At 41.3% G+C, this 144,179-nt stretch overlaps 9 protein-coding genes and 1 pseudogene across 10 annotated transcripts; 7 read left to right on the plus strand and 3 right to left on the minus strand.

The window, feature by feature from the left end:
• Positions 1-21,385: 21,385 nt before the first annotated feature.
• On the plus strand, positions 21,386-29,289 carry ICU2 (DNA-directed DNA polymerase). Its single transcript, XM_078591032.1, has 28 exons — positions 21,386-22,571; positions 22,650-22,820; positions 22,903-22,986; positions 23,099-23,173; positions 23,772-23,836; positions 24,126-24,216; positions 24,369-24,554; positions 24,665-24,828; positions 24,913-25,027; positions 25,122-25,301; positions 25,391-25,504; positions 25,591-25,710; positions 25,772-26,056; positions 26,137-26,229; positions 26,298-26,416; positions 26,502-26,574; positions 26,645-26,701; positions 26,783-26,875; positions 26,953-27,173; positions 27,256-27,301; positions 27,374-27,571; positions 27,807-28,013; positions 28,109-28,185; positions 28,276-28,471; positions 28,554-28,607; positions 28,693-28,812; positions 28,905-28,979; positions 29,061-29,289. The coding sequence occupies exons 1-28, from the start codon at positions 21,489-21,491 to the stop codon at positions 29,202-29,204; spliced, it is 4,506 nt and encodes a 1,501-aa protein (XP_078447158.1). The 5' UTR covers positions 21,386-21,488; the 3' UTR covers positions 29,205-29,289.
• Positions 29,290-29,415: 126 nt separating this feature from the next.
• LOC144716024 (U-box domain-containing protein 25-like) lies at positions 29,416-30,796 on the plus strand. The gene has a single exon (XM_078591033.1). The coding sequence runs from the start codon at positions 29,547-29,549 to the stop codon at positions 30,747-30,749; it is 1,203 nt and encodes a 400-aa protein (XP_078447159.1). The 5' UTR covers positions 29,416-29,546; the 3' UTR covers positions 30,750-30,796.
• A 5,924-nt stretch (positions 30,797-36,720) lies between these two features.
• Positions 36,721-37,703, plus strand: LOC144716203 (uncharacterized). The gene has a single exon (XM_078591291.1). The coding sequence runs from the start codon at positions 36,873-36,875 to the stop codon at positions 37,488-37,490; it is 618 nt and encodes a 205-aa protein (XP_078447417.1). The 5' UTR covers positions 36,721-36,872; the 3' UTR covers positions 37,491-37,703.
• Positions 37,704-38,646: 943 nt separating this feature from the next.
• Positions 38,647-41,314, minus strand: LOC144716204 (cytochrome b-c1 complex subunit 6-1, mitochondrial-like). Its single transcript, XM_078591292.1, has 6 exons — positions 41,189-41,314; positions 41,010-41,045; positions 39,872-39,956; positions 39,685-39,774; positions 39,532-39,591; positions 38,647-38,864 (listed from the first exon to the last, which is right to left on the minus strand). Coding segments are annotated over exons 2-5 (210 nt in total). The 5' UTR covers positions 41,012-41,045; positions 41,189-41,314; the 3' UTR covers positions 38,647-38,864; positions 39,532-39,558.
• A 4,623-nt stretch (positions 41,315-45,937) lies between these two features.
• On the plus strand, positions 45,938-48,627 carry LOC144716056 (uncharacterized). Its single transcript, XM_078591070.1, has 5 exons — positions 45,938-47,030; positions 47,082-47,238; positions 47,339-47,401; positions 47,494-47,560; positions 47,674-48,627. Exons 1-5 carry the CDS (start codon positions 45,938-45,940, stop codon positions 48,625-48,627), a joined length of 2,334 nt encoding a protein of 777 aa, XP_078447196.1.
• A 6,261-nt stretch (positions 48,628-54,888) lies between these two features.
• On the plus strand, positions 54,889-55,502 carry LOC144716304 (histone H3.2). The gene has a single exon (XM_078591422.1). The coding sequence runs from the start codon at positions 54,959-54,961 to the stop codon at positions 55,367-55,369; it is 411 nt and encodes a 136-aa protein (XP_078447548.1). The 5' UTR covers positions 54,889-54,958; the 3' UTR covers positions 55,370-55,502.
• Positions 55,503-55,726: 224 nt separating this feature from the next.
• On the minus strand, positions 55,727-59,979 carry LOC144716303 (ubiquitin interaction motif-containing protein). Its single transcript, XM_078591421.1, has 7 exons — positions 59,075-59,979; positions 58,231-58,309; positions 57,921-58,075; positions 57,497-57,611; positions 57,222-57,395; positions 56,715-56,786; positions 55,727-56,636 (listed from the first exon to the last, which is right to left on the minus strand). The coding sequence occupies exons 1-7, from the start codon at positions 59,452-59,454 to the stop codon at positions 55,881-55,883; spliced, it is 1,731 nt and encodes a 576-aa protein (XP_078447547.1). The 5' UTR covers positions 59,455-59,979; the 3' UTR covers positions 55,727-55,880.
• LOC144716302 (pleiotropic drug resistance protein 2-like) lies at positions 59,979-66,618 on the plus strand. The gene is made up of 20 exons (XM_078591420.1): positions 59,979-60,301; positions 60,368-60,488; positions 60,574-60,662; positions 60,745-60,829; positions 60,907-61,188; positions 61,394-61,484; positions 61,564-62,464; positions 62,590-62,750; positions 62,933-63,036; positions 63,167-63,332; positions 63,417-63,527; positions 63,625-63,725; positions 63,836-64,168; positions 64,265-64,555; positions 64,658-64,741; positions 64,882-65,015; positions 65,126-65,353; positions 65,559-65,730; positions 65,838-66,064; positions 66,251-66,618. The coding sequence occupies exons 1-19, from the start codon at positions 60,030-60,032 to the stop codon at positions 65,874-65,876; spliced, it is 3,765 nt and encodes a 1,254-aa protein (XP_078447546.1). The 5' UTR covers positions 59,979-60,029; the 3' UTR covers positions 65,877-66,064; positions 66,251-66,618.
• On the plus strand, positions 65,876-66,520 carry LOC144716057 (pleiotropic drug resistance protein 2 pseudogene; annotated as a pseudogene).
• A 19,055-nt stretch (positions 66,619-85,673) lies between the features above and the next one.
• Positions 85,674-92,629, minus strand: LOC144716020 (pleiotropic drug resistance protein 2-like). Of its 2 annotated transcripts, XM_078591029.1 has the most exons (21): positions 92,089-92,629; positions 91,890-92,010; positions 91,720-91,808; positions 91,491-91,575; positions 91,172-91,408; positions 90,949-91,039; positions 89,958-90,858; positions 89,681-89,841; positions 89,348-89,451; positions 89,053-89,218; positions 88,776-88,910; positions 88,595-88,695; positions 88,137-88,469; positions 87,736-88,026; positions 87,555-87,638; positions 87,305-87,438; positions 86,972-87,199; positions 86,601-86,772; positions 86,438-86,529; positions 86,275-86,338; positions 85,674-86,061 (listed from the first exon to the last, which is right to left on the minus strand). In XM_078591029.1, exons 1-21 carry the CDS (start codon positions 92,421-92,423, stop codon positions 85,792-85,794), a joined length of 4,194 nt encoding a protein of 1,397 aa, XP_078447155.1. In that variant the 5' UTR covers positions 92,424-92,629; the 3' UTR covers positions 85,674-85,791. The 2 variants fall into 2 exon arrangements, with proteins under 2 accessions (XP_078447155.1, XP_078447154.1); XM_078591028.1 differs by having other exon boundaries at positions 86,275-86,529.
• Between the last annotated feature and the right edge of the window lie 51,550 nt (positions 92,630-144,179).

The raw sequence follows: 144,179 nt of genomic DNA on the forward strand, positions 1-144,179 counted from the left end.
TTTCTCTTTCAAGAGTGTATTAGAGAGGGGTATTTCACGATTATTCAAATAATAAAGGGGTTTATACACAGCTCAAATAGGACAAGCATCAATGTTTACTATCTCCCTCCTTTGACATAAATATTAACTTTTCTATTTTTCAGATTAGGTTACAATTCCTAGTCATGTTTAACCAAACATGTTTCATCACATTTGACTATTGTTCCTTGATGGATATTATGTATTCGTCAAGCTAACTGCTCTTCCATGTCATGTTTACGTATTATTCTCTGTTATTACTATCGTGCAATGTTTACAACAAAGTCCTTGAATATAAATAAAAACTTCATAAATTGTGATGACATCATCATAAGATGCACATTAGTCTCAAAATTTGTATTTTGAATATTACTATTAAAAGGATACTCCAGATTGACATTGAACTATCCAAAAAGAATAACAAATATTTGATCTTACTTATATGATAAGTATGATTGATCCTATGACAATTACTTTAGAGACATTAATAATGGACAATGGGTTCTCTTATGATAAAGAGTTCTCTAAAGTGAGTGTATGACGCCATAAATGGTATTATATCAAAATATTCATGAGATTGATTCACCTCATGGTTGTATAAATTGTCCTTAGATATGAGATGCCAAAGACATCTTATGGATGGATGATTATGTTTTGACTGTCATATATGAGTCCCTAATCATGGGATTGAAAAATAATCTTAGCGCATAAATAGAAAGAATTATATGAAGGTGATAGATTGTTCAGTATGGGATCATCTACCCTCATTATACGCGGAGATTGGCTCAAGGAAAAAGATCCATTAAATATGTATCCCTGGTAGTTAAGATCTCCAAAATGCATTAGTAAGAACTAGAGGCAGATTAGCATGTAATGGTTAACTAAGATCCTAAGTCATTTGGGTATCTCATGTGGATGAAGGTTTATACTATAGGGGAACCAATGATGGTAAAAATTATGTGAGAGATTTCAATCACTACTCTATTTATTTTAGAGTATGCGGTGTAGTTAAGCACCCCCAAGCTGATAAGTTAACATATTGATCAAATCATATAATTTTTTGATTAATTGAGGTATATGGTGATGTATTTAATTATTAAAAATTGATAATAAATATTATATGTAAATTAAAGTTACTAAATAGGCTGATAAATAGTCCTAGAGGATGACATGCGCAATATATATAGACGTTAACAGGTATACTTACATTTTTAAGGGCTTTTTTGAAACTTTCAAATTAAGTATAAATAGAAAAGTCACCAATATTTTATATCCATACCAGCCTGATTTAGGCAGGCCCCTTCGTCTTCTCCCTTCTCAGATTTACCCCCCCTCTAGCGAGATTGGATGGTGATAAGAACAACTAGATCTATAAGGATGACAGAAAAAGTTCAAGAGGAGATCCATCTTAAGGTCAAACATGTGACAGGCTTGAAGGTGAAATATAGGGAGCAAAGTGATTGGGAATTTCGGAGGTTAACCTAGCCATTACAAGTGATAGATTGCCCTAGATCGGAGTGAAAGAGTGAGCATCACCTTGATTATAGAATCATACATGGCGAGGAGTAAGCTTCCCTCATGACCACCAAATCTTTCCGAACCCATGAGGGTGTTCATCATTTTTAGTCCATCAATGCATAGAAATACTCTTACTTAGAGGTGTATTTGATATCATAAATAGTTCATACTCAGGTTTCTAAGATCACAATGTGAGCGAAAATCCAAGGAAATTTCAAAGCCATTGCTAAAGGATTGTACTGTGAGGCGACACCGAGTGAAGCAGGGCTGACTAGGCAACGGTGACGTAGGTGCTCGAGAAACAATCCTGAGTGGCAACCGGAGAAGAATCGTCCTGGTGGGTTCTTAGATAGTCACCTGGTCGGCATATGGTGAAACACAGCCCGTGTGGTGGATTCGTTGACCGGAAGGCAAAACATGGTTGCGTGTCACGTGGCTGAGCGGCACCCACACTGCACACGTGCGCAAACATTGCATCTCAACGTAGCGCGGCGACGTCGGAAGCAAAGGCGGCCGTAGAGTGGAGACTCCTCCTCTAGGATAGCACGAGGACTCGTGCGGACGTACGGCACGTCTCAACAAGGGGAGGCTATGCTGCAAGTATGGCGAAGACCAAAAAGGCCTCAAGGCTGGTCTGGCATCGTGCAAACAAGGGGGGGTGGGGCATTCGCAATTTGCGGCGTGGGTGTGGACAGTTAGTCATCTCGCCGCGCCGCAATGGCTCGTCGGACGGTGTGGATGGTTGACCACTACGCAGCTCGTCCAAGAGATAGCAGCATAGTGTCGCAGAGCATCCTTCAGGTTGACTTGCACGATCGAGGGCGGGGAGGAGGTATCAGCAGCATCACCAAGGATGACAACGACAACCCAACGATGTCGATTACCACTCTCCCACTCTTCCTTGTCTTCTTCTCCTCTTACTTCCTTCCTTCTTCTTCCTCTTTTCTCCTCTCATGAGATCTAGTGACCGACTCAAAATAACTTCCACAAATTCCAGATCTAAGATGTACCTGGTCCATCATGGCCTTATGTAGGGGCCATGATGGACCCATTACACTGTACACATAAGGGCCCAATAAGGAACCCCTTTACAACACTTAAAATAAAAAACACATGGGGAAATAATAAAAGACTCGAAATAAAACGACGGATGAAAATGGGATGAGACGGACGCGTTATGACGAGTACGGTGAACTCATCATGACGAACACGGACATGAAATCAAACGACTGAAAACAGGTAATTAAAACACCGTGATATGGACACGGATGTGCTCTACCCGGGGTATTTAAACCCGGGTGTCTTCACGGACGCTTTGGCGTGCCGATCGGGCTGGACATGGATCGGCGGTGATGTTGATGACGGCAAAGATGGCTCCACTGATGATTCATCGACGTCGTCTGGGCGTGCTCCATCAATTAAGTTGGCAGGTCTAATAACACACAAATTATTCACAACCCTGAATGGGTTTACAAATCATCAACAATCTTCACCCCCCAATCAAAATATGCATTGTCCCTAATGCAAGAAATAAAATTGTTGGAGAAGAAATGTCAAAAGTTGATTATTATGCGCATTTAGTTGATGTTACAGTCTTGCCTTGGATCCGTGTGCTCAGTAAACTTGCCTCCGCCTAATTATTCTCCAGTTAAACCAAAAAATATATAGAAAGACAGTTAATGAGATTGAATGGCTAATTTAATAGAAAATTATCTTTAAATTTAAAAGTGAAGAAAATATGTATAGAAAATCTATGAATTACGCTTAATTTGAAATTTCAAGATTAAACCCCAGGTTCATCATGAAGTTCTATTGTAGCGTCCATAGGTTGAGGTTCTAGTTCCACGTATGACTTCAACCTTTATCCATTTGCTTTAAACTATCAACCTTTCTTTGGATCTGACATCAAACAGCTCCATAAATAAAACAGTTTAATGATAATAAATGATCCATCCAATCAGCTCCGAAGCTTCCCTGAAAACAATTTCAAACGAGAGTTGTAAAGCCACATTCTTTTATTTTCATAAAAATTTCTTCTATTTAGTTTTCTATCATGAAAGGTCTTCATTTTGGCTTTATAGATCACTGAATTTCCGTACGCTTTTTTTCTTAACTCTTGCAATTCATGAAGCTACAACATATGATTTTTCCCTACATCTTCCATGGTGATATTTAACTTCTTAATTGCCCAATAAGCTCAATGATGAATCTGAACAGGAAGATGACATGACTTTCCAAAGACGAGTCTATCAGGGGACATCCCGATGGGTCCCTCAAAGGCTGTTTTATATGCCCACAAAAGATCAGTTAATCTTTCACTCCAGTCTTTACCACCTGGCCATAGTATCTTTTTATAATCTTCTTGATTTATCTATTACTTACTTCAATTTGGTTATTAGCTTGAAGATGGTATGGATTGGCTATCTTATGATATACTCCATAACTCTTAAGTAAATATCTGAAAAGAGAATTGTTAAAATGGGATCCACTATCACTAAATATTGCTCTAGGTCATCTAAATATAGAGACTATATACTGAGTAAAAATTTTCAATACTACTTTATGGTCCTTTTTCCGAGTTGGGATTGCCTCAACCCACTTGGAAACAGAATTCACAGCCATTAATATATACTCATGTCTAAAAGATAGTGGAAAGGGTCCCATAAAACCTATGCTCCATAAATTAAAATTCTCAATTTTTATAATTGGTTTTAAGAGCATCGCATCATTATTTTTTAGATTAATCATGTATTGACATTTTAAACAGCTTTTGGAAAAATCATATGAGTCCTGAAATAATGTAGGCCAATAGCACCTGCATTGAAGAACCTTTGAAACATTAATTCTAAATGTGAAGTCTCCACCACAAAAATATGAAAGACATAATTTTAAGATATTTATATGTTCATCTTATGGGACACATCTCCTCAGAGTTTGATCAGCCCCTCAATCAAATAGTTCAAGACGGCTCTCATAAATTTATTCTTTTCTTCTTCAGTCCAATCGTCTAGTGTTTGTTCTGATGCTAGATATTTCTCTATGTGTGCAAACCAGAGGTTTTTCTAGTGTTAATCTGAAGGATAATGTCATCGGGAAATGTTTCAACAATCAGAATTGGGTTACTATTGTTTAGTCATGATAAATGATAAGCTACAAAATTTAAAACCCACACATATCCTTAATTTCTAGGTCAACCTCTTGCATTAATGTATCCATCTAATCAGCCTAGATTTTGCCTATTTTTTATTCATTAAATACATAATAGTTGCATGATCAGAAAATATGATTATTTTCCTACCTAAATAAAATGATCTAAATTTATCTAATGCAAACATGATATCTAGCAATTCCTTATCAGTTTCAGTGTAGTGTACCGGCGTATCTCCTAAAGTAATATTTTTAACACAATAGATGTCAACTAGATTCTTTTCAATCAGTTGATCAAGCACTGCCCCTACTGAATATCAAAAGCATCGCACAAGTTCAAAAGGGTGATTTCAGTTTGGAGTTTGTCAAACTAGTGCTTTCACCAGAGCCTCCTTTCTCTATAAAAAATTGTGCTTTCCTACATCGTAATTGCAAAATTCACGTCTTTGGCCAATAAGTTGGTCAGCGGTTTAGATAATTTAGGAAAATCTTTAATGAAAAGCATGTAGAAGCATGTGTTGCCATGGAACCCTCTAAGTTCTTTGGTGTTGGTGGGCAGTGGAAGGTTTTGGATCACCTCCACTTTGGCCTTGTCCACCTCTAACCCACGGCTTATGACCATGTGTCCCAATACAATTACCTCCTGGACCATCAAGTGGGACTCTTCTCAACTAAGTATGAGCCATCTCTCCTTGCATATCTCCAAAACCTTCTCTATATTAGCCAAGCATGCATCAAAATTTTGACCAAAGCCCGAAAAATCATCCATAATAATTGCTAGACAATCTCCAATCAGTTGTGAAAACAAGGCAGTCCTGCATCTTTGAAATGTAGTTGGTGCACTACATAGTCCGTTGCATTATTTAAATTTAAAAGTCCCAAATGGGCAAGTAAACATATTATCTTCTTAACTTCCAGGGTGAATTTCTATTTGATCATTTCATGAATAGCCATCTAGAAAACAGAAATTACTTTTTTGTGTTAATTTCTCCAAAATATGATCAAGGAAAGGCACCATATAGTGATCTTTTTTGTAATTACATTGAGTTTTCTATAATCGATGCATATCCTTCAACTAGCTGGCATTTGATGACATGCATTTTTAGTACCTTAATCTGATCATATATGCACATTCATTTGAATTAAATTACTTATATTTTCATGATATCAAGCTTAATATGATAAAATCTATTTTTATAATGATGTTTTGAATTTTCTGCATTTTATGGATTTTTGGGGATTGTTATGCCAACAGATTATGAAAAACTTGGAGACAGAATACAGTTTTGGGAATTTTTCAACATTAAATTTGGAAAGATGTGATTTTTCTGAGTCAAAAAATAGATTTATATTTTTTTTTGGCTTTATTTTATTTTACATGAATTTTAGAATATATTTTAAGTATTTATTTTGGACCGTTACATGTTATCATTCGATTCTTCAAACGGTGACAAATCACAACCAGCCAATCATTTAATCTGAGCAGTCGCGGCATCGTGATTAGCGAAGCCATGATTAGATTTATGATTGATGAATGATTTTTGTATTTTTCTGGCGTAGGAGCGATGTGGATCGATCAAACAAAAGGTCTGCTTTTTTGCAACAAATGATGCATGGACCAAGGCAGAAAAAGACAAATTTAACCTTTTACGCTATCTTTCTCTTTTGAGTCAACAAACGTGTGGTGCGTATGTGTCAGCACCTGACTGGACAAAAAGAAGAAATTCTGACGTGGCATGCACTGACGCGCTGCCACGTCAGCCACGGGCAAGTACCGTGTTTAATATAATAATAAAAGGTGTTATTATTCTCTTTTGTCTTTTTCCAACTGTAGGTACCTGTGGCAACTCCGAAAGATGCGAGCGCAGAAAATGATGCCGCGTGGGATCCTAACGATGTGTCAGTTCAACTGAAATGGAAAAAGAGGAAGCGTCAGCAATGTTGACGAGGAGAGAGAGAAATTAAGGGCTGAGATTGCTCCAACTTCAAACGGTGATATCTGACAATCTATAGCTCCGATTGAGCTGAAATTTTTAGCATTGCTTCCTCTCCCCCTCCTCTTTCCATCCATACCTCTTATCTATAAATAGAGGCTTGGATCACTATGAAATTCATCTCTAAATTGCTTCCTACTTACGTGGACTGATTAAAAGATAGTGACTTTTGAGATCCATCAAGTGTGTTCTTGGTGTCTTGGGTGTGTGGGAAAAAGCATTAGAGAAGGGGGGGAGATTACCGGCAATCGCAAATCACCGTGATTCTGGTAGAACATAAGGATCTAAGGTAAGTGTCCTCGCCTTACGTTGTTTCTTTCTCTCCCGACATCCTTGTTATCATCATTATAGTTGTTATCATCTTTTAATTTATCTTTCACTCACTTACGTCCCCATTATCTCATCTCTATATTTACCATCATAACGTTCATGCACTCGATCACTATCGTATCCGTCACATCTTCTACCTTATTCTCATAACACTTTGCATAATTCTACTTGTATCTCCTCGATATCATTATCTCGTGTATTCTATTCTCGTACTTATCTCTTCTCATACTGAAAATCACTATAATGAGGAAATCAAATCCATAATCATCATTCCCTGTGGAGATGATCCATACTCATCATTTACTAAATATTCTTAAATAAGTATGATTAAATATAGATTTTTTAAATAATCTCAATTACCAACAATGAATTAAAATCCCTAAATTTGAGTTTATCAGTAGTCTAGTTCCAATTTCTTCCCCTTTATCGTTTCTCGTTATAGTGATTCATGTTTTCTGAGGACTACATGGACAGGGCTAACCCAAGGACTATCAAAAATCGAGTTAATAAATCCAACTTCTAACCATTGTAATATTTCTTTTCTAAATACATTCTACATGATGGGTTTTAATTCGGAATTCTCTATTGGGCCAAGCATGTTCACTAGTAAAAATCATATGAAGACATGAGGATGCACTAATGCCCTTGATATCACAAGTAGACCATGCAATGGTAGATTTTATTTGTAAAGCATGCCGAGTAATTCATATTCTTAATGCGAAGATAAAGATGACGAAATAATAATTGGAAAGTCATTATTTACTCCAAAATGCATACTTTAAAGTTGATGGCAATGCTTTCAAATCATTCTTTAATTCAAGAGAGCACACATCATTATCAGTAATTGACGAAGAATTCAGAAAGACCTAGAAAACATAAAGAGTTGTAATCAATATGCCCAAAGACATCTAGAAAACATAAACTTTCATAGGATTTTCTGGATATTTCATCAAATTAGATATGTTAATTTCCATTTTCTCGTTTCCAACTTTGAGTTCTACTATTTCCTTTTCCCAATCTGTGTTTTCCCTAGCTTTAGACAAGAAGGGTTTACCTAGAATGATAGGAGCATTTCTAAGATCATTTGTCAACTTTATATCGGCAATAATGAAATCAGTTGGCAAATAAAAGTGTTCTATTTTAACAACAATATCTTATAATAACCTGTAGGTTTGTCTGATGGAGTTTCCTCATGTACTTCTACTTCTTTTCTTTGAACTTCAGAAATATCAGGCAAATTTTTCCATTTATCAATTTAGAAACTGTATGCATGCTTTCATGATTATTCGGAGATAAACTATGACTTCAATCAAATGAAAATTCCTAGGACTAATTTGAGGTTGAGTTGAGAGTTGACCTGTTCCATGGATAGGTAATCCATTCTCATCCATTTTACCTTTTTGTTTGAGGTATACCCTAAATTTATTTTATTCTCTCATTCGTTCCATTTCCTTCTTGAATTCTTGAAGCACTCCGATCATTTGAGATTGCATTAGCTCCATTTTATCTTGATTCTCCTGTACATTCCTATATAACTCATCATACGAAGGTTAGAAATTTGATGAAAGTTATTGTGGTTGGCACTCATGATGATGTTTATTCGTTCTTTTTGAAAAGGGGAAGGATTTGGATATGCATTTATTTGCATGTTATTCCTAGGGTATCTACTATCTCTAGGATTCCATGAAGTTTGAACTATTGGTTTAATCATCTTGGACCTATTGATAGCCATAACTTAATCATGCAACAGACATTCTACTTATACATGAATAGTATTGGAGCAATGATGGCAAAGTGAAAAGGATTAGAAGATTAGGATGATTTTAAGCTATCGATATATGCAGTTAAATCTGAAATGGCTTTTACTAGTTGTTCAATTCACATATTAGGCTCGATAGCACTTACATCAACTGTCCCACCTCTTTTAAAATGTGCATTTCTCCCATTATGATTAAGAGCTCCAAAGTAATCACCATGTTTTGCTAATGTTTCTAAAATTCCACGTGCTTCATCTAAATACTTATGCATAAATGTACATCCATATGATGCATCTATCATTTCCCTGTCGTGATCTCTCAATCCTGTATGAAATGTTTGAATAATTTCCCAATCTTCTATCCCATGGTGTGGACATTTTCAAGTTAACTCCTTTAACTTTAAACATGCTTCACCTTGGGATTCATTGGCCCCTTGACAAAGTTCTCTTATCTCTCGTCAATATGAATTTGTTCTTCCAACATAATAACTTTTTTATGACTGTGATTTCCATTTCCTTCCATGAATAAAAGTTCACAGATAGAGATGCAAACTAACTTCTAGATTTATCTCAAACACTGATATGAAATAATTGCATTTTTATAACCTCATTCTTAACGTTACATAAGCCAAATGTTTGATAAAAGAAAGTAAATTCTTCCAAATTTTTATATGGCTCTTCCCGAGATAAACCATGAAAGTTAGGGAGATATTGAATCATAAGATTATCAAATTTTAAATTTGAGCCCTCATTTATAAGAGCGTTGAACTTAGTAAGTGGCTCATATCCAAGAGGAGCAGAATATTCGAATAACCGCCGTCGTCTATCTCCTCCATTTTTGTGTATAATAAAATCTTCAGGATGATCATGTCTATTATTCAACCCCTCTCATTTATCTCCTCCACTTTCATTATCATTTTTCTTAAGTGATCGTCTACCATTCATAATGAGATATCTTCTAGAAAGTGTAATGACTAAAGCGTGCTTGAGATGAGAATTGTACCTTCTCTTTATATCTCCCTCGTTCTTGTGGAGCTGATAGTACTCCTCTAATCGAGATTAGTAGTTTCAAGAAGATCACCAAAATAAAGAAATAAAATACTTAATGGCTAACAATCCCCACCAACAATCTCAAAATTAGGGTATTAATTCATCATTGGTATTTGAGATTATCCAATAATTATGGATTTAGTATTCTTAATATGGTGATTACCGAGACGAGAAGAGATAATTCTTTATAAGAAATCAAGTAAAAAGGAAATAATACATGAGATATTGATAATTCAAGTTTGAGATGAGCTAGTGAGTGAGAGGATGAAATTATGACGATGCAAGGTGTGACGGGAGTAGGTTAGAGAATGAGTTTAATATGATAATTAGCGAGAAAAATGGTACGATGATGGTAAGATGTGATTTTGAAGACATATGGATAGGGAATGACTGTTTCGGTCTTGGTATCGGTTTTTGGCCTATACGTATACCTATACCAATACATAAACTTCAGTACGGTCTTAGTTTGGTCATAGCTTGGTTTTGGTTCAGCAAAACCTATAAGTTTGGTCACATGCCTCTGAAAAAAATCATATTGAAATTTTAAAAGTCAAAGTCAAAATTTGGGTAAAAGTTGACGCATGACAACTGGGGAGAAGGGTGACTGAGGAGTTGGATGGGATGACAACGACTATGGAATGGACGATTGGACTAACGGGCTGGCTATGGATGGATGAACGGTAATGGATGGATCGGATAATGGAGGGATAAAACAGCCCACAGAAATTCACACGATCGGATTCGGACTTTAAAACTGATGAAACTCTGGTGGTGTTTTCGAGGGCGGGAGTACTTTCTTCCCCCACCGCGACAATGCCTAAGCACCGAAATCAATACCCGAATTCGCATCGCGAAGAAACACTCGAGAAAGTGAGGGAGGAGGTGAGAAATCCCAAATCAATTCTAATTCTAACGGCGGTGGAAACTTCTCGAGAAAATACTGAACGGAGAACACTTTGACACCAAAGAGTTCAGGCGTACCTCGGCACCTTAGTGCGTGAAGAGGATGTGGGAAATTCTGACCGAGGTGAAACTTGGCGAATCCGGGCTCTGCGTGGTGATAATCTCACTTTTAGGGTTAAAATTTGTCGTTGGTGATTGAGATTATTCAATAAATATATTTAACCGTACTTAAAAATATTTAGTTAGGGATGAGTACGGATCGTCTCCACAGGGAACGAAGATTAAGGAATTACTTTCTTAACTCGTGATGTTCTTATGAGAAGATCGATAAAAGCACGATTCAAGGATATGAGCTAGTGATATTGATTAAGAAGTACTAAATGTATATGTTATTTCAACTAAAATAAAGAGTAAATGATTGTGATGGACACGAAGATGAACGAAAGTATAAATGAGGATAATGGTTGGGTATGATGGCACGGATGGAGAGACGAGAAACACGAGTCAAATGAGAGTGCAAGTATGATGATAAATTCTAATTATGTTAAATATAGTGAAGGGAAAGAGACAACGTAAGGCGAGGACACTTACCTTAGATCCTTATGTTCCGCCATGATCACGGCGATTTACGAGTGCCGATAAGCCCCTCCTCTTCTCCAATGCTTCTTCCCACACACTCAGGACACCAAGAACACTCTTGATGGATCTCAAAACTCACTATCTTTCAATCAGCCTACACAAGTAGGAAGCATGTTCAAGATGAATTTTACAATGATCCAGGCCTCTATTTATAGATCTGAGGGTATGGATAGAACTAGGAGGGGGAGACGAAGCAACGCTGAAAATTTCAGCTAAATCGGAGTTGTAGATCAAAAGTTATGGCCATTTCAATTTGAAGAAATCCTAGCCATTGATATTTTCTCTCTCCTCATCATCTGCGTCGTTTTTCGTGCCCGTTGAGAAGTCAAGCGCTCCGCATTCCATGCTTTTCGTCTTCCGCGCGTGCGCTTTTCGAAGTCCACGTGTACCTGAAGAAAAGTCAAAGAAAACAAAGCAAAGAAGAAGAAAAAAGAAGCAAAACACGTTTTGTTTTCAGAGGGAGACGTGGCGGCGCGACAACGTGCCACGTCACCTTCTTCTTTCTTCTTTTTCTTTCTTTTAAACGAGTGGCTGTGAGTGTGCCACGTCACCCGGCGCCAAAAAAAAACCAAAAACAGTTAAAAATTCATATTAAATAAAATAAAAGCCCAAAAAATACGTATATATATATATTTTTGACTCAGAAAAGTCATATCTTTCCAAATAAAATGTCAAAAAATTCCAGAAAAATCATATTCTATCTTAAAAATAATATTCTTTTAGAATATATTGTTAGAAAATCCATAAAAATGCAGTAAAATCAACAAATCATTCTAAGAACAGATTTAATCATTTTAAGATTGATAACATGCAAATATAAGTAATTAAATGCAGATAAATAGGTAAATATGATCATATAAGGTACTTAAAATGCATGTTATCACTTGGCCCTCTGGACGAAGAAGGATCTAGGCGTTCCGGGCGTTGTGTGGCCCTGGCTGAGAGCGAATGGTCCAAGATCAGTCCCAGAGCGGTCCAAGGACGGTCAGAGAGGGCGACCAAGGGGCGGCCTTGGGTGGCCTGTGGAGGGCGGCCAAGGGGACGGCCCTGGTAGCCTTGGGGCGGCCCTCCCTTGGGCGGCCTTGGGCGCCCTTGGGCGGCCAAGGGGCGGCCTTGGGCACCCTTGGGCGGCCTGGGAGGGCGGCCAAGGGGCGGCCTGGATGGGCGGCCCTTGGGTGGCCTGTGGAGGGCGGCCAAGGAGAGGGCCCTGGTGGCCTTGGGGCGGCCAGGGAGGGCGGCCTCTGGGCGTCCTTGAGTGGCCTGGGAGGGCAGCCTTGGATAGCCTGGAAGGGCGGCCAAAGGGGCGGCCCTGGGGCGACAAGAGAGAGAGGCAGAAATGGACTAGAGAGAAGAGGGAGGGAAGACCGACGACGAGACGCGAGGTGGTGGCGGCGGCGACGGCGGAGGTGACGGAGGCGGTGGAGGCTGCGACGTAGGGTTGAAGACGAGATAGGGAGGCTTGGGCAGTCCTCCAAGAAGAGTTAAACAAAAACTCGACTCTTGAATTATGACTGCCTAAGTGTTTCTTGAAAACAATGGCCTATATATACAGGCCTTGGAGGAAAGAGAAAATGACAAGAAATTAGAGACGAGAAATTAAAGACGTGCTTCATGTCACGCCAAAGGACAGTGCTGATCTGCCTCTGGCGGCGTGTCATGACGCGCGTAGGGACGTGCATGAGTGGAGACGTGCGTGACGACGGTTGCGGCGTGTCCGTGGCGGAGGCGTTGACTTCGGTTGACTTCGCCGTTGAGTCCGTAGCGGGAGTGCTGACTTCGGTTGACCGTATCGATGCGTCCTCGCCATCAAAAGTACTAATTAAGAGAGTTAAATAAATAACTTAACTACATAATGTTTCCATTTTTTCCATGTATTCACTGAAGAATCAAAGGCAAAACTATATTTGTGCACATTTTATATAGTTATATTTGAATTTGCGTATTTACATTGTCATTGATTTACATATTTACATAGTCATAGATTTACATATTTATATATTAAAATATTTATGTATTTAGACAATTACATATCTAGGTGTTTGCATTTTTCTGTAGATATGTATTTGCATAATAACATATTTGTGTCCTTTGTGTATTTTTGTGTTTATATTAATTATGTATTTCTATATTTTTGTTATTTTCATATTTAAGTTATTTTTTTGTTATGTTCTTTGTGTATTTATGTTATTTTCAAATTTCTATAATATATATATTATATGTGTCTTTATGTGATTTACGTATTTTTTTTCGTATATGTTATGTATGTCTCTATCTTATTTTTATATTTATGTATTTTTTACATTATTTGTGCATTTTTATTGTTTGCCTATTCAATAGTGTAGTTAGATTTGTTTCTAGAAACTTGAGTAGCGCAGTTGGCTGAAGATGTTGGGGTGAGTGGTGCTTGACCCAGGTTTAAATCCCACAGTCAATATATAAATATTTTTTCCATAGAACATTCGGTCTGGTTTACAGTTTGGTTTTCTTGTAAAACCGAACCCGGTACTGAACCTTCAGTTAACTCTATATTCGCTAACTGGCGGTATCGGTTCGGTTTGGTTTTACTGAATTTGTATGGAGGTGGTGTGACAATGAGACATGGTTGTGGAATCAAATTATGCTACTTACAATGTCAAAAATGAACACTATAAGGTGAAGATACTTATTGTAGACCCTTACATTTTTCCAGGATCACCTTGATTTGTGACTGCAGATAGGCACCAAGAACACACTTGATGGTGTCAAAAACTCACTATCATTCAATCGGTCCACATATCAGAAAAAATCTTTTAAAAAATGATTAAATCTATAAATAAGAATATCAATCTAAAATTAGATTTAATCCTCTTAAACTTGATAACACATGTATTTAATTACATTAATGCATAAAAAATGTAAATATCATATAATTAAACCAATAATTTGTGTATTATCAAGGGACCCTTAAAATTTTAGTCTCAAACCCCTTATGGATCCTTAGAAATCACACTTTTAAGTTGGAGCAATTTAGGTTGCTTTTTTCTCTCTCCTCATCAAAATCTTTAATGCGCAGTGGACTCCTCAGATTTCTCAAAGATTCTATATCATAATCCATACTTGAAATGATGTTTCAATGATATGGTAATAGTTTCCTTTGATATTGTGCACATCAGCAAACCGTTGCATTATTTTTTGAAATTCAAATATAATGTGGACATGTGTCCTAGAAAAATCCAAAAGGCACCAATTATTACAAGGAAATTCATGTTTAAAATGATCTCTCAATCACAGTGCCATTGTAGCTTCAAGAAGGAAAAGAATTATGGTGTGGCTATTGCACTTTTTCATCGTTAAAGCACATTTTGATGTGTGTCTTCGCACCTTGTAGATGGGTTGGCGCATTTATTGCATATACCTTTTTTATCAGTTTTGATCTTGGTTACGTAAAAATTAATAATAACATAGTTAGTCGAGATTAGAGTCAAAATTATTGGCCTATGCCAATGATTGGTTGCTGCCAATCATACTCTACAATTTGAACTCACCATATTATGCCCCTTTGCGAAGCAGATTAATTCAAATAATAATAATACATTTTAAACCTTATAAGCACTTAATTAATTGAAGAAATATATTTTCGAAATCATAATTTTTTTATCTATAATTTAACATAAGAAAACTCCAGAATACCAGACAACTAGAAAATCATAATATCATCCTAAAAACATAAAAAACCCCTAAATATCTAGATAAATCAAAATTTTATTTTTATAACGTGTAATTTATTTTATTTAAAATTTTAATGTCATAAAATTCTGTAAAAATACAATATATTTGTGAGAGAAACGTAATACATTCAAAATTGCAATAAATCATTTTAAGATAATATAAGATGTATTTATTATCATGTAATGAAAATAAACATGCAAAATACATGAAATTTATATTATAAATAACATGTTATTTGCGATTGTCTAACACCAACTACACCCTTGTCCCATTCGTACAACTTAATAACATGACGAAAATAATTTTTTATTTCACTAGTAATCTAGGTGATATAATGCGTGGACATGTGTCAGCATCATTAAATTTGGAGATTAAAAGTTTCCATGAATTAAATGAAAAGGCAAGGATTCCTGTCAGTGTCACAAAATCCAGTGGTCAAAATTTTCATAAATGTGTCTCAAAGTTAAGTAAATGCAAGGACATTTGGCAGCATGTGAGAAAGAAAATGTAGATGACAAGGACACTCTTTGGAGGATTTGAGATGCAGATTTGACATGCATCGGATCATGATGACGAATGTAGAAATCATTGGAATATTTGGTGAATCCAATTATGGTTAGTCTGGAAATCAGAAACATAGATTAATAAGTAGAAAGAAACATCAAAGAATTAGAATGATCCAACTTTAGAACATAATATTATAAGGAGCTTTGGGTTAGAATTTTAAGGGGATATCTATCACTCTATAATCTACACATATATACTTTAAATCCATAAATGAACCCATTAATCCATATAAAATTGAGCTTGGATCATCACAATCATTGGTAGGATTATTGAAAGAAAGTGAGTTTTAGATCTATTTCATCCACATTCTAAACATTTCATCATCATCATTCCTCTATGACCCACTTTTACATAAATAAATTTATAATATATTAGTTATGAAGCACATTTATAATCTTACTTATCATACTTCTCATTCCTTCACATTTCTTTAATTTTCTTTGATCTCTCTACTGTACCCATATCCTCATCCTCTTACATTGCATGACAATATGTATTTATTCATAAAAATATATGTGGCCAGAAAGCCCATCACACATTCCATATCTTATTTTTTGTTCATTAATACAATGTATTAATTATAGTGCATGTGTACCGCTTATAATGGAGTCCATGAATACATTATCAGACTTCAGTGAGTTGTGATGAGCCCACGATACGGAGATCACTAGCCTTTAAGTATGTTCTCCAAATATAGCTATTCTAAAGATGCCCAACAAGGACATCAAAGTATTCAGATACAATATCACTATCAAGCCTCGCTATCTACGGTGGGTCCCGTAGCCCTTGAGTGTGGAGAACCCTAGGAATAGATATTGTGTGCTCTTTAGCAAAAATAATTCACCAAATTTATTGTAGAAATCCCTGAATGGTACTATACCACATTCTCAATCAGGTTGATTCATGTCATGGTTATTTAACTAGTCCTTAGACCTAAGATACCAAAGATATATTGTGGACGAACGGTTGTACTTTGACTTTGATCAATGAGTTCATAATCAATTAGCTCTACAAAGTCTTAGTTCAGGTGCAGCAAGAAATTCACAAAGATAATTGAGTGGTCAAGATGGAATCATCCGCCCTTGAAACAAAAGGAGACAACTCAAGGAAAATGATGTGATGAAGTCTTTGGGAATGAAATAGTGTAGAAGAGTTCTTCCATGATTTTCAAACGCATCAGTATTAACTCAGATGATTGATTCAGGTTTGATAGTTGATCATAACCTAAGTCATCTTAGGAGCACCAAGCGGATGAGATACTATATGTATATGGTAACCAATGACAGACATGTTCCATGAGTGAGTCGATCCACACTCATTTGTATCTTCCAGAGCATAAGGTGTAGTGTAGCACCCCATGGACTAAACAACGTATCGATCAGGTCAAACCAATATAGCAATAATTAAGTTATATATGATACAGGTAATTAATTTAGAATGCCAATAAAGGTTATTTGGTTGTTGGAGTCGTCAACTAGACTAATACAAATGGTATTTTAGATGTCAGAAAGTATACTCAAAATTTAGGGGTTTTTATGAAAATAACCACTTAGTATAAAAAGGGCAGGTGTTTCATAAAATTCACCCGGTTTAGATTTTTTCAAACTTATTCACTTTATACTCCCTTTTTCCCTTAGTTTGTTTCCATTCCCAATGCCATTAGGATTGCATAACAATGACGATGAAGTGTGAACGGGGCTCATCAAGGGGAAAGAGAAGATTCAACATGTCTAGGATCATGTGGATACACCTATAGGCTTCACACTTGAGCAGCTCAACATGTCTCTCTCGAGGATCGAAGAAATCACAGATGTGATATGTGCCCATGTGATTTCATAAATAGTTTTAATGATGTTGTTTTGATTCTGCTATCAATCCTCCGCTGCGTAGAATCTTTCTTTCATCTAGATTAAGAGCCTAGAACCCAACATTTATCATCTTCTCATCTCACCATTATTCATATATTGTTAAATATTAATTTTCATCTTATAATAACCATTCAAAAACCATTAAATCATATATCATTGTTCCCAATGTAGATGACCCTTGCCCGTCTCCATGTAACATGTATTTTAAGAGTTAAGGTCTTATATTAATTTAATGATTAATTCAATTACCAGTGAAAACTTAGATCCCTAAATTAGGTTCATCAATTACTCTATTAGGACGTAACTCATCCAATAGAACGTTTTCACCAATATCCGATATCATTATCCGTCTCGATGTCATCATCCGCCTCCGTCTCTCAGGAATGATGACGATATCGGATATCAGAGTTGGATATCCAATTTTGATATCCAACATAGAATGGTTGTAAAAATATAATCTATCCATTGTATATGTCGACGTGTTGATATCCAAGATATCCAATTTTGATATCCAATATATACATGTTGTAGAGGAAATCCATCATCCAACAGGTAAACAGAGAGCTTTCTAAATCTATTAAACTCTGAATCCTATTATCCCATATGGAAGAAAACCAAACTTTTGAGGTGTATATATTAAACGAGACAATAATATAGAAAAAATATATATATATTTAATTATAAACTGAATGCATTATTATTTCGTTTATATATACCCCTCAAAAATCTCATTTTCTAAGTACTTAATTACCTCGTTTAATATATACGCCTCAAAATTTCTGTTTTCTTCTATATGGGATAATAGGATTCAGAGTTTGATATTAAACTCCCACGGAAGAAAACAGAAATGTTGAGTTGTATTTATTAAACAAGGTATTAAAACATTAAAAGCATTTGTGAGTTGTTAATGTAAATCATCTGGAATCATGATCAATATTGATTTTTTCTCTTGACACCGAATGTCGATATCCTGATATCAGTTCAGATAACCAGATATCAAAATCCGATATCCGATATCTGAGATCCGCCTCGTCCTTACCCATTCGATATCCGTCCTGATATCCGTTTACACATGCTAGACAAAATCCATATGATATCTGACATCTGATATCAGACACCGTCCTGATTTTTTCCAGATATTGGATATCGGATGTCTGATACTGGATGTCGCATGGATATCGGATGAACATTCATTTGGCCCAAGTGTGGGTCTCTCCATCTAGGGGCGGGGTGGGGCTTAGGACCCCGGCATGTGGGCCTTATCCCTTTTTTCTAAGGGGAAAGCCCATATTCACCCCAATGTAAATGGGGGGACCCCTCTTTGAGTTAGAGAGAAAAAATAAGAAAACAAAGCAAAGAAAAGACCATTTTCTACTAGTTTTATTGTTTTCTTTTTGTTTTCCACTTAATTATGGTTTTGCCACTACGAATTTGGAATTTCCTAAAACATTAATGGACCCACCACCGCTGATGCCACCACCGTTGATGATGACACCACTCACCTGCCCGGCTGCTCGCACCTTGCCCGACATCTCATTCACTGCCGACATTGGCACCGCTCGCCCACCTGGCCTCCTGTGCCTGCCTGTCTGCCTGCGCTCTGGCCGGGTGCCTGCATGCTACCGATGCCGACACTACTCGCTCGCCCGGCCTCCGGCGCCCTGCCTGGCTGTTGGGGCCTTGCCCAGTTGCCCCTCCCCCCCTGCTTGATCACTCGGCCTCCCGCCCGGCCGCTCACCTACATTGTTGGGCCTCCTGCCCAGCCTTGTAACCCACCCACCTGCCTGGCCGACTACACACGCCTGAGTTGTCCACAACGCCACTGTGCCACACCGCGCTGCCACCTCATCACCCTGCATCACTGTCGCCAGCACCGTGCGGCTACCGTCATGTTGTGTCATGTCACCGCATACCGATACCGCGCCGTCAAAATGCCGCCGCCGCCATCTTGTTCGCGTCGCTCAAACTGTCGTTGCACGCCATCTACAACCTCGACGGATTTCCTGTCAACTCTCATTATTGGCAGCAGGGGCGACACGAACACAACCAATCCAGTATGCTCCACACCTCTTCCCACTTATGCGTTGATTATTTCCCTCAATACCTCCCGCGCACGTCTCCACCGTTGGCGTTAGGAGAGGTCTTGATAGGATCAACTATCTGAGTTGTACAATTTCTTTCTGAGTGGTAGAATTTCCATCAACGTCCTTGGTTTAAACCTTCAAGGGCGTGCACACTAGCGACAGTAGCTCTATTCACACCGTCGGTCTTCAACCTCGACGTCTGGGTCACTGGGAGCCTACTGATATACCCAGGACCCTCTTACTAATTTTTATTAGTTGCCATTGTCTTCAATGCTGGGTTTATACTTCTTGTTGGATTTTGTTGCATGCGTGTACGCATCATCATCCACTTGCATTACGTTCACCCAATTGAAGCTACAACGGTTGTCGATCTTGGCACGTCGTTCCGCATCAAGCGTCCCATCCTATCATTGAGTAAGAGAAATGGATGACCTACATGTCGCCCTGTCCATCCTCTAATCCCCATCTCTATCTTTATCTATTTTATGTTTCAGAATGGATGGCTTTATGAGCTACAATCATGAGATGTCCCTTCCTCTTCTTCTCTACTTTCTCTTCTCGATTACATATTGGAATCACAAGTATCTTCATAGAGGGCAAGAGGAAAATAGAGACATGGTAAAAGAGAGAGAGAAAGAGAGAGAGAGAGAGAGAGAGAGAGAGTAAAGAGAGACATAAAGAGGACGATATAGAGGAAGAGATAAAGAGGTAAGAGAGAGAGAAGTAAAAAAGAGGAAGAGAGAGAGGGGTGTAAGAGAGAAGGAGAGGAAAAGAAGTAGAGAGAGAGGGAGAGGAAGACAATGATATCAAGAAAGAGAGGGAAAGAAGAGAGAGAGGGGGAGAGGAAGGGAAAGAAATAGAGAGAGAGAAGGGGAAAGAAGGAAAGAGAGAGGGGAGAGGAAGGCAAAGAGAAAGAGAGAGAGAAAAGGGGAAAGAAGAGAGAGAGAGAGAGAGAGAGAGAGAGAGAGAGAGAGAGAGAGGAAGGCAAAGAGAAAGAGAGAGAGAAAAAAGGGGAAAGAAGAGAGAGAGAGAGGGAGAGAGAGAAAGGGGGAAGAAGAAGAGAGGGGGTTAGAGATAGGAACAGAGAGAGAGGGTAAGAGAGGGTTAAAAGAGAGAGTGTGTAAGAGAGGAACAGAGAGAGAGGGTAAGAGAGGGTTAAAAAGAGGAAGAGAGAGAGAGAGGGTAAGAGAGAGGGAGAGAGAGGAACACAGAGAGGATTAGAGAGAGGGTAAGAGAGAGGGTAAGAGAGAAGAATAGAGAGAGGGTTAGAGAGAGGAACAGAGAGAGGGTAAGAGAGAGGGAGAGAGAGAGGGTCAGAGAGAGGAACAGAGAGAGGGTAAGAGAGAGGGAGAGAGAGAGAGTTAGAGAAAGGAACAGAGAGAGGGAGAGAGAGAGAGGGGGAGAGAGAGGGAGAGAGAGAGGGTAAGAGAGAGAGGAAGAGAGATAGGGAGAGAGAAGGCTTGAGAGAGAAAGAGAGAAAGGATAAGAGAGAGGGAGACGGTAAGAAAGAGGGAGAAAGAGGGTAAGAGGGGGAAGAGGGTAAGAGAGAGGGAGAGGGTAAGAGAGAGAAGAGGGGGGAAAAGAGGAAAAGATAGAGGTGAAGAGAGAGAGAGGAAAGAGAGAGCGTAAGATAGGGAGAGAGAGAGAGAGAGAGAGAGAGAGAGAGAGAGAGAGAGAGAGAGAGAGAGAGCCGGGCCGAAGAGGTGATACGACGGCCCAGGATGAATCTCAAAGTCGGCCCCATACCCGGCTCAAGTTGGCGCCTCCGGGCAACTTTCCCGCCAAAACCTCCTTCCGCAATCCGCATCGATAGGGCTGGACAAGAAGAGGGCCACTGCAACGACCCAACCAGAGAGAAGAGAAGAGAAGAGAAGAAGAGGAGGAAGCGCGGCCCAGAGCTGAGGCAATGGAAGACTCGCCGGCGGCCAATCGCCGGAGATCCGGCCGCTCCGCCGACGCCGCCGCCCGCGCCGACGCCCTCCAGCGCCTCAAAACCCTCCGCCGATCCGGCGGCCGCCGATCGGAATCCGGCACCAGCTTCCTGATCAAGCTCGAGGAACCCATCTACGACACCGTCGGCGAGGAAGACTACGCCCGCATCGTCGCGCAGCGCAGGGAAGCTGCCAAGGGCTTCATCGTCGACGACGATGGCATGGGCTACGACGACCTCGGCCAGGAAGTGGACTGGGCCGACGCCGCCCTCCCCCCTTCGTCCGACGAAGACGACGACTTGGATGCATCTCTGAAGAAGAAGATGAAGAAGAAGGAGGCGAAGAAGGACCCCCCTGCCAAGAAACCCGCCCCGACTTCCCTGACCGCTGCGGCGGCGTTGATGGGGAAGCAGAAGCTCTCTACCATGTTCACTTCGTCGGTTCTGAGGAAGAACGAGAGGGGCAAGGGCACTTCTTTGTCCTCCGACAGCATCGTCGATGATTTGATCGCGGAGTACGCTCCCGACGAGGCCGACAGAGAAGAGAGGAGGTCCCGCCGTGTGGGTCCGACGGCCGTCGTTCCTGGCGCTCGGAGCTTCGCCATTGCTCCTCCGTCGGCTATGGACGAGCCCAGAACGCCTCTGCCTGTTGACAATCCTCCTTCGATAGTTGAAATTTCGGAAAATCGCGTTCTAGAAACTGATTCGGGGCGCGTGAAGGAAGAGCAGATGGCTGATGAATCTGCCATTTCATGCGAGAATGATACCGTCGAAGTGAAATTGGAGCCTGAGGTGAAGATTGAGAAGGTGTTTGTGCTTAATGCGAAGATACAACCGGAAGGAGAAGGCAGTACGCCGAGTGCCACTGCGGGTTGGAAGTCAATGTGTGAAGGGGATTATGGAAGCACTGCGAACAAAGCGGGTATCGCCGAGGGAGCTGAGATCGATGAGAAATCTGAGTTTGAATTGGGCCCTGATGGGTCGCTGAATTTTTACTTGATCGACGCGCACGAGGAGTCATTTGGTGCCAACGCAGGAACCATTTATCTTTTCGGAAAGGTTTAACTTCCATTTTCAGTTTAGCTTATTCTTCGTTGCATCTCAATTTTTTTTTTTATTAACGTGGTTGTATGCCAGGTGAAAGCAGGGAATTCGTATCATAGTTGTTGTGTGGTTGTGAAGAACACGCAGAGATGTATTTATGCAATTCCAAATAGCTCTGTATTTGAGAGTAGCATCACTTCAGAGCTTGAGGAAAAAGTTGCCAGCTCTAAAATGTCAACCGCTGATTTTCGCGCAAAACTCCAGGTATTTTTTTCTTTTTTTTATTCTCGCGTAATGATGATACGCTTATCATTTTAATTTTTCACTCGATAATATTTTTATTCAGGACATGTCAGCTAGCTTGAAAAATGAAATTTCGAGTCTATTGATCCAAAATAATGTATCGTCGTTCAGCATGACTCCAGTTAAGGTCAGTGCTGTTTGCGGTGCTTTTTCCTTTTACAGGCATTGTACCTTCTTGTTTTTGCTGTTATCTTTTGATCTGTTGTTTAACAAGTATATGATTATTCTATATCATACAGAGGGGTTACGCATTTGAGCGGTTTGACATTCCCTCGGGAGAGCAATACGTTCTGAAGGTCAATTATCCATTCAAGGTATTCTCTTGTTCTTAAGGCCACTTTACCATTCTTTCTGGGCTTTCTTGGCTTATTCTTTCACCTGAATTGGTATTTAACTTCTGAATGTCGTCATATTGTTGCACTACTTTTTCAAGCAGATTGCTTGCTTGATTGGAATATTTAAAAGCTCTTTACTCGTTGCTGCTAAGTTGTTAGATCATTTTGGGTATCTACTGAGCTTATTTCTCATTAAGTCACTCTTCAAATCTTTTTGTCCGTTGCATCGTTTTTATCATGGTTTTATCGTATCCTATTCTCAGCCCGTCGCACAGAAGCTTGAAATTCCTCTCCCCAATAAACTGTTAAGCGTTCTGAGGGTTCTGTGAAGAAATGTAGCATACACCAGTCAGTTTATCTCAAAACTAGGTCATTGGGTGCACAACGTACTTTTAGACCTGTCACTCTAAGTGGATATGCTTCAAGTTCAAGTTAGGAAAAGCTTAATGCCCTGAAAAATTAGGATCAATGTTCTTCTCCAGCATCATCTTTGGAAATTCTAGCGTTTCATCTGAATAAAGTAGGCTGTATACGAATGTCATAAATTCTCATCTCAGTTCTTGTTTCTTCATTCCAGGACGCCCAGCTTCCGTCAGATCTGACAGGAAACAATTTTTTCACATTAGTAGGAACTAGCTACAGGTAAGAATTCGTATTCCTTTACCGGTGTAATTTGTTCATCCATGGATTCAAAGATGATCTTTGAACCTTTCTGGCATGATTTCCCCCCCTAAATCAATGAAGTAAAGTAGAGGACAATTGTGTTCTTTTGAAAATAAGGAGAGCATACTTAGAACTCGACCTTTTGAATAGCTTACTTTTCAGGCCCTAATCTCATTTGTTTTAAAAATCCTTATTCAACTTACGATAGCTGAAATATTAATGTTGGTTTTATTTATTTATGTTTCACTGGTATTTTTTTTATTTGCAGCGCTCTGGAGCTATTTTTGGTTAAGAGAAAAATCAAGGGTCCCTCCTGGTTATCAATTTCAAACTTTGCCACCTGCCCAGTACAGCAGCGGGTGAAGTTTCTCTGAAAACTTCGTTATTCCTCTCTCTACAACCCAATCTCAAGCGCGTGATCTTGAGACACTTTTTTTCCACTCTCCCACTAGATTTTGGTTGATTATTTCCATTTTTATTTTTAATCTGTGATACTCGTGTTGATGCGCAGGTAAGCTGGTGTAAATTCGAGGTCACCGTTGAGTCGCCGAAGCACATTTTCAATTTTACATCAAAGACCCTGCCTGAAATTCCATCTGTCATCGTGACGGCGATAAATTTGAAGACAATAAACAGTGAAAAACACAATGCAAATGAAATAGTTTCCGCATCTATTGTTTGTTGTCACCAAACAAAGGTTAGTTTATTTTTTCTAGGTCCTTCAGAATAAATACTTTTAGTGGCAATATTATGTTTTATGCAGTTTAAATCCAATAATCCGCGACTTCATCAATCTGGATTATTCAGATAGACGGGCCTATGTTGGCGTCAGAATGGAAGAGGGCCGGAGTACTTACCCACGTCACCATTATCCGGAAACTCGATGGCGGAATATTTCCAGTGGGCTTCACGAAAGAAGTTGGGGATAGGAACACAAAGGCCGGTTCAAATGTTCTTGCTTTCGAAAGCAGGTCCACCTGACGCCTATTTTCTAATTAATCTAATTTAATTCACCTAATATTCTCTGCTAATTGAAGAAATAACTCATTCGGCAGTGAGAGAGCGCTGCTAAATCGTTTAATGATCGAGTTACACAAGCTGGACAGCGACATTCTCATTGGCCATAATATCTCCGGGTTCGACTTGGATGTCCTCTTGCATAGAGCCCAGGTAAGTCATCCGCTTGTATTATTTTTTTCTGTTAATAAGAGGAATTTCCCGAGTTTTGTGCTAACATATGATAAAATAATACTTTTGGTTGCAGGTTTGCAAGGTCCCGAGCTCGATGTGGTCAAAGATCGGACGGCTCAAACGTTCTGTAATGCCCAAACTCACAAAAGGGAACACCGTTTTCGGATCGGGGGCCAGTCTTGGTCTCATGGCATGCATAGCGGGTCGCCTATTATGTGACACTTACACCTGCTCCCGTGATCTCTTGAGGGAGGTAATGAACAGATTAAATCTGTATGTGGATTATTTTTTTGATGCTCTTTATTTTGAACGGTATTAATTTATGTTTAATGTCATTGGCAGGTGAGCTATTCCTTGACCCAACTCGCCAAGACCCAGCTGGGCAAGGAAAGGAGAGAGATCTCTTCGCAAGATATCCCATCCATGTTCCAGACGGCAACACGTCTCTTAGAACTAGTGGGTGCTCCTTCCGTGAATATTTTTTCTGACGATATTAATAATACAATTCTTGATTATTTTTGGTTAAATTGGATTTACTTTAGGTTGAATGTGGGGAAACCGATGCCTGGCTTTCTCTTGAGTTGATGTTCCATCTCAGTATCCTGCCTCTCACCCGCCAGTTGACTAATATAAGCGGGAACATCTGGGGAAAGACTCTCCAAGTAAGTTAGATTTTCCCAAAACATTTTTTCAATTCCTTAAATTTCTCTTCATTTTCAACAGGGCGCCAGAGCTCATCGAGTGGAGTATCTTTTGCTCCACGCCTTCCACGCTAAGAAATACATCGTTCCGGACAGGGTAACCGCGCGCAGCAAAGCTGAGATCGTTTCTAAGAGGAAAATGAATGAAGATGTCGTCGATCTAAACGATGATTCTCGCGAGAACGAAGTTAAGGAGAAGAAAGGCCCTTCTTATGCGGGAGGCTTGGTTCTTGAACCCAAGAAAGGATTGTACGACAAGTACATACTGCTTTTGGATTTCAACAGTCTCTATCCTTCAATTATTCAGGTAGCCTCCTCACTAATCCCATCATACTGCAATTTTCAAGATTATTTAAATGAACGTCTCATTTAATTACCATTTTTCAGGAATATAATATATGCTTCACGACTGTGGAGAGATCTCCCGATGGGCTCGCCCCTAGTCTACCTTCTTCAAAGACGAGAGGAATCCTTCCCGAGGTGTTTGCCGTGACTTTGACCGAGTCTTCCTTTTTCATGTTCTTTCTCCAAACCCTCTTTTTGGGCAGCTTTTGAGGAATTTGGTCGAGAGGAGGAGAATGGTCAAGTCCTGGCTGAAGAACGCGACTGGAATCAAGCTTCAACAGCTTGACATCCAACAGCAAGCGTTGAAGTTAACGGCCAACAGGTTAGTCTCTATCGTCTCAGTCATGATGTCCTTCCTTTTTTTCTCACCTGATGTTAATAATTATATAATGTGTGCCTCTCATCAGCATGTACGGATGCTTAGGCTTTTCCCACTCTAGATTTTACGCAAAGCCTCTTGCAGAACTAATAACGCTGCAAGTGAGAAACTTTTAACTTGGGCCTCCTGTTCATTACCTTGGACGTTAATAATTATACTTTTCTTCTGTAGGGAAGAGAAATTCTGCAGAGTACAGTCGATCTTGTTCAGAAACACCTAAACTTAGAGGTCCCCTCCGCGTTATCATTATTCGTCTTAATTTTCATACATGCGAGAATTTATATTAAAGAAAAATGTCTCCGCCGACAGGTGATATATGGTGACACAGATTCGATAATGGTGTATAGCGGCGTGGATGACATAGCCCAAGCCAAGGCCATGGCCGGAAAAGTCATCCAGGAGGCAAGTCTCTCTCGCTCGCTTGAAAAAGGTCAACTTATTAAATAATTAATGAGTTTATTATTAATTTATTTGTGCAGGTCAACAAGAAATACCGGTGCCTGGAGATTGATCTAGACGGCCTGTACAAGAGGATGCTACTCCTGAAGAAGAAGAAATACGCTGCGGTCAAAGTCGTCTTCCGCGACGGTACGCCCTTTGACGTCATCGAACGCAAGGGCCTCGACATGGTGCGGCGCGACTGGAGCCTCTTGTCCAAGGAAATCGGCGACTTCTGCCTCTCCCAGATATTATCCGGAGGGTAATTAATTACTTTCTTTGAACAAAATTCTATTTTTCTCAGAAGAAATGTAAAAAATTTAAAAATATGGCTTCACACACAGGTCCTGCGAGGATGTAGTGGAGGCGATCCACCGCGCTCTGATGAGGGTAAAATTTATTCCAGGGCTAAGATAATTGTTCAAATATTTGAGTGGGTTAATGACTTCACAAAGGGCGCAGATTCAAGAAGAAATGAGGAACGGGCAGGTGATGCTGGATAAGTACGTCATCACCAAGACTTTGACCAAGGCCCCCGAAGACTACCCCGATGCCAAGAGTCAGCCTCACGTCCAGGTGGCTCTGAGACTAAAACAAGAGGGCCATGTCACCGGCTGCTGCGCCGGCGACACGGTTCCGTACATTGTCTGCCGTCAGCAGGTACCCACCCGCTCATCAAACCACCGGCTTCCCCGGTGGACCGCATCTGAAATCTTTGTCTACTTCGTAACATGAATCTTCATCTCAGTCTTCTCTTCGATATCGACACTCTGCATTCATCTTCATTGACTTTGCAACATCCATCTGAACCTGAATTGACTCTGTGACAACTCCAAGAGTGGCGCCTGCGTTGGCTTTGCAACATTCAGATTCATCTAAATTGCTCGTGTTGCAGGAGCCGAGCTCCGGTTTGGCAGGGGGGTTGGCCGGCCGGGCAAGACATCCCGACGAGCTGAAGAGGGATGACGGCGAAGGATGGATGGTGGACATTGACTATTATCTCTCTCAGCAGATCCATCCGGTGGTGTCGAGACTCTGCGCGTCTATCGAGGGCACGAGCCCGGCCCGGCTGGCCGACTGCTTGGGCTTGGATTCCTCCAAAGTGAGCTTCCAATTGCCCTTTCATCTCCTCAACCAGCCCAATTCCCCTTTCATGTGTCTGATGCTTCTGTTGCCCAATTCTCTCTTCTCTTCCAGTTCCAGCAGACGAGGGTCGATGCCGCCGCCGCCGACCCCTCCGCCGCCCTCCTCACCGCCTTGGACGACGACGAGAGGCAAGATTTGAAGCCCGCCTGTGTCCATCTCTCTAGATTTTTATTTTGAATTTTGATAGTATTAAATGTTTGTTTTTTTTATGTTGACAGGTACAAGGGGTGTGAGCCGTTGAGAATATGCTGCCCGGGATGCTCCTGCTCCTTCGAGTGCCCCCCGATATCCAGCCTGCTCTCAAGCTCCGGCGGCGATCCGCCGGCGGAGCAGAGCTTCTGGCGGCGGATGGCCTGTTCGCGCTGCCCGGACGGCGACTCCGGTAGAATATCCCCCGCCATGCTCGCCAACCAGGTCTAGCTTAACGTCACCACCATCGGATCTGATCTGATCCTGATCTGCTCCGATCTGACCGTCCGATCTTGCGCTGGCACAGGTTAAGCGGCAGGTGGAGAGGTTCCAGTCCACCTACTATCGGGGCCTGATGACGGTACCATACTGATTAACCAATAAATAATTCACGCTATGATTAGCTCGATCAAATCTAAGTTGCGAATTATTCTGTGCCGCGGCAGTGCGACGAGGAGGTGTGCAGGTGTACGACGCGGGCGCTTAACTTGCGCGTGCTGGGCGATTCGGACAGGGGAACGGTCTGCCCAAACTACCCCCGCTGCAACGGTCGTCTCCTCCGACAGGTCTCCTCCTTTCTCTCTCTATCTGAGCTTTTATATCTCTCCTTCTCTCTCTTGGGCACGCGTCTGACCGGGCTTTGACCGGGCTTTTCCAGTACACGGAGTGGCATTTGTACAGGCAGCTGAGCTACTTCTGCTACGTTCTGGACGCCCCCCGAAGTCTTGAAAAGGTTTGACTTTTTCCTCTCTTTGTCTCGGATTCTCTCCCTCTCTCTAGATCTGATCCGTCCGTTTTTCATTGGGCGTGGCAGATGGATCTGCCGGGTGAGAGAGAGAGGGAGCTGGCCCAGGCTCGGCTGGCGAGCGGCCCGGCTCTGGCCGCGGTGCAGGCGGTCCGCGACCGGTGCGCCTTCGGCTGGGTCCGCCTCGCGGACCTCTGCGTCTCCTCCACCTAACCAGTGAACGAACCCTCTGCGCGCGTAAAACAAAAACAGAATCCCCCGTTGACCCGGTGGGCCCTACCTTTCTCGAGCAGATCTACTCCTTCTGTGCACGTGCGGCAGAGTCGCCACGTGGCGTTGCCTTGACGGCGACGACACGCGTCGCCGGGGGGGGGGGGAGAGAGAGAAGAGGAAGACGATAAAGGGCCAGTCTTGAAAGTGGGCTTCTCGTCCCGTGCCGGCGAGGGGGTCTTCCGTATCGGCGCGGTCTTCGAGGCGGCGCCGCCAGGCCCCCCTCGTGCGGCCGCCCCGATATAAACAGGCCGGCCCGAGCAGGTCGGGCCAGCGGTTACGATCATGCCGGACCAGACGGCGGCGCAGATGCCGTTGCACTTCCGGTGCCCGATCTCGCTGGAGCTGATGCGAGACCCGGTGACGGTGGCCACGGGGCAGACCTACGACAGAGCCAGCATCGAGTCGTGGCTCGCGGCCGGGAACCGGACCTGCCCCGTGACGCGGTCGCCGCTGCCGGAGCTCTCGCTCATCCCCAACCTGACCCTCCGCCGGCTCATCCTCCGCTGGAGCGCCGCCGACCCCGTCGCGGTGGCCGCGCTGCTGCTGCAGGCCGCGTCGCCGTCCTTGCCCGACCCCGACCGTGTGGCCGCGCTCCGGCGCCTGCGCGGCGCGGCCGACGCGCGCGCCGCCGTGGCGGCCACCCCGGACCACCGCGCCGACGTCCTCTCCCTCTGCTTCCGCGCGCCGGACGCGGTGGCGGCGGAGTCGCTCGCGCTGGCGGCAGCGGCGCTGCCCCCGCTGTCGGAGGCGGAGAGCGCGGCGGTGGCGGGCTGCCCGGAGCGCGCGCGGCGGCTGGGGTCGCTTCTGGCGTCGCACCCGTCGGCGGAGGTCCGGGCCTCGGCGGCGGCGATGGTGGAGGCGGCGGCGGCGCGGTCGGCGGAGGTGAGGGCGGGGCTGGGGCGCGCGCCGGGGTTGGTGGAGGCGGTGGTGGGGGCGGTGCAGGGGGGCGGGGAGGAGGCGGGGGCGGCGATGGGGGCGCTGCTGGCGGTGTGCCTGGCGAAGGGGGGCAGGGAGAGGGCGGCGGCGATGGGGGCGGCGGAGGCGGTGGCGGAGCGGGTGGGCGCGGGGGGCCTGGAGAGGGGGGACGCGGAGCGGGGGCTGGCGGCGGTGGAGCTGCTGTGCCGGGTGGCGGCGGGGAGGGCGGGGGTGGCGGGGCGGGGGGGCGCGGTGGAGGCGCTGGTGGGGGCGGTGGGGGGGAAGGCGTCGGAGCGGGCGGCGGAGCACGCGGCGGGGGCGCTGGCGGCGGTGTGCGGGGAGTGGGAGGGGGCGCGGCGGGCGGCGGTGGAGAAGGGGGCGGTGGGGAGGCTGCTGCTAATGGTGCAGAGCGGGTGCACGGAGAGGGGGAAGAGGAAGGCGCAGGCGCTGCTCAGGCTGCTGCGCCCCGCGTGGCCCCCCTGCGACTCCCACGCCGTCTCCGACGACTTCCCCGTCCCCCGCTGCTCTGCTGCTTCTTCCTCTTCTTCCTCATTCAACTTTCCCTGTTAGTTTAGTTACACCTCCTGGCCGGGTGACGTGCAACCTTTGGCCCAGCCTGCTCCACTCTCTACTGCTCTCTCTCTCTCTCTCTCTCTCTCTCTCTCTCTCTCTCTCTCTCTCTCTCTCTCTCTGTTTCCCTCTCCCACTTTCTCTCTTTCCTCTCTCTCGGTTTCCCTCTCCCACTTTCTCTCTTTCCTCTCTCTCTGTTTCCCCTTTCTCACTTTCTCTCTTCCCCTCTCTCTCTATCCCTACTGGTCTCTCTCTTTCTCTACTTCTGCCTCCCTTTCCCTCGAGTGGTCTCTCTTCCTCTACTTATCTCTCTCTCCCTCGACTGGTCTCTCTTTTTCTCTATTGTCTCTCTTTCTCTCCACTGATCTCTCTCTCTCCTTCAACCGGTCTGTCTCTCTCTCCCTCTACTAGTCTACTGATCTCTCTCTCCCTCAACCGTTCTCTCTCTCTTTCTCTACTGGTATATCTGACTCTCTTTCTCTTTACTGGTCTATCTCTTTCTCCACTAGTCTCTCTCTCTTTCTCTACTGGTCTATCTATCTCACTTTCTCTTTACTGGTCTATCTCTTTCTCTACCAGTCTCTCTCTCTTTCTCTACTGGTCTATCTATCTCACTTTCTCTGTACTGGTCTCTCTCTCTTTCTCTTTACTGGACTATCTCTTTCTCTACCAGTCTCTCTCTTTCTCTACTGGTCTATATATCTCTCTTTCTCTACCTGTCTCTCTCTCTTTCTCTCAAATGGTCTCTAATCTCTTTATCTCTTTCTCACTAGTGGGCTCCCTCTCTCTTTCTCTATCGGTCCCTCTATCTCATTCTCACTAGTGGACTCCATCTCTCTTTCTCTCTACTGGTCTCTCTCTTTCTCTATTGGTCCCTCCATCTCTTTCTCACTAGTGGTCTCTCTCTTTCTCTCAAATGGCCTTTAATCTCTCTCTCTTCCGGTCTCTCTCTTTCTCTTCCGGTCTCTCCATCTTTTTCTCTCTAGTGGTCTCTGATCTCTCTATCTCTACTGGTCTCTATAAGTCTGACTCATCTCCCTTTCTCTCTACATGTCTTTATCTTTCTTTCTACTGGTTTCTCTCTCTTTCTCTGCCTGGCGTTGGTGATTAAAGGTTGCAGGGGCCGTCGCAGAGGGAGAGAGAGAACACCACCGTTGAGATCTCTATCTCTCTCTCCAAAACGAGGGAGAGAGAGATATAACTAGGGGAAGAAAGGCATCGACTAGTTTCTGCACATCTCTCCCAAATTTATAGAGAGAGATAGAGAGGCACAGACCCCTCCCAATCATGGTCATTCTGGGTTTCGTTGACTGACATAATTTAGAGAGACAAAGGAGTTTTAAATACCTAGAGGATGAGATAGAGAGAGAGAGAGAGACCGCCTCCCAACCATATCATGCTGGTCTTGTTTGACTGATTAAATTTAGAGACAGAAATATTAAATACATATTTATGAATGAATCCACTTGGTCAATAAAGTGGGGGGATCACTTTGACTGGCAACCGGTCGGGCGACGATCTCGAGGCCCCGGCCCGACCGGCCGGTTCACGCTTGAAAGATACAGAAACAACCGGCCGGCTTAAAACCTGCCCTGGCTCTTAATTTTACACAACGTAGCTCTTTGATGCAGACACAATGTAATATCATTCACGGAACAAACTATAAAGTTTAATCTTAAATTCGTCGTAATTATGACCAAGATAGAATGAAGATGAGTTTAGTACACATTATCATTTTACCCTTGAACAAATATAAATATACTAGTTCCTAGCTTGTCATATGAAAGTTTAATCCAAGGGCCATTCAAGTCCCATGAAACAACAATACATCTGGATGTGATTTTCAGATGGAGTGTAAACATAAAGATGCATGGCGTTAGTGGGTAAAAAACTTTTAACCGATCAAGGCATTCGCTTTCTCATAAAAGAAATATTTCTCCAAATGTAGGACACCACAAAAAATTGATGAAATGCAGATAAATATTGCATCTAGCCTTACCGTTACCAATAAATCGTGGATAGTCAAACAATTGGCACAAAATTGCATTAATAGGACGACGGATTTTTAAGGAAATGATTATCCATTAGATGTATTAGTTGTATAAAGAGAAATAATGGTGAGATAGTTTAATATTCTCGTATAGTGACGCCATTTGGACCTCGTGCCTCATTGCCACCATCATAGACTTTCACAAAATTAACTCATTCATTTTTCACAATAAGTCTGTGATGAAAAGCCTCCATGAAATTGACAATGCCTTTATCATATTATTCCACATTAACCTTTGTTCGATTGAAATGAATGTATGGATCATTCCTAGAGTATAGCTTAGGAGCATGACAATTAAATATACTTACTAGCACCTAGATCAAATGTCAGATAATTTGTATCTAATAATATCAAGAACCTTAGGAGATATAAAGTTATTGCAGAATACTGAAAAAGAGAGATTCCGCATTTGTCTTCATTCCGACAATTTATTATATCGTGAACCAAACGCATGATTACATTTCCCCCTCAGAAACTGTCTGCACGGGCTCGACAGTGCATCAACATGGCAGTTCATAAATTTTCATATATTACTTTTAGCTTAAACCAATAAACCAAAAATGTTCAGAACTTTTATGAAATAAAACAATATCGACGTCCAAGTGATCAGCCAATAAATTATTTTTAAGATTTATGAAAGTTCTGTAAATTGTATTATATATACTTAATTGTTGTCAATATTTTATAACTCAATCTAGAATCTAATAAATAAAATAACTCATCGACAATCAGGAAAAACGCTCAAGTTTCCAAGTAGATTGTAAATGGGTCTCACCGTATTAAAATTAATAAATATTTCTTGCAAGTATTCTTCACAGTTTTGGATAAAGTTTACTTTAAATAAAAATCATATATGAGCATTATCTTTCTCACTTAACCGGCTTAATATTTGTAGATATTTCTGAGTCAATAATGTTCTAATCATGGTCAGTGCACGTTCAAACCATGGACTGTTTATGGAATCGATTTGGAATTCTATATTCTATAAAACGATTTAATTTTGAAGAGTAAGATCTCCGAACTTAGTACCTTCATGCAGAAGGACGACAAACATTTCCCTCTTTGTCAGTGGCTAAAATACTACAATAACTAAACTACTACGGCAATTTATGATAACTAAACTAGTACGGCAATTTCAGATCAATTTTTTTTCACTTGAGTCATTGACCCATAGGGTAATATTTGTCGTTATCCATAAAGGTACTAAGTCAAGAAATCTTTTCTCTTGAAACTTATATTGCTTTAAAATTTTTGAAATTTCAAAATGATTCCAGATACAACCAATAGGTTGAACGTGCAGTGACCGTGATTCGAACATTCTTGATTAGGAATTGACTTTTTTGTCTAATCAATGCGCTTTTAAGAGAAATAAATTATTATGTGAACACTGATGGACACATAATTAAAATTTCAAATGCCATTGATTATACATATCCATGACAACATTATTACGTGACTAAGATAAAAATCAAGATTATCAAAGTATAAGGATGATAAATTTTATGCACCGTTTATTGTCCACTTAATCACATAAACGTAGCCATCGGAACCTATCCCTACATGGATCATAGGAAGCCCACATGTGAATAATACTGCTTGGGGCTGAGAACTGCTAACTGAAGAGACATTGAGTAATGAGGAAGAGGGGATGGTCTAAGAAAATCAGATGTAATATATCATCATAAAGGATTAGCATGGTAAATCAGTATCAGAACTGCAAAAAAAAAAGACCTTGTGTATAATGGGCCATCCTCCTCTTCTTTCCTTGTCCCGTTCTTTTCATGGGTCCACTTTCATGGTCCCAACTCCTTAAGTATTATATAGAAGTAATCTCTCTCTCTCTCTCTCTCTCTCTCTCTCTCTCTCTCTCTCTCTCTCTCTCTCTCTCTCTCTCTCTCTCTCTCTCTCTCTCTCTCTCTCTCTCTCTCTCTCTCTCTCTCTCTCTCTCTCTCTCTCTCTCTGTATCTCTCTGTCTCTGTCGCTCTCTCTCTCTCTGTATCTCTCTGTCTCCGTCACACTCTCTCTCTGTGTTACTCTGTCTCTGTCGCTGTCTCTCTTTCTCACTGTCTTTCTCTGTCTCTCTCTCTCGCCTCTCTGTCTCTCTCTCTATCAATTTATCTATCTATATCTGTCTCTCTCTCTATCAATTTATCTATCTATATATAAATCTCCTTCCCTCTCTCCTATCATGTCTCTATCTATCTATCCATCTATATACATATATATCTCAATTCCTCCCTCCCTCACTCCTATCTCATGTCCCTCTCTCTCCCTCCCTTCCTCTATCCTATCTCATCTCTCTCTATCTCTCTCTCCCTCCCTCCTCTCTCCTATCTCATCTCTCTATATCTCTGTCTCCCCCTTCATTCCTCTCTCCTATCTCATCTCTCTATATATCTCTCTCTCCCCCTTCCTTCCTCTCTCCTATCTCATCTCTCTATATCTCTCTCTCCCCCTTCATTCCTCTCTCCTATCTCATCTCTCTATATATATCTCTCTCCCCCTTCCTTCCTCTCTCCTATCTCATCTCTCTCTATCTCTCTCTCCCGCCTTCCCTCACCTTCCTCTATCCTATCTCCTGGCTCTCTCTCTCTCCCTCCCTTCCTCTCTCCTATCTCATCTCTCTCTATCTCTCTCTCCCTCCCTCCCTCACTCCTATCTCCTGTCTCTCTCTCCCCCTCCCTTCCTCTCTCTTATCTCCTATGTCCAATCTCTCCCCCCAATCACTTCTCTCTCTCTCCTCTCCCTCATATATCCTCTCCCTCTCTCTCATATCTCCTTTCCCTCGCTCTTTCCTATATCCTTTCCCTCTCTCTCTCTCCTATCTCCTTTACCCCTCTCTCTCTCTTCTATCTCCTCTCCCACGTTCCCTATCTCTCTCTCTTTCTCAAATCCATCGTTGTCACGCCTGATGGGAAGCATTAACCTCCAGGTTGTCAGCTTCACAGATAATTATTTGACAAGAGAAGCCCACACGCCACAGCACAGAAAAACATTCCGAATCGCTCATTCAAAGCCCTGCCGACCATTTCTTTGACTGAACACCTATTGCGTTGACTTGACCCATTCAGACATGACGTCAGCCTTTCGATGACACCAGTCAAACCCTAATCCACGTGGAAGAATTGGGCCATCAGTATTTCATAAAGAGAACAGCTTCAATGCGCCGATTCTCTCCTGATTCCAGACAAGTAAACCCCCTTCAATTCGACAACGAGCTTAAAAACAAAACAAAAAAAGAACCAACCATCTTCCGCAGTCCACTGCCTTTGATTTTTTTATAATAAAAGGTAACGATAGGTTGACTGCTTCAAGGGTCAACATCAATAATTGGTTTGCATGGGGGGTTGACCTTCTAGCGAGAAAGGTCCTTTCGCACAGATTATGTGGTACCTTTGACTGTTTCAAGGGTCAAGTCTAATAAAGGATTTGCACGGGTTTTTACTTTTTTAATATAAAAAAGAGATAATCACAAATTATGATGTACCTTTGGCTGCGTCAAGGACCATTGCCGATAACAGGGTTTTCATGGGGTTTTGACCTACAAAAATGCAAAATCAGATAATCACATGTTATGAAACACCTTTGACCGTGCCAAGGGTCAACGCCGATAAAAGATTTTGACTTTTTAAAAAGAAATCCAGATAATCAAGGACTATGATGTACCCTTCACTATGTTAAAGGTGAAATCCAATGACTAGTTCTGCAGGGGTTTGATTTAAAAAAAAAAACGGATAGATAGTCACAGATTCCGCCATACCTTTGACTGCGTGAAGGATCAACGCCGATGAGAGGCTTGCAAAGGGTTTGACTTTTTCTAGATAGAGAGAGAGAGAGAGATAGGCTTGCAAAGGGTTTGACTTTTTCTAGAAATAAAAAAGAAGAGAGAGAGAGAGAGAGAGAGAGATTAAGACACAAAAGTCACGTCCAATTAGGAGCAAGTCTCTTTCCGCCGTCCAAACATGCGTCTAAAAAGCCATGATTTCGATCTTCCGCTTCCGGTCAACGCCAGCCCAACCCTATAAATCCACCTTCCGCAAAGCCTCCCCCGCCTTCTCCAACTCACACTGCCGATGAACTCCTTCGAAGCTTCCAACCCGTCAACCGGCGGCGACCCGCGACGTCAACGAGGCTTCCGGCGTCATCGCGCCGCCTCGCTAGCCGAGCAGGAGACCGCGGCTATTGTCGCCGCGCTCTCGCTAGTCGTCTCCGGCAGCGCGCCGCCGGAGAAGGAGACGTCGTCGCCGTCGTCGCCGTCGTCGCTGTCGTCCCAGCCGGCGCCTCCGCCGTCGTCTCCGCCGTCGCGGCGGGCGGAGAGGAAGTACAAGGGAGTGAGGCAGCGGCCGTGGGGGAAGTGGGCGGCGGAGATAAGAGACCCGAAGAAGGCGGTGAGAATATGGTTGGGGACGTTCGAGACGGCGGAGTGCGCCGCCAGGGCGTACGACCAGGCGGCGCTGCAGTTCAGAGGGAGCAAAGCCAAGCTCAACTTCCCCGAAGAAGCGCCGCCCGCCAAGGCGGCGCCGTCGCCGGCGGAGAGGCCGGCCAACCTCTTCGACCAGTTCATGACGTCTTCTCTCGCTTCCTCTCCTTTTCCTCCTCTCTTCTCGTCCTTCTCTTCCTCGCCTTCTTCTTCCGCCGCGGACGCCTCGTCGTCTCCTCCGCCTTTCTCCGCTGCGTTTCCTCCGCTGTAGACGACAGCGAGAAGAAGGAAACCGCGGCCCTTCACTGGCTGCTCTGAGAGAAAGGAGAGTTACTGCTCTCTTCCGACTATTTCAAACGCGAGGAGTTGTCGAAAACTTTGCCATCCTGCGCAGAGTCTACCACCGTTTCTCGGTGGGGAAAAGGGTCGGTCTATTTTATCCCGTGTATCGTGGAAATATAAGTTTTGCTGCTGATATTTTCTAGCTTTTTTTGGACGATTCGAAGATAATTTGCAGGAGAAAGAGAGAACAAGGGCGGTCCGAAGGCGTACAGCCCAGACTATTATCTCCTCCAGCAACGTAACAGGTTGTGGTCGGACACAGATTTGAGTTTAAAGAAATGTCACCAAGCGTGGGTTGGGACTTGGGATAATAAAGTCCTTCAATTTCTAGACGGAGATCCTCATTCAAAGAAAAGCAGACGATCCTCATTTTAATAATTTTGTTCAAATGTGTCGTTAGGGGGGTATACATCACATGCCCGTTTTAATAGGCCTAAAAGATGGTTGACTCGAGGAGTTCGGTTTGGAGATACAGCAAAAGTATCCCATTTCCACAAATACATAAAAAATAAATCTCAAGATATTCTTAGATGAGTTGAAGCTGAAAAGTTTTATCGAAGAAATCTCAAACAGGTTTTCAGATTACACATTTGGCCAAGAATAGTCTCCCCCAGAGATGTTGGGGCAGATTTGGATGAAAATAGTGCAATAGTATTGGCTCATAAGTTAATTTTCTCCATGTAATCCCTGATTCTTGATGTTCATAGTTGGCCTCGTAGTCTTATAGGTAGCTGTTGACTCATGAAACTGCTGACTCATGACTCGTGTAATCCATTTATATTGACATAACTTTTAACATAATCTAGTCAGTAATCAGTATTTTACCTTCCAGACATAGTCTATATCCTCAAAATATAAGCAGAGCAGTGCATGCCCTCAGGCTTGTGGATTCCGTCGGTTAAAAAAACATTAGAAAATATCGTCGAAAAAGCATATTATTAGGATAGGTTGAACTTTCAACGACTTCCGTTACTGTACGGGATTTTTTTTAATAATTCGTCACTGGTGGTACCACATTTAAAAATGCAACTGCTTACATATTTGTGAAGATAACTAACAAAAAAGCTCCGCCGAGGATACGAGTCTACTCCTCAAGGCTCCAGTAATATAAAAGGTTGCGAGTGCCACGTGGCAGAAACTGACATTATTCCTCACTGCGACAAATGTTCAGTCACTGCACTGAATTCCAAGAATGGTTCTCTCTCTCTCTCTCTCTCTCTCTCTCTCTCTCTCTCTCTCTCTCTCTCTCTCTCTCTCTCTCTCTCTCTCTCTCCCTCTCTCTGAGCATGAGACCAAAGCCAGCCTGCAAAAGTAAGTGAAGAAAAATATACTGAATCAATGGCAAGCAAAGGACATGGTAGAAAATGCAGGATTGCATAACTGCTGAACAACTGAAGACAAAACCACAATCTACTTTGATACAAAATTCCAGCCCAAGTTTAACTTAAATTAACATCTCCCCTTCATTTGTTTTCCTATGGTCTCCTTGCCAAAACCGATGGCTACAAAAGAACCAACCTGCCTGTTGTTGAGGCGCAGGTTTTTTGTTTCACAGTAAGACCTGGGCTATTAACCCTACCATCGGTAGCTTATGAGTTTACGTCCATCCCTGGTCAGGTGCAGTTTATCCAAAAGTCTAACCCAGTAGCCGTCGAGTCCACACCCCCCTGAATTGACAATCAATCCATCCTCGCGAACAAAATACCCCCTACTCACACCTTGGAGCAACCCCGACTCTCATGTGCATGCAGGCATACTTTTTGTTAATAAATATAATACTAAATAAGAGCTACGCTCTTATTGGTTGTATTATATTTATTCACGGATTCGAGAAGCAAGCAAACTGATGAAAGGATCAAAAGCCGTGATTTAAAGGAGCAGCTAATCATTTTATGACAATGGTAAATTTGGACAAAAACAACACGGAGGATGAGCTGTTTTCTCTTCAGCCAACAGTCAAAATGACTCACCAGAGAAGAGATTGAGCCTCTCAATAATCACTTCAGTTTCTCAAAAAGTTTTGGAGCCACCTGCGGGTTAAAGGGCGGGTCAGGTTGCTGCCTCGTTAAATTGATAATGGGAGGAAAATTAATAAGTATGTAAATCCAATTAAAAATCCGTACGCATGTGTCAATGCAGGACCAGTAGTCAAAGTACTGCCCGGTGCAGTGCTTGTGCCCAGTTTCATCGTCCTTGACCCGGTCAACGCATTTCTGTCAGAAGAAAAGAGTATGTAATTTTTCAAAAACAGTTACAGCATATCCGGTTATTATGGGAGCAACTCGGTTCAAGAAGAGAGGAATATTATACCCCATATTCTATCCAGAATTTCACACATTTGGGTTTGCATCTCTCTTCGAGATAATTTTTCGGGTCGACCAGCTCCTCGTCGGCCCTGAGCCGTCAACATCATACCATCAGAAACATGTTTCTTCATCACAAGACGAATATCAAAGAACTCAACGAGTAATGTCAAAGAGATGGCAGTAAATGGAACACATAATTTCGGCAGTAACTCCTTAAAAGTATTCAGTGTGAAATTACTGTTAAGATCTTATTTACACAAGATCTAGATTTGACACCTTTGGGATTAGTGTTTGGCAGAAGAGCTTATTCTACAATCAGAGCAGAAGATTCAGTTGATCAAATCAGCTGAGTCAATAATTAAGATGGCCAATCAAATATCGAATCAAATTTTGGTCAGATCGAACTTCAGTTTGGCTTGATCAATCGTCCCAACTCAGACCTGATCCAATTACCATCTTGCCGAATCCTACTTGGGATGGAACTAGGGAATGGAGGAAGTTTGGCCATTTGGGGTTTAGTAAAGTCTACAAATGATTGGCGCAAGGAATGGAAAAGGGGAGAGAGAAAGTATATAATTAGTGAATCTTATTATAGAGTGAAGGAAATTAAAAGATAAATCAAATCATTTTTTCCATGCAGCGTGCAGTAAGCTTGCTTTTTCTCAGAGCATCTAATCTATAAACTTATTGTGAATCCCAAAAGAATGATATCTTGAAAAAGGCCCCTTTTCCATTGATTGATAAGAAATAAGTCGTACGCTTTTAAGTTTGAACAGTTGAGACATACAAATTGAAAGTATGTTCGAAATTTAAGACCTAACAAAAGAAAACCGATATTTCATGCATCAAACGCATACGAATTCAGATACGGAGGAAAAGCTAAAATAATTGCACAAAGTCACGGGTAGCCCCGTTTGCTTTTTTTTCTCAACATCTACCATAATATAAAAGATGGATTGCGCTCGACGCGCTAAAAAATCTGAAAAGGATATATCTTGGAAAGGGCGATTAACTGAATGTCGGGCAAGTTCTGAACCCCGGCGAGGTTGAGCAGATAAAGGTATAGATAAGGAATCTAATTGTAAACAATAAATTGAAACAAAGCCAACATCAAAAGGGTACACAGAAATTTCCCCACTCACATGTCGAATCAACGGATTGAATTACGCGCGATCCCTCTGCAGGCAGAAAGAATCAGCCCGAGAGTCAGAATGCGAGGAAGGAAAAACTTCTGGAAACAGATCCAGGAAGAACATCGACGATTATCAACTTATATAGCTGAAGCACTCTCGTACTGTTGCAGGGTATGATGCTGACTTACCCTTTCTTGAACGTGCTCGCGGAGAGGAGAGCTGCAGCGCTCGAGGGTTTCCCCCTTCGGCCAGGAAACCTAGCACGAACTGTTCATCCCTTTCTCTGCGTTGAGAGAAGATAGTTAAATTTCCGTTTATTAAATTAAAATTTATGGCCCAGATACGGCACCTTGTTAAATTTCTTTTACTGATTTGATGTACCTAGTTTCGAGAAAATAATAAGCAATTGCAAGAACTATATCATGCATAGTACTTGATGATGTCATTTACCATGTACTCTAAAGTTGAAATCTCTGAGGAATAATATCATTGTCCCATCATGTCCAGCTTGTGAAATCGTACCTATTGGCCAAGAAGGATGTTTTTCTACAATATTTGCACCAGTAAAGGTTACAACCAGATATCTTCTTAGTGGAAATATATGAGTGGGATACAACAGTGTTGCTGATTTATCACGACACATGATATAGAGAAATCATTATTTGGTGTGCTGAATTATGATAAGTAACTATGATGGGAGAGTTTCTTAATGCCCTAGTACTGCCTTTGGATTCTCAATATATGATGGAATGCTTGAAAAAAAAACATTTTCATCAGGCGTAAGGTAGGTGATTGATAAACTCATAAATTAGGGTTTTAATTCGTCCTCAGTGTTTTTTAGTTTAAACAGAAAAGTGGTCAATTGACATAGCATGTGCCTCGCCTAACCTTAAACTAAATCCTCTCTCAAACCCATGGACCTTAACATGGGACTTGATCAGCCATCTTTTTTGGCTGGATGTAGCTCCATCGTCCAGCAGAGGAACACCGCCAAATTTTCATGAGAAATAAATCCTGAATCAGGAAATTAATTTCTTAAATAATATGATGTTAGAAAATTCCTTAAAATAACAATAATCCAAAAAGTCAGATTATCACTCTAGTAATATATTTAATAATTTTAAGCTCAATATTGTTTTAGTCACATCGACAATGTAAATGAGCCAAGGGAGAAGGGAGAAGGAGCCCCAAATAGTCATAACATGTGCAAATTTCGTTAAAGTCTTTCCCCTATTTATATTGGACGGGTACTTTACATAAACCCCAAACTTTGATCATATCTCACGACATCCAAAAAAACCATTTGTCTAACCCTCTAGGCCCATGTATCAATATAGTTGTCGACTCTAGTTGCCCAATAACCTTTATATTCTTATAAAACAGTTAGTTGTATAATCATATAGATTCATTAATGACATATTGATTTAAGCTAATCAATAGCTCGAGTTTCTAGGCCGTGGAGTGTCAAGCTACACCTCGTGATCTTGAAGTTACAAACAAGTATGTATAGCCTAAATCGTGGAACTACTCTGCCATCAGTTATAATATATGTGTTGTCCCTCATTAGCTTGACATTCTTGGATGATGTTTGATCTGGTCAGTTATCAAACCATAATCGGTCATCAAAGCTAGTATTGATGCATTTTAAAATTATCAGGGAAATCTTCTTTTAAATTCCACTACCCTAGCCAAGGACTTTATTGCATTGTCTTCCTTAAGGTAACTCATCTTATATCGTGGGCCGACAATCCCGTCTTCACCACTCAGTCGTCTTCACGAACTTCTTGGTGAATTCTATGATTATGAACTTCTTGGTGAATTCTATGATTAGGAACTTCTTGTGAATTCTACGATTAGGAAGTTCTTGCTTAATTCTATGATTAGAAAATCATATGCTTCGGTTAAAGTACGATTATGTGCCACGATATGTTTTTGGTATCTCAAGTTAAATGACCATTGACACAATAGTGATGTGAATCGATTTCTTTGGGAATTCGGTATAACACCACTTAGGGATCCGTACGACTCAATCCACTTAACTTTTCCATCTAAAGATCACCCAATATATACTTTAGTGTCTCCTTACTAATGGTTACGAGATATGCCATACTTATCATACACGATATACTAGATTGTGGTATTCTATATATATACCTTAGTGTCCTTCTCGAGTATCCTTGGAATGGGAAGATTGAGAGCACAGCTTCAAGACTAGTGATACCATCATAATTCATGAAGTTGGATCACGTATTCATGGACTTCATTACAAGCATCACATGTGTGTTGTAATGAATACATCGTATTCATGAACATGGAACAAGGCATGTAATATGTGATTAGCTTGTAAGTCACGCATATTTTCATCATGAGGAAAGGGTGAGAGAATATTACGTGGGCTTAAGAAGAGCCTTGTGCATTTCCTATCGATATATTTCAAATACTATGTCACCACAATAGAATGGATAAGGTTTAATAATCATTTGTCCGCTTACTCATGATCAAGTCAATCAAGTTATTCAATGAAAGAACGTTTAGTATATTAAGGACATTGAAGCATTTTAGTTTATTTATACCGCGACTTGAATATTTTGATTCAAAAGCTCCTTGATTAATGAATTTCAGATCTCTACATAAATCAAAGAGGATCATGCACTCATTATTATATCGTAGGTTGTGTGCATTGCATAAGTTAGAGAGGCGTGTCAAGCTTGTGTCCCCAATCATACAATGACAATTGATTTATTGGGGGGGTTATTTGTACAATAAAGAAGTTTGAGAGGTACATGAGGCTCACATGTCCAAACACGTGTTGCTATTGATGGCAATATATGCAACCGGCAAGCCAATCCCACATTCCACATCTCGTTCCATGTTCATTAATAGAACATATTCATTATAGTGCACGTGTGATGCTTATAATGAAGTCCATTAATATATGATCGGACTGAATGAATTATGATGAGATCATAATATGGAGATCACTAATCTTTAAGCATGTGTTCTAAACATGCCTATTCGAAAGATACGCGAGAAGGACATCAAAGTATCCGGATAGAATAACACCATCTAGCCACACTCATATGATGAGTAAGGACGTTCTCATAGCCACTAGTGTGGGGACACTAAGGATAGATAGTGGGTGCTCTTTAGTGGAAAGAGTTCACTGAATTGATCTGTACAAATCCCTAAATGGTATTATACCAAACTTTCAATCAGGTTGATTCACGTCACAGTTGTGTAAGTGGTCCTTAGATCTGAGACACCAAAGACTTCTTGTGGATGGACAGTTGTACTTTAGCTATGGCCAACGAGTCTCTAATCATGGGATTCTAAACGGTCTTAGTTCGGGTACATCAAGGAGTTCACGAAGAGGATTGAGTGATCAAGATGGGATCGTCCACCCTCGGTATAAGAGGTGACAGATCAAGGAAGACGATGTGGTGAAGTCCTTGGCCAAGGCAGTGAAATATCGGAGAAGAGTTCTATGATGATTTTTGAATGCATCAGTACTTACTCGGATGATCGATTAGGGTTTGACAGTTGACCATACCCTAAGTCGTCTAAGGAGCATCAAGTGGATGAGGGATTATACGTACACGGTAACCGACGACGAACAGGTTCCCTGAGTGAGTCGATACACACTCATTTGTATCTTCTAGGACACGAGGTGTAGCTTGGCACCCTACGTGTCTGAGACTCGACCTATAGATTGGGTTAAATTGATCTGACATTAATTAATCTATATGATGATATAGTTAATTAATTTGGAACGCCAATCAAGGTTATTGGGCTACTAGAGTCATTAACTAGACTGATACATGGCCAAAGAAGGTCACAAGCAAATGAGCTTTTGGATATCGGAAGATATACTTAAATTTTGGGGGTTTTCATGAAAATACCCACTTAGTATATATAGGGGAAGGCCCTGAACGAAATTCACCCAGGCCAGAATTGTTCAGGGGCCTTCCCCTTATTCTCCACTCTCGCCACACCCCCTCTCCATGCCCGATGTGATCGGCACGACGTAACGACGACGGTGGAGGTAGAACGAGGCTTGTCAAGGAGAAGGAGGAGATTCAACATGCCGAGGATCGTGTGGATACGTCTAGAGGCTGCACACGCGAGCAACTTGACTCGTCTCACTCCAGGATCCAACAAAATCACGGATGCGATCCATGTAAAGGTACTCGTTTCAATATTTTTGTTGATGACGTTCGATTCATTCAAGTCTTCCGTTGTGAAACATTTTCATTTATTCATCCATGTCAAGACCTCTAGAACCCAACAGCTATATGATGTCTTGGGGGATATTTGTGATCTGACCTTTTTTGGAATAAATATTTGTATAAGACCCCTTTTCTCACGAGGAAGAACATGTACAATGTGGATAATTTTCCATAAAATTAGAAATCTTACTGTTAGAGTATTAGTGTTAGAGTTTTCTCTCTCCTCACTCTCTCCTCTCTCTCTCTCTAGTGGGCTCCACCCACTATTATGTAATCCCTATAAGTACCTCCCCACGTTATGGGGAGGACATATCATAGAGAAACCCTAGCCATTAAGGCATTTCCATCGGGTTCTCTCTATATCTCTTCGATCCCCCTCTCTCTCAATCAACTTGGTATCAGAGCTGATTGAGAGAGGATCGATCATCGCCGGCGGCTCCTGCATCATCTCCTCCGCCATCTGCAGCGCCGCCCATCTGCAGCGCCGGTTCCTGCAGCGTCGCCTATCTCCGCTGGTATCTACATCGTCTTCGCCGGTATCTGCATCGTCTTCGCCGGTATCTGCATCGTCTTCGCCGCCGGTCCATCGCTGCCGTCGCTGGTTCATCTGCTGCCGCCTGTTCAATTCCAGCCGCCGTCGGTTCCTTCTCCGGTGGGAGTTGACTTTCTGGTCAACCCTCTTATCTTCTCTCCCCTCACCGATCAGCCAATATGGCCGAGTCGACCGCGATCTCATCCTCCTCCGTGGCCACGCAGTCGTCATCAGGCCCGCCTCCTCATCCAGGGAAGCACTCCATCGTGACCGCTCTCACCAGGCCAGCATATGTCTTCGACGGGTCAAACTATGGACCATGGAGGGGCGCCTTCCTGGAGTTCCTCAACGCTCACAGCCTTCGGCATCATCTAACCGATCCTCCTCCTGAGGAATCGGATCCAGAGTACCCGGAGTGGAGCAGGCTGGAGTCCGCGGTATGTTTATGGCTTATTTCGAGTGTGGCGACTCATATCATGGAGCCACTCAGTATGACTCATCCTGCCCGGGCTCTGTGGCTCAAGTTGGAGACGATGTACGCCAACAAGAGCAACGTGAGCAGGACCGTTCGTCTGTATGAGGAGCTATTTGCTTGTCGCCAGGGGACCCGGAGCCTACAGAGCTATTACGGGGCATTCGAGGCCATCTTCACTAACCTCGACGTCTATCAGCCTTTGATTCTGGACCTCGATGTATTAACTCGCTACCGCGACGAGCTACGAGCTGGAGCATTTCTCAGCGGATTACGTCCAGAGCTGGCCGATATGATTCGAGGACAGGTACTTGGTGGACCCCGAGTATTGCCCACAGAGGAGATTTTCGCAGCCGCACTTCGAGTGCAGGACAATCTGCCCCCTTCCCTGACAGCGCAGCCCAGTGAGATCTCGCCTCTCATTGCATCAGGAGGAGCTCCCAAGGCATCCGGGAAGGGCGCGACGTCCAGGAAGACCCGGAACTCCTATCCACCCTGCAAATATTGCGTGAAACAGTCTCATCCATCCGAGAAGTGCTGGAAGGAGTTTGGGAAGCCCTCTTGGGCTCTGGCTGCCACTGGAGGTAAGGCATCTCCGACCTCATCTAGCGCTGGCGGATCCTCCTCGACCACTTCCTCGGCTGCGGGTACGGTCAGCCTCGCACTATCTCCCTCGGAGCTGGCCTACATTCAAGCGTCACGGGCCTCATCACTCTATCCGACCCCGGCGCCCTCCGCCAGCCTCGCGTCACTGGCTAGCAGCTTAGCCTCATATGCCGGGGGACGTGGATCCTCTCCAGGTACGCCATCTGTCCCTGCTCCTCTAAATACTTCTTGGGTTATTGACTCAGGGGCATCCTCCCATATGACCGGTTCCCCATCTATCCTCACCTCCTATCGTCCCGACACCTCCCTTCCTGATGTCCGTATTGCTGATGGACGATCTTGTCCCGTCCTTGGATCTGGCCGGTCCCATGCCACCTCTTCCCTTCCTTTGCAGAATGTCCTGTATATCCCTGACTTCCCTACGAACCTGTTGTCCATCAGTGCGATCACTAAGGCACTCCACTGTGGTGTATTCTTCTTTCCTCATCACTGCATCTTCCAGGATCTCGGTTCGGGCCGGAGGATTGGACTGGGCCGTGAGAATGGACGCGGCATCTACGAACTGGTGGCTGACTCTCCCTCTTCGGGACTTCAAGCCCTTTTGCACTTTATGCTTCTTCTGGTTCTCTTAATGACTCCTTTTTGTGGCACTGCCAGTTGGGGCATCCCAGTTTTGGAAAGCTTAAAGAAACCTTACCATGGTTACACTTATCTGATTTTCATTGTGAGTCTTGCGAACTAGGGAAGCACCATCGCTCATCATATCCATCGCGCACGGGACCACCCTCCCATCGTCCGTTCGATTTGGTCCACTGTGATGTCTGGGGCCCCGCACAGGCTCCATCCCCAACCGGAGGGAGATACTACATTGTGTTCGTCGATGATTACACACGGGCGAGTTGGACATACATTCTAAAGAGTCGGAAGGAGGTTCTCTCTCGTGTCCAGCACTTCCTCATTGAGATCATTACCCAGTATGACACGAAGGTGAAAGTCCTCCGCACGGACAACGCGCTTGAGTTCACTCAGAAGGCGATTGAGGAGCTCTGCCTAACCCACGGCATAGTTCATCAGACTACCTGCCCGTACACCTCGCAGCAGAATGGAGTCGCAGAACGGAAGCATCGGCACCTCCTGGACATGGTACGCACATTGCTACTTACTATGAAGGTGCCTCAGTACCTCTGGTCTGATGCAGTACTGACCGCCACTTACTTGGTGAACCGACTTCCCTCTGCTGCTCTCGGGGGTGCCATTCCCATTCAGAGACTGACACCCGAGGTCGATCTCTTCTCTCTACCCCCGAGGGTGTTCGGCTGCACGGCATTTGTTCAGGATCATACGCCGGGACTCTCCAAGCTGGCTCCTCGCGCGCAAAAAGGTGTGTTTGTCGGATACGCTCGGAATCAGAAGGGATATCGCGTGTACTTTCCCGATCGCCACCACTATGTTACCTCTGCTGATGTGACGTTTCACGAGGACGTGCCCTACTTTGCCCCTACTCAGTCTAATGGTGACATCTCCTCGCCCGCACTATCTTCCTTACCCTCTTCCCTTCCTGTATCCAACACCATTATTCCCGCCCTTCCTCCTTCCCTCTCGGCGCCTCTGCCCGCTGCGTCCTCCACCCCTGCACCACTACCCTCCGACCTATCATCAGAACCATCTCCACCTTCCCTGTCGTCTCCATCGCCCCCATCGCCTCCGGTTTCCTCGCCTCCACCACTGCCTCCTTCTCCTCTCCCACGCTCCGATCTCGACATCCCTATTGCCCATCGCAAGGGCACTTGACAGTGCACGCAGCATCCCATTGCAAACCATGTCTCCCCGACCCGCCTCTCTCCCTCCTACCAGTCCTTTGCCCTTGCCGTCCTAACTGAGTCGATTCCCAAGTCGTATGTAGAGGCTTTGCAGGTTCCGGCGTGGAAAGCGGCGATGGACGCGGAGTATGCTGCCTTCATCCAGCGGGAGACCTGGACATTGGTTCCTCGTCCTACTGATGCCAATGTCGTCTCCTGCAAGTGGGTGTACTCCCTCAAGTACAATCCGGATGGCTCCATCGCTCGCTACAAGGCGCGCCTCGTGGCTCGCGGCTTCTCTCAGGCTTATGGTCTTGACTATCATGAGACGTTCTCTCTTGTGGCACACCTCAGCTCTATTCGTGTTCTCTTCTCCATCGCTCTGGATCAGTCCTGGCCTCTCCATCAGGTGGATGTCTCCAATGCCTTTCTTTACGGAGACTTGGACGAGCAGGTGTTCATGGAGCAACCTCCTGGGTATGTTGCTCAGGGGGAGTCGTCTGAGGTATGTCTCCTCAAGAAGGCCATCTATGGTTTGAAAAAAAGCCCTCGCGCATGGTTCCACAAGTTCTCCCAGCTACTTTTCTCTTATGGCTTCGTCTCCACCGTCTCAGATCCTACCGTTATGCGGAAACGCACCCCGCATGGATGTGTTGTCCTGGCCGTATATGTCGATGACATCATCATTACTGGCAGTGATGAAGCCGCGGTTGCTGCAACCAAGGCGTATCTATCTCAGTACTTCGTGACATGGGATCTGTCTCCACCCAGGTACTTCCTCGGACTTGAGATTGCTTATCGTCAGGGGCAGATGGCCATCTGCCAACGGAAGTACGCACTTGACCTACTGGAGGAGACAGGGATGTTGGGGTGCAAGCCGGCCTCTTCGCCTATGGATTTCAATGTTGACTGGTGGGACAATGCCACGACACTTCTTGAGGACACAGGACTCTATCGTCTACTTGTGGGGAAGCTGATTTTCCTCACGTTGACTCGCCCGGACATCTCCTATGCGGTTAGCGTGTTGAGCCAGTTCATGCAGGCCCCCCGTTCTATCCATCTTGAGGGAGTCTACAGGATTCTGGCGTATATCAAGAGAGCTCCTGGGAAAGGTCTACTATATCGACGACAAGGTCATCTGCGCATCGAGGCCTACTCTGACTCCGGATATGCGGGCGACAAGGAGGACCGGAAGTCTCATGGTGGATATGCCACTTATGTTGGAGGTAACCTGGTTACCTGGCGATGCCATAAGCAGTCTATCGTATCGCGCTCTAGTGCAGAAGCTGAGTATCGAGCCATGGCAGACACCACGGCAGAGATGTTGTGGCTGCATACACTCCTCACCGAGCTTGGCTTTCCGCCCGAAGAGCCAATGAAGATGTATTGTGATAACATGGCTGCTACCTTCATCGCCAGTAATGCGACGGTCCATATGAGGACGAAGCATATTGAGATCGATTGCCACTTCATCCGACAGTACATCGTGAACAGACATCGATTGCCACTTCACACGTTGCTTCCGCTCATCAGTTGGCAGACATCTTCACCAAGGCCCTACCTGGACCGGCATACGAGACCATGGGATCCAAGCTGGGCATGTTTGATCTCCACGCTCCAGCTTGAGGGGGAGTGTTAGAGTATTAGTGTTAGAGTTTTCTCTCTCCTCACTCTCTCCTCTCTCTCTCTCTAGTGGGCTCCACCCACTATTATGTAATCCCTATAAGTACCTCCCCACGTTATGGGGAGGACATATCATAGAGAAACCCTGGCCGTTAAGGCATTTCCATCGGGTTCTCTCTCTATCTCTTCGATCCCCCTCTCTCTCAATCAACTCTTACATTAAAACACATCATCACATCCCCACAAAAAACTACATAACAGATGGGTCACCATTCATACGACATCGCTTCCTTCGTGGGATTATAAATTATGAAGCAAGGAAACTTCAAAGGTCCTATCACCCTCGTTGATAATATATGACAACATATAAAATTTAAAGTGCGAGCTAATTTGGTTTGGAATTCAATAATGTAAATTAGCTCCTCTCATGTTTTGGAATGCATTAATTAATGGTAGTGGAAATAGCTATTGCAGCATCTCGACTTCAACATTGATCAGCTCCTCTCATGTTACCAAACCTTTTTTCCATCCGTTTTTCCAAACCTCATCTTCCTCCATCATCTTACCAACATCCAACCCTTGACCTCATTGGCCATACACAATCTCTTCATCCCCACAATTGTTGGGTTCTATGGGCCTAGATATGGATGAACAAATCAAAATGATACGCAATGGAATACTTAAATGGAACCAAATGACATCGATAAAACATGAAATGAATCACTTTTGCATGGATCGCATCCATGATTTCTTGGACCTCGAGTGAGACATGTCAAGATGATCATGCGTGCAGCCTCTAGACATATCCACATGGTCCTCGACACATCGAATATCCTCCTTCACATTGATGATCCTTAGTCAACCTTCGTCGCCATCATTACGTCGTTCCGATCGCATTGGGAGTGCAAAGGAGCCATGGGAAGAAGGGAGAAGAAGTGGAAGGTTCCTGACCAATTCTAACGCAGGTGAACTTTGTTTAGGGCCTTTCACTATTTATCCTGAGTGGTTATTTATCATAAAAACCCTCCAAGTTTAAGTATATCTTCCAACGTCCAAATATCATTTGTGTGTGACCCTCAAAGCCCATGTATTAGTCTAGTTAATGACTTTAAAGGCAAAATATTATTTATTGGCATTTTAACCTAATTAACGATATCATCATATAAATTAATTAATATCAAATTGACTTAACACAATCAATAGGTTGAATCTCCAGCTGTGGGGTACCAAGGTACACCTTGTGCTCTAGAAGATATAAAGGAGTGTCTATCGACTTCCTCATAGAAGCTGGTCATCATTGGTTACCGTGTACATCTAATCCCTCGTCCACTTGATGCTCCTAGGATGAGTTAGGGTATGATCAACATAATTAATGCATTCCAAAACCATCAGAGAACTCTTCTCCGATATTTCACTACCTTGGCCAATGACTTCATCACATCGTCTTCCTTGAGCTGTCCCAACTTATACTGAGACTGGAAAATCTCATCTTGACCACTCAATTGTCTTCGTGAACTTCTTGATGCACTTGAACTAAGATGGTTTAGAATCTCATGATTAGAGGCTCGTATGTCATAGTCAAAGTACAGTTCTCCGTCCATAAGACGTCTTTGGTTTTTCCAACCTGAGGAGCACTCACACAACTGTGACGTGAATCAACCTGATTGACAATATGGTATAACACAATTCAGGGATTCGCACGAATCAATTCCATGAACTCTTTTTCCTAAAGAGAATACATTATCTATCCTTATTGTCTACACACAAATGTCTACAAGAATGACCATACTCATCATATGCTTGATGCTCGATAAGGTTGTTATATATGGACACTTTGATGCCCTTCTAAAGTATCCTTTGAATAGGAATATCTAAAATACATGCTTAAAGACTAATGATCTACGTATTACAATCTCATCATAATTTATGGAGTACAATCATGTATTCGGGGACTTTATTATAAGCATCACACATGCGCTATAAGGAATGTGTTATGTTAATGAACATGGAACGATGTATGGAATGTGTGATTTGATTGCCGGCCACATATATTTCCAATCTGAATATTTAGAAGGCATGCTCAAATACTAGAGATGTCGGTATTACGATGTCATCATAATTTACTAAGTCGGAGCACGTGCTCGTGGACTTCATTTTAAGCATCACATTTGCACTATAATTAGTAAATTCTATTAGTGAACATAGAATGATGTATGGAATGTGTGATTGGCTTGTTGGCCACATATATTTCCATCATAATATCCATCTTACCTCTCATTTTCTCCCCTCTTCATATCTTCGTCCATTCGCAAGTCTTATCCCATCTACCTTGTGAGCTAGATTTTCACAATTCACCTCTATCATTCTCATGCTACACATCAACATTTCAGTTGTCAACCAAATAGTTCACTTCCATTATTTCCGCTTCCCACACCTTCCCCTTTTCTTATTCACACCTGTTGGTGTAATTGCAGATAAACGTCAAGTAAGGCCATTCAACATCAACCAATCAAACCATTGGTTCCCTTCTCCAAGGTACCTTGTGACGCCTTAAGTTTTAGATAATTGTTTGTTCATTACAATTGTTGAATTGATCTTATTGATTGTTGAACTTCTGAATCCATGTGCTAAAATTTTATTGGGTATTTTGTTTCTTTTACTTCCATAAAGTTAGGGATATCATGGGTATTCCCTAAATATCATGGTTAAATTCCTACATCACTAACTTCATTCCCTTCCACACGATTAAACCAATTCAAATCACCGTCAAGGAATATTGTGTTAATATCATTTGGTATTAATTTAACAATTTCATGAATTCGACTATCATGTCCCACATCGCATTCCTTTTGCTTTGGCGACTGTTGTTCATAAAATTTGAAAATAATTTGTAATATCTATTGGTAATGTCACCATGTTATGATGATACGGTGTTACAAGAAATATATTATCATTTAATGAAACAAAAAAAAATACACAATAAAAGTAATGACCACCTTATGATGATATGCGATAAAGTGAAAGTAGTTTCTAAATATCACTGTAACTTCATTGTACTGTAATTTGAAGAAATTGACTTATGCCACATTAGTAATGGCCACCTTGTTCTCTCTTTTGTTTACTATACTTGTTTTCGTTTGTCATCATTTGAAGAGGTGGACAGTTTGTATGTGATTGATATATATACACACGTGTGCGCACATGATGAGTGCCCGGAGCTGCATGTAGAATACATTACAATGAATTTTATTACCTTATCAATGTCATTTCATTCAAATGTTGTTTTCCACATATACTTATATTATAACACATACGACGAACAGATAACATTGTGATGCAATTCCATGGAGTATTTCTTATTGTCAAATAATCAATATAACTGTAAGAAGCAAGCCTTGACAACACATCTTAACTTAGTAAGAGCATGTATATAGAGCACGGCTAGCCTGCTATGTAGAAAGTCATATTTTTTCTGATCCAGTCATCGATGCAATCTCCGAGTTGATTTGATTAAAAATTATGCGTATATTTTAAATGTTTTTACGCTATACATTCAAAAAAGAAGGTTTCACAGCTTCAGTTTGATAATAATTGGGAAAAAATAAAAACATGAATTCTCATCTGTGAAATTAATCTCATATTTTTATGCACTAAGTGGCCCATGCCACATGATCATGGTTTCGTGTTAGACTTGGACAAAAATTTACGCTTAATGAGATGAATGTGCCATTATTTCGCCAGCGATAGATGTAGAAACTATAATTTGATTTGAACACTATGTATTTGTCACACAACATATCAAACAGAGGTCGATTAAAAGGAAACACGAACAGACAATTACAGTTATTAACAGTGTTTGAACGTGTGACTAAGTTTCCATATAGTGGGAATCTTGAATATTTTAAGAGTGATAAGTAAACAATAATATTTCTCAAATACCATCATATCACTTGGAATTAAGCTAGGATAGTAGCCCCTCTAACAGATAAAGGTATCAGTATACTTCAATATTAAAATTTGGGTGATTCAAGCAACATACAGAAGTAATTCAAGCAAAAAAAATATACGCTGTTGCTAAATTAAGCACAAATCAATAACCCATCAAGTGGTAGTTGGTTGAAAAATTTCATATATTTGATTAGTCTAAAGTGTGGAAATCAAGCAAGAACGTAGTGCCCTAGACCCAGACTTAAAGCCAGAGTTAAGCTCAAATGCTTATCCAAATCCCACTTTTAAGGTCACGATTTGAGAAGGCTAGATATTTGAATCAAAGATCGAGTTCCGAGCCGATTTTATTAGAAAAAAAAATACAAACTTGAGAAAGGGGTTCATTAGGTGCACGCTAAAATCTACATTATAAGAAAAATCTTTTAAAAGTATTTTCTCTACCGATAAAGTAGCAGAAAGGTTGGTTTTAGCGGGATTTTAGCCAATTTTCCCGATTCCTAATTTCCAGCCCGCCTTCACGGATCGCGATCCGCGTGCTGTACCTTTAAAGCAATCTCAACCGTCGATTAGATCTCATCCGACGAACAACGCGCGCTTCTCCGCACCAAAAATTTGAAACAGCTGAAACGAGCGGTTCCCGCCCACAACTCCTCCTCCCTATAAAAAGCAGGACCCTCCTCCCTTCCCCTCCACTCGCAATCCTCCCAGCACTCGGCAATCGCAGCAGTTGGAACTCTCTCGGAGATCTCGCCATGGCTCGTACCAAGCAGACCGCTCGCAAGTCCACCGGAGGGAAGGCGCCGAGGAAGCAGCTGGCCACGAAGGCGGCGAGGAAGTCCGCTCCGGCGACCGGCGGCGTGAAGAAGCCCCACCGTTTCCGCCCGGGAACCGTAGCGTTGAGGGAGATCCGCAAGTACCAGAAGAGCACCGAGCTGCTCATCCGCAAGCTCCCCTTCCAGCGCCTCGTCCGCGAGATCGCGCAGGACTTCAAGACCGATCTCAGGTTCCAGAGCTCCGCCGTCTCCGCGCTGCAGGAGGCCGCCGAGGCCTACCTCGTTGGTCTCTTCGAGGACACCAACCTCTGCGCCATCCACGCCAAGCGCGTCACCATCATGCCCAAGGACATCCAGCTCGCTCGTAGGATCCGCGGGGAGAGGGCTTGATGCTCCTTAATCTTCTCTCCCTCTATTCCCCCTCTTCCTCCCGCGACGAATGGAAATTACGTCTTTCTAATGTTAGTATCCGGTGACTCTTCTGTAATATCTTTATCCATCAACTCGATGAGTATCCAATCAATGTTTACCTGGCCACTAGGTTCTGCGCAATCTTCACCGATATCATCGATCTCATCGGCAAAACAAGAACATATTAAATGGAAACCGCATCAAGCTAACATTGGCCAAATTCATCGGTTACAGCACAAACCATAACGTTGCCAAGTTATTTTGTAACAGGTTAATGCCTGTTGTTTTATGATTTTTAAAATTGATAATTTCGAAAACTTCTACTTTCACAATCAATTGTAAGTCAAACGCTATCGAATTCTTTATTAAATTTCACGGGAAAAGAAGGGACAAATTGCGCAACTTGTTGAAAACTTAAGCAAGTTGAATGTCAAATTACGCATCACTGGATTTCCCTCTTCATGATGGTAAAATTCATCGTACGATGAAATCAGACAATGCTGGGCGGATCGCCGGTCCACGAGCAACTCGCACGTGGCCAGCGGGTCCTTATACAATCCACGAGAGGAGCCTGCATGGCTGGCTCTTCTTCCTCTTGCTTGATATCACTGGAGATGAGCTCGTCTTCCTGGAACCACTTGGGCGGGACAGAGACCCGGAGGTGGCACAGCCTGGGCCTCTGGACGGCGTCAGCGCCGCCAGACTTGGCAATGCCATTGAAGTGGAAGAGCTCAAACCTCTTTCTGGGCACCCGCCCCGGCTCCAGCTTCAGCCCGCCGTGGCGGCCGTCTAGCTCCATCAGCACCTTCCAGAATTCACTCCAGACCACGTACCCGGTGGCGCAGAGGGCGGCGAGCTGGTCAACAGGGAGGTCAACGCCGGTGTCAAGAAGCACAAGCCTGAAGTCGTCGGCAGCGACGAAGCCGCCGCCGCCGCTTTGGTCGCGGGCGTCGAAGGCAGCACGGATTGCGGCCTCGCGCCGCTCTGCCTCGGCCTCGGCCTGGGCGGCACCGTCGAGGGCGAAGAGGACGGTGTAATGGGACTCGCTGCCGAGCACCCATATGGGCCACCTTGGCCGTTTCAGCAGCTGCCCCACCTTGCAGTAGTTGAGGGACTCCAGGAGGGTGAGGAAGCCCACCTCCACCTCCCCGGCGATGCCCCCCAGCGACATGCCCCCTCCCAGATCCATCCTTCCGTCGAAGACGTTTGCCGTCGCCTCCCCGCATAGCAGCAGGTTCACTATCTCCTGCCAAAGGCACAACTTGTATTCAAAATTTCCAGCTTTTACAATGATCAGAATTCTAATCAAATCTGCCTCCAGTACCTGGGAAGCATGGCCGAATGGCGAGGTCACAAGCGGAAGCGTTGGGTCGTCCCTGTCCGTTTGAATGGAATCCTGAAAGAGGAGGAATGATCATAATGATGGACGATGATGACAAACAAATTTCTGAACGAATTTGTGTGAGTGGATTTGACGATGATGATGGGAATGGGTTTGATGACGATGGTAGATCTAAAATGGAATGGATAATGGATTTGGTGGTGATGTATTCAATGATGGAATTGATAATGAATTTGATGGTGAAGATCACGATGATGTATTTGATGATTTCACTGATGATAGAGGTAGTGGTGGTAATGATCTTGCAGATGATAGAGGTGGTGGTGGTGATGATAACGAGGGTGTATGTGATGATTATGCAGATGATGGTGATGGATTTGATGATCGTGCTGAGGACAAAGGTGATGGTGGTGAGGATGATGACGATACAATTGATGATGCTGATCATGGTGGCTTGGTGAGAGAGCGATATAGAAGCATGGTGCTGACCAGTCCCCGGGAGAGAAGTGCAGAGATGAGGAAAAGAACTGCTCCCAGCCGGCTCTGGAAGACCGGCAGTTCCAACATGAGATGGTGGAAGGCGTCTGCCGGAGAATTGTGGGTTCTGATCCTTAGATGCTTCTTGAGGTCAGCCCCTGACTCAATCAAAATTGCTTCCATGGCCTTTTCAAAGGGAGATAGATAGAGATATAGATAGATAGAGAGAGAGATGGAGTTAGCTGCATGGTTCGACAGCAAAGGTCATCGGGGGTAATCAGTTCGACCTCATTTTGCAGTTCTACCGTCTGCCCCCCGCCTTTGTCGCCGAGTGTAGCCACCACTGCCCTTTTCTTCTCTCCGCACGAGAAGAGTATTTCCACCATGCCCAACACTAATGCTCTGAGAAAATGAACGACATAATCACGAGTATTATGAAAAAGTTCTAATCATCAGGCCTGGCATTCAAGCTGTAAGAGGATAAATTCTTATGATATAGAGTACGTAACACCAATCACACGGACTCTCCGCTCCAAGAAACTTACGCATGTTGAGCAGCGTTAACTTCTTTTTTGTAGATCTAACGAAAAAGGTCGGCTATATAGAACTTAATGCACAAAACGAGGGATAAGATAGATAGTAGCTCAGCAAAATCGAAAAGTTTGGTTCATAAATAATTATACATCTTTGATAGAGAGAGAGACTCATCACCTGGTTCTCCTGATATCTGTTATCGAAGAGAAATCATCTCCTTTAAACGGGGAAATTTGGGGCACAGAAGGTTGATAAAAATTGGGCCGGAGAACTGAGGGATAATCCTCGTTCAGAACCTTTGGGAAGAACAGAAGATACTTGAGGATAAATGCCTGCAGAGTTTTTTTTTAAACCATCGTAAGATGCTTGACGATCATGGATTTTCCACCATAAAAAGAAAAAAAAAGATTTTAAAGATGATATTAAGATGATAATGCCACATGTACACTCCTTGTAAAGGAAGTTTGAGAAGAACAAAATGAATCACCTGGACTGGTGCAAGAACTCCACAAGGGCCTCCTTTATGCTGAACTAGGCCCATACAAGTCTCAGGATCGGAGCTGAACCTGCATGCCGTTAAAAATTTTAAAGAATTATAAGCACCATATGATTATTCGAATCTAGCCTTAAAGGATAAAATCTGAGCAAAACAAAGACACAAAAATGCCGTAATACAAGAATTTTGCTGAATAAGATCTCATCATTATTTGTAGAGAAGACTAAGATGTTGAATGTTTTGGAAGAAAAAGATCAATTCCGGATTAAAAAAGTTCAATCATGTTTGTTTTGGAAAGAAAAAATCGTATACACAAGAGTACGAGGAGTCTTTCCTGTATCCACGAGAAAATGATTGACAGATACGTACACTTACTTTCTATTAGAAACTGCAAAAAACCAAAAAAACATCAAAGAAAAATGCAGAGAACGTTATAAGATGGTAAACTTTAGCAACGTTTTGATACAGATGTAGTCTACGCTGCACAGTAGGCTACATTTCAGTACCCGCAAAAAATCACGAAAAATACCTGATGCCCTATCAACATATAAAAAGGACTACATTCCGATTCAACCCAAGCATATTTCCACGAACATATAATTTGCAGTTTCCTATGAAGGAAGATTGTTGAGAACGGTTTTCCTTCATGAAAAAAATTGACCCCAAATTTTCTAGAAAAATCTGGTCGCAGGCTTTAAACCGCGCATGCCATCCAATCTAGATGCACACCGATGAAACAGAGCAATCAATTAAGTTGACAAATCTTCACCCAAAAAACGGGGAAATCAAAATTGTCAGCTCAGTAGAGATTTCAAAGTATGGCAAAGCAAAGTACCTGATGCCCTGGTTAGTCCACTGCGCAAGAATGCTCTTCGAAACGGCACCGCCGAAGAGCACGAGAAACAGCCGGTCCGCTTCCTCTGCGCTCAACTGCTTGCCATCGACTCGCTTCGCACCTCTATCCATTTCAGGGTCATCAACAACGGCGCTCGCGGTCGATCCGGCAGCGGCTTTATCCTTCGCCGATCGACTCGAAGTGGCCATTCTCTTCTCCGCCGCAGCGGCCATGATCTCCCTCCGCAGCCGACGGCCCTTAGCCTCTGGAGACTCTTCCACATCCTCCGGCGGCATGCTTCTCTTCGAATCCGAAGGCGAACTCTGCAGGCTCATACGCAGAGCCATTTGAAGATCCTCCTCCTCCTTCTGGTGCTCCATCACTCCCCAAATCGTCCTCCTGCCGATCCAAACCCTCCTACAATTCCCAAAATCAGCCCAACTCCGCCGAAGCGCAAATCAAACGCAAGAACACCTCCCAGAGAATCGGGAAGAAGAATAAGCGCCGCCACGGATCGCCGCCGGCGACGACAGCGCCGCCTTCCCCTCTCCTCCGCCGCCAACCTTTCTTCTTCACCAAGGCACACTCACTGCACTATCCTTATCGGATCCCTCCAGATCCAACTAGATCCGTTCCCCGCGAACAGGGCCAAGAGTCCAAGACGAGGACTCCCCAAGGGCTTTTCCGCAACTTTCCTAACCGTTCCGGTCAACAGCAGAGAAGACTAGCTTGCTGCCACGCGGAGCGAAATATCTTAATTCACGAGGAAATCAAGTCAACACGGATGGGAAAAAGAGACACGTCTCTAGCCGCCGAGTCCTCTCTTCTTTCTCGTGCTCGACGACCGTTGACCTTCTGAGCTCAATCTTCTCTATAAATGCAGTTTACGTTCTGCACTGAGATAGAGAGATACAGAGAGAGAGAGAAAAGAGAGAGAAGAGAGAGACGTTTGGCAATGGCGGAGCTGTCGCGGGGGAGCAGTCGGAGGAGCTGGGGAAGCCATCTCTCGGGAAGCTTCAAGGAGCTGATCCCGGACCCGTCGGACGTGTTCTTCGGCAAAGCGTCCGGCCAAGAAGACGAAGCGGAGCTCATCTCCGTGGCCGTTGAGAAGCTCTCCGGCATATCCCTCGATCGCCACCGCGCCGATGGATTTTTCGCCGACGAGGGCGATCAATGCCTCGAAGAATACGCCAGGCTTCTCCGCCGCGCCCGAGAGCGAATGAACAGGTCCGGCCCTCTCTTTCATCGATAATTTATCGAATATCCTTCTCAAATTATCAGTCTCAATAACAGCGCCGGGATAGAACTCCCCAAGATCGAAGTGCGATTCGAGAGCCTGTCCGTGGAGGCGGACGCGTACGTCGGGCGGCGGGCTCTTCCTACTCTCCTCAACGCTGCTGTGAATTCGCTGGAGGTTTGATTATTTTATCCTGGCCGCTGTCTCTTTCGAACAGTCTCCGGCGGCTATTCGTTATTCTTTTGCTTTGCTTTTTCTTCAGGGAATAGCCGGATGGGTCGGTCTGCCCGTGTCCGAGACGACGGTCAACAAGATACTGCGTGACGTTTCCGGAATTCTGAGGCCGTCGAGGTGCGCGGAGAAGCAGACTTAAAAACTAGTTAAAAAAAGCGGGTAAACGATAATTTATGAGATTCTCTTTGGTTGCGCGTAGGATGACGCTGCTGCTGGGTCCGCCCGGCTCGGGGAAGACGACTCTGCTGAAGGCGCTCGCGGGGAAGCTCGACAAGAACCTCAGAGTAAGAAGCTCGGGGCGACCAGATTTCTCATTCTCGAGCTTGTTTTTTAAGCTCAGCTCTGCTTTGTTGGTCGATAGGTTGAGGGGAAGATCACGTACTGCGGCCGCGAGCTGAAAGAGTTCGTGCCTCAGAGGACCAGCGCGTACGTCGGCCAAGACGATCTTCACCAGGGCGAGATGACCGTGAGTGAGACGTTGGATTTCTCCCGGCGGTGCCTCGGCTCGGGCTCCGGCGCGCAGACGCTGTCGGAGATGGCGATCAAAGAGAGGGAGCGGTCCGTCGGACCCGACCCCGAGACGGACGCGTTCATCAAGGGCACTTTCTCGCGCGATCGCGCTTTCACGAACCATGTTCTCAAGGTCTTTCCTCGGACTTCTTCCTGCATTTAATAGTTAATACTCTTAACCGAAATATTGATCTTTGTGGCGTTACCTCCTCCATTTAATACTTTCTCCTGCGACCGCGCTTTCACGAACCAAGTTGTCAAGCTCTTTCCTCGGTTTTCTTCCTTCATTTAATGCTTCACCGAGATAGTTAGATACTGACGGCGTTGATTCCTAATAGATGCTCGGGCTGGACATCTGCGCCAACGTCTTGGTGGGGGACGAGATGCGGCGAGGAATCTCGGGGGGGCAGAAGAAGCGGGTTACAGTCGGTGAGCTTTTGAACCACGACGAAAACGCGGCGTTCAAAGAATAGTTCAAGGTATTCATGCTGGGTTTTCCGCTTTCCAGGGGAAATGCTTGTCGGGCCGGCGAGAGTGCTGCTCTTAGACGAGATATCCAACGGGCTGGACACTTCCACCACCTTCCAGATCGTCAAGTTTCTGCAGCAGACGGCCCACCTTCTGGACGAGACGATTCTCATCTCTTTGCTGCAGCCCCAACCCGAGACGTTCGACCTGTTCGATGATCTCATCCTGCTCTCGGAAGGGAAGATCGTGTACCAGGGCCCGTGCGACAGAGTGCTGGAGTTCTTCGAGTTCATGGGATTCAAGTGCCCCGACAGGAAAGGCATCCCCGATTTTCTCCAGGAAGTGACCTCCAAGAAGGATCAGGCGCAGTACTGGAGCGATCGACGGCGGCCTTACCAGTTCATCTCCGTGGACGAGTTCGTGAAGGCTTTCGGCTCCTTCGAAGCGGGCCGCCGTCTGAGAGGCGAGCTGGGCGAGGTTTACGACGCGTCCAAGGCTCAGCCCTCCGCGCTGGCCACGGACCGATACGGCGTCCCCGCGGCGGAGCTTCTGAGAGCGTGCTTCGCGAGGGAGTGGCTATTGATGAAAAGAAACTCCCTGCTCTACGTGGTGAAAACCTTTCAGCTGATATTCCTGGCCGGGCTGGGAGTCAGCGTCTTTCCGAGGACGGAGATGCACCAGGAGACCATCGCCGACGCGGGCAAGTACTTGGGCGCGCTCTTCTATGGCCTCATCTGCGTCATGTTCAACGGCATGGCGGAGATCATTCTCACGATTATACGGCTGCCCGTCCACTTCAAGCAAAGAGATCTCTTGTTCTACCCCGGGTGGGCTTTTGGATTGCCGTTCGTCGTCTTGAAGATTCCCATATCTCTCATGGAGTCTTTCATCTGGGTCGCCATCACCTATTACGCCACTGGTTTTGCACCCAGCACCGGAAGGTTCTTAGCTCTCACCCTACTCGACCGAGTTCTTCGTCTTCTTCATCATCTTCTTCTTTATTTGCGATTATCGGTCGCTCACTCGACCGAGCTCTTAATCTTCTTTCCGTTTCCAATGGTTTCAGGTTTTTCCGCCAAGTCTTGGCCTACTTTTGGACGCATCAAGTGGCGAACGCGTTGTTTCGATTTCTCGCCGCTGCCGGAAGGTCACTCGTCGCCGCTAACTCCGTCGGCGTTCTCGGCTTGGTCATCGTCTTTGCGCTCTCTGGCTTCGTCGTATCGAGAAGTATTCATCTAACCTCGATTGCCGTTCTTTTATGCTTATTCAAAGGCTTAACTTTTCTGATATATTTCTTAGAATTTCTTCTATCATATCCTCCTGAATTTTTTTTACGTTCTACGCCGCCATTTAAAGAGACGGGACTCAACCGGCTTTCTTTTTTCTTCTTCTTCTTCTCCCTGGAAAAGGTGACATCGACCCGTGGTGGATTTGGGGTTACTGGACCTCCCCAATGATGTACGGGCAGAACGCGCTTGCCATTAACGAGTTCCTCGACTCGAGATGGAGCCAGGCAAGAACACCGCTCACCTTCCATCAGCAGTTGTTGATATTCTTTCTTCCTAGTGGATAAAAACCGGCATAAACTTTTGCATGCCGATACAATGGACAGACTTGACGTTAACGTTTGTGTGCCAACACAGAGAAATAACGACACCAACATCGACGCACCCACAATTGGAACTGCTCTTCTCAAATCCAAGGGTATGTTCATCAACGGGTACTGGTATTGGATCTCCATTGGAGCTTTGATCATCCTCACTCTGGTCTACAACATCGGCTTCGTCGCCTGCTCTACCTACCTGAGCTGTAAGTCCTTCTCGCCAGATTAGGAGAATTACTGGACCTCCAATGCGGTCTTCATTCTGATTCAAATTTGATGTGCCGCGGCAGCTGTGGAATCTTCTCGAACCCTGATCGCGGACGAAGATGAGGAAAAATTGAAAGCCCAAAGCTCGAAACCATCCAAGCTCGGGATTGCCTCGAGGAAAATCGCAGAAAATGGTAACCGCCTTTTCTAAACATTTCGCTCGAACGGATTTTTGGGTAGACTCTTCTCCTGTGTTTGTACTAACTTCCAAATACAAATCTCTGCCGCCAGGTTCCGCTCCAAGTGCGAACTCCAAGCGTGGAATGTTGCTGCCGTTCAAGCCTCTCTCTCTCACATTCAATCACCTCAACTACTACGTCGACATGCCCAGTGTAAGATTTTACGTCCACGAAAGGATGTTTTCAATGCCCTGCAGACAATCCAAGGCTGTAAATTCTTAGCTCAGAGTTCTACGATGGATAACGCGATCGTTTTCCCTCAGGAGATGAAGAGTTTGGGGAGCCAAGAGACCCGTCTCCAGCTTCTCTGCAACGTGAGCGGTGCATTCAGGCCAGGCGTTCTAACGGCGCTGGTCGGCGTCAGCGGAGCCGGGAAGACAACGCTGATGGACGTCCTGGCGGGAAGGAAGACCGGGGGATACATCGAAGGAAGCATCTCCATCTCCGGGTACCCCAAGAACCAAGCCACTTTTGCAAGGGTCAGCGGCTATTGCGAGCAAAACGACATCCATTCCCCCTGCGTCACCGTCTACGAATCTCTCCTCTATTCGGCGTGGTTGCGCCTTCCCCCTGACGTGAAATTGGAGACCCAGAAGGTGAATACACCTTCTAAGAGCACTTCAACTTCCCTTCTTCCGCAGAATTGTACGTTGTTCTCTGAGTTGACGACGCGTTTGATGCCACACTTTCAGGAATTTGTGGAGGAAGTGATGGAGTTGATCGAGCTGGACATGCTGAGGGATGCCCTGGTGGGCCTTCCCGGAGTTAATGGCCTCTCGACTGAGCAAAGGAAGCGATTCACCGTCGCCGTTGAGCTAGTCGCCAACCCATCCATAATCTTCATGGACGAGCCAACCTCAGGCCTCGATGCTCGCTCGGCAGCCATCGTTATGCGGACTGTGAGGAACACGGTGAACACCGGAAGAACCGTCGTCTGCACAATCCATCAACCCAGCATCGACATATTCGAATCTTTTGACGAGGTTAGCCTCTTCCGCTTCCGTTTATGCCTCTCTTTCTATCAATTTGTCAATAATCATCTCTTCCTATTATGTCCTTTTCACATCGTTTATCAATCTGCACAGCTGCTGTTGATGAAGTTGGGGGGCCAAGTCATCTACGCAGGCCAGCTCGGGCGGAGCTCCCAAAACCTTGTAGACTACTTTGAAGTAAGTTCATTGGCGGAATATCAAAGTTTTACTCCGATAAGATGTATCGGTTTCCGTGGTCTGAAAACCATCTGCTTTACGACATGCACGGTGCGTTCTCGTTGATCTGAGCAAGACATGAAACTTTTCCTGTCTTTCAGGCTATTCCAGGTATTCCAAAGATTAAGGAAGGTCAGAATCCGGCCACTTGGATGCTCCAGATCAGTGCTCCCACTGTCGAAGCTCAGCTGAACATCGACTTTGCAGAGGTCTACGCCAAGTCTGCGTTGTACCAGTTGAGTTTCACGCAACATTTTTATAAAATACTGCTTGAAAACTTTGCCCACGAAGTGGGTTTGGTCAGCTATGGTTTAGAGGCATAAACGTTGGTTTCATGTATCGCAGGAAGAATCAGCAGATCATCGAGGAACTAAGCTCTCCTCCTCCTGATTCAAAGGACCTCTATTTCGGTGACAAGTATGCCCGAAGCTTTGCCACTCAATTCACAGCCTGCTTCTGGAAGCAGCACCGATCCTACTGGAAGAACCCCTCCTACAACGGCGCTAGGTTTGTCACCACAGTTGTCATGGCCCTCCTATTTGGCACACTATTTTGGAACAAGGGACAACAGACGTAAGTACTCCTACTAATCAGTCTTCCTTCCACAATTGATTTTTCACAGAGACAATTGGCAAATCTTGGATACTTGTGATCCGCAAACCTACTAATCAATCTTAAACACCTTTTTTATTCACCACCGATTGTCAAATTCTTTTCATTTGGGTTGCCCTTCTTCTTTCGGTGGTCTCTTTTCTAACCGGGGAGATGTCATGAACAGGAGCACCCAACAAGACATCTTGAATCTCATGGGAGCAGTGTACTGTTTCTCATTCTTTCTTGGATTAATGATTGGCTCGACGGTTCAGCCGGTGGTGGCCATTGAACGGACTGTGTTCTACCGTGAGAGAGCTGCCGGCATGTACTCAGCCCTTGCCTATGCCTTTGCACAAGTATGGCCGGATCCTCGAATATCCTCCCACTTGTCAATATCCATTGTATCCTTAACATGGTTATTCCTATAATTTTCATGTGGCGATTGAGACTATTTACATTGCAGCTCAAGCCCTGGTGTACTGCGTCATCTGCTATTCTATGATGGGATTCAAGTGGGAGGCAGACAAGTTCCTATGGTTCATCTTCCTGGTGTTCATGTGCTTCCTCTACTTTGCAACCCACGGGATGATGTCGATCGCCATCACCCCAGCATATCCCATTGGCAGTATCATTATGCTTCTCTTTTTCAACTTCTGGAATATCTTCTGCGGCTTCCTCATCTATAGACCGGTGAGTGAATCCTTTAAAAATCAAAGAGAACTCTAAAGTAGTCCTTTTCTTCAAGCATCTCCTTCGTAATGTTCTTTGCAAAACTCTCAAAGAAAGCTCTGCATGCCAAGAAATTTAGAATAATTTAGACGATGGAAAGACATGCTGTTCACAACCTTCATATGTCTATTCTTTATTGCCAAACAGATGTTGCCCAAGTGGTGGAGGTGGTGCTACTGGACGTCACCGGTTGCTTGGACAATATACGGTCTGATAGTATCTCAATTTGGGGACATTGAAGAGATGCTCCAAGTTCCAGGGCTGCCAAGCATGTCGGTCAAAACCTTTTTGAAGGAGGTTCTTGGTTATGAGAAAAATTTTCTAGGATATGTGGCAGCGGCTCATGTTGGCTTTGTGATTGCCTTCTCACTTGCTTTTGCCTTTGGCATAAAGTTGCTAAATTTCCAAAGGAGGTAGCGATACGTAACTTTTTTAGTGTGATGCCAAAAAAGACATGGCCTATTACTTGGAAACGTAATGATGCCTCTTTAGATATATCCTTACTGTTTAATAAATGCAGTGACCGGAATGCTGTTTCAAGATCCATTAAGATAATGAAATTCATGACTTTGATGAATTCACGTTGTACACTTAATTAAGGCTATCACAAAGATGGGAGCCTAATCACAGTTCAGAGGACTAGAAACTGCACAAAATTTTCCCAATCCATTAAAAAGATGCTACAAAAATATGAGAAAATGTTTCACATAGTTGAGCTACACATAGAACTTTACTAAATTATAAATGAGTATAAGCCGACAGATATCATGATGATGATACTGGGATGAATGCTGAACCAGATATCAGTTTAATTGAATCGGAAATGGGCTAATCTGGTATCCGTCTTTATCGATATCTAGATACCAGATGACGATCTGGGAAATCGGTTGCTACAATACTGATATCCAATACTGATGCCGGACGTCATCTGGTCGTCACCAAATATAATGGTTCTGTACCGAATTAGTGATGGTGGTATCGAACGTCGACTGTATCGTCGTCGAACGAATAAAACCCGAAGGGGTCGATGTGACTACGATGCAGTGAATAAATGTCCTACATGTCGTAAATACAGGCTCCAACTTGAGGGAGGCGCCAAGCTTCGAGCTTGGATGGGGTCGCCTGGTGACGGCGACGGTGGCCTCTCGAACCTTGTCGGAGCAACGAAGGCATCTATGGGGTACGGAATCAATCCGTAGGGTTCGCACGTAACGGGCGGACTCGTTCGTACCGGTAAGACACTCAAATATGTTGTATTTATCTCAAAGCCTCTCTCACGGTCAAGCCCAAGCGCGATGGAGTCAAGACAAAAATCTACTGCAAGAGATAATTAAATGAGCGACGGGAGAGGACGGCATACCTCATCAGCGTGGCTCGTGGTGCAGCGTTCGTCGACGACCGGCGGCGGTCGAAACGGGTGGGGCGGAGAGGCGTCGGAGAGCGGATGGCTGCTCGACGAACAAACGACAATGTCAGAGCTACTGGTAAAGGTCGGAGGAAGAGAGTGTGGGGAGTCTACGGTGGGCCGGCTCAAACGTTAGCCTTCCTGGGCTCTCCGTAGGTGGAGCAGTGCCAACTGGACTAGGCAATGGGAATGCGAGCAATGGCGATATTTTATATCGGCAATATGCTGTTGATCCTACGGACGGACAATTGAGGTCCCGACGGGTTCCAAGCGACACCGAAGAATGTAACACCGTCGGACACCCGGTCAAATGCGTGCTGCGCGTGATGGCCGAGAGTCCTCGGCGACCCTAAAAAATGGTGCAGCGATTAGCAGGTGAGGGTGTGGGCGAATCCTGGACTCTGTTTCCCTGGATTAATCTTCTTGCACCGCATCATACGCGCTGAACAGAGCAGGGGAGAATAGGAATTGTCACCCACACGGCGCGAAGGAAGATTTCACACCGGATGTGGGGGGGGGGGGGAAGGCACGGTGCATCCCCCCCGGTGAGATCTGCCGTCAGCTTGTCCTCCCATCGCCCAAGAACTCTCCGGCCAATCAAACGACTTCCCAGTCATTGGCGGAGATGTTTGTACCCGACGTGAAGGCGACAAGTCGCGTGGGGCTTCCTTTCTGCTGTCGGTGAAGTCTGCCGTCAGCAGATCCTCCCATGGTGTGTAATTCTTGTGGCCGGACAATTGACGTGCAGTAGTCAGCGGGGAGGTTTTACTCCCGATCTGATGGCGACAGTTCACGTGGGGAGTTTTCTGGGATGATAGAAAGGCCAACTCAATCGTACAGGACGACGGTGGGAAATTCCCTTTGCCGAAGGCTTGAGAGATCAATCTCTCCCACGACAATATGGTTACCTGGAAGATAAGTCCGCAAGGACTGCCGGGCGGGATGGGGTCGGCTTCGATCGTAAGGGCTGACTGCCTTGATAAGAAGGTGCCAGCGAGCTCCGATTTCTGTTAGGGGAAGGGGAGACGGGGGGATTCCCTTTGTCTGACCAATTACCCACTCGTTATTCTCCCCTGCGCTCTCTTCCTTCCCCCTCTGTGATCTTCTCTTGAGCGAGGAAGGGAGACCAGAACAGAACAACACAAACGATTATCCTTCTTTGATTCTTCCTGGTCTGACTCTTAGGGCGCCCCCTTCTTCCCTTATAAAGGGGGGAGGAAATTGGCCCTTAAGTGGGTCAACAAGGGGGGAATAGGATCCATTAGGAGCCCCTTATATAATGGGCCCCCTTATTACAAAATAAAGGGGAAAGTAAACAATAAAATAAAAAAAGGAAAAAGGGGAAATGACTAAAGACCCCTTCCCATGACGATGAAAACGCGGACATGAGACGCATCGTGGTGCGATGAAAAAACAGGACGACCAATACGGAAAACATGAGACACAAATAGGAAAATGACGAAAATCAAAATGTGATAATCAAGCATCTTCACCCGGCTGTCGATGACGGTGGCAGGTGGCGCAGATGATGTCGTCGATGAATTGTGATGGCGTAGGCCATCAAATACCCTTCTCCGTCTAGATATCAGCATTGGTCTTCATCTCAGGGTTTGGATGATGATGTCATATATATATATATTCGATCTCCAAGATATAAATAGAAATATTTATTTCAAACAATTTATAAATGCGTAACTAAGTGTAAGGCCCCAAAGTATGCGACATTTTTGCATAGAGGCCTACATGCTAACTGTGGGGACATGTACATGTGCTGGACTCATGATTTGGAGAATGAGTTCTTTAGTGCGACGCCACAACATGCGCTACAGGCGGTGATGCCCCACCCTGATCTTTTGGCCATCGCCCTTATGCAGTGCGTGCCCGATGGCGCTCGAGCACATCTGGTCAGGGGAGGCCCGTGCGTGTTGGGAGCACGGGTCACTAAGAGCGCGCACGCCGGCGCTAGGTATTGCGCGTGTGCATGGGATGCGCATGCTGTGAGACAGTGCCGCGGCACTGTGCATGGAGTCATGTGGGTAAGCCGCGCGACTATGCACGTGCGCCGCATGCATCACTTGTGTGGGGTACAGGGCAGAGGACCTTCTGCCAGGAGACTAAGGCATTGGCGCATATAGAGCCTGGAGATGGCTTGGTGCCCAGAGAGAGCGGGGGCGCTTGCGGGTAGTGCTGGGCGCGCCACTCCCAACTTGAGGCACCGAACACGGTGGCGTCTGGGTGGACCGTACGCGATAGTTGTTAGCGTGGGTGCTAGCAGCGCGTGGAGGGTCAAGGCTGGGATGGACGGCAGATTGCCAAACGCCATGCCCACGGGCGCGCGATACCCGGCCTTGGGGCGCAGGTGTAGTGGCGAGGTCGGCGGGCCTTCGCGCAGAGCGGTGGGCCTCAAGACGCAAGAGCGACACTACCAAGGCACGCGATGCCTCATCTCGTTACTTCATTATCATTCCTCGTCTCGTTACCAATTGTAATGGGGGCTTCCTCATCTTGTGTTCCTGAACCCGTTGACGAGGAGAGATGGAGTCTGGAGACGACTCTAAGTTACTCGAAACAAGACGCTTGAGGGCGAAGTGGTGAAAGCATGAATTTTGCCTACTGTAAAAAAATTATTGGGATTGAAGGCCCAAGTAGACAGAAACCATGACATTGTAATCTCAAGGCTTACGGACATGACGATGTCCTTAAAGATGGAGGTGACAGATTTGCGACGGGCTGAATCTTCCAAGACCCAACCCAGTGGATAAGAAGAGAGACTTTTGATGCCACCTCCAAGATTCAGCATCACCCGCAAGGAGGAGGATGTGGCCAACATCTTGTATGACAGCAAAAAGCATTTTGAGGCGAATGACACCTTAGAGGGATAGTGGTTGGCCAACATCTTGCATGCCAGCTACGTCCTCACGGAGGATGCTAAATTTTGGTGGAAGCGACACTCGGGGGATAGTGATTGGCCACCGGAAATCTTTGAAGAATTTGCCTAGGAAGTCAAGGACACGTTTATGCCATGAAAAACCTCCTGGATGGCGAGGGAAGAGCTCGAAAACCTCCAGATGATCGGGACTCTAGGAGAGTATTTGAAGAAGTTTTCTTCCATAGTCTTGAGGATAACCGATATGTCTGATGTGAACAAGCTTTGCCAAAAGACTTCCCCACTGGGTTAAGAAGGAACTAGAGAGGAGGCATTGCCAAAATAATAAAGCTGCCTACCAAGTTGTGGAGGGAATGGTGGACCTCTGCATGAACAAAATCGCCAAGCCAGAAGAGAACGCCAAGAAGCGAAGTAGAACCCGCCCACATCGCACTTAAGTACCTTGATGTCGGACGTCATCGGGGACGTCGTCCGGTCGTCACCGAGTATGATGGCTCAGTGGTGATAAATGATAAATGTATCGGAATACGGCAATGTCGTCGTCCGACGGTACCCTAACGGGTATGTAACTATGTGAGATGAATGCCCTACGTGTCGTACGTGCAGACTCTGACTCGAGTGAGGTGCCGAGCTCCAGGCTTGGACGGGAGTCACCGGGTGACGGCAATGGGGGCCTCTCGAACCTTGTCGGAGCGACGAGGACGTCTACGGCCAAACGGAATCAATCTGTTGAGCTCGCACGTAACGGACAGTCTCGTCCGTACCGCTACGACACTCAGATTCGTAGTTATCTCTCGTTTAGCCTCTCTCACCTACCTAGCCCGAGCGCGGTGGGAACGGGACGAAAATATACTGCAAGAGAATAATTAAACAAGTGACGGGAGAGGACGGTGCATCTCGTCGCCGATGGCTCGTAGTGCAGGATCTCGTCCTCGTCGATGCCGAGTCAGAGCGGACGGGGTGGAGTGACGTCGGAGTAGTCACGGCGGCTCGACGTGCAACGGATGGTGCCGGAGCGATGCTAAGGGTCGGCGGGGGGGTTGACGATGCCAAGGCTCGCGCGCGTGGGCGATAGCGTCACGGGGGGTCAAGCGGCGGTCGCGATGGCTGGTGCTAGGGTAGCGTGCGCGGCGCGGAGGTGAAGTGCGGAGGCGTGGAAGATGGCCGCGAGCGGCGGTGGGTGGCTCTAGCGGTTCGGGCGTGCACGGGCGTAGGTGAGGGAATGGCAATCGCGGGACGACGCCCACAGATGGCAGCAAGCAGTTCGGGGCTCGGCGCGCGGTTGACTCACCCAACGTGGCGGTGGTACCCATGGGCGGTGAGGGCAGTGGCGGCCTTGAGCGGTGCAGCTGGTAGGCGGCTCAGGTGGCAGCGACAGCGTGCGGTTCGGCGGCGGCAATAGCGGCGATGGAGCCACGGGTGACGCGGCAGGGGTGGCCTTGAGCGGCACGGCTGGTAGGCCGCTCGGGCGGCAGCGCGGCGGCAATGGCGAGCGGCGGCGTCTTTGAGCAGCGCGCGAGCAACGCAAGCGCTTTGAGCAGCGGCTGGCAAGCGGCGGCGGCAGCGCGCGTTCGCGGCGGCGGCAGGCAAGCGGCGACGCGCCAGCGCGCGAGCAGCCTACCAGACGCGCCGCCAGCGCCCGCCGCCGCCGCGCCGCCGCTGCGCGCCGCCGCGCCGCTGCCGCCGCCGCGCTGCCGCCGCCGCGCGCGCGCCGCGCCGCCGCTGCCGCCGCCGCCGCCGCGCCGCCGCTGCGCGCCGCCGCCGCCGCCGCTGCCGCCGCCGCGCCGCTGCGCTGCCGCGCCGCCGCCGCCGCTGCCGCGCCGCTGCCGCCGCCGCCGCTGCCGCCGCCGCCGCCGCGCCGCCGCCGCGCCGCTGCCGCGCCGCGCCGCCGCTGCTGCCGCCGCCGCTGCCGCCGCCGCTGCCGCCCGCTGCCGCCGCTGCCGCCGCCGCCGCTGCCGCCTCCGCCGCCGCTGCGCCCGCCGCTGCCGCCGCCGCGCCGCCGCCGCCCGCTGCCGCCGCTGCCGCCCGCCTCGCCGCCGCTGCCGCCGCTGCCGTCGCCGCCTGCCGCTGCCGCCGCCCGCCGCCGCCGCCGCCGCCGCGCCGCCGCCACTGCCACTGAGCCACTCACCGCCGCTGCCGCCCGAGCGGCCTACCAGCCACGCCACTCAAGGCTGCCCCTGCCGCGCCGCCCGCAGCTCCATCGCTGCTGCCACCGCCGCCGGACCGTGCGCTGTCGCTGCCACCTAAGCCACCTACCAGCCGCGCCGCTCAAGGCCGCCGCTGCCCCCACCGCCCGTGGGTACCACCACCGCGCCGCGTGAGTCAACCGCACACCGAGCCCTAAGCTTCTTGCTGCCATCCATGGCCGCCGTCCCGCGATTCCCATTCCCTCGCCTATATTGGCGCACATCCAGATCGCAAGAGTCGCCTGCCCCTGCTCGTGGCCGCCATCCGCGCTTCGCGCTCCTCCTCCATGCTGCACATGCGACCCTAGCACCGGCCATCGCGGCTGCCGATTAACCTGCCGTGACACTACCGCCCGCGCGCACGAGCCTCGGCTTCGTCAAACCCCCCCGCCGACCCTTAGCATTGCTCCGGCACCATCAGCTGCACGTCAAGCCGCTGTGACTACTTCGGCGTCCCTCCACCCCGCACGCTCTGACTCGCCATCGACGAGGACGAGATCCTACACTACGAGCCACCGTCGACGAGGTACGCCGTCCTCTCCCGTTGCTCGTTTAATTATTCTCTCGCAGTATATTTTCGTCTCGTCCCCACCGCGCTCAGGCTAGGTAGGTGAAAGAGGCTAAATGATGTAATACGGAAACGCCGGGATCGATGGCTCGTATTACGTCACAAAATGCGCAATGCGTGTTCAATTCCGACAATAGATGCACTTTCAAAATCCGCAAGAGCGGAGAGGACGGGTCGACGGTGGGGCGACAATTCAGTAAATCCTTAGAAGACGAACAGGTCCGGGTCGACTCCAAGTGACCCGCAGAGCCTCATGATCGAGCACGACGAGAGGGGCGTTTGACGGCCCACAGGAGTTCACCCTCGACGACTATAATCGGGTCGTCAATCTCAAAGAAAATCCTATCACTCGATGAGGGTGGCTAGCCTAACCAGACTCTTGACGATAACAAGCAGCAGCAGAAATCGATAGAGAAAGATAGCACTGTAAGGAGTAATAATACTGTTAAACAGGGAGGACAAGATGGAACCTGGTGTCACTCCGTCAACGTAGAATAATCGAGAGAATGCCCGGTGGTGGAGAGCCCGGTCGCTAGCGCAGGCACGAACGGGGGGGGGGGGGGGGGTCACCGCAGTAGCCACGGGTGTGCGGGGCCTTCACGATCGAGGCGTGCAATGGGAGGGGGGTGCGGCAAAGGCGGTCGGACGTGCGCGTGGTCGCGCGAGTGGGTGCTCCCGGTGCGAAGGCGCACTGGGTGGTGGTGGTGCGTTGCGGCGACCCGCGCGCGCGGACACGTTCGGGCGTGCACGGGCGAGCGGGGAGGCCGACGTAGAGGACTTTGGTGGCGAGCATGGTTTCTGGCGACCGGTGGCGCGCGCAGGGGCGCGGGCGGCGAGCGCGGTTCCTGGCGACCGAGAGTGACGGAACCCGCCGGCGTAGGGGACTCTGGTGGCGAGTTTCCGCTCGGGCGCAGCTGCTGGCGAGGTGAGAACTTGGGGACGCTGAGAAGCCGCCGAGGTGGTCCGGATGCTCCCAAGGGTGAGTCGACGACAGCTAGGTCGAGGGCGCTTCTCGCTTGCGGACGAGTTTCCCAGGAGGGGGATGACTGGAAGCGCCGTCCGCGGACTGAGGGGCTGGGTGATCGGGCACGTCACCGGCGAGGAGAACCGACGAGCCGACTAGCCAGGGCCGAACGTCGGGTCAGGTTGGCCGTCGGGCAGGAACCTTGGTCGGAGGTGGAGCACGCTCAGGGAACCAGGAATCGCAGGAGGGAGATGAACAGCCCAGGAGGTTGAACGAGGGAGGAAGAAGATACCCTGCTATTTTTAACTCTAAAGGAAAAACGAAAATGAACTAAACCAACTGATGTGTTTTTCAAAAGACTCTCTAGATTGTCCTTGGGCATGCCTTCCCCTTATATAGGGGGGGAGGAAGGGTGCCAAGAGACCAGGACGAGGGGAGGGGTCCGTCGCGTGACGTGGCCCTCCTCTTTACATGACATTTCACGAAAAAGAATGAAACGTAAAAAAAAGACGGGACCGGTCCAATACACGACCCGATCCAGTATTACAATTTAAGTAAATAACAAAGAAAACTTACTTCGAGTACTTGAAGTTGGGATCACGTACGTCGGCACGAGCAGCCTGGAGTGGTCGAACATGTCCCGTGTCGATGTCGGCATCATCGCGATGGTCCCCCATCACTAAACAAGAGATAACTACGAATCTGAGTGTCTTAGCGATACGGACGAGACCGTCCGTTACGTGCGAGCTCAACAGATTGATTACATTTGGCCGTAGACATCCTCGTTGCTCCAACAAGGTTTGAGAGGCCCCCGTCGCCGTCACCTGGCGACTCCCGTCCAAGCCTAGAGCTCGGCACCTCCCTCGAATCAGAGTCTGCACGTACGACACGTAGGGCATTCATCTCACGTAGTTACATACCCATTAAGGTACCGTCGGACAACGGCACCGCCGTATTCCGATACATTTATCATTTATCGCCACTGAGCCATCATACTCAGTGACGACCGGACGATGTCCCCGACGACGTCCAACATCATACCTTCAAACCCGGCCAGCCAGGGATTGAAGAGAAAGTTCAAACTGGGCCACGGTAGGGGCTGTGACAAAGGCAAGAGCCCAAGATTGGCGACGGTAACACTAGGTGGCAGGGGAGGCAAAACAGGGTGTTTTGCATGTGGAGGATCTCACTTTATGAGGGACTGCCCACGGGTTGCAGGGACGGCCACCAATGCTAATGCAATGGTCGTGCCCCCGTATGAGCCAACATTCCCGGGGATAGAATCACAATGATGCTGAACCCTCTACAATGCCTAGCGGCACTACAAGGGGGTGCCCCGGTCCAATATGAAGGTGTTGGCCTCCTCCACGTACGAGTACTCATCAATAGCAAACCCGCCATGGCCATGGTCGACATGGGGGTGATGCATAACATCCTCGCACAAAGAGAAGCAAAAAGGCTCAACCAATGGGGCAGAAGTCGCGGGACTCCGCTCTCCTGCTCGCGATGCAAGTTAATGCCAAACTAAGGAAGGAGGAAGAGACCTTCCTCATCACCATATGAGGGTCATCACCCCAGAAAAAGGGTGGAAGGCAAGGGTGTGCACCAGCCCGCTTGGCTGCGCTCAATTGGGTTGACGACGATGACAATAACCCCGACGCCACTGCGAGTGGACTACTAGGGTCTGAACAAAGTCACGGTGAAGAACAAATATCCTGTGTCGAATGCGGAGGAGTTGTTCGACAGGCACGACAAAGCTCACTTCTTCTCGTAGATGGACTTGAAGAGCGGTTACCACCAAGTGCAGATCAAGGAGGAAGACGAGCTGAAGACTACCTGTGTTACTCGCTATGGCTCTTTTGAATTCTGCGTTATGCCCATCGGACTCACAAGTGCCTGCGACATTTTGTTGTCTTATGAACAATATTTTTTGAGAGTATATCGATGATTTTGTGGTGGTGTACTTGGACAATATTCTTACATACATCCAAAGCTTGGATAATCATGTGAGGCACCTGAGGAAGGTGATGAACAAGCTGAAGGAACATGAGCTCTACCTCAACCCAAAAAAAAGTGTGAATTTGCCTTGCATGAAATTAAATTCCTCGGACACCTAATCAGGAAGGGAAGTGTGCGCATGGATCCCTCTAAGGTGAGGGCTATCCGGGACTGGATAGCACCAAAAGGAGTACCTCAACTGAGGTCCTTCCTCGGGCTAGCCAATTTCTATCGTAAGTTTATCAAAGGCTCTTCCTGACTAGCTACTCCACTAACAGACTTGTTGAAGAAGGATACAAAGTGGTACTGGACGGACCGTTGCTAGAGAGCATTCGATGAGTTGAAGAAGATAGTCTCCAGTGAAGTAGTGCTTTGACTGCCCAAGTTTGACAAGCAGTACGCGGTACACATCGATGATTCTGACTTTGCACTTGGAGGTGTCTTGATGCAGGATGTGCACCGAGTGGCTTACGAGAATCAAAAGCTGTATGATGCATAAAGAAGGTATTCAGTGCATGAGAAGGAGATGACAGTACACTACCGAAGTGTATGACGCCACTATCTCCTTGGAGGTAAGTTTGTAGTCTATACAGACAATGTGGCCACCGGTTGCCTCGAGTCCCAGAAGAAGTTGATCCCAAAGCAAGCCAGATGGCAAGGCTTCTTGGCGGAGTTTGACTTTAACTTGAACTATAAACTAGGGCGTGCTAATCAAGTAGCCGACGCCCTGAGCCGTAAAAAACTAGAGATTTTTGTGGCTACACTTTCGACAGTTCAGGGGAGCATCCTAGATAATATCAAGTTGGTGCTGAAAGATGATCTAGAAGCTGTTCACCTTATGAATCACATAACTGCAGGCGAGACAAGAAGATTCTAAATTGAAGATGATATAATCTATGCAAGTGGAAACCGGCTGTATGTGCCGTGTGTGGGTGGGTTGTGCCGCAAGCTCCTGTACACATCACATGACACACCCCACGTACACACAGGATAAGCGCGTACGCTTGCACTCCTGTCCAACAACTATCACTGGCCAAGAATGGAACGATATGTGGAGGCTTATGTCCGTTCATGCCTGGTGTGTCAACAAGATAAAACTGAGAAGGCCAAAGCTAGAGGAATGCTAGAACCTCTCGAAAGGCGAGCATACCGTGGGAGTCTATCTCGATGGATTTCATCACTTGCCTCTGCGCGTGGGCGGGTAGATCCTATTTTGGTGGTCATGGATCATTCTTCCAAATATGCAACATTTATCCCTACCACGTTGGAGGTGCACACAGATGGCGTGGCTTGACTCTTCATGTCCCATGTGGCAAAGTATTGGGGACTTCCATTGGACATCATCAACGATCGTGATACAAGATTCACGAGACATTTTGGGGAGTCCTTGTTCAAATACATGGGCTCCAAGCTCAAACTTTCAACGAGCTTCCTCCCCCAAACTGATGGCCAGACGTAGCAGGTGAATGCTATGCTCGAAAGGTATTTATGACACTATGTATCAGTTAACCAATAGAACTGGGTGGAAATACTGAATGCATCACAATTCACACACAATATCAACCAGAGTTCAGCTATGGGGCCTTTGTCGTTCAATATTGCAACGGGAAGGCAACCGTTAACCCCTCCAGAAGTGGTGAAAAGAAAATAGAATGGGCATTTCCCTACGGCCTTCCATTTTGTGCACGATTACCACGCCCGCATTGAGGAAGCTTGCGAGGTACTAGAACATGTTGTTCAAAGAATGAAGAAACACGCAGATCAGCACAGAAGGGACGTGGAGCTCCAAGTGGGTGATCTAGTCTTGTTGAAGATGAACTCCCAAATGTTAAAGACAAACTAGGTGAAGCAAATGCACAAATGACTGGTACCATGCTATGATGGGCTATTTGAAGTGGTGACGAAGATTGGGCGAGGTTTTCTACCGGTTCAATAAACCCCGATGGTTGGTGTTCCATCCTGTCTTCCATGTATTGGTGCTAAAAAAGTATATTTCAGACCCCAAAGACATGACAAGGAACCAACCCCAACGTGCTCTACCAGATGTGAAAGCGCATTTTGACAAGGAGGTAGAGGCGGTCTTGGCAAAAAGGGAGATTGACCAGGGAGGACGTCACGGTTGCTACCACAAGGATGAGTACCTCATCAAGTGGAAGAATAGACCAGCTGAATCAATGACATGGGAGCGAGACTCAGATTTGTGGCGATTCGAGGACGTACTGCGGACTTATGAAGTGGCGTAGTTGGCATCAACGAGGACGTCGATAATTTCAGTCGATTGGGGCGTGTAAGGCCACAAAGTTTGCGACATTCTTGAACAAAGGCCTGCGTATTAATTGGGGACATGTTCGTATTCTCGACTCATGATTTGGAGACTAGGTCCTTTAGTGCGAACTACTAAGACCATGCACTACGGATGGTGACGCCCGACCCTGATCTTTTCGGCCATTGCCCATAAGGTGCCCATGCTCGTCGGTGCTAAAACAAAGCGGATCAGGGCAGGCCCACATGTCTTGGGCACGCGGGCTGCCAAGAGCGCATGCGCGGGACATGCAAGCTGGGCAGTAGTGCCGGAGTGCTGCTCGCGGAGTCGTGCCGGTGAACCACACAATTGTGCGCGTGTGCGGGGCACGGGGCAGGAGGCATCCTGCCAGGAGATAAGGCATTGGCGCACAAAGAGTTCTGAGATAGTGTAGGCGTGTGGCACCCCGACGGGTAGCGCTGGGCGCGCAACGCCCAACTAGAGGCTCCGAACATAGTGGTGCTCGAGCGGACCGCGTGATAAGTGCCATCGTGGGTGCTGATGGCGTGTGTGATCGCCAAGGCTGGGATTGCATGAGTGATCGCCAGGCCCACAGGCGCGCGGTGCCCGACCTGGGGTTACGTGTGTATCGGCCGGGCTAGCAAGTGCGCGCGCGGGGAGCGGCGGGCCTTAAGGTGCAAGATGCGAGGTGTGCTGCGCCTCATCTCATTACTTTGGTATCCTCCCTCGTCTTCCCCCATGGAATGTCTATGATGACGTAACCTCTTTATGATATGAATGCAATGATCCTATTCCCTAATGGGGTTGCGTCCTCGCCCTTTCCTCTAACCCCTTCTATGCATACTGAAGCTATTGCAAAAGACTTCCATTGCAAGAGATCAAGGCTGCTCAGTGCTATGCTCCAAGCACTGAGGCCATCACGTGCCAGATTCGAGCATTTGTCCTAGCTTAGGATTTGACCGCGTGACATTTGGCTATAGATACATAAGTCTGAGTTTTTAAATCACATCCAAGAAATATAATTAATGAACAAATTAGTGAACTCTTGGATCATCAGTTTGATGCGTAATTATTATTTTATATTTGTGGTGATATGAATTTCTTGGACCCAAAGTTAATGCACAGGTGTTTTAAATCGAATTATTTTCATTATCTAAATGATTAAACATATGGTTGGGGCCTCAGTGATAACATGGGAATTATTAAGTTAATACCATGAAAATTGTCAGGTTTTATGCATTAAAATGCTGAAATATACTTTTAGGCATATTTTGATTATTTTTATTTGTTGTAAATTTTGGGGAATTTTTAGTCTTATATTATAAAATCATTTTTTTCTAAGTTGAAATCAATTTTTTATGAAATTTGACAATATATTCAAGGAGAAATTATTTTTCTATGTAAACAATATATTTTGCGTAACTTATGACTTAGATCTTATTTAATAGAATCTATTTAATGAGTTCTGAGCTTCACTTCCCACCCTGCCACTTGTTGCCCTTCAATACGATCAAATAGCAACTAATCAATGTTTTCATCAATAATTAGTGCATCTAATCATTATGAAAAGGTGTCATTGTGACATTGCAAATCTGGATACCATATCGGTCAGTCATTAACTGGCACATGTTGTTACTTTTAAATTTTCGGGGTGACGTGGACCGATAGAAGCGATAGATGATTAAAATTACAATAAATGTGTATGTAAAAACTCAGAAAATAGTCATAATTTTTATATGTTACAAGAAGGAGAAAAGTAAAAAAAGGTGGCATGCTTGCCTGGTGTCATGACATTGATAAAAAATAAAGAAAATGTGTTGATGTGGTATCACAAATTTGTATCGCAGCATCATTGGGAAAAAATTATATGCATTTTTATGGGGGGAATGACATGCGGAAGCATATCATTAAATAGCAGCAAAAATGTGGTTGCCATGGTGTGAAGTGTCACCATGTCATATTAATTATTCTAATAAAAATACAATTTTCTTCATGTAAGAATATGTTTTTGGATTTTACAATCGCAAATGACACAAAATATATCAGCCAATCTTAAAGAGGGAATATTGTGGGATTTGAAAATGATGGAGTCAAATCGATGCTAGGGGAGGACACAGTCTGACTGAAGTTTGGTCAGACCAGACTGAACCAGATCGTTGGTTAGCCTTTTTAGGACAAACAAAAGAGTCGATTTGGATCCAGTTCACACGTTGAACTGGATTGAAGACCATCCGTGTTGATATAATATATTATAATGTCATTCTGTCTCCTTCTCTCTCACCCTATCTCCCCTTCTCACTCTCTTCCTCTCTCCCTCTCGTTATCTCTTCCTCTCTCTCTCCCTCTCTCTGATAGAAATATATATGGCCAATAAGCTAATCACACATTCCACATCTCGTTCTATGTTCATTAATAGAGCATATTCATTGTAGCACTATGTGATGCTTATAATGAAGTCCATGAATACCTGATTGAACACATATTGAGTTCGATGATAAATTCATGGACTTCATTATAAGCATCACACATGTGCTACAATGAATATGTTATATTAATGAACATGGAACAAGATATGGAATGTGTGATTGGCTTGCTGATCACATATATTTACATCAGAACTCATCGATGGGGATCCCCTTGTATAGAAAGGAAATGAAGATTACCCACCCTAACAGAGGAATTTGAGACTTAACTCCAAGCATCAGAGATGGACATTGAGACAACATTGGGATTGCTGACATGCATAGACTAACGTAGCCTCAGTACACGAATGATGTAGGAACACGACTTGAGTCCACAGGCCTTGCTCTGCTTGGAGGATCTAAGTCCTGAATCCACAGAACTAGCCTCTCCAACCCTTGAGTCCACAAGGGGTTGTACTTGAATCCACAAGCACACAAGCACTCTCTAACAAAGAGAACACTATGAGGGGAGAAACAACAGTTTGAACAAGACAATAGATTTCAATGATGCTCATTCAGGGGTACATGTGGGCCTTATATAGGCTACAAGAAGTGCAGGGTCGTCCATAATGACTGTACCCATGCAAAGACAAGTCAAAACATTGAGAAAAACAATTCTGACAAGCTAAAACGGAGGATAAGCAGCTTGTTAGGCATGAGCAGAGATATCTTGCAGATTCTGGGGCCCGGAGAAGCTGTCAGGAGATATTTGTGTGGCTCAAGAAGATCATGATGGGACAAAACAGAAGATATGCAGCTCTGACAAGTTAGAGCAGAGATCGTGGCAAAAGGAGAATCTGGTAGAGGATTCTTGTCAGAAGATCTTGTCACAGAAAAATCCTGTCAGAAGATCTTGTCAGAGAAAATCCTGTCTGAAGATCTTGTCAGAGAAAAAATTCTCAGAAGATCTTGTCAGAGAAAATCCTGTCAGAAGATCTTGGTAGAGATAATCCTGTTAGAAGATCTTGTCAGAGAAAATCCTGTCAGAGGATTTTGAGGGGCTCTAGTTATATTTCTGCAGATCCAGTCACTTTTAGAAGAATCTCCTTCTCGGGCCACAACTTGCTAATGGGCCTTAGAAAATGGGCTTTTGGGCTACATCATAGGCACATAGAATTACCCTCGCCTATCTACGCTTGCACAAGAGGTTATTTCTATATGCGCAACTAGTACCCTAGAGGAGCACTTGTTCTCTATGAGGCATGCCTCATTTAAGAAAACACTGAGCTTCTTGTCTTTATGAAGCATTGTTTGAGTGCGGAGAATGCAGAACTTTGTGATGATTTAACTCTCACTTTAATGCTCAAGTAATAAAAGAATGACTTATATAGTCCCCAAAAAAGTACATTAAAAAAATGTTCCAAACATATGGTAATGATCCACTAATAAAGTATACCTATATATACTAGTGCATCTTACAAAATATAAATGCCTGGCTCAACGGGGTTTATAGATATCATTTAGGTTCACGATATCCTTCCTAAAAATACTTAATTCTTTGATATATTTTTTTTAGTATACAAGAGAATCAATACATATATTAACACTTCACTCTATGGGGTTTATAATCTATAGTTCTTAATTTATATAATAATGTAATTAGTTTGGGTTTACAATTAGGTTCACTAGATCATTTTTAAATATACTTCTTTTTTCCAAAAAATAAAGTCTAACAAAAAATAGACTACATAGGCTCTTATACTCATCCCACAATTTTCTTATAGATAAATACTTTATATTCATTTTGGCATCATCCTATACTCAATGGGACCAATACATATCTTAATAATCATTTATTCTTCATTTTTTCCTCTTCCTTAAAATTATAATATATTTATAAATATTTTAATTTTAATTTCAACCATTATATATTCCCCTTTATTCTAAAGATGAACCAATTTTATTTCCCTTATAATCAACATTAACAAATTTTTCACTACCGTCATCCTTGAAGGTCCTCCCGTTATGACACCCATTTAAGATCCTCAGTCACCGTCACATCATCCATCGCTGTCATAAGCTTATTTATCAACATCTGTCATTGTTGTGCCATTACTCAAAGATCTGCCACTGTGATGAATGATGAAATGGATGCCATTTTCCATTCCTAACATGATTCTCAACCTGTCTTGATCAAGGAACTGACAAATCATAGACCCGATGCATGCACAAGTGATTTGATCATAGATTTTAGAGTGCTGTTGTGATTTTGCCACTGTCTTCTGCTGTATGTATCTTTTAGGTTTCATCTCAATCAAGGCCCTACAACCAACATAGACTTGATTTCTTTTTTGTGTTTCTCCCTGGGCACTAGACCCATTTCTTCTCTTTTTGTTTAGAACAATAACTTCTATTTCTTCCAAAAATTCCTAAAAATATAAAATTCAGAAAAATAGTTCGAGCAATATTTTTTTGACCTAGTAAGGCGAAAAAATATTAAATCAAACAATTATAATAAACTATGAGATTATGCTTATTACGATTTTATGCATAATTCACATAAAATTGAAAAGTATTATAATGTATTGATTAATGACTTATAGTGATAAAAATAATAATATGTAATTTAAATTTAATATTTAATTATAAAGTGGACCTAAAATGCATATAATAACATGATAGAAATTGGCGTTGGATATCAAAGTCCTATTTTGTGTGATTTCAATATTTTTTCACATAATGAAACGAATCCCACTTGACTTGAAGTCAACTTGTAAGATTCTTACATATTCTTGATGCTGTTTTCTTTTCAAGGAATTTTGTGGATTTAATAACCATTTTTAGAGTCAAGTGAGAGAAGAGGGGAAAACCAGGTTACTAACAAGGCCACAGGGAGAAGACCGAGCCACATGTATGGGATTTCATTGCCAGAATCAATAACGTTTAAGTGGCTCGGTCTTCTCCCTGTGGTGGAGAATTATGTCGATACAATGAGGATATAAACTCAGTGTGGCCCTACCATGAGGAGATAAACTCAGGGCATCAAAATAGAGGATATCCAGCATTTAAGGATAAGATATGATACGTTTTTACATTTGTGCGAATTGCTTTAGATTTTCACCCTACCATGGCTAGCCAAGTAAAAAAAATTTTATTTTAGATGCCCATTATTGTGCCATGTCATACAAGAGTGCACTGTAGATGACTTCCGGAAGGTTGTTCAAGAAATTTAAGAATTCGAGTACCACATCCTTGGACTGACCTTGATTGAGATCTCTACTGACTATGTTAATTGGAATTCAGAAATATATCTCTACATAATTAGAATATAATCATTGTATCCATATCCCCTATCACCATCCTTTTAATTCATCATATTCATCAACATCCTTCCAAGCCACATCCCACTCGCTGGTGAAGCATCCTTTGCTAGCCAAGATATATGCTTCTTTATTCAATTCAATATCAACTATTAGGTATGTCGTAAAAAATAATATAATTGTACTATGAAATACCACCTTCTTAATATCAGCACAAACTTTTAAAATAAATATTATGTTACAAACCTTTTTTGAAAATACCATATATATTTTTTCGAAGTTCTCTATCTAATTCCTCATCCACAGTATACTGATTTCAATTACTTAACTCCCTCTAGTTTTCAGCCGTTCTTAACTTATCCTTAATCAGAAAACATCAATTTATTATATGAAATTAATTATCTAAAAATATCAAACTAACCACAAGATAAATTTCATCAAAGAGCCAAATGCACACATGGCGTTCAAGAAGGGGGAAGCTATACATGTGTGGATATGGACATTCTGTGCCATAAGCTCTTATGTTAGCTCACTAAAGGGGGGCCCAAAAATTTCAAATATGGGATTTCTCAGACTATGGAATCATAATGAGGAATGAAATAGAAAGGAATTTGGAAGAGATTGAGGGGAATAATATTAAACATGCCCTATGTATAAATATCTTCCTTAACTGTTGGAGTGTTACTACAGTAGTGGCTTATCAGAGGAAAGAGATGTCCCACATTCCAGACTGATAAATATATATGGAATTTTTTCCTTGAGAAGATCTTTTTATCCATGATATTAATTATTTTTGGAGAAAACCTCCTGGCTGAGGAAAAATATACAGACAAACAAGGATGTATGTGTGGATCTAAAAATTCCTTGCTCTTAAATTTCGAATACTAATCAGATATCTCATGCTAATTTTTCCTAATCTTCAATTTACAGACAATATTCTAAGTCTTTCTCTTTGAGATCTTGGATTTCAAACATCCTCCAGATCCATCAACCATCCTTCACTACTCATCTGTAAAGATTATTGCTATCAGACCTAATTATCCAAATCTACGATTTCTCTGAATTCTATATCTTTCCTCCTTGAAATTTGAAATATAGATTTTCTCAAGGAAATCAATACGTCCTTGATCCCCTCATCTTTATTGTAATTTATTCTCCCAAATCTCTCATATAATAGTACATACTATCATTAAATCCTATTACTATAATGATAATTTTACTTTTGTAAAAATATTTCCACCAAGATAAAGATTCTATTACTTACATATTCTCTTCCATTCATTCAGTCTAATACCGTATCTTATTTATTTTTTATCCAAAAATGAAGTCAGTTGTTCATTCTTAATTCTCTGATGATTAACCCTTGCTTTCTATATTCAGACATTATCATGCATGAATAAAATTAAAAGAACAACAGTATTAACTAAAAATTGAGTTTGTCAATATTGAGTTTCTTCCTTATCGGAATCAGGGCAACTTAAAAGAAGAAAAAATATTTATAGTCTATGAATATAAAATTTCATGCTACTTTAACTTGAGTATCAATAAACTTTGAAATGCCAAATGCCCACAATAAATGTTTCAAAAAAAGATATTTATATGAAAAGAGACCACATAGTCAGTTAACTACATGTTGAAATAATCCCATACAGAACTCTGCTTGTAAATTCAAACTTTCAGAAAATGATAGAATGCCTACCTCCTTTGGAAATTAAACTTCTTTATGCCAAAGGCAAAGGCAATCGTGAAGGCAATCACAAAACCAAGATGTGCCATTGCCACATACCCTAAGAAACTTTTCTCATAACCGAGCACCTCCTTCAAGAAGGCTTTTACCGTCATGTTTGGCTGTCCAGGAATCAGTAAGATCCTTTCAATGTCTCCAAGCTGGGACACTATAAGACCATATATAGTCCAAGAAACTGGCGATATCCAGTAGCACCACGTCCACCACTTGGGCATCATCTGTTTGTCAATCAAAAAGACCCATAAGAAGTGATTATCTTGTATTTACTGCAACGACTTGTACGTTTATAGATTATACACAACATATTATTTGTACTTGTCCAATTTTTAGCTCAAAACTTCTTGGCATGGTCATCTTTCTTCATGTGTTATATGACGCAGTTTATGAAAATAACATTTTGAGAAAATTCTCACTTCAGACATTATACTTACTGGTTTGTAAATGACGACACCACAGAAGATATTCCAAAAGTTGAATAAGAGAAGCATAATAATGCTGCCAATGGGATACGATGGGGTTATTGCGATGCACATCATCCCTTGGATCACAAAGTAGAGGAAGCACATGAACATTAAGAAGATAAACCACACGAACTTTTCTGCCTCCCACTTGAATCCCATCATTGAATAGCAGATCATAGAATACAATAGGGCTTGAACTGCAATATAGATAGTCTCGATTGCCACCTAAAAAGAATGGAACTTGCCACGTTATACCACAAAGGGAAATTTATGGGAGAAATGGATATGCGATTTACTTGTGCGAAGGCATAAGCGAGTGCTGAGTACATGCCAGTGGCTCTCTCGCGGTAGAATACTGTTCGTTCAATGGCCACCACAGGCTGAACTGTTGAGCCAATTGTTAATCCCAGAAAGAAAATGGAACAGTACACAGCTCCAATGAGGTTCAAGACGTCCTGCTGGGTGCTCCTATTCATGTCACCCCAAAAGAGAACCCATAATGAAAAAGAAAAGCGCAAATCACTTTTTTTAAAAAGTGACGTGAGGATTAGAAGGTCTCTAAGATTTATCAGTAATTAAATCATAAACATCCAAGACATTTTAATTTTCATCGCCTAATTTACATAAATTTATTTATGGAATGAAATGGTTTTTGTAGACCACTTACGTTTGCTGGCCTTTGTTCCAGAATAGTGAGCCAAAGAAGAGGGCCATGGCTATCGTGGTGATGAACCGCACGCCATTGTAAGAGGGGTTCTTCCAGTAGGACCAGTACTGCTTCCAGAAACAGGCAGTGAACTGAATGGCAAAGGTTCGTGCGTGCTTATCACAGAAATAAAGATCCTCTGAACTGGGAGGAGGAGTGCTCAGTTCCTCGATTATAGACTGATTTATCCTGGGATCCAAGACACCTTAGTTTATGAATCCAAAGCATGGTTGAAGCTTCCCTGCTTGTGGGAAAAGTTCAGGCAATAGTTTCTAATGAGGTAGGAAACTCAACTGGTATAATGCAGACTTGTCATAGATATCTGAAAAATCAATGTTGAGCTGAGCTTCAATGGAAGGAGTGGTAATTTGGAGAATCCACGTTGCTGGATTCTGACCCTCCTTGAGCTTTGAGATTCCTGGAATAGCCTAAAAGACAGGTGATGATTCATGGCATGCTCAAATAATTTCTTGTCAAAATTTGAATAAACTTAAATGTTATAAATTTTATGAGCCCCAAATGAGAAACCTGCAGTTGAACTTACTTCAAAGTAGTTTATAAGATTCTGGGAGTTCTTGCCAAGTGGGCCAGCATAGATGAGTTTTCCTCCCAATTTCATCAGTAATAGCTACGCAAATCAATTTGACAGTGAGAATAACAAACTAAAAAGCTAGGCAAATGATTTTTGATGGATATAAATAGAAGAAGAACAATAAAATACTGACATCATCAAACGATTCAAATATGTCGATGCTGGGCTGATGGATTGTGCAGACAACAGTTCTTCCAGTGTTCACAGTGTTCCTCACGGTGCGCATGACAATGGCTGCCGAACGGGCATCAAGGCCTGAGGTAGGTTCATCCATAAACATGATGGAGGGGTTGGCGACGAGCTCAACGGCAATTGTAAATCGTTTCCTTTGCTCGATGGAGAGGCCACTCACTCCAGGGAGGCCCACCAGGGCATCCCTCAATGCGTCCAGCTCAATAAGCTCCATCACTTCTTCAACAAATAACTGAAATGTTGGCTCAATCGAGTTATGCCGTATAATATTAATAGTACCAATATAAGATTAGGTCCTCCAAAGAAGTTTGGATGGGGGGCATCATGATTAGATTCATCCACCTTTTGGGTCTCCAATTTCACATCTGGTGGGAGGCGCAGCCATGCAGAATAAATGAGCGATTCATAGACCGTGACATAGGGTGAATGGATGTCGTTCTGCTCGCAGTAGCCGCTGACCCTGGAAAAGGTGGCCTGATTCTTGGGGTACCCAGAGATGGATATACTTCCCTCAATATAACCCCCTGTCTTTCTTCCGGCTAGAACGTCCATTAGGGTAGTCTTCCCGGCTCCACTAACACCGACTAGCGCTGTCAAAATACCCGGCTTGAATGCGCCACTCATGTTGTAGAGCAGTTGGAGACGGGTTTTTTGGCCTTTTAAGCTCTTCATCTCCTAAGGTAAAATGATAGCATTACACTGATGATTATCGAGCAGGAAAATGCATAATATTGGAAACAAATTGCCTAACTTTTAAAAATTATTTCAGTCATCATAGAGTTGGGCACATGAACTCTTACTTCAGGCATGTCGATGTAGTAATTTACGTGATTGAATGTGAGAGAAAGAGGCTTAAATGGGAGCACTACTCTCCGTTGGGAAATCACACTTGAAGGGAAATCTTGCGAAATATAAGGTCATATTAGCACAAGCGAACATCTAAAAATGTGTACGAGCAGAATATTTGTAAAAGACCATTACCTTTTAGCGTGATATCCGGTTCTGTAACTCCAAGCTCAGATGATTTCATGATTTGTTTCAGTGGCATAACTGAGAAGAGGGCTTTCGCTTTTTTCTCATCTTCATCCACGATGAGGACTCGAGAAGACTTCACAGCTGCGCGCCACATCAAAATTTCACCCCAGAATTTTGAAACAGAAATAAGAGTCCGATTGGAGGTGTAATACTTACTCCAAAAATCTAGAGTAATATATTTCAGAACAAAAGCCTAGCAAAAACTTATCCAAATATTACTTACAGCTGAGATAACTCATGCAAACGATGAAGCCAATGTTGTACACCATAGTGAAGCCAACAAGAGCTCCAATGGATATCCAAAACCAGTAGCCATTAACAAACATCCCCCTGGATTTGAGAAGCGCAATTCCAACAGTGGGTGCATCGATATTGATGTCATTGTTTCTCTGTGATCTCGCAAAAACGTCACCGTCAGGTATGACTTGTGTTTTAGAATGTAAAAGCTGGAGTTCGCTTCATCCCCAAGGAAGAAGGAATCTCAAGAAATATAGATGGAGGATGAGAGATGCACTTGCCTGAATCCATCTGGAATCAAGGAACTCGTTGTTTGTCAACGAATTCAGCGCGTACATCACTGGTGATAACCAGTGACACCATATCCACCATGGGTCAATGTCGCCTTCCTCAAAGAGAAGTAAATTGAATTCAGAAACATGTTCATCTTCCCTCTCTCTCATGGTATCAAAAAAGAACATAAAATTCAGTTCATGATAATACTACACATTATAACCCCATATTGATGATGGATATGGCTGCTGAAAAAAATTACGAGATTCAATGATGAATTATATTAAGAAACTCAAAATTTCATTTTATCTCAAGAAAATGATAATCCAATGGATGAATACTTTTTGATATGATGAAGCCGGAGTGGGCAACAAGAATTGTTAAGACGAGAACGCCTGCAGAGTTGGCGGCAACCAGGGACCTTCCAAAAGCGGCAAGGAACCGAAACAAGGCATTTGCCCCCTGATGTATCCAGAAGTAGGCCAAAATTTGGCTCAAAAACCTGAAATAGTTAGTAAAGAAGTAATAATATGAATAGCTAAACCGAGGAATGAATAATCACTTCCAACAGAGGAGATAATGAACTCAGTTGAAGAATTGTGCTGAAAATTCAATGACCTCTTGGCCGAGGGTGCAAACCCAGTGGGGTAGTAGCTGATGGCAACCCAGATGACTGACTCAACAAGTGAGACGGGAATCCTCAAGATGATGAACGACAAACTAAAAGCCCATGTAGGGTAGAACAGTTTATCTCTTTGCTTGTTATGGACTGGCAGTCTTATAATCGTAAAGATTATCTCGGATATACCATTGGCCATGACGCAGATCACACCATAGAAAAGTGCGCCGAAGTACTTGCCTCCATCAGCTATGGTCTCATGGTGCATTTCAGTTCTAGGAAAGATGCTGACTCCAAGTCCGGCCAAGAATATTATCTGAAAGATTTTGACTATGTAGAGAAGAGAGTTCCTCTTCATTAACAACCATTCCCTTGCAAAGCACGCTTTGAGCGCTGACGGCCCAGGCATGGCGTATCGGTCCTTGGCCAGCGCAGAGGCATGGGTCTTGGACTTGTCGTAGGCTGTCCCCAGATCAACTTTAAGCTGGTGACCTGTATCAAAGGAGCCAAAAGCCTGCACAAACTCGTCCAATGGAATGAACTTATACGGTTGCCGTCGATCACTCCAGTACTGCTCTTGATCCTTCTTAGATGTTACTTCCTGAAGAAAGTCGGGGATACCTTTCCTGTCGGGGCACTTGAACCCCATCAACTCAAAAAACTCAAGCACTCTCTCGCATGGGCCCTGATACACGATCTTCCCCTCCGAAAGCAGGATGAGATCATCAAACAGGTTGAACGTCTCAGGTTGGGGCTGTAGCAAGGAGATGAGAATTGTCTCGTCCAGCAGGTGGGCCGTCTGCTGCAGGAACTTGACGATTTGGAAGGTGGTGGAGGTATCCAGCCCGTTGGATATCTCATCTAAGAGCAGCACTCTCGCCGGCCCGACCAGCATTTCCCCTGGCAACGCATCACAGACAACGCTTATTTTCGTTGTTCTATCAGATTCATTATCTTGCTCAGGGGCTTTATCATTGCTTAAAAGCTCACCGATTGTAACTCGCTTCTTCTCACCCCCAGAGATTCCTCGCCTCATCTCGTCCCCCACCAATACGTCGGCACAAGCGTCCAGCCCGAATATCTGCCAGAAAGTGTGCCCGAGATCAATCTCTCTCCGGCGCCAAATAGTGCGACTCATGAGGCATCCCGTTCATCTAAAACTAATATTTATTGAAGAGAAAATACATCTTAAAAAATAGGATAAAGGGAAGACCTTAAGAATATGGTTCGCTAAAGCATTTGACCTCGTTTCGCCCTCCCCCTCCTTGCTTGCAATCTCCGTCAACATCTCGGAGCCAAAGCTTGGGCCGAGGCACTGCCGAGAGAAATCCAACGTCTCTCTCACGGTCATCTCGCCCTGGTGAAGATCGTCTTCGCCGACGTACGCGCTGGTCCTCTGAGGCACAAATTCTGTCAACTCGTGGCCGCAGTAAGAGATCCTTCCCGCCATCTGCCAATAAACAGAGCCTAAGCGTTTGAGAGTCTGCCTGTCGCGCTTTCCATGAGTTTCAGCGCATGGGCTCTGAGCTTACTCTTAGATTCTTGTCGGGTATCCCTGCGAGTGCCTTTAGCAGAGTCGTCTTCCCTGATCCGGGTGGACCTAGCAGCAGCGTCATCCTGCATGAAGCGAAGAATCTAGTGAGGAACGTCCAACCCCACGCATAAGAAAAACAAAGTGATCTCTTTTATCAGGGGAAATATTATCTTGGAGAATATTGGATCCTCTTCATTCGCTTGTTTAAAATGTTTTTCTCTCCGCACCTCGAGGGCTTTAAAATCCCGGAGACGTTACGCAGTATCTTGTTTACCGTTTTCTTGGACACGGGCAAACCGACCGACCTGGCCATTCCCTACAGAAATGAATGATGTGAGGGTTATCTCAGCTCAGACTTATCGAAAGAGAAGGTCAGGGACATCGAGAAAAATCAAACCTCCACCGTGTGGCCGGCGACGTTCAAAAGACTTGGAAGCGCCCTCCTCCCGACGTACGCATCCGCCTCCACCGACAGATTCTCGAATCGCACTTCGATCTTCGGCATTTCAATCCTCTCCCTGATGTACGCTTCAAGGTCAACTCTAAGGAATTCTTTACAGGTTCAGGGCTAATGAAAAACATATGAGCAAACCAACCGATTCATCCGTTCTCGCAGATCGCGAAGAATCCTCTCATTAGTCTCTAAGAACTCTAGGCCGGTGTCTATTCGTACACTCCCCTTAAGGCTGTCTTGAGAAGCAAGGCTGCGTGCGGAGTTCATCGTCAGAGATATGTCCCCGGGGAATTCCCGTGGAGACCGGGACAGCTTTTGCATCGCTGCCAAGCGGAGGTCGGCCTCGTCATCGTGGTCCTTCACCTTGGAGAAGAAGGCGTCTGTGGGATCAGGCACTAATTCCCTGAAGCTCCCAGAAAGATGGCTTCTCCAGCTTCCCCGGCTGCTTCCCACAGAACGGGACAGCTCCGCCGCCATCACTTAGGTAGACTAATGCCCCCCTTCAATGGAACCGACGTACCGAGCAAAGATGCACCGCTGCTAAGGTGCAGCCGGTATTGATCAGGCAGCGAAAGTCAAGGAAGAAGAACATGGAGATCAGGATGGCTAAAGGAGGCAGAGAGGATGGAAGGAAACGAGTCCTCCAGTAGATGTTCTTATAACGCACAAATAATAAGTGACCTCGCGAAGGTTGTTGGCTGTTATTTATCTGTCCGGGTAGAGGTCACCCAATAAGTGAGATGATTGTGGGAAGATAATGGATAATTTTTATACGCAAACAAACATCAAGTAGTATGGCGTCCTGAATCTTGGTTATATCAAAGAATAAGAAAACAGCATAAGCCCCTTGTTTACAGCTGGGCAGCACATGTAAAAAATGTTTTCGTTCATATGTGAGGTGGCCCGTCGATGTCTATAAGTCGTGTAACTATAGCTCATTTGAATTAATATTGACACTGCCATCTTGCATTATCAATGACGTCCACATGTCCATTCTGTGATTAGTCGATGAAAACGAGGCATCATGGGGAGCATTGGACTCGTCGTCTACGCTAAGGAGAAGTCTGGAAAAGTCCAAAACCACTTCACTGTGAATGATTTCCTTAAATCTAAAATGCTAGAAAAATGTGCCTCTAACTTATCCATCAGCTTGAGGTGAGAGATGAAGTTGTCGAACAGAAAGGAATTACAAACCATAAAGCCGAAGGATGGGAGGAAATATAAGCATTACCAACGACACGAAGGTCATGATTTAATGAACCCGTTAAGTTCTGATATTGACGCACAACTAAACGCGTGGCCTGCTTCCTAGAAGTAGTTGGACGATCCACGTCCTCGGTCCCTTTCAACAGTTAACGAGGGGAGATAGAAAACACGCGTAAATATGTATCAACGTCGTTGACTTACTGTTCAGTGGCTTAGAGTTCAGCTCGCTGACCTTTGGGTAAACTGCCATCAAGGAAATAATGAATCCGACAAAACAGAAATGCCATTCATTTTGGCGACTGATCCAGAGATCACCATAGATGCGTGCAGGGTACTTTTCTCGCAAGAATTTTCATAAGCCTGAGGGAATGGCTAAATCGCATTCTTGACGACGACAGAGATGGTACAATGCTCTCTTCAGTCGTCTGAGCTTCATGTTTAAAATCCAAACCAATATTTGAGCTTGTGGCTGCGGTCGGAAGAAGCTAGAAAATCGGCCGGGAGATGGAAGAGTTGGCGGCAGTGATGGCAGATCACGAACGGAGATCCCCCAATGATCGCCCGGCAGTCGCGTTTCGACGGCTGAGATCTCTTCCCCAGCTGACTGCTCCCCCCCCGATGAAACCCCCGAGGAACTAAAGTCCAGCAATGATCTTGAGATTTCTTCCAGTTCTTCGCTGTTTCTTGATCCGGGTTGTGTTGTTTTCATCGATTTCTTTGATGGGTATGGGAGGAACGTGGATTTTTTGGAAGTCGTCATCCGTTGCGGATGATGCCCAGCTCTGCTTGCGATGAGATTTCCCCGTTGAAATCTTTGGAATTTCGTGTTCTTCGTCGGCCGATTGCTCCTCTCTTTCTTGGCTGGAACTTGCTGCGTTGTCCGAGGTTTGTTGATGATTCTCTGGTCGTTTGTTCTTGGCTGCAGAGGAGATGAAGTGAAAATTTGAATGAAATTTGTGGAATTTGGTTTGGAGGAAGATATGTTAAGATCGTTCCGCATCCGCCCCATTTGTAGATTTGAAGGTTGAAGGGTTCTGGGAGGAAGCGGCGGCAGGGGGGCACTTGACGACGTGGAGATTGGCGTTTCCGGCGTTGGCCATGGCTGCCGAGATCAAATCTTTTGAAGGAGAAGTCGGAGATGTCAGAGTTTTTATTGATTTTACAAGGCTCAAGAACCGACGATAGACTGAATTGGAGGCGTTAAAAATCTCTAGGAATCAGGGAGATCGGTGGAGAGTCGACTTCAAGCAGGGAATTTGAGTACATTTCTTCGATTTAAGAGGAGATAGAGCTAATGATCGATTCAAACGCAGATAAATGAGGGCTCCTGAGCGAATTGAGAGGAAGTTGAAACAATTTCCGAAGAAATCCCCCTTTTCGAATCTCTAGAAATGGGGGAGATTCATGGATAGTGGACATCGAGCAGCGAATTTTGTACATTTCTTCGATTTTCATGGAGACTAAGCTAATGATCGATTCAAAAAAAATCCAAACCAATGTAGTCTTCTTAATATACGGTATAAATTTCAGAGATATTACGTGATAGCAAGAAAACAAAAGTAATATATAAAAATTGTTTGAAAATAATCCTTTGATAATATTTTATTTGCTCTATCAGTATATACTTCCGCCCTGCACGCGAACATACTGAAAAGGAAGAATATATGATTACAAATACGTGAAAGATAAGATAATGAAATATTTCCTCTTTGCGTCTGCAGTCCAGTGGCCGGACAAGTAATGTCTTAGATAATGTATTTGAAATTATTGGCCAGATAAGTTATATGATGTATTTGCGATATGTAAAACCAAAAAATGTGATCGCGGAAAAAGAATTATGAGCAGGAGTCTTAGAAGAGGTTGGTCGCAGGTTGCAATACTTCTATCAGACGAGCAGAAACGTTGGGAAGAAGGGGTTGAGAGACTAGGTAGAAGAATAAATTTGGAGAGAGCAGTTTGTTGTGCTTGGAACTCTTTTGATGAGCTTTCCTAGATCGTATGATGGTGGTAGCAGGTCTGCTAAATATGTAAAATCTTGTCATCTCCCATTGAAGAAAATATTCAATAGCCTAACTCAATTCCTACGCATCATGATCTGAAGTCAATCAGTTGGTTGCGATTAAAAATGATATTTCACCAAACGCGTGTACTTGACGATTGTAAATTAGTCAAATTTGCTCTTCCATCGTAGCCTACGTGCACAATATTTTGCCGCAAGAATCGCCTAGGTGGCAAACATCGGCCGAATTGGTAGGTGATCAGTACCATTCATCATTGATTGTGTTTAGTGATGCCTCTGTAGAAAATAATTGCGCACATCTCAGTGTTTAACTTTTGACCAGAAAATCAATGGTGTTTTGAGATTGTGATACGATCCTTGATCTAGGCTCGTATCGGAAGGAGTGGAGGTCGAGACGAGGCAGAAATTCCCGGGGTAGAGAGGCGAAACGGGAAGGGTAGGAGAGGAAGCCGAGCAGAGGGGGTAGGGATCGGACGGGGACGAGCCGCCTGGAGATGCGGTGAAGAAAGGGACGATCGCGATGGACGGGGACCGTAGAGAGAGACAGAGAGTGGAGATAGAGGAGACGAGAGGGAAGGGGTAACACCCAAGAGCAATTCAGAAACAAGCTTCTAGTCTGCCCTCCCCAGGAGGAGGGCTGTGCTATTTGAAGGAATTGTAAAAAGGGAAATATGACAAAAGTGCCCTCGACTGGCCCGTAGAACCTATCAGATTTCAAGCCAATGTATTTGACTATAACATTTTGATGTCGAAAGAATATTTTGGTAGATGCCTATGACATTTTGATGACCTTGGTAATCAATCAGGTCTATAACTTGGCGTTGGAATTTTGAGAACACATCTCTTTGCATCTGCTTTCGATATCAGAATTACAGATTTTTTTCGTTTCTTGAACCATGTAGTTGATTATTTTTTTCTTAATCATTGCCTTTTTATGATTTGCTCATTTGTAAGACACTTGCGGGTAGTATTCGCCCGTCCCGATATCTGTCCGATATCCGATATCAGACAACCGATATCCAATATCCGGGATAAAGTGGGACGGTCAAGGATATCGGATATCGGATATCCCGCGATATCCGTCCCTCAGGGGTTGAATGGATATCGGTACCGGATATCGGAGGGGTAGGGACGAGGCGGATCTCGATATCCGGATATCGGTTTTCGATATCCGGATATCGATAATCGATATCCAGCGTTTTTTGTTCAATTGTTTGCAATCCCACACTGAAAAATTTAAACTTCCGCAAGACAATATAAACCGTCGGTCATTTTTTCAGTTGAATTTCATTTTAGCCACCCCATGGCCCATTATTCTCTATGTTAATAAATGACAAACGGTGAGAAGGGTAGATATAGCTAATATAAATAACTATAATTTGTAATGTTATTTGAGGAAACTTTATGGCGTTTAATAGTTAGTTGATGGAATTAAGAAATAAATGGAGTTAGTGTATTAAGTAGTAATGTTAAGATGACCTAACAACTGATATGAATGAAGATAACTTGTAATGTTATTTGAGGAGAATTTATGGCGTTTAATAGTTAGTTAATGGAATTAAGATATAAATGGAGCTAGTGTATTAAGTCCTAATGTTGAGATGACCTAACAACTAGGATGAATGAAGATAATTTGTAATGTTATTTGAGGAAAATTTATGGCGGTTAATAGTTAGTTAATGGAGTTAAGAAATAAATGGAGCTAGTGTATTAAGTCCTAATGTTAAGATGACCTAACAACTAATATGAATGAAGATAATTTGTAATGTTATTTGAGGAAAATTTATGGCGTTTAAAAGTTAGTTAATGGAATTAAGATATAAATAGAGCTAGTGTATTAAGTCCTAATGTTGAGATGACCTAACAACTAATATGAATGAAAATAATTTGTAATGTTATTTGAGGAGAATTTATGGCGTTTAATAGATAGTTAATGGAAATTAGAAATAAATGGAGCTAGTGTATTAAGTAGTAATGTTAAGATGACCTAACAACTAAGATGAATGAAGATAATTTGTAATGTTATTTGAGGAAAATTTATGGCGGTTAATAGTTAGTTAATGGAGTTAAGAAATAAATGGAGCTAGTGTATTAAGTCCTAATGTTAAGATGACCTAACAACTAATATGAATGAAAATAACTTGTAATGTTATTTGAGGAGAATTTATGGCGTTTAATAGTTAGTTAGTGGAGTTAAGAAATAAATGGAGCTAGTGTATTAAGTAGTAATGTTAAGATGACCTAACAACTAATATGAATGAAAATAATTTGTAATGTTATTTGAGGAGAATTTATGGCGTTTAATAGTTAGTTTATGGAATTAAGAAATAAATGGAGCTAGTGTATTAAGTAGTAATGTTAAGATGACCTAACAACTAATATGAATGAAGATAATTTGTAATGTTATTTGAGGAGAATTTATGGCGTTTAATAGTTAGTTAATGGAATTAAGATATAAATGGAGCTAGTGTATTAAGTCCTAATGTTGAGATGACCTAACAACTAATATGAATGAAAATAACTTGTAATGTTATTTGAGGAGAATTTATGGCGTTTAATAGTTAGTTAGTGGAGTTAAGAAATAAATGGAGCTAGTGTATTAAGTAGTAATGTTAAGATGACCTAACAACTAATATGAATGAAAATAACTTGTAATGTTATTTGAGGAGAATTTATGGCGTTTAATAGTTAGTTAGTGGACTTAAGAAATAAATGGAGCTAGTGTATTAAGTAGTAATGTTAAGATGACCTAACAACTAATATGAATGAAAATAATTTGTAATGTTATTTGAGGAGAATTTATGGCGTTTAATAGTTAGTTAATGGAATTAAGATATAAATGGAGCTAGTGTATTAAGTCCTAATGTTGAGATGACCTAACAACTAATATGAATGAAAATAATTTGTAATGTTATTTGAGGAGAATTTATGGCGTTTAATAGTTAGTTAATGGAAATTAGAAATAAATGGAGCTAGTGTATTAAGTCCTAATGTTAAGATGACCTAACAACTAATATGAATGAAAATAACTTGTAATGTTATTTCAGGAGAATTTATGGCGTTTAATAGTTAGTTAGTGGAGTTAAGAAATAAATGGAGCTAGTGTATTAAGTAGTAATGTTAAGATGACCTAACAACTAATATGAATGAAAATAATTTGTAATGTTATTTGAGGAAAATTTATGGCGGTTAATAGTTAGTTAATGGAGTTAAGATATAAATGGAGCTAGTGTATTAAGTAGTAATGTTAAGATGACCTAATAACTGATATGAATGAAGATAATTTATAATGTTATTTGAGGAGAATTTATGGCGTTTAATAGTTAGTTAATGGACATTAGAAATAAATGGAGCTAGTGTATTAAGTCCTAATGTTAAGATGACCTAACAACTAATATGAATGAAAATAACTTGTAATGTTATTTCAGGAGAATTTATGGCGTTTAATAGTTAGTTAGTGGAGTTAAGAAATAAATGGAGCTAGTGTATTAAGTAGTAATGTTAAGATGACCTAACAACTAATATGAATGAAAATAATTTGTAATGTTATTTGAGGAAAATTTATGGCGGTTAATAGTTAGTTAATGGAGATAAGATATAAATGGAGCTAGTGTATTAAGTAGTAATGTTAAGATGACCTAACAACTGATATGAATGAAGATAATTTATAATGTTATTTGAGGAGAATTTATGGCGTTTAATAGTTAGTTAATGGAAATTAGAAATAAATGGAGCTAGTGTATTAAGCCCTAATGTTAAGATGACCTAACAACTAATATGAATGAAAATAACTTGTAATGTTATTTCAGGAGAATTTATGGCGTTTAATAGTTAGTTAGTGGAGTTAAGAAATAAATGGAGCTAGTGTATTAAGTAGTAATGTTAAGATGACCTAACAACTAATATGAATGAAAATAATTTGTAATGTTATTTGAGGAGAATTTATGGCGTTTAATAGTTAGTTTATGGAATTAAGAAATAAATGGAGCTAGTGTAGTAAGTAGTAATGTTAAGATGACCTAACAACTGATATGAATGAAGATAATTAATAATGTTATTTGAGGAGAATTTATGGCGTTTAATAGTTAGTTAATGGAAATTAGAAATAAATGGAGCTAGTGTATTAAGTCCTAATGTTAAGATGACCTAACAACTAATATGAATGAAAATAACTTGTAATGTTATTTGAGGAGAATTTATGGCGTTTAATAGTTAGTTAGTGGAGTTAAGAAATAAATGGAGCTAGTGTATTAAGTAGTAATGTTAAGATGACCTAACAACTAATATGAATGAAAATAATTTGTAATGTTATTTGAGGAGAATTTATGGCGTTTAATAGTTAGTTTATGGAATTAAGAAATAAATGGAGCTAGTGTATTAAGTAGTAATGTTAAGATGACCTAACAACTGATATGAATGAAGATAATTTATAATGTTATTTGAGGAGAATTTATGGCGTTTAATAGTTAGTTAATGGAATTAAGATATAAATGGAGCTAGTGTATTAAGTCCTAATGTTGAGATGACCTAACAACTAGGATGAATGAAGATAATTTGTAATGTTATTTGAGGAAAATTTATGGCGGTTAATAGTTAGTTAATGGAGTTAAGAAATAAATGGAGCTAGTGTATTAAGTCCTAATGTTAAGATGACCTAACAACTAATATGAATGAAGATAATTTGTAATGTTATTTGAGGAAAATTTATGGCGTTTAAAAGTTAGTTAATGGAATTAAGATATAAATAGAGCTAGTGTATTAAGTCCTAATGTTGAGATGACCTAACAACTAATATGAATGAAAATAATTTGTAATGTTATTTGAGGAGAATTTATGGCGTTTAATAGATAGTTAATGGAAATTAGAAATAAATGGAGCTAGTGTATTAAGTAGTAATGTTAAGATGACCTAACAACTAAGATGAATGAAGATAATTTGTAATGTTATTTGAGGAAAATTTATGGCGGTTAATAGTTAGTTAATGGAGTTAAGAAATAAATGGAGCTAGTGTATTAAGTCCTAATGTTAAGATGACCTAACAACTAATATGAATGAAAATAACTTGTAATGTTATTTGAGGAGAATTTATGGCGTTTAATAGTTAGTTAGTGGAGTTAAGAAATAAATGGAGCTAGTGTATTAAGTAGTAATGTTAAGATGACCTAACAACTAATATGAATGAAAATAATTTGTAATGTTATTTGAGGAGAATTTATGGCGTTTAATAGTTAGTTTATGGAATTAAGAAATAAATGGAGCTAGTGTATTAAGTAGTAATGTTAAGATGACCTAACAACTAATATGAATGAAGATAATTTGTAATGTTATTTGAGGAGAATTTATGGCGTTTAATAGTTAGTTAATGGAATTAAGATATAAATGGAGCTAGTGTATTAAGTCCTAATGTTGAGATGACCTAACAACTAATATGACTGAAAATAACTTGTAATGTTATATGAGGAGAATTTATGGCGTTTAATAGTTAGTTAGTGGAGTTAAGAAATAAATGGAGCTAGTGTATTAAGTAGTAATGTTAAGATGACCTAACAACTAATATGAATGAAAATAACTTGTAATGTTATTTGAGGAGAATTTATGGCGTTTAATAGTTAGTTAGTGGACTTAAGAAATAAATGGAGCTAGTGTATTAAGTAGTAATGTTAAGATGACCTAACAACTAATATGAATGAAAATAATTTGTAATGTTATTTGAGGAGAATTTATGGCGTTTAATAGTTAGTTTATGGAATTAAGATATAAATGGAGCTAGTGTATTAAGTCCTAATGTTGAGATGACCTAACAACTAATATGAATGAAAATAATTTGTAATGTTATTTGAGGAGAATTTATGGCGTTTAATAGTTAGTTAGTGGAGTTAAGAAATAAATGGAGCTAGTGTATTAAGTAGTAATGTTAAGATGACCTAACAACTAATATGAATGAAAATAACTTGTAATGTTATTTGAGGAGAATTTATGGCGTTTAATAGTTAGTTAGTGGACTTAAGAAATAAATGGAGCTAGTGTATTAAGTAGTAATGTTAAGATGACCTAACAACTAATATGAATGAAAATAATTTGTAATGTTATTTGAGGAGAATTTATGGCGTTTAATAGTTAGTTTATGGAATTAAGATATAAATGGAGCTAGTGTATTAAGTAGTAATGTTAAGATGACCTAACAACTAATATGAATGAAGATAATTTGTAATGTTATTTGAGGAGAATTTATGGCGTTTAATAGTTAGTTAATGGAATTAAGATATAAATGGAGCTAGTGTATTAAGTCCTAATGTTGAGATGACCTAACAACTAATATGAATGAAAATAACTTGTAATGTTATTTGAGGAGAATTTATGGCGTTTAATAGTTAGTTAGTGGAGTTAAGAAATAAATGGAGCTAGTGTATTAAGTAGTAATGTTAAGATGACCTAACAACTAATATGAATGAAAATAACTTGTAATGTTATTTGAGGAGAATTTATGGCGTTTAATAGTTAGTTAGTGGACTTAAGAAATAAATGGAGCTAGTGTATTAAGTAGTAATGTTAAGATGACCTAACAACTAATATGAATGAAAATATTTTGTAATGTTATTTGAGGAGAATTTATGGCGTTTAATAGTTAGTTTATGGAATTAAGATATAAATGGAGCTAGTGTATTAAGTCCTAATGTTGAGATGACCTAACAACTAATATGAATGAAAATAATTTGTAATGTTATTTGAGGAGAATTTATGGCGTTTAATAGTTAGTTAATGGAATTAAGATATAAATGGAGCTAGTGTATTAAGTCCTAATGTTGAGATGACCTAACAACTAATATGAATGAAAATAACTTGTAATGTTATTTGAGGAGAATTTATGGCGTTTAATAGTTAGTTAGTGGAGTTAAGAAATAAATGGAGCTAGTGTATTAAGTAGTAATGTTAAGATGACCTAACAACTAATATGAATGAAAATAACTTGTAATGTTATTTGAGGAGAATTTATGGCGTTTAATAGTTAGTTAGTGGACTTAAGAAATAAATGGAGCTAGTGTATTAAGTAGTAATGTTAAGATGACCTAACAACTAATATGAATGAAAATATTTTGTAATGTTATTTGAGGAGAATTTATGGCGTTTAATAGTTAGTTTATGGAATTAAGATATAAATGGAGCTAGTGTATTAAGTCCTAATGTTGAGATGACCTAACAACTAATATGAATGAAAATAATTTGTAATGTTATTTGAGGAGAATTTATGGCGTTTAATAGTTAGTTAATGGAAATTAGAAATAAATGGAGCTAGTGTATTAAGTCCTAATGTTAAGATGACCTAACAACTAATATGAATGAAAATAACTTGTAATGTTATTTCAGGAGAATTTATGGCGTTTAATAGTTAGTTAGTGGAGTTAAGAAATAAATGGAGCTAGTGTATTAAGTAGTAATGTTAAGATGACCTAACAACTAATATGAATGAAAATAATTTGTAATGTTATTTGAGGAAAATTTATATGTTAATAGTTAGATACTGGAGTTAAGATAGAAATGGAGCTAGTGTATTAAGTAGTAATGTTAAGATGACCTAATAACTGATATGAATGAAGATAATTTATAATGTTATTTGAGGAGAATTTATGGCGTTTAATAGTTAGTTAGTGGAGTTAAGAAATAAATGGAGCTAGTGTATTAAGTAGTAATGTTAAGATGACCTAACAACTAATATGAATGAAAATAACTTGTAATGTTATTTGAGGAGAATTTATGGCGTTTAATAGTTAGTTAGTGGAGTTAAGAAATAAATGGAGCTAGTGTATTAAGTAGTAATGTTAAGATGACCTAACAACTAATATGAATGAAAATAATTTGTAATGTTATTTGAGGAGAATTTATGGCGTTTAATAGATAGTTAATGGAAATTAGAAATAAATGGAGCTAGTGTATTAAGTAGTAATGTTAAGATGACCTAACAACTAAGATGAATGAAGATAATTTGTAATATTATTTTTGATGAAAATTTATGGCGGTTAATAGTTAGTTAATGGAGTTAAGAAATAAATGGAGCTAGTGTATTAAGTCCTAATGTTAAGATGACCTAACAACTAATATGAATGAAAATAACTTGTAATGTTATTTGAGGAGAATTTATGGCGTTTAATAGTTAGTTAGTGGAGTTAAGAAATAAATGGAGCTAGTGTATTAAGTAGTAATGTTAAGATGACCTAACAACTAATATGAATGAAAATAATTTGTAATGTTGTTTGAGGAGAATTTATGGCGTTTAATGGTTAGTTTATGGAATTAAGAAATAAATGGAGCTAGTGTATTAAGTAGTAATGTTAAGATGACCTAACAACTAATATGAATGAAGATAATTTGTAATGTTATTTGAGGAGAATTTATGGCGTTTAATAGTTAGTTAATGGAATTAAGATATAAATGGAGCTAGTGTATTAAGTCCTAATGTTGAGATGACCTAACAACTAATATGACTGAAAATAACTTGTAATGTTATATGAGGAGAATTTATGGCGTTTAATAGTTAGTTAGTGGAGTTAAGAAATAAATGGAGCTAGTGTATTAAGTAGTAATGTTAAGATGACCTAACAACTAATATGAATGAAAATAACTTGTAATGTTATTTCAGGAGAATTTATGGCGTTTAATAGTTAGTTAGTGGACTTAAGAAATAAATGGAGCTAGTGTATTAAGTAGTAATGTTAAGATGACCTAACAACTAATATGAATGAAAATAATTTGTAATGTTATTTGAGGAGAATTTATGGCGTTTAATAGTTAGTTTATGGAATTAAGATATAAATGGAGCTAGTGTATTAAGTCCTAATGTTGAGATGACCTAACAACTAATATGAATGAAAATAATTTGTAATGTTATTTGAGGAGAATTTTTGGCGTTTAATAGTTAGTTAATGGAAATTAGAAATAAATGGAGCTAGTGTATTAAGTCCTAATGTTAAGATGACCTAACAACTAATATGAATGAAAATAACTTGTAATGTTATTTCAGGAGAATTTATGGCGTTTAATAGTTAGTTAGTGGAGTTAAGAAATAAATGGAGCTAGTGTATTAAGTAGTAATGTTAAGATGACCTAACAACTAATATGAATGAAAATAATTTGTAATGTTATTTGAGGAGAATTTATGGCGTTTAATAGTTAGTTTATGGAATTAAGATATAAATGGAGCTAGTGTATTAAGTAGTAATGTTAAGATGACCTAACAACTAAGATGAATGAAGATAATTTGTAATGTTATTTGAGGAAAATTTATGGCGGTTAATAGTTAGTTAATGGAGTTAAGAAATAAATGGAGCTAGTGTATTAAGTCCTAATGTTAAGATGACCTAACAACTAATATGAATGAAAATAACTTGTAATGTTATTTGAGGAGAATTTATGGCGTTTAATAGTTATTTAGTGGAGTTAAGAAATAAATGGAGCTAGTGTATTAAGTAGTAATGTTAAGATGACCTAACAACTAATATGAATGAAAATAATTTGTAATGTTATTGGAGGAGAATTTATGGCGTTTAATAGTTAGTTTATGGAATTAAGAAATAAATGGAGCTAGTGTATTAAGTAGTAATGTTAAGATGACCTAACAACTAATATGAATGAAGATAATTTGTAATGTTATTTGAGGAGAATTTATGGCGTTTAATAGTTAGTGAATGGAATTAAGATATAAATGGAGCTAGTGTATTAAGTCCTAATGTTGAGATGACCTAACAACTAATATGAATGAAAATAACTTGTAATGTTATTTGAGGAGAATTTATGGCGTTTAATAGTTAGTTAGTGGAGTTAAGAAATAAATGGAGCTAGTGTATTAAGTAGTAATGTTAAGATGACCTAACAACTAATATGAATGAAAATAATTTGTAATGTTATTTGAGGAGAATTTATGGCGAATAATAGTTAGTTAATGGAGTTAAGAAATAAATGGAGCTAGTGTATTAAGTCCTAATGTTAAGATGACCTAACAACTAATATGAATGAAGATAATTTGTAATGTTATTTGAGGAGAATTTATGGCGTTTAAGAGTTAGTTAATGGAATTAAGATATAAATGGAGCTAGTGTATTAAGTCCTAATGTTGAGATGACCTAACAACTAATATGACTGAAAATAACTTGTAATGTTATTTGAGGAGAATTTATGGCGTTTAATAGTTAGTTAGTGGAGTTAAGAAATAAATGGAGCTAGTGTATTAAGTAGTAATGTTAAGATGACCTAACAACTAATATGAATGAAAATAACTTGTAATGTTATTTGAGGAGAATTTATGGCGTTTAATAGTTAGTTAGTGGAGTTAAGAAATAAATGGAGCTAGTGTATTAAGTAGTAATGTTAAGATGACCTAACAACTAATATGAGTGAAAATAATTTGTAATGTTATTTGAGGAGAATTTATGGCGTTTAATAGTTTGTTTATGGAATTAAGATATAAATGGAGCTAGTGTATTAAGTCCTAATGTTGAGATGACCTAACAACTAATATGAATGAAAATAATTTGTAATGTTATTTGAGGAGAATTTATGGCGTTTAATAGTTAGTTAATGGAAATTAGAAATAAATGGAGCTAGTGTATTAAGTCCTAATGTTAAGATGCCCTAACAACTAATATGAATGAAAATAACTTGTAATGTTATTTGAGGAGAATTTATGGCGTTTAATAGTTATTTAGTGGAGTTAAGAAATAAATGGAGCTAGTGTATTAAGTAGTAATGTTAAGATGACCTTACAACTAATATGAATGAAAATAATTTGTAATGTTATTGGAGGAGAATTTATGGTGTTTAATAGTTAGTTTATGGAATTAAGAAATAAATGGAGCTAGTGTATTAAGTAGTAATGTTAAGATGACCTAACAACTAATATGAATGAAGATAATTTGTAATGTTATTTGAGGAGAATTTATGGCGTTTAATAGTTAGTTAATGGAAATTAGAAATAAATGGAGCTAGTGTATTAAGTAGTAATGTTAAGATGACCTAACAACTAAGATGAATGAAGATAATTTGTAATGTTATTTGAGGAAAATTTATGGCGGTTAATAGTTAGTTAATGGAGTTAAGAAATAAATGGAGCTAGTGTATTAAGTCCTAATGTTAAGATGACCTAACAACTAATATGAATGAAAATAACTTGTAATGTTATTTGAGGAGAATTTATGGCGTTTAATAGTTATTTAGTGGAGTTAAGAAATAAATGGAGCTAGTGTATTAAGTAGTAATGTTAAGATGACCTAACAACTAATATGAATGAAGATAATTTGTAATGTTATTTGAGGAGAATTTATGGCGTTTAATAGTTAGTTAATGGAATTAAGATATAAATGGAGCTAGTGTATTAAGTCCTAATGTTGAGATGACCTAACAATTAATATGAATGAAAATAGTTTGTAATGTTATTTGAGGAGAATTTATGGCGTTTAATAGTTAGTTAATGGAAATTAGAAATAAATGGAGCTAGTGTATTATGTCCTAATGTTAAGATGACCTAGCAACTAATATGAATGAAAATAATTTGTAATGTTATTTGAGGAGAATTTATGGCGTTTAATAGTTAGTTAGTGGTGTTAAGAAATAAATGGAGCTAGTGTATTAAGTCCTAATGTTAAGATGACCTAACAACTAATATGAATGAAAATAACTTGTAATGTTATTTGAGGAGAATTTATGGCGTTTAATAGTTAGTTAGTGGAGTTAATAAATAAATGGAGCTAGTGTATCAAGTACTAATGTTAAGATGACCTAACAACTAATATGAATGAAAATAATTTGTAATGTTATTTGAGGAGAATTTATAGCGTTTAATAGTTAGTTTATGGAATTAAGAAATAAATGGAGCTAGTGTATTAAGTAGTAATGTTAAGATGACCTAACAACTAATATGAATGAAGATAATTTGTAATGTTATTTGAGGAGAATTTATGGCGTTTAATAGTTAGTTAATGGAGTTAAGAAATAAATGGAGCTAGTGTATTAAGTCCTAATGTTAAGATGACCTAACAACTGATATGAATGAAGATAACTTGTAATGTTATTTGAGGAAAATTTATGGGGAATAATAGTTAGTTAATGGAGTTAAGAAATAAATGGAGCTAGTGTATTAAGTCCTAATGTTAAGATGACCTAACAACTAATATGAATGAAGATAATTTGTAATGTTATTTGAGGAGAATTTATGTAATGAAATTTGTGCTAGGTAGTAATGTTAATATGACCTAAAGTTACTAATATAGTGAGTAGGATTAACAATAGATTTAATAAAATTTAATATTACGCATTCAATTACATGTTTTGCAAATGCATTAAAATTTGAATACAGACAAAAGAAACCATTCACATTGTTATTTTCGAGATTTGTAGCAAAATTTTCACGTACGCTATGACTGCAGCCCTGTCAAAAAAGCGTAGTCCCAACGTCTGTCAAAGATTTGTGCTCAACTGATTGTCACCTGCGTTGCATAAGATAAGTGATAAGTAAGGATAAATATGTATAAATAAGAAAATCTTGTTCAGTTATGTGCTGTGTGCCTCGAGCACATGTGACCACACCATCTTCGTCCTCGTCAGCATCCACATCTAGCTCGACGTCATTGTACCAATGTTTGTTGTCCTCACGGAGCCAACACTTCACAGTGATGAGTGTTTCAATGCTTATTGGCGAGAGACGCGATCGCTTGTACGTGACAATAGCGTTTCCAACCGAGAACATGCGCTCCGCAGGGGCACTCGTCGCACATACGGATAATAAGTGATAACACCCTAATTTCTGTCTTTATTTCATGATTTTAGCATGATTTTATGCATTTAAAGAGCTTAAAATTGGGCTGTTATCATATATTTACATGAAAATAATGTTTTCAAGTAATCTCTGATTTTTCCATAATTTTCTGTTAATTATATGAATTTTTAAAGATTTATTGAAGCTTGAAATAATTATTTTTGAATGAAAATGGCATATTTAATATTTTATTTCGACATTTATCAGCACGGGAATGAATCAGTGAATTTTCTAGAATTTTTTACGAATTTTTAGGATTTTTCTGAGATTTATTTGAAGAGGAAATGTATTTATTTCAAGGAAAAAAGTATATTTATAATAGAAAAAGAAGTATTTTTATTAGTTTCAAACTTTCAAGGGCCTTTTTGCAAAATTTCGTTGCAAAAAGACCCTGAAAACAGCTCTCGGTCGCGACTGCAGGCGTAAAGATCCAATTAAAAATTTTACAGGGATTTATTGTAATTTTTAATATATATTTTTTAATGTTTTTAGGAGAAATCGGAGGAGAGAGAGTGCGCCAGGGGCATATACGCAATTACTTTTGGGCGGCGTCCAAAAGCAATTCCATACTTTTTAAGGACTTTTCTGCAAAAAGGAGGATTCAAAATGCGCCATCCAATGATAGAGCGACACGTCATTGCGTGTTTAAAAACGAAACTAATAAATAAATCAATTTTAAATCCAATGGATTAAATTGGTTTAAAATTGATTTATTAATAACTTTTGATGCTGAAGTCCGATTGAGATGATTTTTTTGTGGATTTGTTCGTATTGATCCCCTCTTTCTATCCGTGTGGTTGGATCATTCAGATCCAGCCTACATTGATAGATAAATATTAAGTATTAAACGGGGGTAAAATGGTGATTTTTACCATATAACCTAAGTATAAAAGCTAAATTTCGAGAGGGGGAGCTCATTTCTTGATGGTTCTCTATCACAGCTGAAAGACAGAGAGGATCCCCAGCCTGGATCAACAGGTGTGGTACTTTTTCCTTTCATTGTATTTAAACTTTTATGCATTTTGAATGAAATAGGTTAAGTTGTTTGTTTCTTCATCTCTATTCTGATCTGAACTTCTAAATCGCTTGGCTTGAGCGGCATGTACAAGCCCTGATTAGGATTGAGAGGAGAAATCACCTGGGCATTCAATTGCATTCCAAAAGAAAACTCTAAAAAATTTAGTTTTAATTCTTAGGATACTCAATTACCCCATTTTAGTTCTGAATTATCAACTTGCAAAAATCAACCAAACCCAAATTAAAAATTCCTACCAACCTCTCTAATTGAATTCTTTGATCCATCCAATTGGATCAATTAATTCAATCTAGAGCCCACATTTCTTCCATTCTTCTCACCTCTTCTACCCCCCTTTCTCAATTCTCATCTAATTAGGGTGACTTGAACACACCCTCGTTTGGCACAGTCTCCGCAAGGAACTGGTTGAACTCATCCCAGGCCGACCGCGTTGTCACTGGTGCCGGTTCCACGTGCTGCATAGTGACAAAATCAGAATTTTTGTAATTGTGACAAAATCAGAATTTCTGTAATTGTGACAAAATCAGAATTTCTGTAATTGTGACAAAATCAGAATTTTGTCACAATTACAGAAATCAGAATCAAAATTACACAAATCAAAATTACAGAAATTGGAGAGTACCTACGACTCTGCCGTCCGTCGATTTCGTCGGTGCCGTCGTCAGCTGACACCCCCGTTGTCCGCCTACTCCACCCGCCGCCGCCGTTGCCCGCCGTTGCCCGCTCCCTTTGGATTCAAATGTTTAAAAATAAAATTGATGTAAATCGATGTACATTTCATAAGACATAACTTATGTCTTATGAAATTCGATGCGGATATCAAAAACCGATATCCGCATCCGATATTCGATACCGTCATCTGTCCCCTTGAGACGGGAGACGGATGCCAGTATCAGACGGATGTCGGTATCGGATATCGGCACTGTAGCAACTGATATCCGATACCGATATGCGGTATCCGGATATCGGAAAAAACGCATACCGGAAATTTCATTTCCGGTATCCAGTTCAGCATCCGTCTCGATACCGGCATCCGGTACCGGCATCGGGACGGGCGAACACTACTTGCGGGAATTTTTTTTTCTTCTTTCTCTTATTATTTTACTATTTTGAGAGTTCAGAAACTAATTTTTTTCTTCTCCTTAGGCATATCCCTTCGTTTATTTGCTCATAAGGACGTGGAAGTATTTGGAACACCTCTTTCTGTCGACCAAAGCCTACACTAACGAGGAGGAAGCATTCACTTCAACCAAAAGGAGATGCAGGAAATCATGAGATGACACATCCATCAGCTAAAACTACGAGGCTAGTGAGGGGGCATCATCTACACTAGATTGCGTTTGAGCACATTCCATCGATGCCAGACAAGTGCCAAGCTCTATGGCGAATATTTTTACTAAAGGAAGTATTATTGAGTCAGCAACTCGGAGCACCGTCAGCAGTTCAGTCATACAATGCCTTAACCAATAGTATTAGCTATTAGCTAGTACGAAATATACACCTTATATTCGTGATGAGATTAGTGGCTACATTTCGGCATTAGTTTAAACATAGTTAGATTAAAGATAGAAGGTGAGAATTCAAGATTGGAAATATTTAGAAAGTTATGATTACATCTTAAATTAATCGTGGTAAACAGTTATAATGGCTAGATTAATAAATAGAAATATTATGTTTAATCTGAACCAATCTGTAAAACAGTTATACGGGGAAAATCAACTACATTTCTAACCATCTCTCTCTCTCTCTCTCCTTATCTCTCTTTTTCTTGTTCTTCTCCAGTTGGTTCAGTTTCTTTCACAGTATCAGATCTGGAAATCAAGATGGCTGAAGGAAATTCCACCACCACACTTCTTCTGCTGGATCTTTTAGTCAGTTCTGTATGGCTCTCGGTAGTGATTCCAACAAGGCAAAGGTCTGCCTGAAACTGAACAATGACGACAATCAAATATAGGCATTTCAATCCTACCACTCTAAATGGGTATGAGCTGATGTAGTATATAGAAGGATTTTCTCAATTTCAAATGCAGAGGGAAACATTAAGAACCCTGCATTCGAGAATTAGTGGAGCACTGATCAATATCTGATTCCGTATATTAGAAAAGCTAACTAATTAAAAGAAGTTTGCGAGAAGTTAGAAAGCCCATTTTCCAGCAGGAACCAAAATCAGATGATGAAGCTTCATCAATGATTTCATAATATGAAGAAATGTATTGTGAAAACCGAAGAATATGTAAATCATTTGAAATCTGGCGTTGAGTTAATGGGGTCAGTCAGATAATTATGGAGGAAAATTGTGTTTTTAATTCTAGTGTTGTTGTAATTTTAATTTGCATAAATAAAATAACTTTAATGAAAGATATAAAACTCACTCGAATATATAGTAGGAGCGAGGTCGTCTCCACAAGGACCGGTCTTTAGAGGTGAATTTAATAACCTAGTTATACTTAAGGAGAAGTAATAATGATGATAAGGATAGTGAATATAGTAAGTGATAAGTAGTTAGTAAGTGGACGGAATATTAAGTGGATAAGAGACTATATATGAAAGAGAGAATATCTGATATATTTATAATAGTTATAGGTGATGTTGATGTAAGTAGTGGAAGAAGTATAGAAGATTAGTAAGGTGGATAGAATACTGAAATCCTGTTCATATGAAATAATGATAATGTATTTTAAGATTCTAATTATTTAGTGAATAAGGTCTTATGGTAATAAAAAAGTAAATAGTTAGTTGATTCAAGTATTTAGCTTCATAAGAGGTAGGAAGAATGAAATATATAAGATGTATTATAAATGTAGGAGAAAGTGGGTATTATGAGTTGAGTGATGGATTGGAGTATATGAAAAGATGTATATGTATGCATATATTTTAAGGATAGGGAAGACAAGCAGAGGTATTGGGCTTATTTTATTGTAAGAGATTTAAGTAGATAAAGAAGAAGAATATCTGAGATAATTGAGTTAACTAAATAGGTATATAGATTAAATTCTGATTTTCTTTTAGAAGAACCTAGGTCAAAAATAATAATAATAACAGGCAAGAGAAACAAGAAGGTTATTTAATTCAGAAGAGAGTTTAAATGTTAATTAGAAACGAGTATGACTTTCATATTTTAGATTATCCTAGGTAGATAGTAATAAGATTATATAGGCAATATATTTCAGAAATATATAGGCAATACATATTAATCTATTTCATAAATATTTTTTAGGTTTTTTTAATAGAAGAAAATTGCAAGAAATGTGGATACTTCTGTTGGCACCTTGCATGTGTTCGATAGAATGCTTCAACAAGGCCGCAAGACATTAATGAATTTTAATGTATATTTTTAATAATTTTTTATAAGGTAAAACCAATAGGAACTTAGATAAATCGATGAATACCTTCGACTGCACACTAGGTGCTTGATGAAATGCAAATGAAATCATGATACTGAATTTTGATCAAATCAAACTTGATGAGTGATTGAACCAACTTGAATCAAATCTATTGTGTTATGCTACTAAGTATCAACCAGATTGATCAAATAAGATACCAGATCTGCCCAAATTTGAGCGACCAAGACAAGGGGAGCAGATCACCACCCCAAACGTTAGTGTGCAGTCTTGCTCGTCCTTCTCCATGGTGGTGCAGATCTGACTCTCCCTAACTCTTCTCTAAGGCCTCCCTGAGCTGAATGCGCCAAGAGGAGCTGTCATGACCCCGCCGAGCACTCTAATCTTTGAAAGGGACCTCAACCTTCATCTTTTCCTCATGTGACCAGAGATAGTATATTAGCTATCTAATTTCTCACTTTAAGGGGTTGAGAGAGGTTCTCTCAACCCTCCACAAGATCAGACTTGATCCAATGGCTCTGTAGGGGTCGTTGGATCAGTCTGTGGTCCCCTCATCACTGGCCTCCACTGACAAGGACAATGGCTAGGGGGTGGAGAAAGATGGGACTACCCCCCTACCATTTGATCCCTCTTTGAATGGCTTCAATGACTGCGATTAAATCACAGACGTGTTCCCATTCTGACGATGTACCCTTTCCTTCTCCACATCAGCACTCCGTCAGCTCCCTATCGATTGTCGCGCCAGCTGCCCATGCTCTGATTTACTCAGCACTTGTCCCCACTGTCCACGTCAACAGCCACATCCAATCAGAAGGTTGGAGCAAGAAAAAAAAAGATTAATATTACAAACAGTTCTCACCATCCAATCTTATGGACAGTTGAGATCATGTCTGGTTACCTAGAATGGCCCAAAATGACATGGGCTTTGGGATGGGTTGGCTCAAATTCCGATCATAGTTTCTTCCTATATTTTGGAGGAAAAAAATTAAGAGGGTGTCATTGATCCTATACCGGAGATATCAAAAATAAACATCTCTCGCGTGCATTTGCAGACCTCTGTATGGGCCTCTGTGTGGGCCTCTGTGTGGCCTTAGGTTGGCCTTTATGTGTGCCAGCGGTTGAAGGCTCCTTATGCGGCGGTGCTGTGCGCTCGCTAGCTGGTGGCTGGCTTGAGTGCTACCGGCTCCCTCCTTCCATTGGCCATTAGAAACCCCCATTTTTTTTGTTCAACTTTTATTATTTTTATTTAATGCACTTTAATATTTAATGCCATTGGAAATAGTAATTCCAAAGAATTCTAAATCAGATAAAATTATAGTGAAAAGAGATGGTGATGTTTAAGCTTTTCAAGAATCATTGCATGCAGGGGACATTTATTGGAAAATAAAGATAAGATTAATATAATGATGCACATAATGACTCTAATATGTGTATATTTTAAATACTCAAAATCTCTTTATCAGACAATGATAACACCCTAATTTTGTTTTTTATTTCAAGTAATTTAGCACAATTTAATGCATTTAACGAGATTAAAAGGGTTTGTTATCATATATTTACATGAAAATACTTTTTTCAAGTGATTTATATTTTTTACTAATTTTCTGTTAATTTTATGAATTTTACAGGATTTATTTGAGCTTGAAATAATTATTTTTAAATGAGAATGGCAGTTTTAATATTTAATTTCAAGTTTTATTAGTACGGGGATGAATCAAGGAATTTTCTAGAATTTTCTAGGATTTTTTAGGATGTTATTGGATTTTATGAGATTTATTTGAGGAATAAATGCATTTTTATGAAGAAAAAAGGATATATTTATAAGGAAAAAATGAGTATTAAGATTATTTTGAAACTTTGAGGGGCTTTTCGTAAATTTTAGTTTTAATGATGCCCTCAAAAACAGCTCTCGGTCATGGTTTCAGGCGTAAAGATATTATTTAAACTGTTCCAGGGTTTTATAGCAATTATTTAATATTTGTTTTAATGTTTTTAGGAGAAACCAGAGGAGAGAGAGTGCGCAAGGGGCATATACCTATTTAGTACTTTTTCCTTCTTTGTATTTGAACTTTTGGTGTATTTTGGATGTTGTTAGTTGAGTTTCTTAATCTTTCTTCTTGATCCCTGTCTGAACTTCTAAATCGCTTGGCTTGAGCGCAATGTACAAGCCCTGACTAGGATTTAGAGGAGAAATTGAGAGATTTCCTAGCTATTCCAAGTGCATATAAAAGAAAACTATAAAAAAACTTATAAAAGGGTTAACATTCTAGGATATTAAATTTTCCATTTCATTATCCAATAGAGTAGTTATTACTGAATTGTCAAACCTAAAGAACCAACCAAAAAACTTCTAAATTTTCTTCTTAATCTCTCTAATTGAATACTTTGATCCTTTAAATTGGATCAAATAATTCAATTTAGAGCCCATATTTCTTCTATTCCTCTTATCTCTCCTACCTCCCTTTCTAAATTCCTCATTTAATTAGGGTGATTTGATCTTCATGGAAGATCAAATTAACTTTAATTAGTGTCAAATTATTCAAGTGGATCATCAATTGAATTAACTTACTAGCTTCCCTTGGACGATACCCTCTACTTATCATTATACATCTTAAGTAAGGTTTTATAAATTTTATTGTATAAGCCAAAATTGACAACGACAAGGGATTAAATTTGGTAAAATTGACCCCTATTTTTGGCTTATCAGACAACAAGTGAGCAAAACATTCATGATATTCACTTTCATGAGAGGAATTTTGGTTGATCAGGCGCAATTGGTGGTCATGATCAATGCTAATATTAAACATCTGAAATTCGATGATATATTAAAAAATATGATGGCACACAACACATTTGTGATGTTTCAACAAGGAATAGGTGGACTTCCTTTCCTCAGTTGTCCAATAACACTCTGGAGAAAAGTTTCAAATCATCAGATTATACTTAAAGAAGGAACTAGAACCTATACATGTGCTACACTAGGAATCATGGACAAGGTAGGGGCAAAAATCAAATATTCAAAGCACAATGCCAACTATGTTCACCGTTTGGGTACAAAACCAAGGAATGCATGAATTGAGGACAAAAGTTTCAAATCTGGAAGCCGATAAAACATAGTAGATCATAGAATGCTTCAACATTTCAAGCTTACCTTGCAAATTCAAGTGAACTTAAAGCCTCATACCCTAACAATGGAGCTACACATCATGTGACTTTGGATCAAAATAAGATAAATATGCCAAAAGAAGTACTGTGGGAATGGTCATCTAAAAATAGGTAATGGTGCATGTTTGAACATTTACTAGTTGGTTCCTCAAAAATCCCCACTTATAAAAGAACTCTCCATTTGAAAGATATCGTTCATGTTCTTGAAATAACTAAGAATTTGTAGTCTATATCTAAAATAACATTGGATAATAATGTACATGTCAAATTTCATGCATCTTATTTATTTTAGGAACCACTAAGGATGGCTTCCAAGGAACAAATAAAGATGGATTTCTTGGAGAAAAGATGTCGGCTGAGACAAGGCATTCTAGACGTGGATGCCCATATCATTATACCTTACATTCAGCCATTAAAAAAATTGGACTTTCAGTTACATATTTGAAAGAAATTTCATATAAGAATCATACAACAATTCTAAGTCTCAGGATATCCCATTTTGACTTACCATTCATGAACCATAAATTAGGGTTAAATATGTCATTAAATTTTTTAAGAATATAATTTTACTTTTGAGCATAAGGCGATGAAGGGTCGAATCCACAAGGAGCAATTATTAAATAAGGGAATTTTAGCTTTAATTTCTGTTTTTTACTTTAATTTCAGGAATTAAATCTAATTTCGTAAAACCAAGTCAGCGAAAAATTATTAAAATAGTAATAAATTATTAATCTTATTTAAGTTAATTTATTCAAAATTCATAGAATGACTTAAGAAATATTTATAAAAATTATAATTGAAAATAATAATTAATTCTAATACTGATGTAACACGACGAACGCTTGGTTTGAACGGCTCGTGTTACACCACAGGGAAAGCGATGACTATCATGTCGTGTAGTGGAGACGACTGTGGACATAATGCGAGCGATGATGATGCAATGATGAAATCACTGAGAAGTACAAATCTGGCATCGACAGACACCAACGACCATTAGGCTACGGTAAGTGACCTGGGAAGGCCACTAGGCTCCCGATGATCCGGACATCAGGTTGAAGGCCGACGGTGCAAGCTCGGCTACTGCCAATTTTGCGCACGCCTTTGACGGTCTCAACCTAGGATGTACCAAATAAAATCCTAATCCTCAGAACGTGAATCCTATCTATCACTAATCTAACCCGGCGGTGGAGAAAACATTCAAAGGCATGGAAAGAAATAATATAACGCCAAGAGGGAATTGATGAGAGTACCAGGAACGATAGGCCCAGACAATGTCTGATTCAGCAGTAGTGGAAGGCGAGCAACACGTAGGTGTGGCAGCTCAAGTACGCGTGGCGGCGCAAGTAGGCATAGTGGCTCAAGCACGCACAAATGCACGGAGACGAGCGTGGCAATGACGGTTTGGTGGTAGTGAACACAGCTAGTGTAGATCCAGATGGCCGAGCAATCTGTAGCCCAGTTGTCAGCCAGCAGCTACGACGGACCACTATAGCAGTCGCTAGGGTTGGTGCGGCTGCGACGGGCTGCGACGAGCACTAGGACTGCTGCGGGGGCTGCTAGGCTTGCGGTGACCGTTGGCAGTTGCGGCAACTGTGGTGACCGTGGGCTGTTGTAGATGCTGCAGCTGTGATAGCTTCGACGACTCCATCGATCGTAGGCTGCTCTGGCGACTCCAGCGGCCCTGGCCTGCTGCGATGGCCGTGGGCTGCTGTGATGGCCGCTGGTTGCTGTGGTGGCCGCGGATGGCTTTGTCAGTGATGGCTGGTGCGGCGACATTTTTATGAAACTTATATCTTGGATGTCTAAAAAATAGTTGGATCAAATGTAAAAGCAGAATACAAGGCCTCAGCCTACTGTGACCCAAAATTATTCTAGATGCAAACCTATAGAGAGAAATTGACATGGATGCTGGGTCATCATCATTTTGTGATGTGATGACATTGTAGAACCAGAACTAAGATTATGATGACCCAGCATCCACGTTAATTTCTCCCTTTGGAGATGGCAAGATCAAAGGTCAAAGACACGTCAATTTCTCCCTTTGGAGAACCATCTCCAAGCCTTACTCCGGGAAACTCATTTTTCATGGCAAGGTCAAAGGTTGTCTTGTGAGCATCTCCAAAGGGAGACCAGAACATGAAGGTTCGAAGCATTTTTGAGGTATATTTCTTATGGTTTTTCGAATTCTGCCATCCAATAGCCAATTTCTTGTGGATTATTTTCCTTTTGATGTGGATTGAATTTGTTGTCTTATTTGTAATTTTGTAGATAAGCATGGTAATTGTTATGATTGAAAAATAACAACATTATCTGGGAGGCTTTTCGAGTGATAGGTCTTTTCATCTACTTGTTAACACTGTTTTTTTTTATCTCATGAGAGATATCAATCATTTCTATTTTTTTGATTATCTCACGGGAGATATCAATCATCTCAAATTATTTACGTTCAATCATAATTCACAGACAATGGATCTATTTAAAAAGACTGAGCTGATTAACCAAATATTTCAGATGCTGTATTTGAACTACATCCGTGGATTCTATTTTGTGATCCAATTTGTGTTTTTAACTCAAGGTTGTTGATCTGGATGAAATAAAGTTGATTCCTACAATGGAAGAGACGGAACATAATCAAAATGATATCTAAAAAAGTAATGATTAAACAACCTAGGGACATATCACATTCTTGATTTATTGGATCCATGAGTAAAGAATGTTGAGATGCTCAAGTGTGAAGGCTCTAGACATATCCTCGTGGTTAGTGGCATTTTGAATCTCCCCCTTTACCTTGATGTGCCCTATTCACGCTCCTCTATTGTTGTTACACCATCCTGATTGCATTGAGGATGGATATGAGCTATGTGGATAAGGGAGAAGAATGGAAAAAATCCCTGAAAATTTTTATCCTTCCCCTAATTACATGAAATGGATATTTTTCATAAAATCCCCAAAATTTAAGTATATCCTCAGATGTCAAAAATACCATCTGTTTGTGAACCTCTAAGCATATTATTCATTCTTGTTAAGACTCTTGTGACCCAATAACCTTTATTGGCCCTCCAAATCAATTACTATATCATCATATAATTTAATTAATATCGAATTGATTTAACCCAATCAATAGGTTGAGTCTCCAACTAGAGGGGTGCCAAGCTACACCTCATGCTCTAGAAGATACTAAGGAGTGGGTAATGACTCACTCATGGAACCTGTTCATGATTGGTTACTATGTACGTATAGTTCCTCATCTACTTGATGGTCCAATGATGACTTAGGATATGGTCAACTGTGAAAACCAAATTGGACATTTGAGTTAAAACTGATGCGTTCAAAAGACATTGGAGAAATTTTCTATGATATTCCACTACCTCGGGGAAGGACTTCATTGCATTATCTTTAGCTTGAGTAGTCTTCTCTTATACCAAGGGTGGATGATCTCATGTTGCCCACTCAATTGTCTTTTTGAACTTCTTGATGCACCTGAACTAAGACTGCTTACAATTTAACGATTAAGAACTCATAGGTCATTGTCAAAGTGCAATTGTCTGTCCACAAGAAATCTTTGGCATATCTGCTCTAAGGACCACTTACACAACCATGATGTGAATACCATTCCGGGTTTCATTTATATCAATTCAGTGAATTATTTCTTCTAAAGAGCACCAGTATCCATCCTTAGTGTCTCGACAATAATGAATATGAGATCCGCCATACCAATCACATTAGTGGCAGTAAATAGTGCTATTCTAATGGGATATTTTGATGTCTTCTCGAGTATCTTTTGAATATGAATATTTATAAAACATGCTTGAAGACTTGTGATCTCCATATTTTGATCTCCTCATAATTCAAAAAGTTTGATCATGTATTGATGGACTTCATTAAAATAATCACACATGCACTATAATGAATACACCATATTAATGAGCAAGATGTAGAATGTGTGATTGGTTTACCGACCCCATATATTTCCATGAAGGGTTATATATGTATGCGGATGATGTTCTATAATAGACTTATGAACATTGTTGTGAATTATAAAGTACTTAATGAAGGTTAAAATTACTTTTAAATGTCCGAAACTGTCATTTTAAATTACTAAAGGTAAAAGCCTACAACATTTTTTGAAATTGTAGCACGTGGACCATGACCATCTTCTTTGGTGGCATCTATATTATTCAAATATTTCAATTATTGTATATGTTAATTTCTTTCTGAGAAATTATTTGACATCAAAGATAACTTATGTATTTAAAATAATGTTTTCATTAGAATATTTACAATGTATCAAACATAAATTCATAAAATTAAAAAATAATATGTATTCATGATTAAGTGTAATGGGTGAATTAAAAATATATTTTAAAGCATTAGTTTATTGCATATGCATATGAGTGCAAATCAGAGTAGCCTAAACTGATTGAGGGTTATGTTAGCCATATTATTTTTATGTGCAAGCCATATTATTTTTATAGCCATATCATGCAAGCCTTCATGATTCACACAATTAATTTTTTTCATCTCTTTATTTTTCCATTTAAAAAACTTTATCATTGATAGGGACTTTGTAAATGGGTCCTACATCCAAATAGATAATTGAGAATATTAAAAACTTGATTCTGGATTAACAATAAATGTTAATATATATTTTATAGAATTTTATCATAGCACAGTATACATGGCTCCTGACCCTTCTTGCTCACATTTTGTTGATGTTAAGAGTTTTAATTCACATAGTTTGAAATTATTTTATTTTCCTTCACTACCGCCATCTTTCTCTCTTTGTTGCACATCACCTTTCTTCTGCCTTTTCCTTTTATTTTTCTCCTCATGATACATATCTTTAGGGCTTATCTCTTGAGAGTTTAGGGTAGTGTCACTGGCCCAAGCCTGATATCGAATGACAATATCACGATAGATGCTGAATCGGATCTCGGGAATGGGTTATCCAATATCCATCTATAGGCGATGTCTAGATACAGGATGATGATATCAGATATTTATTGCTATAGTGCTGCAATCTGATACCATTATCCATCCCAATATCGTAATTGGTCATCATCTCAAAGGTTGGATGATGATGTCAGATATCAACATCACATAATGGTTTTTTTGATATCCGGCATATGAATTGAAATATATTTTATGATAAAATATGTGGCGTAACTAAGGTACTAGGAGCCAAATATAATGTTAGTTTAAGCATTTTTTCATATCTTAATGGGTTGGAATTATTATTTCGGTTATTAATTAGAACTTATTCTTGCCCGAAAATAAATGGGTCAGGTTTAACACTGTGGGGCCAAATATGAGTCCATTTCATGTTTTTTGATTACAATGGGTAGAGTGCAAAGTCTTTTTAACCATTAAATTGATCTAGATTATTTATACTACTATAAACTAAACATATTTTCCATATGCGGACAATACATTCTCATTTTTAAACTAGTATGCAAATATCAGATAATATTGTATGAATACTAATTTTGGTACAGATTTCAATATCTGATATCCGCATATCAGAATTCAACATCGGATATTGCATTTTATTATCGGTACTGGCATCCGCAAAATACGGAGGTGTATGATATCCGTCCAAATAATTGTTATGGGATCAATATTCAATATCTGTCTGATATCCGATATCCATTACCAAAAACCATCTCGATGTCGCTTGTTCGATATTGTAACATGTATGGAATTCAAGCAGATTAAAAAGGGGGAGATATGGTGATGAAAAAATTGGGTGAATGGGACTGGATGAGTGTATGACCATGGACGTAGAGGAGAATCTAACCGATTTATGATTTGAAAAGAAAGTTACACTCACTCTAATTGGCACAACATGCTCCTCCTTTAACCACTAGGCACATTTTGCTGTTCATCAAGCTTCCCCCTTACTTCTAATTCGATTAATTTCATATTATTAAGGTATCATTTATGGATCTCAATTAATGTGGTTCACTTAATTATAAGGATTGTCTCACAACATTTCTAAACAAGTTAAGCCATTGATATGCATATGTAGAGTCTAAGTATATATATTATAATAATGTAATTAACTATGATAGAATAAAGATGATTAAGTTTCTACTCTTCCTAAAACTAGTGCCAGGTCCTTGGTTCATAAGGGAGTTGACTTTTTCCCTGGGCATCCCATTATCCATAACGACTTCAGATAATCATTCAATGCTGATCCAAAAGATATCCCCTTAGGATTTCTTGATTGTGATTCAAAGATACAATGGATCCAGGTATTCTTGCCGTACATTCATGTACATTAATATGAAATCTTGTTCATCCTTAAAAATTAATGCATGCTTCCTACAAATATTAAAAGTGGTATTAGTGGCTCTTAGATTTTGTCCTTAGCGACGAATAATTTTAATCTCATATTAATATGTTTTGCACATTCATGCACATGCAGAATTTGGTCATCATACATAATTTGTGAATATTTTACCACATTGATGTCTTTTGGAATGCAATTATTGATGGGGGACCATCCGCAAGCCGGAGCACAAGATCAACCCGTTGCGACACGTGAGCAGCCACGCCGCGAAGCTCGAGCCAACGCGAAGGATCCGGAGTTCAAGTACATGGCTTGAGAAGGAAGCTTCCCCGAACTATTATCTTTGCGTTTTCATGGATTTTCTTCGTTGTGTTTGTTTGGGGAGGGCCTCCGTGTTTTGGCCCTTCCATCGCATTTCGAACTGCGGTTTTACAGTTTGATTAGGGGTTTTCCCTAATTACGGGCTGACCCCTAGGGTTTTCTCTCTCCCCCTATAAAAGGAGAAGAGATGCCCTAGAGGAGTTAGAGAAGGAATTTTGTTGTTTGCAGATTGTTTGGAAGAGGAAACCTCCAAGAGAGGGGGGTCACCCTTGAGGGAGGAGAGGGAGCCGCCACCGCCGCCGCCCGCCGTCGATCGGAACTCGCATCAGTAACGTCAGAGCGCACCGCCGCCGTGTTGCCGCCGCCGCCCCACTTCTGTCTCTCGGAAGAGAGACCGCCGGAGCACGCCACAATCGCCGCCGAGTCTCCTTGTCTCGGCCGCCCCGCCGCCCCGCCGCCAACTCTGGTGCCCAGCGATAGCCGCCGGTGCCCGCCAAGCACGCCCGCCACTGCCGCCAACCTATGCGCCATTTGACGCTGCCGCCGTTCCATTGTATGCACCCCGACTTGGGTGCCCGCTTCCGCCCAGCAGCGGCATCCGCCCTGAACGCCGCCAACCCGGCCGACACCTGAACAGGGCGCTCTCCTGGTCAGCCGACCATGCTCGAGCCCAGGCGCCCTGCCAGCTGTGCCACCACCGGTGCTCCGAGCAGGGCGCCCGCCCGTCCACCAGCCGCACCCACCCGGGCGTCTGACCACGGGCCGCCGGGGCGCCCCGTTTCCTCGCCTTCCTCGCCTGCCTCACTCGCCGCCTCTGACGCTGGACGACCTAGGCGCGGGGAAAGGGTCGAGCCGGGTTAGCAGCCGAGTTGACTCAGCGCGACCGGCCAATTCCGGCGCTGAGTCAACTCAGCGCGACTCGGTCTTACGTACCGACGAGTCACCACTGAGTCGACTCAGTGTGACTCGGATTTAAGTGGTGTCACTTGAAGGTAAAAACATCGAACTGAAACGGTATCTTCGTCAAGAAAGAAAACAAAAGGAAAGGAAACCTTGGGTTTACGCAAGCCGCCGCCGCTGCCGCCGTCGAGCGCCGCCGCCACTCGCCGCCACCGTCGCCGCCCCTCGCCGTCGCCGTCACCGTCGCCGCTTGTCGCTGCCGCCGCAGCCCCTCGTCTCTGGCCGCCGCGACCACCATTCGTCGCCGCCACTTGCCGCCACTTGCCGCCGCATTCGCCGTTGGCTGCCGCCGCTGCCGCTGCTCGTAGCCGCTGTCACCGCTCGCGGTCACTGCTGCTCGCCGCCGCTGTTCGTTGCCGCCGATGCCACGCGCCGCCACCACAACTGCTTGCCGCTGTCATCCCCTCTGCCTGCCAACGCTGCGGCCGTTGCTCGCGCCGCCGCTGACTCCCACTGCTGCCGTTGTCGCTCGCCACTACTGCTGCTGCCGCGCGCTGCCACTGCTGTCGCTCGCCCTGTCACCGCCACCTCTCGCGGCCGCCGGCGCTGCCACTCGCCGCTGGCGCCGCTGCCGCCACCGACTGCCGTCACCGCTTTCCACCACTGTCGTCGCCTCCGGCTGCCGCCTTTGCTGTCTCTGGCCAAATGCTCACCGCCGGGCGTGTCTGGTGAACCCCGACACCAGGACGCTGCCTGATAAGCCTAAAATTTGCGGTGTTTTAATCCCTAATTTGTCGTTGTTTGATTAGGCTTATGCAATGAAATTTATAATTCCTTTCTCAATTTAGATTTTAGTAAAATGATGAGTAAGGAGTCGAACCCTAGAGAGGCAGTCTGCAAGAATTTCTGAGTCAATTAGTGAATTTAAGTGGAATTTCAATGTAAGAGACTTGAAGAGAGAGAAATTTAAGAGAGTTTATGAAATTTTTAGGATTAAGGTATTGAATGAGAGAATTTTTGAATGAAATTTTGTGTGGAAGTTCAGATTGATGAGAATTAAAGAATTGAAACTTGAATTTTGAATTTTAGAGAGAGAAAGTGAAAGTTTAATCTAGAGAGAGAAAGTGCATGAAATTTGGGGATTTTTTGTCTAAACAGTCAGATCTGTCAAAAATGACAGATCTAACTGATAGAAAATGTTGAATTATGATTAGATCTAACTCCTAAGATAGAATTTTTGGTTTCTAACCAAAGATCCTCTGCTTCTCTCTAAAAATTCATGAATCTAGGGCGTATACCTTTCGCCTATGCCTCGTGTTAGAACTTCAAGAAATCACGAATCTGAAGAGGTATGAAGACTTACAAGACTTTGGAGAGGCCCCAATCCGGATCTGAACTGTTGAAATAAGCTGTGTCCTCCAGGCCAATTGTATTGGAGCTCCAAATCAAAGTTCATTTCGCCACCTTCCTGAGCCCAATTTATAGTGTTCTTGGCTCAGAAAGGTGGTTACGAATATTACAAACAAACCCTGAAAATTTCAGGTCATTTGGAAATCAGGATGAAAAGTTATGATTTTTTGAAGTTTTTAGGCTTGATTTTCTCTCTCCTCTGGTCGAACGGTTAGAGAATCCACGTGGCGCTCTGATTGGCTGCACGTTTTTCTTTTCTCAAGCGCTAAAGCGCCAAAATTCGCCACGTACCCCCCTGTGTAACAGAATGCATACAGCGCATGGTGAGTTTAATTTGCCCGTAATATATGAGTACAAGGCGCTCAATGCCTCCAATTGCGCCACGTAGCCCTCTGTGCGTGGCGCGCCCCGCGCTACTCACAGAGGGAGAAAAGGATTTTTTTAATTCAAAAAAAAAAACTATTTACTCCGCTTTGTAACAGTAACGGGGCGGTGTGGCGCTGCGGTTGCGCCACCGTCCCAAAAAAATTCAAAGAAAAATAGAAATTACTGAAATTTATAAAATGCTTTTAAACCTGAAAATGCCCTTAAAAGTCCGAAAATTGGATAAATACGCCTGTGATCAATTAAAAATCCGAGAGTGATTTTTCAATGAATTAAATATATTTTTGGCTCTAAATCACTCCAAAAAAATCTGAAAAAATCAGGAAAAATGAGAAAAGTTATTAGAAAACATTTCCAATTGAAATAAATTCATTAGAAAATATATTTCTACTTTAAAAATCATTTTTTCTAAAAATAAAATCCAGGAAATTGTGCATAATTAATTAAAAGTTCATGAAATTATATAAAATCAAATTTTTAGAAATTGCTTATCTTTTTAATATGATAACATGCAATATGGATCTTTTAGATAAAAATTTCTTATAAAACCCCTGATTCTGCATGATAAAATTGCATGTTATCATACCCCCCTACTTAAACATTGCTAGTCCCTTAGCAATGACATTTAACGCTCTTTGACATTCCTTGTTTATCCATGAAAATAGGAATAAATGTGCATGAAGTGTTTAGTATCAATCACATATTGAGAAGAAAGTAACCATGAAAATTAGGCATTAACCTTCGAGGAATGCAAGGATCAAATCTTTATCATCAAAAGATAACTAATCAAATCAGGGAAATATCCGAGACTCCTTATGTCTAGATTCACTAAGATGATTCAAGGCCATCATTAGAAGAAAGGAAGATTTTGAAAATTAATTCCCCTCCTAGATTTTGGACTTTTATTTCCCTTAGGCTATAAAAGATTTAGGGCAAGGTGCTTGTCTCATTTCTACAAAATTGCAGTTTTTGGAAAAATTCTTTCAAAATTCTCACTTAGCTAGTTATGGGGCACTTATTTGCGGCTGAGCCACTTATTTTAATGTACATGTGCCATTGCAACTAACCCACTTTTTTTGTTGCAATTGTAGCTTTGACAGCGTAGTTCCCTTGACGATTTTCACCTTTTGGGGTTTATTACGTCCTTTTGTCTAGGGGGGAAGGAATGACTTGGTCAAGCTAGAGTGTTTTTGAAATAGAATTTTTATGAACCTTGAAGTCTTAGTGGTTTACCAAACCTTCAGGAATCTCAAGGATTTCTCACCCATTTCAAAAAGTTATCTCAACAACTTAGAAATGACTCCCACATTGCCTAAAATCATAATTTATTCCTCCTTAGCATGCTCATGATCCGCTTGAAAAGCCTAACTTCTCTACACATATTCTTATGTCAAGAATAAAAAAGTTCTATCAAAGTTGGGTTATGGTTGATTACAATCGAAGAAGCATCTACCTCACCACTAGGTAAAAAAAAATATGAATTATTCCTCTCTACTAGTCATTCATGGTCATAAATGCAGAGAAAAAAAATCGAGTGGTAGGAGTTGCAAACAGTAAGTGGAAGATATTTCTCAATTGCTTATCACTTAAAAGCAAGGAAAACAAATAAAGCAAGCAACATGCCAACACAAGGGAGTAATCCCTTCAAAAAAATTTTGCTTCATTCTTGCAATTGAGATAAAAAATAATTGAGAAAAGCGAATATATTCCCAAAGTAATTAGAAATAGTGATCTTACCCATTTAATAAGGTTTTCTAACCCCTCTCTCCCCTACTTGGATGATGCAATGTCCTCATGCATGAATAAGAATTTAAATTTCATAAGGTAGGGGTTAGAAATTTCAAACCGTGAAGAGGACATTTCTGACAAATCCAAGGCGTACTAGATGTTTTTTCTGCTGAGATTGATCTTCCTGTCCAAATCAGATGACTGGGGAGATTTTAAGTATAAAATGATCAAGCTGAAAAAATTAATCCAAAAACATGCAATGGAATTATTTTTCTATATATATATATATATTTTTTTTATTTATTTATTTTGCTTTTTAAAGTGTGATGGAATTCTCCAAAAGACTAACAGATGGTGGTTCAGGCACTTCAAGCTCCACATATGGTTTTAATCTCTGTCCATTCACCTTAGATGTTTCACCTGTTTTTGGATCCAAAATCATAACAGCACCATTATCAAACAGAGTGTCGATAACATAAGGTCCATCCCACCTTGATTTAAGTTTCCCTGGAAAGAGTTTTAACCTAGAATTATAAAGCCATACCTTCTGTCCAACAAAGAGTTGCTTATTGCTAATCATCTTATCATGAAAATTTTTCATCTTCTCTTTGTAGATCTTGAATTCATATACGCTTCATTCCGTAACTCTTGGAGTTCATGAATCTGCAAAAGACGATTCTTCCCTGCAATATCTTGAGCAAGATTAAGCTTCTTAATAGCCCAAAAGGCTCTATGCTCTATCTCCACAGGAAGATGACACATTTTCCCATAAACTAACCTATAAGGTGACATCCCTAGAGGTGTCTTATAAGCAGTCCTATAGGCCCATAAAGCATCATCTAATTTGATAGACCAGTCTTTACCACTAGGGTTAACAATTGTTCGAAGGATATTGTTGAGCTCCCTAGTTGTATTTTCAACTTGTCCATTTGCTTGAGGGTGATATGGGGTAGTCACTCTATGATGAACCCCATATTTTTTAAAGAGATTTCTTAAATGGACATTGTTGAAATGACTACCACCATCACTAATAATTGCTTTAGGAAATCCAAATCTGCAAAATATATGACGTTGAATAAAAGTTAATACCACCTTATGATCATTTGACCTTGTAGGAATGGCTTCCACCCATCTTGAGAAGTAGTCAACTCCCACTAAGATGTACTCATACCCATTGGAGTTTGGGAATGGCCCCATAAAGTCGATTCCCCAAAGATCAAACAGTTCAACCTCAATGATGGGCTGAAGTGGCATTCTGTCTTTACTCTTGATATTCACTGCAGCTTGGCACTTCAAACAACTTGAACAAAATTTAAATGCATCTTTGAAAAGATTAGGCCAGAAAAATCCGCTATTTAAAACCTTAAGTGCGGTTATCTTATGAGCATAATGTCCCCCACATAAGGATGAATGACATGCTTCTAAAATATGAATTTGTTCTTCTTCTGGCACACACCTTCTAAACACATCATCCACACCAAGTTTGAATAATTCAGGCTCATCATAGTAGTAGTATTGTATATCCTTAAAAAATTGTTTTCTATCATAAAAATCCCAATCTTCAGGTAGTAAACCAGTCACTAAATAATTCACTATATGAGCATACCAAGGAAGCTTTTTAAACTCTACTGACAAAATATGCTCATCAGGAAAAGAATCATTGATTGGAATTTCATCACTAGAGCGTAATCTCGATAAATGATCGGCTACTAAGTTCTCACGTCCAGGTTTATCTTTAATCTCTATGTCAAATTCTTGTAAAAGGAGAATCCATCTAATTAACCTAGGTTTTGTTTCTTTTTTATTAAGCAAAAATTTTAAAGCAGAATGGTCAGAAAAAACTGTTATTTTACTACCTAGGATATAAGATCGAATCTTTCAAGGGCAAATACTATAGCAAGCAGTTCTTTTTCAGTTGTAGTGTAATTTACCTGAGCCTCATTTAGTGTTTTGCTTGCATAGTATATCACTACTGGCTTCTTTTCAATTCTCTGTCCCAGCACAGCTCCCACGGCAAAGTCGGATGCATCGCACATTATTTCAAAAGGGAAGTTCCAATTTGGTGCTTGGAGTATAGGTGCTTGAGCTAGTGCTTCCTTAATCTGCAAAAAAGCATTTTTAGCATTATCATCAAATGTAAATTCAGCATTTTTAGAAGTGAGTTGAGTTAGAGGTTTTGCTATTTTTGCGAAGTTTGGAATGAATCTCCTATAGAAGCCAGCATGCCCAAGAAATCCCCTAAGTTCTTTGAGTGTTGTGGGCAGGGCTAGGTTCTGAATTTTTTCCACTTTTGCCCTGTCCACTTTGATTCCATTTTTGCTGATGTGATGGCCCAGCACTATCCCTTCCTTTACCATGAAATGGGACTTCTCCCAATTTAACACCAGGTTGTTCTTGGCACAAATCTGCAAAACTCTTTCAAGATTACTCAAGCAATCGTCAAAAGATGACCCAAAAACAGAAAAATCATCCATAAAAACTTCTAAACCATTGCCAATTAAGTCAGAAAACATGGCTGTCATGCATCTTTGAAAAGTTGCTGGTGCATTGCATAACCCAAAAGGCATTCTTCTAAATGCAAAAGTTCCTACTGGGCATGTAAAAGTTGTTTTTTCTTGATCAAGTTCATCAATTTCGATTTGATTATAACCCGAATATCCATCAAGAAAACAATAATATTCATGTCCAGCTAATCTTTCTAAAATTTGATCAATAAATGGCAATGGGTAATGATCTTTCTTTGTGACAGCATTCAATTTCCTATAATCTATACATATTCTCCAACTAGAGGCAACTCTTGTTTGCACTTCTTCACCTTTGTCATTTTTTACAACGGTTAACCCCGTTTTCTTTGGCACCACATGAATTGGGCTAACCCATGGGCTGTCTGATATAGCATAAATGAATCCAGCATCTAGCCATTTCATGATTTCTGTCTTAACAATTTCAGCCATAATTGGGTTAAGTTTCCTTTATGTTGCCTTATAGACTTAGAATTTTCTTCCAAGAAAATTCTATGTCTACAAGTATTTGGGTTGATACCCTTAATATCACTTAACCTCCATCCAAGAGCATGATCATGGCTTGATAAAGAAGTGAATAATTTCTTTTCTTCATCAGCTGAAAGGGATGATGATATTATTACAGGTTTACTATTACCTTGCTCTAAAAAATAATATTTTAGGCATGAAGGTAATGGTTTCAATTCAATTTCAGAATGCAACCCTAATGGTGAGATGCTTGAATTATTAGAATGCAAAACTGCAAATCACTATCAACAAGAAATACTTCTTCTATACCTTGATTCAAATCATCAAAATAATACCCGCCATTCTCAAAATCATCATAAAGTGAACACAAATCATGGAAAGGTAAATTATCCTCTATTTTCTCATCCTCCACTAACTCAACAAAACAAATGTCATTCCTAGTATCCCGGGACCTTTCATTAGTTTTGGAATTGAAATCTCAATAGTTTCATTTCCTACTTTCATGGTGACCACTCCTGTATCAAAATCGGCATTAACTCTTGTGGCTAAAAAGGTCTTCCCAAAATTATAGGAGCATGACAAAGTTTTCCTACTATTTGAATATCTACAACAATAAAATCCACTGGGAATTTATATCCAGCAACCTGTACAATCACATCTTCCACTACCCCATATGGTTCTCTAATTGATCCATCCGCCAATTGTAACTCAATCGCAATCGGCTCTAAATCTCCAAATTTAAATTTATCATATAAGGCTTTTGGCATTATATTGACACTAGCACCAGTATCTAATAATGATTTACTAAATACTAGTCCTCCTATCTCACATTTAATCAAAGGAGCTCCTGGATCTTTCTTCTTTATGGGAATATTTGCGGAAATGACCGCACTTATGGTTTCGGATAATTGTATCCTTGTCTTTTTCCTAGTAGGAGTGCATAGTTCCTTAACATATTTTGCATATGCAGGAATATGCTGGATGGCTTCAGTTATGGGTATAGTGATGGTAGCATTCTTGAATAACTCAATCAAATTGTCATTAGTGGGTTTTTGCTTAGAAGATTTCAATGCACTAGGAAAAGGTATTGGTGGAGCATAGGCCTTGGGGTTAGGATCTAATGTCTTCTTTTCCTCTCTCACCTGTGTTCTGTCCTCCAATTTCTTCATCCTCCTCGTTTTCTTGATCATCTTCAACCACTAAATTATCACCCGCTAATTTATCATCATCCACTTTTTCTATGATTTTTCCATTCCTAAGTTTAGATATTGCATTCACTTTTTCACTATTAGCATTTATTTCTAGGGGTCATGTGTATATTCATAAAAGGAATCAGAAAATGTGCTATTGGAACTATCATTATCAATAATAGAAGAGATATTTCTAGGATTAATAAGAGGTTGAGTAGGAAGTTGACCTGAATTTTCCATCTTAGGAATTGTTTCTTCTATAGTACCTTGAGTTCTCATGTTGGCTGGATTCCATCTAGCTTCTTGATTTCTTTCTAGCAACTCCATCCTTCTCATCATGAGTTGCCTTTCTTCTTCATATCTCTTTTCCCTTGCTTCATTATCCACCTGCATTTTTTTCAACATTTCTATTATAGAGGCGTTATTTTGATCAAAACCTTGATTTTGTTGAGATTGATAGGGCTGGTAATTGTTCATGGTATGATCTTGATTTTGAGGAGGTAGTCTGGGCTTGAACTGTTGCCTCTGTTGGTATGGATTACTGTTTCCATTGCTCCATTGTTGCTGCCCAAATGATGATTTTTGTTGCCATTGAGATGGCCCTGCTTGCTGTCCTCCTACAACATTCAAATCTTCTAATTGTGAAGGGTTAGTATAATCCAAATTAGAACTTGACCCACCCTGATGAGGCAACCCAACACTATTAACTGATTGAACTTGCTTAAAAGGAGCCAAAGCATCACTTAAAATACACTTAAAATTTTCAGCAATATCCACTAATGATTCTTTCATTTCTATTTCAAGTTTTTCAATTTTTTCATTGTCCTTACCTTTTGCTTCAAGAATTCCACCTCGTTTCCCAGGTGTATCTCTGGCATTGTATGTGCAACTTTGCCTAAATGCCCAATCCTCCACAAGATCCTCCAAGATCTTAAAGGATTGATCTGCCCTAGTGTTAATGAAACTACCTCCACTAGCTATATCTATCAATTGTTTATCTTGATAGTCTAATCCCCCATAGAAGATTTGTGCTAACTCATAATCAGGGATTCCATGATGAGGACACTTTCTGATTAATGATATAAAGCGTTCCCAAGCTTCACCTAAAGTGTCATTTCCTTGACAGAAATCTCTTATAGCTTTCTTTAATGCATTAGTTTTACCATATGAAAAATATTTATTAAGAAAGCATGATTGTAATTCATTCCATGATTTAAATTCTTTACCAGTCCCCATGAACCACTCATGAGCTCTTTCCTTTAATGCAAATTGGAAGAGTTGGAGCTTGATAAAGTCATGCGGTACACCTGCAAAATGGTAAGCTCCACAAAAATTAGAAAACGATCCAAAAATTATAAGGCTCTTCCGTGATAAAACCATGAAAAGTGGGCAATTGATTGATCATTGCAGGATCCACTTTGAAATTAGCATTTCCAGGCAGTGAAGCTGAAATTCTAGTGAAGGCTCTGTACTCTTTGGGAGCAGCCATCTCCCTTAAAGTTCTTCCTCCTTGATCCACATTTTCTTCTTTTTCGCCTTCCAATACTCTTCTTTTTCGTCTTCCATTTCGCCTTCGAATGTCACCTTCGTCTTCCCTCTGCTGCTTTGCTGTTCAATGTCCTCCACTAACTGAGGTAGAAGAGATCTTCTACCGCTCATGTAACAGAAACTCAAAAGAAACTGTTAACCTTCCAGTGAACTCAAAAGAATTTAAAAGAATAGCACAAATCTTTAGAATTGACAATTAATATCAAGAAAATGAATGAATCTTGAAAAAAATTTTAAACTCAATTGACTATTTCAGACAGTTCAGAAACAGAGTTCCTCTGTATCAGAATTGTCTCAGAAATCTTGTAATCACTGTGCCTCCCCGGCAGTGGCGCCATTTGATAAGCCTAAAATTTATGTGTTTTAATCCCTAATTTGTCGTTGTTTGATTAGGCTTATGCAATGAAATTTATAATTCCTTTCTCAATTTAGATTTTAGTAAAATGATGAGTAAGGAGTCGAACCCTAGAGAGGCAGTCTGCAAGAATTTCTGAGTCAATTAGTGAATTTAAGTGGAATTTCAATGTAAGAGACTTGAAGAGAGAGAAATTTAAGAGAGTTTATGAAATTTTTAGGATTAAGGTATTGAATGAGAGAATTTTTGAATGAAATTTTGTGTGGAAGTTCAGATTGATGAGAATTAAAGAATTGAAACTTGAATTTTGAATTTTAGAGAGAGAAAGTGAAAGTTTAATCTAGAGAGAGAAAGTGCATGAAATTTGGGGATTTTTTGTCTAAACAGTCAGATCTGTCAAAAATGACAGATCTAACTGATAGAAAATGTTGAATTATGATTAGATCTAACTCCTAAGATAGAATTTTGGTTTCTAACCAAAGATCCTCTGCTTCTCTCTAAAAATTCATGAATCTAGGGCGATACCTTTCGCCTATGCCTTGGCGTGTTAGAACTTCAAGAAATCACGAATCTGAAGAGGTATGAAGACTTACAAGACTTTGGAGAGGCCCCAATCCGGATCTGAACTGTTGAAATAAGCTGTGTCCTCCAGGCCAATTGTATTGGAGCTCCAAATCAAAGTTCATCGCCACCTTCCTGAGCCCAATTTATAGTGTTCTTGGCTCAGAAAGGTGGTTACGAATATTACAAACAAACCCTGAAAATTTCAGGTCATTTGGAAATCAGGATGAAAAGTTATGATTTTTGAAGTTTTTAGGCTTGATTTTCTCTCCTCTGGTCGAACGGTTAGAGAATCCACGCGCTCTGATTGGCTGCACGTTTTTCTTTTCTCAAGCGCTAAAGCGCCAAAGTACCCCTGTGTAACAGAATGCATACAGCGCATGGTGAGTTTAATTTGCACGTAATATATGAGTACAAAGCGCCAATGCCTCCAATTGCGCGTCCCTCTGTCGCGTGGCGCGCACCGCGCTACGCACAGAGGGAGAAAATGATTTTTTTTAATTCAAAAAAAAACTATTTACTCCGCTTTGTAACCGTAACCGGCGGCGTGGCGCGCTGCGGTTGGGCCCCGGCGCCCCAAAAAAATTCAAAGGAAAATAGAAATTCGCTGAAATTTATAAAACCTTTGCGGCTTTTTAAACCTGAAAAATGCCCTTAAAAGTCCGAAAATTGGATAAATACGCCTGTGATCAATTAAAAAATGAGAGTGATTTTTCAATGAATTAAATATATTTTTGGCTCTAAATCACTCCAAAAAAATCTGAAAAAATCAGGAAAAATCAGAAAAGTTATTAGAAAACATTTCCAATTGAAATAAATTCATTAGAAAATATATTTCTACTTTAAAAATCATTTTTCCTAAAAATAAAATCCAGAAAATTGTGCATAATTAATTAAAAGTTCATGAAATTATATAAAATCAAATTTTTTAGAAATTGCTTATCTTTTTAATATGATAACATGCAATATGGATCTTTTAGATAAAAATTTCTTATAAAATCCCTGATTTTGCATGATAAAATTGCATGTTATCACTGCCGGTCACCCATCGCCGTCCGATTGACGGCCACCACTCGCCATTGTCGCCACCGCATCGGGCCACTCTTGCCACTCAGACTCGGCTTCGGTCCACCGCGACTTATCGGACTTCAGTCCCGCAGGTCATCCATTGAATTTATTATACGTGATTGGTTATCGCGCCCTGTGTTGCAACGTGAGCCGTCAATCCCGGCCGGACGTGTTACATCAATTATGACCGAATGACATCATCATATTGGAACCATGAGACAATTTAACAACTGTGGAATATTTCCCTTGAATCTCACCAGAATTTTTGTTGTTTTTCCCTTGAAATTCACCATATTTTTTTTAAAGTTTGAATCATCACTGGGCCGCAAAATGAATGGAATGACCAAGAAAAAGGTGTACTTTCAATAATTGTGGTGGTGGCAATGACAATGATGGCTATAAGAACCAAGCCAGCGATGGCAACATACATTACCCCCATGTGACAGTATCCATGCATGCCACTATTATAGATAGATAATCACATATTGTGGCTTTCACCTTGTGTCAGTCTTTTAGGTGGTGATATTGAGAGATGACAACCACTTAAGGGTTACTTAAGGGTCATGCAAGGCCCAGTTTGTCCTGCTCCAAGGCAACACATTTGGGGTCACTCCAAGGTCCAACAAGACCCATTTTGAGCAGCTCAAGAAACATTTGAAATGCCCCTTGTTTGGGCCATAATAGGACCTAATTAGGTCAATTTGAGAGAGTTGAATGGCCCAACAAACTCTGGGACACCGTCCACGTGATGGATATATATGTAGCCAATCACACATTTCATGTCTCTTTAAACATTCATTGAGACAATCTATTCATTATAATACACATGTGGGATTTATGATGAAATCCATGAATATATGATCAGACTTAGTGAATTATGATGATATCATAATTTGGAGATCATTAATCTTCAAATATGTGTGATACCCTCCACATGATGGATATATATATGTAGCCAATAACACATTCTATAAGTTCATAGAGATGGAGTTCTAAAAAATCTTAGTTTGGAATCAGCAATAAGTTCATAGAGATGATTGAACAGAAAAGACGAGGCTGTCTACCTGCTGTACAAGAGGAGATAGCTCAAGGAAGATGATGCGATGAAACCCTTGGCCAAGGTAGTGGAAAATCAAAGAAGAGTTTTTTGATGATTTTGAAATGCATAAGTACTAACTTGAACAATTGATTAGGGTTTGATTTTGACTGTACCCTAAGTGATCCTAGGAGTGTCAAGTGGATAAAGGAGTATCAGTAGCTGATGACATGGTAGCTGACGACATGACAACATATGACAAACACATTCCATAAGTGAGTCAATATAGTCCTTAGTATCTTCTAGAGCACGAGGTGTAGCTTCAGACCCCACATATTGGAAACTCAACATACCATTTGGGTTAAATCGATTTGTGATGAATTGATCTGCATGATGAAATTGTAATTAACTTGCTTGGACATTATAGGTCCTTCGAACTTTGGAATAATTATGACTGATTCATGGGCCTAGAGGATATCACAGATTATCTTTTGAATGTCAATATATATGGTAACATTATTGGTATAATTACTGTTTAGGGTTTTTTATCCCATAATATGAGAAGACCTTGAATGAAATTCACTGAGGTTAGAATTCTTTTCAGGGACCTACTTATCTTCTCCTTTCTTACCTTTCCTTGTCTACATTCTTGATGCTATCAGGATTGCATACCAATGACGGTGGAGTGAGAATGGGCCTCATGAAGATGAAGGAGGGATTCAATGTGCTAGATATCACATAGTTACATCTGGAGCCTGAAAACTTGAATGACTCAACATGTATCACTAGAGGAAGCACAAAATAACCAATCCTATTTGTGCCCATGCGATTTTCATTAATATATTTTAAATGATGTTTGAATTCCATTATTAGTCCTTCACTGGAGGAAACCATTTAGGTACATCAAAATCAAGGCCATAACATGCAACAAAATGCAGCCCATTTTGGACCATTTCGGAAGCAGTGGGGCCTAGTCTGCTCTTATTCTCCTTCCATTTTTTGGTCTGATATGGCCACATAAATATTTTTCATCTACATAAGGAGGTATTAGGGACTTTTAAGTTACAGTTAATGTGTGGTTCATATTTTAAAAATGATAAAGACTTCTGTTGTACCATCTTTCAAATCAAGTTTGTCTCTTTTTTTTATTTTAGGTAAATCGAAGTACGCTCCTTTATTTAGAAATAATTAAGTTAGTCTCTTTCATTAATCAAGTCTAATAGGCACAAGACCACTATAGATAATATCAAACTTCACATACTTGATATAGACATCCCATCTAATGAATTTTCGCATAATAATGCAAGGGGGTAAATAACAATTTGACAAATAAGAATTCTATTTCATTATGGCACAAAAGATTTGGTTACATATATCACCAGATACTTGATCGGCACAAGTCAGATATCATCCTGTATTCATTTGATGACAATGATTTCAACATTGTCACAGTTAACAATAGAAAAACAGAAACCCTACAAGGAGAAAATTGGGCTTTAGATGTAAGTGGATACATATAGAAGTGGGCAAACCATTTCCCACAGCAACCAGGAACATTTAATGACACTATATGACTTTCACGAATGACTACCCCCTGTAAGGCCACCTATATGTTATTCATGAGAAATTAGACTCACTAAACATCCTTAAAAAATATGAAGCTATAGTTGAAAACAAACTCACCAAACACATTTAGTACATGAATTCAGATATTGAAGGTGAATTTTACATCATATCTGATGTATCAGTTGATCAATATCTAGAAAATTTATCTAATTCCCTAAAGTAATCTGGTATTTCTCCTAAATACACCATGTTGGGTTCACCACACATGAGAGGTCTAACTGAGAGATCAAATATGATGCCTCCAGATATAGTGACAAGTATATAACAGAATCCCCTTTTCCCATGAACCTCTAGGGTGAAGTTTTAAATATAACAACTATGAAGAAGCTATGAAGCTATGAAGACCCCATATGAGCTTTGGATATGCATAAAGATTATTTTGAAGCATTTTATGATTTAGGGTTGCCCTTATTTGCTTATTTGCTTGAAATTATAAGGAAATAATAATTTTCAAGGAGTAATTATAAGATGAATGACCTTTTATTTGAGATCCATCAAAGTTACCTCTGCTTCAAATACATTATCTTACATCCTCTATCATAGTGTAAAAATACTCCTCACATTGATATTCAAGCGTCTTTAAGAAGATCGAATCAAGATATAAAATCTCTCTGTAACTTCAGATGATCGCATTGTTTATCTTCAAGAAAGTGAGGCTAATTTTGAGATCAAGGAAGATGAACTTTCCATTTAAGGCAAACCTCGGCTCGGATTGAATCGAAACAATCTAATATTGATTGAACATTTTGATGGATCAAGGAAATATTCAACCAAAGAGATCAAATACATTTTGATTGAATAGTATTTTACGTTGAGGTCAAACAAATTTCTGATCGAGTCAACTTAATGAAATGCGATTGATTGAACTTTTTGTCAAATTGTTCGAACAAAATAAAACATGTTGGTATAAAAAAGAAGTGTGTGAGACCAGCGATTAGTTTTTCAAAGTCCAAGGCATGAGGAAACTCTTGCTCTATGAAAATTATAAGTAATGAGATATAGATAAAATTATGTTGAAATATTTTAAAGACAAAGGTATGATTTTCAAGGTATGAATTATGAGTTAGCCATTATTATGCAAATTATATAAAATTATGAATATAAAATTATTTTTAAAATACTATGAAGTACTAAGGTATGAGAAAATGAGTTTAGAAGAGAGAATTAAAAATCACCATTATGAATAAATAATTAGATAATTATATATATGAAATTATGTTAAAATTTTTGAAAAGACTGAGAGGAAGTGATGTGACTGAGTAAGCGGAAGTCACTGTGTGACATATTGTTGATATCACTGACATATTTGATGGACAAAATCACCACTTGATATGTGGTCATTATCGTCACCCAGTGATACAAAGTAATGTGATCAACTAAGAAGATATCCACAACATCACATGTTGTCAATGTCATCAATGTTGCTGATAGACGCCATTACCATTTGAAACCACATCAAAACCATCACCCGATGAAATAGCAGGATGTGACAGCATGATGATATTTCCCTGCATCCTTTGTCAACAACGCAATTACCGTCGCAGGTGGATGACATCCTTGTTTAAAACCACATCTATACCATCAACCAATGAGATGATGCATCACGAATGAAAGAGAGGACATCCCCAATGTCACATGTCCACGACCGCACCAACATATTTGTTTCAAACTACATCATTACTCTCATCAAACAAGACTGTGTGGCCTGACCAGGTGGGAGGACATCCCTAAGGACATCTATTGATGATGTCACTGTTGTTTGTGATGGATGAAGTAACTACTTGAGATGGCGTTATTACCGTCACCCAATAGATGACTAGACATGACCGAGTGAGAAGCCGTCCCCGACGTCACATGTTGAGGACATCATCAACATTCCCAATATATGATGTCCTTGATTGAGTCCACATCAATACCATCACCCAACGAGACAACGTATTATTGACCAAGTGTGATGACATCCCGAAGCCACATGGCGACAATGTCACTGATGTTAATGATGGGAGACATTCCCATTTGAGACTATGCCATTACCATCGTCCAATGAGAGAATATGACGTGATCAAGTGGCAGGGCATACTTGAGGTCACCTATTGATGACATCACTAAAGTCTTTGATGAATGATATCACCTCTTGAGACAAAGTCATTATCCTCACCCAACAAGACAACACAATGTGACCCAGTACGAGGACATCCCCTACATCAGATGGCAATGCCATCATCAATGTTGCGAAAGAAATCTGTCGATGCTGTCCCTGAATTAAAGGAAGGACCACAACACAGATCACAATTACATCATTGGCATCACAGAACAACAGGACATGACATAATGGGATGAGAGGACATCTTTAACATCACCTATCATTGAAAATAATGACATCATGGATGGATGACACAAGAGTCAAATGATGTCATTGATGCCATCAAGTTTATGTGTCTACTGAAGTAATTACGGTAATAGAGATTATGGACGGACAACATGTATTTAACTGAACTATCTAATTAATGATGGTGTGAATGATGAATAACATTTTGTTTCGTACATCAAAAGGGACATTGTATTTTTGGTTCTCTCCATCTCCAAATTCATCGGTAAAATATCATCTCGCAAGCGGACAACCTTGTTCTTCTCCTTGGTCCCCCTTGATCTGTCCTGTGCCAAACTATTTGGAGTCCACAAATCCGCAATATAAGCATGAATTACTTACTTTTAAAAAAAGATGGAATACATATTACCAAGAACTGGGTGTGGGGTGTTTATTAAGATAATAGTAGTTCATTGTCTCATAAATCTTCCTTTATGGCAGTGTTTTGCGCTTACTTCTTGGTTTTGTATGGTCACAAAAAACACTTCATAGTTATCAATAGCTCAATACTTAATACATTCAGATTGATGTTTGTTGTATGTGATGACAGGCCGACCAGCTAAATAATCTCTCAATTGGCGTGGAACTGACATAAACTATTTGGATATCTTTGCCAATCGAGGGAATTTTCATTCTCAAGTCTTCTTCCACCAGAAAAAGGAATTTTCTATAACATAGAAATAAGTAGAATGTAGCCATCCAACTCATTTGTAGAGACTGCTGACCCATGATCTGATATATGCACCATGCAGAGCATCCATTCTTGATGAAAAATGTCAATGGAAATGCTTTGGTGCTGACAATGGTTTCGTTCTATCAATTTGATACACATTGTTAGATTCTCATTCATTTATTAAAAACACAAGGCACATATAAATCAAGACAACTGAGAGCTGTAACGGATTTTTAGATTCTTAAATGAAATAAGAATGAATTATGACAACAACATTCACAACAATATTGCTCTTCAGTAGAAATGTAGGCTTAGAAAAATTTATCGTCATTAGGTTGATAACATCCAAGAGATAAACACATGCCTTTTCTGTCAAGATCCCCTTATAGTTTTTGAAGTCATCTTTCAACAACATAAAAACACCTACAACCAAAAAAATTGTCAAACTCCATCATCCTGGTGGATAAGTTTGCCACCTCTTCAAATGACTTCAAATTTTTTGGTAATGTGGAGCTTTTGTTGTTGCAGACCAAGGAGAACAAGGATTTTCTCCATTGCTGCTTCCAACATGTTGTGGGTAAAATTTTAACTCATAAGCATGTCAAGGGGCAGTTTGTTGCAAGTGGGAAGCCCAAGTGTTGTGCATATTTTCTGATATTTTTTTGATCTTTTTATAGACCCCTGAATTCTAGTTATCAAACCTTCTAAATTGTGACACGACACGCCCAATAGAGAAAGAACTGGCACTTTTACTACATTAATCCCTCATTGGATCAGTCTCTTGAGTCATCTAAGTTTTGTCCTCATCAAGGAAGGCCTTTTCTCGAATGTGAAGATTTGATAGCCCAACTTGGATGACTAGGTTGATACCATGCATGCATTAATCCATCTAAGGTCCATCACCATCGGTCCATTACTCCATTTTTCACTTTATCATCCACCATCCATCTATCTATCCATCCATTTGTTTATCTATGATACATCCATCATCAATCCACCATCCATCCATCTATCCATCCATTTGTTTATCTATGATACATGTATCATCAATCCATCATCCACCATCCATCCATACATCCATCCACCATCCAAATGCTCAAAACACACAAGAAAGCAAGATATTTCATAGAAAACAGTTAGCAAAAAATGATACATATTTAGTTTTAGAAATCATAAACCAATCCAACTGGATTAGAAATAGAGAGAATAATACCCGGCATTATCCCTCTGCTCTAAAGTTTGTGAAGTCTATGAAATAATCAGAAAATAAGTTGAATGGATCATACGAAACAAGTGAATATCTTATTCCTCAGAAAAAAAATCAAAAAATAAATTAAAAGGGAAAAAACAAACAAGATAACAAATGGAAGATTGGATTATCTTGAGCATTATCATCTGTTGGTCAGCACCATTTCATGTGTTTTGATCATTTCATACCCATGGTCATCATTATTAGTAGCATCATTGTCATCTATTTTTCTTCCACATTTAAATCATCATTGCTCTATTTTATTTGTTACCTTGTTCTTCATCTAGTAGTTTATGGCTGATGGTTAGGGGGACGTTGGTACGCTAGGATATCCATACTCCAATGTCATGTCAGTGATAATAATATTTGACGGGCACAAGAAATCCAACGAAAGTGTGACTAAATTTGACGCATTCTGCATGTTGATGTGACACTAACTGCAAGGCCATGATTTTAGATGTTTGAGTAGAATCCGGATCGTTAGTGAAGACCTTTTTTGTTCTTAGTCTTAACTTATCGGCTTTTCCAGTCCATAGTCACTTGTGATCTTTCCAAAGTGACCCTGTAAAGAGACTTTCCATATGAGTAAAAACCATTTAAAGATTTAATGTTTTTACTCCACTTTAGTAGAGGCCTATTCATACCAATCTAAAGATAAGATAACTACACATGCTTATTGGCTGGAGAAAGTGGTACAATACACAAATCCCTCAGGGATACTTTTGTCATTTGCATTAGAGTACTTTATATAAGACATTCTTCCCCCTACTGAGGGAAGGAAAGAAGATGTAATTGCTTGGATGATTGCCAAAAAGGAAGAAAAAGGAAGGGAGCAGGAGATGTGCCCATGAAAGGTTATTACTAAAACAAAGAACTGTGCTCACATATATACTCATCACAACATCATCCCTTGGAAGTACAGAAAAGATGAATAAGATGAGAAGATGGAGATAAAAACAAGAGGGGGATAACAAGGAAAAAATATTATGAAATAATGATATCACAAAATAGAATAATAGACTAAAAATTAGGAGTAAGCATATCATAAGCATTTAGGACTAATAGGGGATAACTCTGACAACAATCTTGTTTTTTGAATCAAAACTACAGAAAATAACTCTGGAAGTAAGGAATTAACATTGTGAAAAAATCCATCTCGTTTGAAAATTCTTCCTCCTCTTCACAAAAATCAGTTATCCCTGGAAAAATGTTTCTAAAAGTGCATTGATATTTAAAATACTTATTGTATTCATTAAAATAATTTATTAATTTTTTGTGACTTTCAAAAGAATGATCATGGTGTGCAATTCTATTTTGAATCAATGCATATATTATTTAGGATATTCAAGCATTTGAAAATATAGAGCTTGACCATCTGGGTTGTGAGAATATAAAAAATGATGTAGATAAGAAGTGTCATATTTTCCAATAATGTTTCAGAATATCCAGAATATTTTTTATGAGATGACTGAAGACCATAATGATACTGCTCATGTGAATCCTGGGATGCCTCATGAGGATCAAATATTTCATCATATTCAGGATCATAACACCTAAAATTCATTTAAGAATAATATGAATTCATTTAGGATAAAAATAAACCAAAAATATTAAAATATATTTTATAATGATTATCAACAACATGACTAACAAATTTTTATACCTACTCTAAATATTTGTCTTGGTTTGGCTGAATAGATTCACTTTCATCAGACTTTAGTATATGACAAGATCAAATACCAAATGAGAGGAAGTAAATCCCTAATGGCCCTTGTTCTGCGACGACGATTCAAATGATTAAGTCATATCCAAGGTGTTCATTTATTATTGCTATTAGAGTTAATCAACAATTTATAATTTGACTTTTTAATGATGAGCAATGGATATTAGGGTTTAATACTCTATAAATGATGATTCAAAATGGACGAGAGGAGATACATATAAAATAAGAGATTTTGATGCGATGAATATGAGATGCCAAGGTACAGATCGTGCTCTAGAAGATACAACGGAGTGTGTGTCGACTCATTCATGGAACCTGTTTGTCATCGGTTACAATGTACATATAATCCCTCATCCACTTGATGCTCCTTGATCGACGAAGGGTATGGTCAACTGTAAAATCCTAATTGGTCATTTGAGTTAGTACTGATGTAGTTGGAAATCACTCTGAGAACTCTTCTCTAATATTTCACTACCTTGCCGAAGGACTTCATTGCATCATCTTCCTTGAGCTATGATAACACCTTGAATTCGGTCTTTATTTCAAGCGATTTAGCACAATTTTATGCATTTAACGATATTAAAATGGAGTTGTTATCATATATTTACACATAATTAATGTTTCCAAGTGATTTCTGATTTTTCCCTAATTTTCTGTTAATTTTATGAATTTTTAAGGATTAATTCAAGCCTGAAATAATTATTTTTAAATCAAAAGGGCAGGTTTATAATTAAAGTTTGAGATTAATTAGTGTGGGGATGTATTACTGAATTTTCTAAAATTTTCTGGAATTTTCTAGGATTATTTAGGATTTTATTGGATTTTTCTGGAGATTATTGAGGAAGAAATGAATTGTTAAAGAGGAAAATGGTATATTTACAAGGAAAAAATGAGTGTTTAAGAAATGTTCCAACTTCGAGGGGCTTTTCGTTAATACGTGTTGCAATTATACCCCTAGAAACAGCTCTCGGTTGTTTCAGCAAGGGCATAGATACAATTATGTTAAAGGTGCAGGGATTTAATTGAAAGTTGTCATGATATTTTTGTGATTTCAGGAAAAATTCAGAGGTGAGAGAGTGCGGAAGGGCACATACACAAATACCTCTGGGCGGCGCCCAACAGCAATTTCACGTTTTAGTAAGGACTTCTGTGAAAAATGTCCAGGCTATTTTTTCGGGCATCGACGTGTCCTCATCTCAGCCGTCGGATTCTCATCCGACTGCGCTTGGTTATGGTGGCCA

This window comes from Wolffia australiana, chromosome 20 (assembly GCF_029677425.1).
Source record: "Wolffia australiana isolate 7733 chromosome 20, ASM2967742v1".
Lineage (NCBI taxonomy): Eukaryota > Viridiplantae > Streptophyta > Magnoliopsida > Alismatales > Araceae > Wolffia > Wolffia australiana.

Bases quoted from the DNA above. Each gene is read 5' to 3' on its own strand.
- ICU2 (XM_078591032.1), top strand. From the start codon at position 21,489: ATGGAAGACTCGCCGGCGGCCAATCGCCGGAGATCCGGCCGCTCCGCC. The intron at 26,876-26,952 runs GCAAGTCTCTCT...TTATTTGTGCAG, and splicing joins CCGGAAAAGTCATCCAGGAG to GTCAACAAGAAATACCGGTG. The intron at 28,472-28,553 runs GTCTAGCTTAAC...GCGCTGGCACAG, and splicing joins CCGCCATGCTCGCCAACCAG to GTTAAGCGGCAGGTGGAGAG.
- LOC144716024 (XM_078591033.1), top strand. From the start codon at position 29,547: ATGCCGGACCAGACGGCGGCGCAGATGCCGTTGCACTTCCGGTGCCCG.
- LOC144716203 (XM_078591291.1), top strand. From the start codon at position 36,873: ATGAACTCCTTCGAAGCTTCCAACCCGTCAACCGGCGGCGACCCGCGA.
- LOC144716204 (XM_078591292.1), bottom strand. The intron at 39,775-39,871 runs GTATAATATTCC...TTCTTCTGACAG, and splicing joins AATTCTGGATAGAATATGGG to AAATGCGTTGACCGGGTCAA. The intron at 39,592-39,684 runs GTACGGATTTTT...TTTAACCCGCAG, and splicing joins GGTCCTGCATTGACACATGC to GTGGCTCCAAAACTTTTTGA.
- LOC144716056 (XM_078591070.1), top strand. From the start codon at position 45,938: ATGGCCGAGTCGACCGCGATCTCATCCTCCTCCGTGGCCACGCAGTCG. The intron at 47,239-47,338 runs GTATATCCCTGA...TGCATCTTCCAG, and splicing joins CTTCCTTTGCAGAATGTCCT to GATCTCGGTTCGGGCCGGAG. The intron at 47,561-47,673 runs GTGAGTCTTGCG...GGCCCCGCACAG, and splicing joins ACACTTATCTGATTTTCATT to GCTCCATCCCCAACCGGAGG.
- LOC144716304 (XM_078591422.1), top strand. From the start codon at position 54,959: ATGGCTCGTACCAAGCAGACCGCTCGCAAGTCCACCGGAGGGAAGGCG.
- LOC144716303 (XM_078591421.1), bottom strand. From the start codon at position 59,454: ATGGAGCACCAGAAGGAGGAGGAGGATCTTCAAATGGCTCTGCGTATG. The intron at 58,076-58,230 runs GTGATTCATTTT...AAAACTCTGCAG, and splicing joins GAGTTCTTGCACCAGTCCAG to GCATTTATCCTCAAGTATCT. The intron at 56,787-57,221 runs GTCAGCACCATG...CTCCTCTTTCAG, and splicing joins CACTTCTCTCCCGGGGACTG to GATTCCATTCAAACGGACAG.
- LOC144716302 (XM_078591420.1), top strand. From the start codon at position 60,030: ATGGCGGAGCTGTCGCGGGGGAGCAGTCGGAGGAGCTGGGGAAGCCAT. The intron at 60,489-60,573 runs GTTTGATTATTT...CTTTTTCTTCAG, and splicing joins CTGCTGTGAATTCGCTGGAG to GGAATAGCCGGATGGGTCGG. The intron at 64,556-64,657 runs GTTAGCCTCTTC...CAATCTGCACAG, and splicing joins TATTCGAATCTTTTGACGAG to CTGCTGTTGATGAAGTTGGG.
- LOC144716020 (XM_078591028.1), bottom strand. From the start codon at position 92,423: ATGGCGGCGGAGCTGTCCCGTTCTGTGGGAAGCAGCCGGGGAAGCTGG. The intron at 87,439-87,554 runs GTAAGTTCAACT...CCTGTCTTTTAG, and splicing joins ATCTTATAAACTACTTTGAA to GCTATTCCAGGAATCTCAAA. The intron at 86,773-86,971 runs GTAAGTGGTCTA...TGACATGAATAG, and splicing joins TGGAACAAAGGCCAGCAAAC to GAGCACCCAGCAGGACGTCT.